General features: G+C 35.6%; 11 protein-coding genes, 1 non-coding gene and 2 pseudogenes across 23 annotated transcripts in view; 8 read left to right on the forward strand and 6 right to left on the reverse strand.

The window, feature by feature from the left end:
- Positions 1–5169: 5169 nt before the first annotated feature.
- LOC121267997 (abscisic acid receptor PYL12-like) lies at positions 5170–5698 on the forward strand. The gene has a single exon (XM_041172094.1). The coding sequence runs from the start codon at positions 5189–5191 to the stop codon at positions 5696–5698; it is 510 nt and encodes a 169-aa protein (XP_041028028.1). The 5' UTR covers positions 5170–5188.
- Positions 5699–9698: 4000 nt separating this feature from the next.
- LOC121266748 (low-temperature-induced cysteine proteinase-like) lies at positions 9699–12882 on the forward strand. The gene is made up of 5 exons (XM_041170556.1): positions 9699–10259; positions 11187–11419; positions 11495–11632; positions 11734–12234; positions 12443–12882. The coding sequence occupies exons 1-5, from the start codon at positions 9764–9766 to the stop codon at positions 12581–12583; spliced, it is 1509 nt and encodes a 502-aa protein (XP_041026490.1). The 5' UTR covers positions 9699–9763; the 3' UTR covers positions 12584–12882.
- A 3923-nt stretch (positions 12883–16805) lies between these two features.
- Positions 16806–21998, forward strand: LOC121266746. 5 transcript variants are annotated; one of them, XM_041170555.1, is made up of 6 exons: positions 16806–17253; positions 18121–19235; positions 19331–19396; positions 19559–21073; positions 21166–21352; positions 21788–21998. In XM_041170555.1, exons 2-5 carry the CDS (start codon positions 18255–18257, stop codon positions 21217–21219), a joined length of 2616 nt encoding a protein of 871 aa, XP_041026489.1. In that variant the 5' UTR covers positions 16806–17253; positions 18121–18254; the 3' UTR covers positions 21220–21352; positions 21788–21998. The 5 variants fall into 5 exon arrangements, with proteins under 5 accessions (XP_041026489.1, XP_041026488.1, XP_041026486.1 ...); XM_041170554.1 differs by having other exon boundaries at positions 19331–19382; positions 19545–21073; XM_041170552.1 differs by having other exon boundaries at positions 16807–17253; positions 19331–21073; positions 21773–21998.
- Positions 21999–28268: 6270 nt separating this feature from the next.
- On the forward strand, positions 28269–28375 carry LOC121268708. The gene has a single exon (XR_005941221.1). It is a non-coding gene; the product is annotated as a small nucleolar RNA R71 (small nucleolar RNA).
- A 5664-nt stretch (positions 28376–34039) lies between these two features.
- LOC121266720 lies at positions 34040–39793 on the reverse strand. 3 transcript variants are annotated; one of them, XM_041170521.1, is made up of 7 exons: positions 39487–39793; positions 36845–37275; positions 36664–36740; positions 35900–35936; positions 35269–35500; positions 34539–34941; positions 34040–34408 (listed from the first exon to the last, which is right to left on the reverse strand). In XM_041170521.1, exons 2-7 carry the CDS (start codon positions 37203–37205, stop codon positions 34268–34270), a joined length of 1251 nt encoding a protein of 416 aa, XP_041026455.1. In that variant the 5' UTR covers positions 37206–37275; positions 39487–39793; the 3' UTR covers positions 34040–34267. The 3 variants fall into 3 exon arrangements, with proteins under 3 accessions (XP_041026455.1, XP_041026454.1, XP_041026456.1); XM_041170520.1 differs by having other exon boundaries at positions 36845–37291; XM_041170522.1 differs by having other exon boundaries at positions 38886–39793.
- Positions 39794–47750: 7957 nt separating this feature from the next.
- On the reverse strand, positions 47751–53755 carry LOC121267885 (plant cysteine oxidase 4-like). Of its 2 annotated transcripts, none has more exons than XM_041171988.1 (6): positions 53593–53755; positions 52808–53171; positions 52518–52681; positions 52207–52354; positions 48281–48484; positions 47751–48180 (listed from the first exon to the last, which is right to left on the reverse strand). In XM_041171988.1, the coding sequence occupies exons 2-6, from the start codon at positions 52905–52907 to the stop codon at positions 48062–48064; spliced, it is 735 nt and encodes a 244-aa protein (XP_041027922.1). In that variant the 5' UTR covers positions 52908–53171; positions 53593–53755; the 3' UTR covers positions 47751–48061. The 2 variants fall into 2 exon arrangements, with proteins under 2 accessions (XP_041027922.1, XP_041027921.1); XM_041171987.1 differs by having other exon boundaries at positions 53521–53694.
- An 8204-nt stretch (positions 53756–61959) lies between these two features.
- Positions 61960–68596, forward strand: LOC121268443 (protein MALE DISCOVERER 2-like). The gene is given in 14 exon segments (XM_041172727.1): positions 61960–62981; positions 62984–63007; positions 63116–63248; positions 63438–63509; positions 64133–64276; positions 64360–64497; positions 65499–65600; positions 65716–65777; positions 65871–66353; positions 66934–67124; positions 67248–67380; positions 67475–67632; positions 67711–67905; positions 68012–68596. Coding segments are annotated over 14 exon segments (2169 nt in total). The 5' UTR covers positions 61960–62908; the 3' UTR covers positions 68273–68596.
- Positions 68597–71309: 2713 nt separating this feature from the next.
- Positions 71310–72502, reverse strand: LOC121268444 (protein DOG1-like 4). Of its 2 annotated transcripts, none has more exons than XM_041172729.1 (2): positions 71499–72502; positions 71310–71467 (listed from the first exon to the last, which is right to left on the reverse strand). In XM_041172729.1, exon 1 carries the CDS (start codon positions 72291–72293, stop codon positions 71523–71525), a length of 771 nt encoding a protein of 256 aa, XP_041028663.1. In that variant the 5' UTR covers positions 72294–72502; the 3' UTR covers positions 71310–71467; positions 71499–71522. The 2 variants fall into 2 exon arrangements, with proteins under 2 accessions (XP_041028663.1, XP_041028662.1); XM_041172728.1 differs by having other exon boundaries at positions 71310–71464; positions 71496–72501.
- Positions 72503–75844: 3342 nt separating this feature from the next.
- On the reverse strand, positions 75845–76618 carry LOC121267999 (annotated as a pseudogene).
- Positions 76619–90244: 13626 nt separating this feature from the next.
- Positions 90245–92159, forward strand: LOC121267026 (annotated as a pseudogene).
- A 9031-nt stretch (positions 92160–101190) lies between these two features.
- LOC121267774 (CBL-interacting serine/threonine-protein kinase 12-like) lies at positions 101191–104276 on the reverse strand. Of its 3 annotated transcripts, none has more exons than XM_041171832.1 (2): positions 102656–104269; positions 101191–101421 (listed from the first exon to the last, which is right to left on the reverse strand). In XM_041171832.1, exon 1 carries the CDS (start codon positions 104108–104110, stop codon positions 102683–102685), a length of 1428 nt encoding a protein of 475 aa, XP_041027766.1. In that variant the 5' UTR covers positions 104111–104269; the 3' UTR covers positions 101191–101421; positions 102656–102682. The 3 variants fall into 3 exon arrangements, with proteins under 3 accessions (XP_041027766.1, XP_041027765.1, XP_041027763.1); XM_041171831.1 differs by lacking the exon at positions 101191–101421 and adding an exon at positions 101423–101981 and having other exon boundaries at positions 102656–104276; XM_041171829.1 differs by lacking the exon at positions 101191–101421 and adding an exon at positions 101423–101985.
- Positions 104277–116304: 12028 nt separating this feature from the next.
- On the forward strand, positions 116305–119210 carry LOC121268015 (calmodulin-binding receptor kinase CaMRLK-like). Its single transcript, XM_041172112.1, has 2 exons — positions 116305–117809; positions 118101–119210. Exons 1-2 carry the CDS (start codon positions 116438–116440, stop codon positions 118745–118747), a joined length of 2019 nt encoding a protein of 672 aa, XP_041028046.1. The 5' UTR covers positions 116305–116437; the 3' UTR covers positions 118748–119210.
- An 11160-nt stretch (positions 119211–130370) lies between these two features.
- On the forward strand, positions 130371–134521 carry LOC121268475 (nucleobase-ascorbate transporter 2). Its single transcript, XM_041172780.1, has 13 exons — positions 130371–130940; positions 131058–131155; positions 131347–131523; positions 131957–132057; positions 132147–132222; positions 132328–132387; positions 132594–132778; positions 132907–133003; positions 133075–133220; positions 133301–133392; positions 133490–133567; positions 133656–133816; positions 134061–134521. Exons 1-13 carry the CDS (start codon positions 130850–130852, stop codon positions 134271–134273), a joined length of 1575 nt encoding a protein of 524 aa, XP_041028714.1. The 5' UTR covers positions 130371–130849; the 3' UTR covers positions 134274–134521.
- A 4788-nt stretch (positions 134522–139309) lies between these two features.
- The window catches only part of LOC121268320 (O-fucosyltransferase 8-like), a 6223-nt gene continuing 1353 nt past the window's right edge, over positions 139310–144179 (reverse strand). For both annotated transcript variants that reach the window (XM_041172538.1, XM_041172537.1), the window contains exons 3-10: positions 144055–144154; positions 143793–143863; positions 142864–142952; positions 142009–142129; positions 141781–141924; positions 140636–140970; positions 140293–140533; positions 139310–139649 (exon numbers count right to left, since the gene is read on the reverse strand). In XM_041172538.1, the coding sequence (XP_041028472.1) occupies positions 139341–139649; positions 140293–140533; positions 140636–140970; positions 141781–141924; positions 142009–142129; positions 142864–142952; positions 143793–143863; positions 144055–144154 (1410 nt within the window). In that variant the 3' untranslated portion in view covers positions 139310–139340. The remainder of the gene's footprint in view (positions 139650–140292; positions 140534–140635; positions 140971–141780; positions 141925–142008; positions 142130–142863; positions 142953–143792; positions 143864–144054; positions 144155–144179) is intronic.

Consider the following 144179-nt stretch of genomic DNA (forward strand, 5'->3'; position numbering starts at 1 on the left):
TTAGTGGTACTGAAATATATATATATATATATATATATATATATATATATATATAGTAGGCAGATAAGAAAATTGCCGAGTACGTATATATATACGCACGTACGTAGTGCTGATGAAAAAGGTTTCACATATTAATTATATAACTCTATCTATTTTATTAAATATTTTACACGTTGAATCTACTAATTAAGAGATAATCTGATGTTAATTATTTAGAATATGGGTAATTTTCGTCTGTTTGCTCTCGTGTTTCAAACTCATAAATTTGTATTGCATACTCCTTTATTCTTCCTATAGCTATAATGATGTTAAATATTTAGAATATGGGTAATTGCTATATCCAAACCATACCTGCCAAGATCTTACCTTGATCATAAAGGATTATAAAAGAGTGAGATCTGATAGATTTTAATGAAAATAGACTAGAGGTGAGCAAGAGCTACTATTAGCAAAAAAACTACATTTATATTTGTTCACCACATTTTATATATTCTATATTAACATGCATCTAAATCTTTGATAATCATACTTAAACTCTAAATTCATTTCATGCAGAAACATTTACCGTATATTCAAAATATTGTAAAATTATGTTCAAGCAAAAAATGGATCATACAATTAGGTGCAGATTTATATCAACTTCAAAAACAGCGCACAAAAACTTCAATGTTCTCTCCATAAATGCTGTGAATGAGGAGAGCACACCACCTAGAGAAATTACCTCAATACATGGGCCAACAAAAATCCAAAAAATATACGTTATTGACTAAAGGTAAATAAAATTTCTCAACTATGTATGTGATATTATTAACTCTATAATTACCTTCTTCTTAATACTATTTTCTCATATTATACTTTTAAATACTCTCTCCTAAACTTTTCAGCCTAATACCTATATGGTTGACTATGTGAGATCGGTTTGTGGATGGTGAATATCAGACAATCTCTCATATTATTGAAGCTAAACCAACTCTACTTACAACACATTTAAAGGTCGATTCATACAATGATATATTATTCAACTTACAATATCAGCATATATTAAATATAGAATATCATTATCTACTAACTATTTTTATTTCTTTAAAATATAGGTCTCTCTCTTTCATCTCAACCGACGAGTGTTTTTAACCTAAATCCTGTCATCCCTGGTGCAATTCCACTGTGGCAATAGTAATTCTTTCTTACCTTATTACATATATAATATGTACCTACTATAAAAAAACCTAGACATTCTATACTATATTAAAAATTTTCAAAATATATACACAAAATGCAAATTCATCGACTAGCTTTAAATTTCTTTTTTCTTTTATATATTTCCCTCTATGATTTCTCTCATTCCTTTTAAATTCTACTAAAAATATTAAGGACGATGCTTAATCATGCACTATTTGAAGAAATCGTCGAAAAAAATCTACATCGCACATCGGCATTAGCATTGGCATCAACTATTGATGTGAAAGACATGATTAAAATTGATGATGTTGCCGTCTTCCTTAAATCATTACAACCAATGATGGTACATCTCTATGGTCTTCTTTAACTTTTTTTATCTTTATATATATTGCCTAATAAAAATACTGCACATGCATTTTCAAAATAAATACAACCCTCTCCTAAGGCTACATACTATTTATAACCATTTAAGAACATATGTCTGTTCAAAATTTAATACAGAAAGCAAAATTTTGGATTAAAGCAACTATTTGTGTGGTTGATCTCCATCAAATATTCTTCTACATGTCCTGCATTGGATGTAAGAAGGGGACATGATATGAACAAAATGAAAAATTCATGTGTTACCATTGCAAGTATATGAGTAATGCACAACCATGGTATATAATTTATATTCATATTTTACGTCATGAATATAGTTTATTTAATCAATTTTATGTTATATTCAAATTATTGCTTAGTCATTTAGACTAAAAAATATAGTTTGTTTATACAGCTGTCGAGCCTACATCGACATTGACGATGGCAGTAGACGACTGGGGGCTGTCATTTTGATGAAATCGCAAAAGAAGCTCTAGGTTGTACAACAATCGAACTAATGGAACACACAAGAGAGGTAACCAACTTTTCACGTAATAACTGTCTTTTTAATATGTAGAAATCAATCTTATTTTCTAGGGTGGATTTGGCTTTTTCTTAACTAGAAAAATTTTAAAATAAATCTTAGAACTTAGAAATTTATACTTCCCTGTTGTTAAAATTTCGTTACGGATTTCCTTCTGGTGCTTCAATTGAGGATTTATTTATGTGACATGTGTATTTTTCTATGGTGATTTGCACATTTGTATTGTTAAATGTCATCACATTTGTATAATATTGTGGTATCATGTGATTTTCACTCAGGTGAGATTATGAATTACCTGGTGCCTCAATTGAGAATTTATTTATGTGACGTGTATTTTTCTATGGTGATTTTCGCATTTGTATTGTTAAATGTCATCACATTTATATTGTTATTTGGTGATTTTTGTCTGTTTACTGCACGTTATGTGGAGTTTCTTAGGTGGTATAGGCTTTGTTAGGTGACTTCTTTGGGAGTTAATAAGCATATTATGGTGTTCAGTCTATGGAATGCCTCCGATGATACTGAGAGGCTGCCGATAAAGTAGCCAAACACAAAAAATTCTAAACAATTTAATGATTTTCGCCTGGAAATTGATAAATAATCCCAATAGATTGCTTTATAAATGATGTTTGACTACTTTAACTTACCAAAAGGAAATGATATTTTATATATATTTTCATACGTTGCTTAGTTTGCTCATAAATTTATATATGTTTGGCTACTGCAGCTAAAGTAGCCAAACACAAACATTTTATATATGTTTGGCTACTTTAGCTTCAACTCTGTATCTTTTCTGAAAATGTTTGCTCCGGTGTTTCAAACTCATAAATTTGTATTGCATACTCCTTTATTCTTCCTGTAGCTATAATGATGTTAAATATTTAGAATATAGGTAATTGCTATATCCAAACCATACCTGCCAAGATCTTACCTTGATCATAAGGGATTATAAAAGAGTGAGATCTGATAGATTTTAATGAAAATAGACTAGAAGTGGGCAAGAGGTACTATTAGCAAAAAACTACATTTATATTTGTTTACCATACTTTATATATTCTTTATTAACATGCATCTAAATCTTTGATAATCATGCTTAAACCCTAAATTCATTTCATGCAGGAACATTTACCGTATATTCAAAATATTGCAAAATTATGTTCAAGCAAAAAATGGATCATACAATTAGGTGCAGATTTAGATCAACTCCAAAAACAGCGCCACAAAAACTTCAATGTTCTCTCTATAAATGATGTGAATGAGGAGAGCACACCACCTCTGAATACATAACCCCCAAACTTTACTTTCAGTACCAAAAAAAACAATTATGTAATATTTAGTCGTTGAAAAAACAAACTGTAATTTGAATTAGTTTGTCTTCCAAACTTGCTTGAACTTATAGTTTATTTAAATTTATTGTTATTTGAATTAGTAGTTTCTAATTAGAATAATCTATATTATCCTCATAGACCTTATTATTAAATTCTCTTCTTCTATACTGGATATTTATATTTTAGAACAATTTAATACAGGGCAAACATGCCTCGCACGTAACTTCACCGCTAGTGTGTATATATATATATACATATATATAATATAAGATATTTAAAACCAATTATACACATAACAGAATGGAAGCTATTTAAGATGTTTAAAAGCGATCCCAGATAATTATTTATTAGACCAATACTATATATTAAGCGTTCAATCACTCAAGAAATTAATCATAAAAACGTCCCAAAGGCATAGATAATATCATTTTCAAAAATTGAGTTTTAGTAGTACTGTTATTGATATAGAAATTTATCACTTGAGTTTAAAATAATCTAAAAGGTAACATAAAAATATATTTAAGTAATTTATTTATTTTTTTTATCTAAAATCATGTTTTATATATATTCTTTCTACTATATATATATATATATATAGTTTTCATCCTACTGCACCAACAATATTTTAGGTCCACGGGGAGGATTGAAATAAATATTATTGAAATAGACGTACGTGTCCAAATACACATGGTTATAAGAAATTGTCGTTGCATTCATTACAGACTTCAAGAAACAATGTATATTCGAATGATAGTGGCAATTATGAAAGTGTAAATATGGTATAATTATTTAAAAATAAATAAATTAATATTAAATTAATATAATAATAAATTAACTTTTTTAATAATAAATTTCATTTTTTTCAAAATTACTACATGAATTGCACTGTATGACGCAATCTGTAAAGAACTATTATTCAGTGTTTTAAATTTTGTACCGTATCGGTCGGTACGACTGAAATTTTTCGTTTCGGCCGTCTGGCCGGTATAGGTACTATATCTGTTCCGTACCGGCCAAATACCGGCCAGTACCGACCTGAATTTCGACCTGTACTGGCCTATATTTCGGCCGATACCGGCTGATATTTCGGCTTGTGTTTTTTTTTTTTTCGTTTTTTTTCAAACTACAAGCTTATTTTTTAACCCCCAATTCAGATTGGACTATTTATAATTTTTATATATATGTATTTATATATAATTTATTTATATATTAACTATTATTTTAGAATATAATTTATATATATATATAATTTATTCATATATCGATTATCTCGAAACGTTATTTTGAAACGCTATCTCAAAACGATATCGATATCAAAATATTTTATTCCAATATCTTGACCGATACAACGTTTGGTGCGGTATTCAAAAGATTGCTATTACTCATAGCTTAAAGGTCGGTCCATTGAAGAATGAATTAAACTACCTAGGCACTCAAGACAGAACTCAGAACCCAAGAAATTTCACGGCTGATCAGAAAAAGCCAAAACTCAAAGAAAGAGTACTCGGCCTCTACCGAGTCAAGCAAAAGAAGCCAAAAACAGAAGCGATCTTGGATGCTCTTATCCCAGACGGTACCTTCACGAAATTTGGCAAATCAATCTCTGCCCAAGCTGGTAAAAAAGCGCACACACACGCACCTATGTATATGCATGTAAACGTACATGTACACACCACATGCATTAACAGCTAAGAACAACATGAACAACAAGATGCTGCATAACCCAAGCCAATATCGAAATATCCAAGGGAACCAAAAACCAGAAGCACCTGCAGTCATGATGATGAGCCGCTACCACAACCCCGTCCTCTCAGCAAACCAGTGCGGTTCATTCCAAGTCCAAACCATAGACGCACCCCTTCCCCTAGTTTGGTCCTTAGTCCGCCGCTTCGAGAACCCAAAAGCATACAAGCAGTTCGTCCGGAGTAGCACCATGCGCGCTGGCAGTAATGGCGGCATAGGAAGCATACGTGACGTGAAGCTTGTTTCCGGCTTACCGGCCAGAACTAGCACCGAGAGGCTTGAAGAGCTCGACGACGATATGCACATCATGATTTTCAGCATCATTGGTGGCGATCACCGGCTCGTGAATTATCGTTCTACCACAAGTTTGCATGAGGAGGCCGAGGAAAAGACGGTGGTGATCGAGTCGTACGTGGTGGATGTTCCCTTGGGAAGTAGTAAGGAGGATACGTGCACTTTTGCGGATACTATCATTGGATGCAACCTTAAGTGTTTGGCTAGGATGACCGAGAAGAAGGCTCGTGCAGGGAATCTTAATTTTTAATAAGTTCTTTATATTTTCCAAAATATATATACATACATATATCATATATATATATATATATATACATGCGCGCACACATATACATATCACGAGGATCATATCCTAGTAAGAAAATGTTCTGAAGATTCGGATTCAGATTCGGATTCAGATTCAGCTATATAAATACATGTGGCATATAAGATGACTCATGACAAGACTGATCATGGGGAATCTATATATGACCCCTTGAGTTTTGCATCCAAAAATTGCTATAACTTGTTTTTTTTTTTTTTTTTTTCTTCCTTAATATCTTCAAGTTTTTTAATCAAGTTATGGCAACTAATTAGTTGGGCTCCTGATCTAATCCTACGCTTGCATGAGCCGAGCCTCATGAGTTCGATCGTAAAGTGATTTTGGAAGTGCCTCGAGTTAGAGGAGCATGACAAACTAATTATAGGCAGGCTTGTTTATCGCGCCTAGGCGTAGCTAATGGGCTCAAAACTCTTGTAAGGAGAATAGATTCCCTCTGTCTAAAGGAAAAAACGAACAAGAGTTCAGAAGTGGATCATATTCTCAGTCGTCAAAAAAAGTTGCTGCCAATCGACGTCATTAACCTGCTGATCATAAAAAAAAAAAAAAAGGGTAAATTAATGTTATTATTATTATACTTGAATAATCTATATAAAATTATAGAGTGTTTAAGTACTCTCGTGTATTTCTTTTTGAAAAATAGTTTAATAATAAAAATTAATTTTTTTTATGTACATTTCAGATTTTACGTAGTACTACAAATATTATTTCTTTAAATTTACATGTTAATTGGCTTTTGAAAATTCAAACAACTATCATGTTTTTTCTTTCTCTCTCTAATTAAGCTCACTCAATGAAGTTAACTCCATTCATGTATTAACGCAGGACTGGTAGGAGTTGGCGTTTTGACTTTGCTACAACAAATCAGTTCCAACAATTTATTAGATAGAACATATATATATATATATATATATATATATATATATTAATTACTTTCAAAAGAAACATTAATATATATAGCAACGTGACAAAAACCACTTGCAAGATTTTAAACTTTTATTTCTTGGGCTTATGCAAGATCATATATATTATAAAATGTATTATTCATGTATAAAATGGCGGGTTCGGCCTACATCGATCATTTATTATTGTTTGTGTTATAAATATTTTGAATAGTATTTAATAAATAATAAATATTATTTTAATGTTTCTCGTTTCGAGTGAGCAAATTGTAGTTTTCGTTCATATACGACGACGAGAATTCGCTCGCAACTATCTATGTTTATCCTCAACAAAAATACATTTGCACAGACAAATATATAATTCCGTGCAGAGACAAACATGAAGGTCCTATGTACAAGCCAAGCCATAGCTTCTAATGGGACGAAAGACGTTTTTGTCGTACGTTGGCCTACCCACATGCAAGTCATGACGTACATAATTTTTTTTTGTGGGAAAATTTTAACAGTCTTGGGAATGCTATCAATACCCCAACATCATTCATACATACAGTTGTTTTGGAAAATAATAAAATAAAAATTTATTATTAAAAAATTAATTTTTTTAATATAAATTTTATATTTTTTAAAAAAAATCGTATAATACTTATCATAACTATCATTTGTCAAATAGTGGGCTGCAACTAATCTTCTTGATCAGAATTGTTATTAAACTTGATACCCTTTTTTCCCTGAAAAAATCGATCTTTTCATCTAATTTGCATTCAAATGCTGAAATATTATTAATATTTAGACCTAACTTAAAAAAAAAAATGAATTATTTTCTTAAATATATTTGATGAAGCTAGAAGATATTTTAAGGAATTTACTACGTACGCGGCCCATGCGAGATAATCGTGCAGGGTTATCAGCCACATGCTTTGCTTGACTTTGGAGACTTTGCAAATCAATGCAGTACTGTAATCGTACGTGCCAATAATTAATTATTAACGATAAATATTGGTTGAGACTTTAGGGCAAATTAATATGTTGTCCGCACGTATATACATTTCGTTCTAAACCTCTGATCTATTCCTTTCTCTCTCTTTAGACCAACGCCCAACTCCTCTTTCTCTTCCTCTTTTCCTGCTCCTTCTGTTATTCTTCATTTCAAGATTTGTATATGTGAAATTATTATTTATTTCAAATACTTAAACTGATAAAAAGATTTATATATATATAATATAAAATTACCACTTATTCTAAACGTTTAAACTATTAAAAAAAGCTAAAATTATTATTTATATGATATTCTTAAGATATCCTAATTTAGTGGCATGTACACTTAATTACATCTTGTCTGAAAACCAAAGCCATATCATATTATATTTATAAATCTATTATTCAATACCACATCATGAAATAATCAAAAGATGGTAAAAGAATAGAAGATTGATAGATTTTTTTCATCAAAGTATATCCGATCACTATTTCAGACTTCCGGCCAGTATCCTCCACTGTAACAAAAAAAAAAAAAAAAAGAAAAGGAAATTAAAGCGGTCACCAGATTGTAAATACTTGGATAGTTTATTCAGCCATAATGATGGAAACCCTTTTCTTAACGCTTGATCAATCAACAAAAACTGAGATGATCAAAGACGTTAATTTTGACTCCAATTTTCAACTTTTCCCTTTCAACTTTTGCAAGCTTATATATCAACTGAAAATATTGTTTTAGTTAGGGGCACCAATCTCTCCTTTTCCGTTATTAATAAAGAAATTATACTTATATGTCCGTATGTACATATTAGTGGACTTAATTTGTAAGAAATATCTACATATTTAAATATTACAAATCAAATCATACCTTATCAATGTCGACATGAATATTAATTAATATAGATAAATGATAGTTACAGTCGTGAATGTACAAGCATCGTGCAATTACTTTGAAAAAAATAAATTATAATTAATATGGAATCCACATGATAAAAAAAATTAATTTTTTAATAATAGACTCTACTCTTTTTCAAAGAAACTGTACTGCAGTTGTACACTCCACGACCATGCATGTAACATTAAGAGGTAGAAAATAGGAGACGAAGAGAGTACAACATGAGAGTAACTCTGGAATTAATTAATTGCTACTGATCTGATAAAATACAATATGGGACTCCTTTTATGATGTTAGGGTTTGATTTCTTAATTGACTGAAGCAATTGATATTAGATGAGAGATAGATCGCTCGATTTTCTGAGATTTATTTTCATACTAACGTACGTAATAAGACACCAATCGATTAGTTTTGCATGAATAAAATTTTCTTCAAGTACATAATAGATATATAGAAAAACAATGTACGTATTGAAAGTTAATATGTTAATTTGTTTATAGATCAAAATAGTTAATTCCAACTTATAATCAGGGTTGAAAATTCACTGAAAATCTGTACTTTTATTTCAATCTTATGGTGGATCAGGCCATATATGTTTCTTTTTATCAGATCATGCTTGATCAGGCATATATATACTCAAATTATACTGTATGGCACGTTGTACCTATATCTATCTCGAATTATCAAAAATATTATGAATAAAAAATTCTGATCCTTGACGACATTCCTGATCATATCTGAACAGACAGCACCTGCATCGATCATAAGACTATGTTGTGATCAGGAACAGTTGTGACATCGCTTTAGCCTTTAGCCTCTCCCATAAACAACCTTTCTAAAACTAATTCCAGCATGATCAAGATTGGTTGACTGTTAGGTCTGTCTGTTGCTTCTGCTCTTCCACTCGAAAGTCAAACGGTCTGAATGGCAGACGAGTAAGAACCACCACAATAATTTGGTATGCAACAAATTATTCTGGAAACGGTGAAATGGCTTGGGAAGTCAAATGTTATTTTGGGATCTCTTCATAACATAATATGCATGTTTCATCATTGTAGAATTTAAAATATGAAAGGGCGGCCGGAAGCACGAGTATTCTTGGGCTGACTGGTAGGCTGTGAATTAGGGTTAGTATTTCCAGCCTTATATACAACACATTAACCATGTTACACATCAAACTCACAGGAACCTGGAAACCCTTTTTTGGGATTCCACTTAGAGAAAATGGGTTCCCAGAAAATTCAATTGCTTGTTATTTTCTTCGTCTGTACATCACTCGCATGCCTTTGTTTCACCCTACCAAGGGAGTACTCAATACTGAATCATGACGGCCTGGACAGCTCTCTTCCAGAGGAACGAGTCATCGAGCTCTTCCAACGATGGAGGGAGAAGCACAAAAGGGTGTACGAGCATGAACAGGAGGCGGAGAAGAGGTTCGATATTTTCAGGAGGAATTTGAATTACATAATAGAGAAGAACGCAAGGAGAGAGTCGTCGTCCAATGCTCACCGCCTGGGATTGAACAGGTTTGCCGACATGAGCAATGAGGAATTCAGGGAGATTTACTTGTCAAAGGTGAAGAGGCCCTTCAACAAGAAGAGCAACACTCTTGTAAGTAGGAACATGCAGCAAAAACTGCGTTCTTGTGACGATGTTCCTTCGTCCTTGGATTGGAGGAACAAGGGGGTTGTGACTGGCGTTAAGGACCAGGGCTCTTGCGGTAAGTTTTCATTCTGTAAAATATATGGTTATTTTTATGCTGTTGCTTTTCTTTTTACTTCAAAGAAAAATGGATGAATGAATGAATGGCAGAAAAATGATCCAGTTTTCATCGTTCATTGACTTGTAGATCAATTTATTAGTACAGACACTGACAGGAAGGCTTGATGTGCAGATGAAAACCAACGGAAAAGGAGAATATTATTCTATAAAATGTAGCCTTCTAATCTCAACAAATTGTCAAACAAAACTGACTATTATATAATTATAAAGAAAGAATTCCTGCGAATAGAAGTAAAACACGTTCTTTTGTCCATAAAACACTTTCTTTTGTGTGTACAGAGTACAAGCTGTCTTGACAAAAAAGATATGAACTTTTTGTTAATATGCAGTCATTGCAGTATCTAACCCAAGGAAGTATGATGATTGCAGCAACTAACAAGTTTAATTAAACTTGATGAGAATGAATTGCAGTAGACAGTATGCCAGCGGTGTCATCTGCCCAGCTAAATTTTAAAGAACTTGGCAGAAAATAGAGGGTCATGGGACGCCTTGAAAACTATGAAAATATGAACAGATAAAGATTTCTGTCTCTGTTTCGTTACAAACTCTGTTTTTTTAAGAAATGCTTTGATATGCTATTGATTACAAATCTTCTTGGCATAAAGAAAAAGTGTATTTTCTTTTTGATTGCATCAGTTTATAGTTCAAGTACCTTACTTTTCTGATAAGGAACCTACGAAATAGTTGAAACAAAAGAACAGAGGTATACGGGAGGCAAAATATCTTAATTTAGTCGGGAGGAATCACTATGCAATAGCTATGAGGAAGTTTTGTCTCTTTTGTATGAAAAAATTATGAAGCCATGTTCATTTCATCTTCTTCACTGTCATGATCTCCTAATTGTTCATTCGATTTATGCTCACAGGAAGTTGTTGGTCATTCTCCTCGACTGGTGCTATGGAAGGAATAAACGCCATAGTCACTGGTGACCTAATTAGCCTTTCAGAACAAGAACTTATGGATTGTGATTCAACCAATTACGGCTGTGAAGGAGGTTATATGGACTATGCTTTTGAATGGGTAATAAGCAATGGTGGGATTGATACAGAATCTGATTATCCCTACACAGGTGTGGATAGTACCTGCAACACCACTAAGGTATGGTTCCACATAATGTGCTAGAAAATCCTACCACTTTTTTCTGTCTCATTTATGGTGTTTTACTTTAATCAGGAGGAAACCAAAGTTGTAACCATTGACGGCTATGAAGATGTGGCAGAATCAGACAGTGCTCTCTTGTGTGCTACTGTTCAGCAACCCATTAGTGTGGGTATGGATGGTTCTGCACTGGACTTTCAGCTATACACAAGTGTAAGTCTAATCTCTGTTCATCAAGTTTATATGTATATATGGAAATTTGAAATGGAAAAATAGTTCATGTTTAGTTAATGAAAATGTAATCATCTGTTCAGGGTATCTACGATGGTGACTGTTCAAGTGATCCTGACGACATTGACCATGCAGTCTTAATAGTGGGCTATGGTTCTGAAGATGGTGAGGATTATTGGATAGTGAAGAATTCATGGGGGACAGACTGGGGAATCGAGGGATACATATACATAAGAAGGAACACCAATTTAACATATGGAGTCTGCGCCATTAATGCCATGGCTTCCTATCCAACTAAAGAGTCTTCTTCACCTTCTCCTTATCCATCCCCAACTCCACCCCCACCACCACCACCACCACCTACACCCGTGACACCGCCGCCTCCTTCTCCTACACCAAGTGAATGTGGAGACTTCTCATATTGTCCTAGTGATGAAACGTGCTGCTGTATATTTGAATTCTATGGTTTTTGCCTGATCTATGGTTGCTGTCCATATGAGAATGCCGTTTGCTGTTCTGGAACAGAGTACTGCTGCCCAAGTGATTATCCCCTTTGTGATATCGAAGAAGGGCTCTGTCTCCAGGTATAAATACAACACCATCTTTGGTTTCAGGCCATTTGTTTTGGAATTGGACTTCATTTTACATCTGTTGATTAAATTTTAACCGATTGCATACTATTAGTTCAGTGTAGTAAGGCATCAAACAAAAGTCCAATTACTCGTTCCAATAGTCTTAATAGTGCATATATTGGTCAAGGGAGTTACTTGTTTTTTGATTTTTGTTCTGCAGAACTATGGAGATTACTTGGGTGTAGCTGCAAGTAGGCGGAAAATGGCTAAACACAAGTTCCCATGGTCCAAACTAGAACAAAAAGAGGAGGAGCACCAACCTCTCCAGTGGAAGAGGAATCGGTTTGCTGCGTTACGCTGAGAGAGTTAATGGATTTCTATGAAGTTTGCAGGTCGTTACTCTTACTATTTCAATTTCTTCAAAAGGCAGCAGCGTCGTGTAATTCTGCTGTGACGGGTTGTTATTGCTTTTTTGAACAAATGTTGCAAGCAAAACCAGATACTTGCTCCAGATGATGTGTCTGGAACAACATTTTCATTGATTACAACTATGTCCACTTGATTTTTCTAAGTTTATAGCACAACATTCAAAGCAGCAAAGGCGTTCTGGTCCAGGCATTGTAATGTACCGAAATGGTAATCAAGTGATCTATTATACAATTTCACATTGTTCAAACTTGAATGAATAGTTCTATCCATTTGTACTCTGGTAAACGTGATATAATAGCCATAATCCAAAGTCATATTTAATTACTGAGAAAGTGAGAGGAAGTAAGGGGTGAAAAAAACTGAAGGTTCTTGAGAGGACCCTACATATTTGACCAATTGACTGCCCAGTGCAACAAAGAGTCGGGGACTAAAAGGTTGTCACATGAATATTAAATTTTTTAGCGGCTCTTTGTCCACATGAAGATGAGACCGTTCGCATCAGGAAATACTCTATTGCAGAACTTTAATGTGGCCCCCCAACCAGAGGCTGTCCGCCTCAGAAAAGTGTGATTAGGGTCTTCTATAATTCATCCTTTTACAACCTTCCTGAGAGGCATTCAAGAATATTTGGTGGGAAAGGTTGTCACATGGATTCTTTTTTTCTTCTTTGGTTTAACATGAAACATTGAAATCATGGTATTCTCAGCTGTTTACCAGATGCTTCGTCACTAATTTTTGTAATTATGCACTCATCTCCATGCTGTGATGCTTTAGAATTTACATACCTTATAGTTCTTGAATCTTGACTGAATTTTAGAGCCTAGAGTAGGGGAGAGAGAGATATAGATACATGAGATACATGAAAGTGGACTTGGGTCAAGAACTTAAGACATCTCTATACATGAAAACTAATGTTAAAATAAAAGCGCAAGTTGGTTAGACTTCTTTTTCTCTGTGATTTTCATTTCTTTGAGATTTGCTTCTCTACCATCTTTGATCAATGAAACTCATAACTTCAATTGAAAGTTCATGGGGCAGCAAAAGTAAAATTCTTGTTTATCTCTATGGCAAACCCAGCAAAGTATCTGATGCGGTGAAAACGTCAGTGACTTCTTGAATCCCAGTTAAAGTACACTAGCATAAGTTGACTACACTAAGATCTGGTTTTTAGAGCTGGGAATTTTGCCCCAATATGGAAATTGCATTTGATTTGCAGGAAAACTTTACAGTCCTGTAGGCAGTAACCAATCCATTTTGCAACCATTGTGCGTGTTCTCAAAGTATACACGTATGCGGCAATCGATACTTGTCTTAACACGTATGCCGTCCATTCCCGAACATGTATGTGTACATATATACTCAAAGTCAGATTGGGAATTTCTACCCACTACAATCCTTATTAGAACTTCCCGTTTAGCTTCTTGGTTCTTAGATGATTTTTATATTTAAGAAAATATTTTAGTTACAAAAAGATCATATAAAAATAAACGTACAAATTAACGTAACTTGATATAATATGTTAGATTATAAAATTTTTATTATTATAAAATAGATCTAACTTATCATACGAAATCATGTCAATTTATAAATTTAATTTTACAAAATCTTTTTACAACCGTAACATTTCTCTTATATTTATTATGTATGTTTATAATATTCGTTTTAAAAATGGGCGCGTGAGATGCAATGTCGAATATTAGTGTATCTTCCTCAACATCGATTAATTTTAGGTATGATGATAATTTACTGTGCAAACATTTTTCTTTTATTAATTAGAGATAAGAGATTAAGGGTTTGTTTGGAAAGAAAAATTTCATTATAAAATTATCATCTCATCTCTTTTTTAAATATCACTCAAAAATAAATACTTTCAAATTAATTATTACAATTTTTTCAAACTAATCATTACAACTTTTCTATACTTTCAAATAAAAAGTAAAAAACAATTCAATTTTTTAAATTTCTAAACAAAATGGTATTAAAAAATTATATTATAATAATATTTTAATTTTATAATATTTTTTATTCAATTTTATCTACTTCCTTTCTCAAAACCTTGATTGGTTAGTGAGGTAATATGAGATCACTTGATTCACTTGGTTACTATTATTTATTATTTTTTATTATTTGTAGATCATCTGCGATCACGTCAAGGTAACCTAAAAAAGGATATTTTAGATTAGGAGATTGTTGGGGTCCTCTTCCTCTTTGAAAACGCAGAATGAACATGCTCTTGAGTAGTAATGCAATCTGCATGAGAAGCAAATGCGGCCCTTTGAGCAGGCTAGATCATGTTATTGGAGCATCCAGGCCCAGAGCTTTCCTTTATTTGGATTTGGAATATGGGCAGCTAAGCAAGGTCAGTATTTTTTTTTTTTTAGTAAGATAAAAATAGCATAGATATATTAAACCGTTATAAGGATATAAGATTCAGTGGGATGAGAGTTTTCAACAATTTTTCCAAAACAAACAAAAAACAGCACCAAAATAAAAATAAAATAAAAAGAAAAACAGGATAAGTCAAAGAATTGACTCCCATCCAGTTTCACAAGGGTCAAAAGTGGTTTTAACATAGTCTGATAAATAGATTATAAACCTACAACTAAACGCCGTAGTCGAGAGACGTGCATTGCATTTTGTTGATCTAGTCCAACTGCAAGGTCAGTGTTTCAGTAACAAGTAAACAAATTATCAAACGAATTATATAAAATTACGAAATTATCAATTTTTTTGTTTTTTTATTTGTAGCACTTCTCCTATTGATGTCCTCTGTTCACATGTGATCGGTTCTGAATTGATCAAAATGATTTGATTTACTTCAATGGTGAAAATCAGATATTAAGGGAACTAATAGCTTTAGATCCAAATGCTTTAGTAATGTGTTGTTTTTTTCTCAATATGAATTCTTGTAACTTAGTCAAGATTGGCGGACAGCCAAAATCACGGGAGTGCACCTTTGGCTATGGGGGCCATACGAATCTATATAGCTCCAAAATTCAGCGAGGTTTTTAACTTTTTGTACTCTCCACAATTTGACGGGTAATGTAATTATAATACACATATATATGCGTAGAATTTATATATTTTAAGATTGTAAATATTATTTTTTAATTTATAAATAAAATTAATTTAATTATTTAATAAATATTTTAACACCAGAATTTTCTTGAAAAATGAACTCTTAGAATGAAAGGAACAAATTTGAAATTTAAGTACAATGAAATGACAAAATTAAGGAATTGAAGGGACCCAAAGAATATAGTAGTAACATGCATATTTTTTCCAAGTTGACTTTAAAGTTTTGGGTTGGGCAGGGAGCACCATATATTATAATTATATGGATTTGAATTAAATAAATAAAATGTGAATAAAGTATTTAGTATCAGTAGGGTGAAAAAAAAAAATTAGTGAACTGGTAAATTGGATTGGTGGGTTTGGTTCGGTATCAGGTTCGGTCCGGTTCGGTATCGGTTTCATTTTTCTTAAAACCAGTCAAAATCGGTCCGGTTCTAGTTTTTTTTTTCTAACACTAGACCGAACTGGACCGGACTGGTTCATATATATATATTTTAATTTTTTATATTATATATAATTTATATATATAATATATAATTATATATAAAATAATTTTGTATTATATGATAAATGACTAATTAATATATTAATAAATTTTAAAATCTTATATAAATAACTATATATTATCACTATAGTCTATAATATAATAATAATATATTATCACTATATAATACATACAATATATATATATATATAGTATATATACTGGACCGAACTAAAACCGGTAAAATTAAAAATATCAATTTAAGAATATAATCGATATAGTATAAGCTCTTTAAATTTCAAAATCAATATATATCAATTTGATTTTAAAATATTTCTAAAACCAGACGGAACGGACCGGTTACACTTAAGTATTAGATAAACAGAGGAATCTTCTGACGCCAAAAACCTGTGATGTTGTGGCCGTAAATCATGTTGATAAAATAACTCAAGTTTTATTTGTATATTATTTTTTTATTTAACAAAAACATCATCGTATTAAAATAATGAACTGACAATATTTATTTATTTATGAAAGTCGAATGTTTATTTTTTAATTTAAGAAAAGAATGTGTCGGTACATTCCGGCCAAATTGACAGAAGAATGATCATGATCTTCTTCAACTGCAAGTTTCTGTCCACACCGCCCAATCAATCTCAGCCATATCAGTAAATTATTACAGAAAACCAAACAAAAGCTATCATGAACGCCTCCTGTCCACGAACCTCCTCCTCCTCCTCCTCCTTCTTCCCAGATGTAGTCTTAAATATTAATTGGACTGAAAAATAATGGCATGATTTTGCATACTCAAATCTCATTACAAGTTTTAAGAAATCCTAATATAAATATTTTTATCACTTTCTCTGATACTGTACTCTCTCAGTCAGCGCATAAGGCATAATAAAGCCCCCCCGGCACCCCTCCTCTCTCTCTCTCTCTCTGACACACACAGTATCACGCCTTTTCTTTGTTTTCGCTCGTTCCCCCAAGCTCCGCGGCATCATTTTAGGTGTCAAAATAACGAAGAACAGCGATCTTCCACAGTATGTCTCATATTCTTTCATAAACTTTTTGTTTTAGTCGGGGATTGCTAGTTTTGGTAGTGCATGAACTTCGTCAATTTGGGTGCTTTCCTTTCTTTTTGATTGCAAGTTCTTAATTTTCTTGTAGCAGTCTAATTTTGTTCTTCTACATTTTTCACTTTTAGTAAGACACTGTTAAAACGAACTAAATTCTGGGAAAGGAAGTTATGTTTCATTTGATTACAATGAATCCTCCATCAGATTTTTATTTCTTATATTAAGTGTCGTTTATAATTCTACTTGGAAGAAATTCGAGGGTTCGTTTAGTAGTTCATTTGGAGTGTTTTCTGTTCTTTAACAAGGAGAAATGCTAGTTGTCAAACTAAGTTTATAAAATCAATGGTCTGTCTGTTTGGTTGTTCAGAATTAACTCTTGACATCTACTATCCCTAGAATTACGAATTCGAGTTATCTGATATGACTGTTGTCTGACTGATTGTTTTATTACGGCATCAGTTTCTCAAATGCAGATATGAGCCAAAAAAAGAACAATTGCTTTCTTATTTCTTCTATTAAATCCCAAATTATACAACCTAAGATTCAAACCTCGTTCTTACTCTATTGAGCTATCTTTCAGCAATGTCTTTTCTTTTGTTGTTCTTTTTTTTTTAATGTCTGGTCAAAGCTAAGAACTGTAAGTGCTCTTGTATTCCAGTGTTGTTATTTAATGATCTTGCTATATGGGAGCAAAATATTACCAACTTCATATTATTGTTTTTCGTCTGTGTCCTTTTTCCTATTGCATGCCTGGTTCGAGTAGATAATCAGTAGCGTTTTAAGGTTCATATATTTTAATGATCAATTTTCCTTTTTTTGTTTTCATTTCAGAAGTTGGGGAAAATTGGCATTTGGAGGGATTTATGACAATGTTTCCATATATCTTGTCACTGTCTATGATTTTGTTTATTGGTGGACCGTGAATTAATAGGAGCTGCATAGAACTCAATTGGATGTAATATTTGATGGGGGAAAGAAAATTGAATTTCGGTGCACCACTTTTGTCTGTGAGGCGATTTTCTTCACCATCAGCATCTGAAAATAGGAGGAATAGGAAAATAATTGAGTATCCTCTGCCCGACAGACAACTTTCTCTTCCTTTTTATCAATCAGAATTGGACTTGAATCAAGTAACAGATGATGTTGCCGTTCCTTTTCACTGGGAGAAGATACCAGGAAGAGCCAAGGATGGCAGTGGACCTGAACCTCTGCCTTCTGAGGAGGCCTCTGTTACTCCAAGGTTTCCTCCTGCAAGGTTTATGAATATTACAAAGCTGCCTTCAGAAAAGGAATGTGGCAATACAAATAGCTTGTGGGGTCAAATTGTGCCATATACTTCAACTGACAAGGAGTGCTCCAGAGAGGGGATAAATGAGAAAGGGGGCTTGGGTTTGGAGGACAATGATGATGTGTATTCTGATGCACATGACACACTGTCTCCTACGAATTCATTCTCAATGAACTACAGTGCAAGTGGTCTAAGCGGGTCTGATGGTCCAGATGTGAAGCCTTCTGGGACCTTCTCTACAGATCCACAAACTCTAGATTTTATGATGAGTCGCTTCTTACCCGCAGCCAGGGCAATGACTTTAGAGCCACCTCGATATGCTTCAAGGAAACAAGGTGCTTCCCTTGAGCAACCAAGAAAAGTTAATAGAGTAGCTAGTGAGGATAGGTGGCATTTACTAAATCAAAATGGGTCTAACATAATACCGTTATATGGCCAAAATGAAGATGAAGAAGAAAGTGAGGATGACGATGATGAGTACGGTAATAACTCAGCTAAAGGTTGTGGGCCATTCCCTGGATTATGGTTTAAGAATTCTCTTTGCCTCTTAAGCCCAATGCCAGGGATGAAAGTAAGGACCCTATCTCATGAGTCTTCCACACGCGAGATTGTAAGACCAAGTAAAACTGTTCGATCTCAAAGTCAAATTGTCCAAAAGGTGAACATTTCCATTTCCCGTTCTGTTTATATTCAATGTTCTTGTTACAAGTAATAAAAGTCATATTCAGTGCTTCTGGTCTTGTCTGTTTTCAGCATGGTTGGAATGCTGTGGATAAGTCCCAATCAGACTATAGAGTTCGATCAGGTAAACTGCAGAAGGTTGATAAAAAGCAGAATGTTGAATATAGTCGGTTAACACGTTCTGGAGAACTGCAAACATTGGGTAGGTCTTCTCCATACACACGTTCACAGGGTGCTGGAGTGTCTCCGTACAGGAATGAAGCGCCTCAGTCTCCCTTTCGCAGTGGTGAACTGCAGAAGGTTGATAAAAAACGGAATGGTGAATATAGTCGGTTAACATGTTCTGGAGAACTGCAAACATTGGGTAGGTCTTCTACATACACACGTTCACAGGGTGCTGGAGTGTCTCCCTACAGGAATGAAGCACCTCAGTCTCCCTTTCTCAGGGGTGAACTGCAGAAGGTTGATAAAAAGCGGAATGGTGAATATAGTCGGTTAACATGTTCTGGAGAACTGCAAACATTGGGTAGGTCTTCTCCATACACCCGTTCACAGGGTGCTGGAGTGTCTCCCTACAGGAATGAAGCACCTCAGTCTCCCTTTCGCAGTGGTGAACTGCAGAAGTTTGATAAAAAGCAGAATGGTGAATATAGTCGGTTAACAGGTTCTGGAGAACTGCAAACATTGGGTAGGTCTTCTCCATACACACGTTCACAGGGTGCTGGAATATCTCCCTACAGGAATGAAGCACCTCAGTCTCCCTTTCGCAGTGGTGAACTGCAGAAGTTTGATAAAAAGCAGAATGGTGAATATAGTCGGTTAACAGGTTCTGGAGAACTGCAAACATTGGGTAGGTCTTCTCCATACACACGTTCACAGGGTGCTGGAATATCTCCCTACAGGAATGAAGCACCTCAGTCTCCCTTTCGCAGTGGTGAACTGCAGAAGGTTGATAAAAAGTGGAATGGTGAATATAGTCAGTTAACACATTCTGGAGAACTGCAAACATTGGGTAGGTCTTCTCCATACACACGTTCACAGGGTGCTGGAGTGTCTCCCTACAGGAATGAAGCACCTCAGTCTCCCTTTCGCAGTGTCAGTTTCCTTGGCCTTCCCAAAGAAATTGAGACTTTCAAGGCCAACAGGTTTAGTTTGTGTAATGAAGGCAGCAATAAAAATAAGCAAAGGTCAGGCCCAATGAGTTCTGCAGTTGAGAAGACACTGTATGTAGACACTGTGAACAATGCAAAATTATCATTTTCAAATTCAAGCTCCTCAGTCACCCAGGAATGGATAGACTCTGCTCATGAGGATTTGGAAAAGTCTTTAGAGAGAAGAGGGTCGGAAGATACTACTAACACAGAATCCATTTTCCAAGATATAAAATGCCTAAATATTTCAAATAAAGGAGCCACATTAGATGCCTTTGTGTCTGTTGATGCTGATATATCTTCTTTGTCTGCAATATCACATCCGAAAGGCCAAGAAGTCACAATTGAGGACTCTGGACAGAATCAAGGGATTGATAGAAGATCTAGCCTGGAATGCTCAAAACTGACTACTGTTGGAAATCTAAATATCAGCAGTGATCAGATTCTTAAAGCAGATGGTCCAGGAAATGCTGATGCTAGTTCTGTATCCATCCACCCTCCTTTACCAAAGTCACCTTCTGATTCTTGGCTTTGGCGTACACTGCCTAGTCTGCCTTCCATTTCCTCACGAAAGCAGGAATATAAGACATCATCCACTAATACCAAGTGGGAAGCAATTGTAAAATCATCTCATTTGCATCACGATCATGTTCGTTATTCGGAGGTAATGGTATCATTCTTAATCTTCATTGGTTCTCCATAATTGAAGGTCTGCCACCGAGTGAAAAAGAACTATTTTTTTCTTGTCCTTTACAGGAGTTAATTACTCATATCCCAGCAACCCAAAACCTACTGCAGAGGCCGCCCTGAGAAGTGCTTATGCTTGTTGGCTTGTTTGGGAAGTTTGGTTTTGAAAGGGCAAAATCTAGTATATTTCTTCCTTCCTTCCTATCATTTCACCTGGTGGTTCTCCTACACCTAGCTTCTTCTCAAGATATGTTAGGTAAGTGGAATTTTGTTTGGAAATCATGGTTTAAGTTCACCAGCTACTGTTATTTATCCTTGTAATGTAGCTGAGGCAATGGTCTAGATTTTTCTGTGATATTATATTTTATATGAATTGGTGTAATAAATGAAGATATAGGTTCCTTGATAACTTGAGTACTCAGTTTTTTATGCAAAAGGTTTATTTGGTCATGCCCTTCGGACAAAATTGCAATATGTTATCAACAGTATCAGCTACGGTTTTCTGTTTTGATGATACATGTGTAGAACTCATTTAAGAATAATTTTTTATGTTTCATCTTTCTAAATTATTCTAGCTGTCCTGTACTGATTATGATGTTGTAAGATACTGCTAAATGCTGTTTTAGCATTAATTTCTTTTCGGATTGACGAGCATCACTATGTACTTACAACTGAGATAACTCCTGGACAGATCTTGTGGTGCATGCTATGGAGCTTGGCAGCTTTAGAGACAGAAATCTCAAGGCATCTGCGATTCTTTCTTTTCTTGGTTCTGTTAAGAACACGGAGAAAATACCATGTAACATAGTAATGTTGCTGTAGTTTTTCTGAAAAAAAAAAAAAAAAAAAAAATTTGCAGGGGATGTAGTAATTTATCTCATTCTAGTTCAATTTTATGAATATTGGCCGTGGTGTTCTGAAAATAAAGTCTCTCAAGGCTTTTTTTTTTTTTTTTTTTTCCTTACTTTTTAATATTTGCAAGTTTATCGCACCACTTCTGTAAAAACCTTCAATTCATGCTTTAACAAGAGTTTTGTTTTCCTTTTTTCATTTTCCCTTGGTGTAAACAGGAGCTTTGTTAGAATGCCAAGGGCTTAGACCATTAGTATTAGTTTCATCAAAGTCATGTCTAAAATTTAGTTAAAAGTATAACTCTTTCTATAAATTCAAAATCATTCAAGCCATAACCCCACTTTAGATTAGTTATAATAATAATATAATATTATTTTTTAATAATAATATTTATAATTTTATTTTCATGTTTTACAATTATATTAATCATATGTTAATTAATAATTTAATTTTTATTTAAATATTGTTTCCAAACTAATTTTTCTCCACAAACTAATTTACAAAATCAACTTATTCTTGAAGACTATATGTGAACCTAATATTTGAAACCTAATATACAAGGCCAAGTATAACATAGAAGCAAATCTTAATATATCGAAGCAGTTATGAGCAGTTGGGTCTAATAGCTGGGTCTAAAATAAAATATCACTTTTGAAGATGAACAGTATATATTCAAATATGAAAAAATATGGTTTGGATTTAAACATGAGTTGAGATAGTTTATGAATAGTAGAATAAAAGTTGAATTATATTTTGTGAGAATTTGGAAAAGTTGTTTTGGGATTTAAAAAAGTTGAATTATTTATTATATTTTGTGTGAGAATTTAAAAAAATTATAATGAAGAGATGAGTTAAGGTGAGTTTTGAATTCAAATGCATATGATTACTCCAATGTAGATGATTCTATCTCTATTTCAATGCAAAGTTGTAATGATGAGATGAAATACTATACCTTATATTTGAAGCTACTATTTGACTACTCCAATGCAGATGATTCTATCTCTATTTTTTTAAATTTTGAAGATAAGATGATATTTAACTAAATCAATACCAATGCTCAGGAAAGAAATCTCTCTCATTTACAACGTTTTAAATTTTTAACGAAAAGGTGGTGCCCATCCCAGATTTAGGTTGCAACTCCAGAACCCAAGGGAAAGCTTTCCTTAACTGATCAGTATTCGATCGGTTACAGTTTAAAGCCCATGAGTTCCTACAAATGACTTTCTGGGCTAGAAATGGCCTTTTCTTACTGGGTTTGTTTGATGGGTGGAAGGTCGAGCTACAGTTCAATCTATTTCGAGAGAGCCCTGCAAATCCTTAATCCAACCCCATTGATGAGCTTCTAATTGTAGGACTGCTTAGGCCCTTCCAAGCAAGGGAATGTGCTATTATGGTCACTTCTAGGTCAAAAGTTTTTTATTTTACTTCGCTTATGATTAAACATCGCTCATATTACAATTTCTTGGCCTAAGTGAGGAAATGAGGCCATTGTCACGATAGAATCTTCTTTCTCAACGATGAATGATGTCCACTTGCCATCTAAAATGCTCACTACTTGTCTCCCATCAAATCAACCGTAGAAAATAGAATTCCAAAAGTAAAATCAAATTAAATAATTTAAAAACTTTCAAAGCATGGTAGTTGAACTACAATCCATACACATCAGAGGTGGGTTTCACAACTTTAATGAGATGAGACGCTTGACATTATTTGCTCTTAAGATCTCACCTAATACCATACATACGTATTTATAATTCATTCAACAAGTTATGTGGGTCTGGTTTTAATTTCTCACCATATTCATTATTTGGAAGGTGGGAAGAAAGGCTTGCTTTTATAGTGTAACCTACACATGATACTACAAATCCATTTTACATTTTAAAAATCTATTTTTACCCATATATTAATTAGTGATAATATTGGACCTCAAAGACTCAAGCCTAAAGTACAAATCTCAGTACGAGAAATACGCTAATTACAAAGAGATTATATAAAAATAAATTTATAAAATAACGTAACTTGATACGATACGTTAAATTATAAACTTATATAAACTGTTGGTACGTGTATGTAGCAGTTCTTATCATGTATACATAGACTGTTGGACTGTTGGAACATATATACAAAGATTTGCTGAAGTAGTACCAAGTATAATTACTTGTAATTGATGTTTTCTGCAATTGCTTCAGTTTTTTATTAAGTAGAAAGTGAGTTCTAACCTGAAAGGAAAGCAGAAAGTCAGAAGTCTTAATTAAAAGGATTGGTTTACCGAGCTGAATCCTTAGATCATTAATTACTGTCATGATCCTTCGATCAAGCTGCTTTTTATAATTGCCTTTTCTTCTACCCCTGCCTGACTGCCTGCGCCATCAATTTTCCGTAACTTCTAATCCTTTTCTATATTTTTTTAAATAAAAATTTAATTATAAACGATTTTATATACTAATATATATATTCATTCAATATGATTAATCAGAAAATAGATTTTATTGAAAGAGTTTTACTATGTATAAACAAGTTTACGTATTAATCTGCGTACTAATATTGTTGACTTCATATTCTAAATTTAAATTAATATTATTTTTAATAAAATTTACTTTCTGACCAATCATGTTGAATAGATATACGTATTAGTGCGCATAATCGCTTACAATTAAATTTTTTCTTATTGAAAATAGTGCTAATTTAAATTTAGAATATGAAGGTAATAATATTAATACGTAGATTAATACGCAAACTTATTTATACATAGTAAAACTCTTTTTTAAAACTATAATACTACTCACCACAACTAGTTGCAGCACCTTTTACTGCAAAACTTTGTCCTTGAAGGAATTTGTGTTAGACAAACACTCAGTGGCTGTCCTCGACAAGCTTATTGTTGGAACTAACATAGTCCAAGGAATTAACAAAAGAATTCATGTCATTATCATATGGTACAGCCGTGCTATATGTTGAGATATCAATATCTACTATAAATACATAATAATAATATTATATATATCACACTTTCATTTTATTATGAAAATGTAATATTTTTATTACAATTGAATTATTCTTTATTTTAAAAATATAAAAAAACAATGCACGTACAATACGACCAGTAACTCATATATAAGTAGGGGTGTAAGAAAAAATCAGAAAACCGGTTGAACCTGATTGAACCAGTGGGTTTGGTCCGGTTTGTAACTAGTTCGTTGCGGTACTGTTCTTAAAAACAAAAACAGGTCCTAAACTAGTGCAATACCGATTTTCATATTTTGAAAATCGGTTAAAACCGAACCGAATCAGTACATATATATTTTTAATTTTTTTATATTATATATAATTATTATATATATTTTATGTTACATTTCTAATTAATATAACATGAAGTTCTATCTTATTATTCAAATCTATTAATCTTATAACATAAAATTAATATACTAGTATAATTAGACACTAATTATACTATTTTAATCATATTATTAAAGTTTATTAATCTCACTAATAAGTTAGACACTACTTATATTATACTACTATAATTGAACATTAAAGAATTAGTAATTGTTAATAATAAGTACTAAATTCTCACAATTAAGTTTAGTATTAATAGAGATAGAACTAAAAGTTTGAATGAATCTCCTATAAAACCCAGCATGCCCAAGAAATGATCTGATTTCTTTTACTGTTTTGGGTATAGGAAGCTTGGAGATAAGCTTGATTTAGCTTTATCGACCTCAATACCTCGTGATGAGACTATGTGACCAAGAATTATGCCTTGTTGAACCATAAATTGACACTTTTCCCAATTGAGAAGCAAATGCTTCTCTTCACACCTAGCTAAAACAGCTTGTAAGTTGGTCAAACATGCATCAAAAGAACTGCCAAATATTGAAAAATCATCCATGAATACTTCTAAATGCAAAAATGCCAAACGGGCAGGTAAAAGTTGTTTTCTCTTGATCTTCAGGTGCTATTTCTATTTGGTAAAAACCAGAAAATCCATCAAGAAAGCAATAGAAATCATGGCCAGCAACTTTTTCTAACACTTGATCAAGAAATTGCAAAGGGAAATGATCTTTCCTAGTGGCAGCATTCAACTTCCTATAATATATACACATTCGCTAACCAGTAGAAATCCTAGTAGGAATAAGTTTATTTTTCTCATTTTTCACAATAGTAAGCCTAGACTTTTTTGGAATTACATGAATGAGACTTACCCACTTGCTGTCCGCAATAGGGTAGATAATTCTCACGTCAAGTAGTTTCAAAACCTTTGTTTTTACTACCTCTTTCATGGTAGGATTTAGTCTCCTTTGCATCTCCCTAGAGACTTTTGCATTTTCTTCTAAATAAATCATATGAGTTCACACAAGAGGATTTATACCTTTTATATCCGCGATTGTCCATCCAATAGCACCTTTGTGCTGCCTTAAGACTTCCATTAGTCTCCCTTCTTGGTCATGAGTGAGTTGGGATTTCATTTGCTGAAAGTTTCAAACTTGCTGTCAATGGTGGGAGCTGCTCAATTTTTGGCCTCCATTTAGTCTCAAATTTATTTTCTGCATTAAAAACAGGAGAAATATCAATGGGGGTGTCATCAGTGATGAGATCACAAATATTTTCTAACTCAAATAGCAGGTCAATGGACTGGTATGCCAAATAAGCCTCTTCCTCAAGGATGCTTTCTAGCAAATTTACTTCTTGTACATCTTCCAAGTCTTGAGGTTGCCTACAAATATTAAAAATGTTTAGTTCAAGGGTCATGTTCCCAAAACTTAGCTTTAAAACACCACTCATACAATTTATTAATGCATTTGAAGTAGCAAGAAAATGTCTCCCAAGAATCACAGGTGCTTGAAAAGAAGATTTTGGTGTCAAGTGAACATCCAACACAACAAAATCTACGGGGTAAAAAAATTTATCCACTTGAACTAAGACATCCTTAACAACCCCTGTTGGCATTTTAATAGACTTGTCCGCTAGTTGTAAAATGATAGGAGTTGGTTTTAATTCCCCCAAATCAAGCTGCTCATAAATATTATAAGGCAGTAAATTCACACTTGAACCTAGATCTAACAATGCTTGACCAATTTTTGAACTTCCTATAACACAAGCAATTGTTGGTGAATCGGGGTCTTTATATTTTAGTGGGGTATTGCTTTGAATTATGGCACTGACCTGCTCAGTAAGAAAAGATTTCTTTTGCGCATTTAATTTCTTTTTAACAGTACACAAATCTTTTAGAAACTTAACATATGTAGGAATTTGTTGAATAACATACAACAAAGAAATGTTAATTCTAACTTGCTTGAATATTTCTAAAATTTTTTAGATTGATGTTTGTCTTTGTGCAGTGGAGCCAATCTTTGAGGAAAAGGAGCAGGTACAGGACATGAAATCTTTTTAGTTTCATTTTGTTCAACCTCACCCTTTTTAGCCTCATTTTGCACAGGTTTAGAGACCTTACCAGCTTTGTCTGAACTTTGAGTTGGAATGTTCACCATCCTACATTTCTCAAAGTTGGGACTGCTTTCACTTGCCTTACATTTGAACTCTCAACCGCTCCATGAAGTGGCTAACTTTGTGGATTGGGTTGAGGTTGTGCAGGAATTTTTCCTTTTTCTTGAGAGCTCCATGCCGTAGTCATCTTTGTAAGTGTGCTCCGAATGTTATTTATCGCTTGAGAGTTTTGATTGTTGATTGTTGCTTGACCTTGAATAAATTGCTGCAAGGTGTTTGACAGCTGCTGTACCATCTTCTCAAGTCCTTTCTTTTGCATTGGAGGTGCTTGAATTGTGAGTTGAGAGGGTCCCGGAGCCAAGGCTGCTGGAGCTACTTACTAGTCACTTCTCCACCCAAAATTTGGGTGGTTTCTCTATCCTGGATTGTAAGAATTAGAGTAAGAACCAGAATAGGGTTTATGTATAATATTTACAGCATTCGATTGGTCCAACAATACCTCTTTGAATGCGGGGATCGTGAGACACTCATTAATTGAATGCCCATGGCTTCTCAGAATTTTTATGGACAACATGCACTTCATTTACTTTTTTCAACTCCATGGCTTCCATTTTTCTGGACAACAAGGTTAATTTAGCACGCAAATCATCATCTTCTTTTAAAGTATATTTTCCATGACCAGACTCAACTTGCCTAGACCTATCATATACATCAGTTGTGTCCCAAGATTAGCATTTTCAACAAGGTAATCAAAATATTCAAATCCTTCCTCAAGCTATTTGTCGAAAAATTCTCCATTACACATGGTTTGTACAAATTGACGCATTTTAGGTGTCAAACTTTCATAAAAAAAATTTATCACACGCCAATTTTCATAACTATGATGAGGACAAGCATTTAAAAGATCCTTGAACCTTTCCCAATTTTGATAAAAAGTTTCAGAATCTTTTTGGGTAAAGTTCATGATTTGTCTTTTAAGTGCATTTGTCATATGTATTGGAAAGAATTTCTTTAAAAATTCAGTTTGCATTTCCTGTCATGTGCCTATGGTTCTAGGTCTTAATGAATTTAACCACGTTTTAGCCTTATCTTTCAAGGAAAATGGAAACAACTTTAATCTAATAACCTCCTCAGTGCATGTCTGGTCCATGAATGTAGAACAAACCTCTTCAAACTCTTTGATATGAAGGTAAGGGTTCTCGGATTCCATGCCATGAAAATGTGGAATTAATGGAATCATTCCAGATTTGAAATTAAAGGCATTTGCATTCAAAGATTGGATTATGCATGAGGGTGTGCTAGTTCTGACAGGTTGTAAATAATCTTTAAGTGTCCTGTTCTGATTTACCACTTCCCTATCATGATTCTCATTTTCAGCCATGGTGTTATTAGTGTCAGAAGATGACTCGAGAGAAAGTGATGCTGAGGTAAGAGATGCTTGTGATTCTGTCCTAACCAACCGAGAAGTATGGTCCCTAGTCCAACCAGTCATACAAACAAGAGCAGAAAATAAAAAAAAAAATATGTAAGACGAACAAGAAGAAAAAATAATAAAGTAAAATAAAACAAAGAAGAATGTCACCCAAGCTGTGAAGAGGTTCACAACACTACAAATGTCTTATCAACAATATGAGAATGCTCTGATAAACACCAATTGTCCCTGGCAACGGTGCCAAAAACTTGATGGCTTTCTAAATCTGTCTTCCAAGTGTAGAAGCTATCAAAGTAGTACATAGATGAGTTCCATGGTCATTTTCACAGGGACAATAGTATTCATGTTGAGCAAACATATAATGAAATGTATTTTGTGTGAGGAGCTTGTTTGTGAAATAGCTATTTATGCAACCAAGAAAAGATGTAAGAAAAGTATATTTATGTACTGATTTGAAGGGTATTAATGAAGAATGGTTTGAGTCTTTTCTCTATTTTTTTGAATAATTTTTTGAATGCTTGTAGACTTAAAAGAAATGGAAATAGAAAGAAATGAGAAAAGAAATTGAATGCTAGAGAAATGGGTGCAGGAAATGTAGAGATTACAGTAATATCAAAACAAGTGACACAAAATGTCAAACACTTGGGCTACAAGAATGTTTCCTCCTTTTCCAAACTCTGATTAAGAGGTCTAACTCTATAACTCAATTGTCAATCTAGTCTAAGCATTAACAATCGGAAAATGAAGATTTAAAACCAGATTTCAAGTCTAAAGTATCTATAGAGTGCAAATAAATTTACTATGAATACTAACCATGAAAAACCTTGAAAATATTACTAAGATTTTGCTGTGCCTTACGTCAACAGTAGTACAAGAACAAGAGTTTCTGGTTTTGACTTATCTCAACAAAATCAACTTGCAAAACTATAAAATGGATTCTTATCATATTAGAATCACTCTAATCAGTAGTTTAGTGCAAGAAAATTCATATTTTGTAGCTCAAGCTGTAAATTTAGCCTAACATCATTCTCTCGAGAAAATAGAAATTAAAACAAGTAAACTCAAACTCATAAAAGGGTGCTCTGTGCATAACAAAACTGCCGAAAAAAAAAATCAAGAATCTCTACAATTGAGAAAATAAATTCCCCACAAAACAAAGGTCTGAAGCCGAAAATCCCCTAAAAGAAAAAGTGAAAAAAATCGAAGAAGGAGAGGAACGCACGGCCAAATTTTTTTCCTTTTATAATGTGCGTGTGCTGCGTTCTTGTGAGGCCCCCTCGTTCGTGCGTTTCGCGTCCCGTTCCAAGTCCTCCAGTTTGCGTTTTGTTCTGCCTCCAGCCCCTGCAGTGTGCGTTTCCCCTTTCTTTTCCTCTGTAATGCGCATCTTGCTCTAAATGGAGGCCACGATCCCTGCAGTTGTGCGTCTTGCACTGCTCGTGAGGCCACAATCCAGATCGTGCCATAGTTGTCCGTCCTTGATGTGTGAATTGATTCCCTTTGCATTTCGTTGTCTCCCTCATCTTTTGCGTGAACTGATGCATGAGTCTGCTGCTCGGTGCCTTCTCTTGGGTATTACCATGCCAGTTAGGTATTTCCAAAAATACCCATGTGCTTTTAACATCTTTCCTATAATGCCCTGCAACATTAGTAAGATATGAGAGGAGTAAAATTTTGGAGTATTAATTTTGGTGTGGACCAGCTGCATTACAACTCTTTTCAAGTGCAAAATACCAGAATTTAACATTGAGTCAAGTATTAAAAACTACTACATAATTAAGTGCTTAATTCATTTTTTGGTTAAACAATTCATTCACTTTAACAACTTAATTATGTAGTTTTTGACACTTTATCACCAATCCAAAAAATCAAGAAACGTACGATATAATCCATTCTGCAACAAGTTCATGTTATTTTGGAATATTTCATGTTGATTGTTGAAATTGTTGGAACTTTTTATTTTCTTGTTTTGCTATGTCAATGGAACAAACCGGACTGCAGTATTAATGGAGCTAGGTTGACCAGCTCGATGACGGCAAGCAGCACGAAACACACAATCAACACGGTTTGGTCGGCACACCAAGCCCAAATTTGGGGTCAACGGTGTCGTGCTTGGTCTAATCCCTTCGCCGAACAAAGGGGATTGATTTACACTCTTACTTCTATTTAGTAGGTTACGATCTACTATATATATAAGCAAGAGGATAAACTTGTTACAAAAGAGTACTAATTGCATCCAAGAATACATTTAAGAACACATGCACGGCTTCGACAATACTATTTTTTTTTTTTAAGAAGAGAAGAGGTCACATGTCCAAAAGTGACCCCCTCCGAATTTTATTAAAGAACCCTCACTTATGACGGAGAAAAACCTTGTAAACACATCAAACCCAAAGGAGTAACAAAACAACTCCCCCCCCCCCCCCCCAAAAAAAAAAAAAAAAGAATCCACACCAGGGCAACGTATACATTTTCGTTTATGAAAATCCAAAACACCAATACCCATAAAGGAAATCAAAGAAGTCAAAACACTAGAACCTATACATATTCACTTATGTTTACGAAAGCTAGGAAGCCTAACTTATCCGTACATAATATATATCCCATGCAAAGAAGCTGGTAAACTCACTTCCGCACCCCACCTGCAGACCAACCAAGATTCACCCTACCGTGCAAGCAAATCTGCAGCTCTATTTCCTTCCCGAAATTGATGCACCACTTCATAACGCATCCCATCCAAAACCTCAAGAAGCTCCTCCCAGAAATCTCAAAGGTACCATACACTACATTGATTACCAATCACATACTACTTTCGAATCACATTCGATAATCACAGATTGGCAGCCCAGCTCTTTACATAAATGGACCCCTTGAAGCAGCGCCCTCAACTCAACCTCATTATTGGTACCTTCCCCAAAATGATCCGAAAAGACACCATTAACATCCCCACGATGATCCCGAACAACACCACCACCCCCACAGTTACCCAAATTTCCCCTACAGCTACCATCAACATTAAGTTTCTACCAACCAATTCGAGGCCTGGACCAAGCAACTGGAAAAACTCTCTCAATCGGACCCTCTAAAAAATTAATATCCAATTCCCAAAGAACCATGGCATCAAAGGAAGACAAAGCCTTTTTATCAGGCATCTCGTTCACTAACCTGCCTAACCAAAGCCGAACTGAGCGCCATACACACTCTGCAGACTCATAAGCACCTTCCATCCTAGCCTTGCATCTCCTCTGCCACAGCCTCCAAGTGATAACAGTAGGAAGGACACCAATCAGATTCCTCTTTTAGAGGACTTCTTCGCACAAGACAACCATAGGGATACACGTCTCCACCATGTTACAGTCTGCACACAATAAACTCCAAGAGCCACTGAAGTAGCCCTCCATACCTTAGAAGCAATCTTACCTGTTGCAAAGATATGATCCAAGGTCTCATCATGTGGACCAGAACAACAATCACACCTAGAGGCTAGAGCAACTCCCCAAGTTTGCACTTTGACATCCACATATAAGCAATTAAAACGAGCTCTCCACATACATACTGAGATCTTCTTAGGGAGTAAATTGTGCTAAATCCAATTAAGCCAAGGAGAAGGCTGACCCATAACTCGAACCAGCTCCCACGCAGTAGTCAAAGAGAAGGACCAATCTTTAGCAGCTTTCCAAATTAAAATATCATTACCTTGCTACCCAACTCGAACGATCCTTAAAACATTTTCAGCAATTTCCTCACCCACTAGCTGAACTAACAACTCCATGTTCCAGCCATTCCCAAGATTTACAACTGGCTGAACCAACTCACAAAAAGGGCTCACTGAGAACCACTTGTCAAACCAGAAGGAAATTTTCCCTTCTCTCACTTTGTACTTCATCTGTTCACACACTGCAGGAATAACCGAAACTATAGACCTCCATAGCCTAGACCCATTAGCTGGTCTCGATACAAAAGAGACATGACACTGTCTAGCATATTTAGCCAAGAAAAACCTCGACCATAAAGAATATATAGACATTAAGCACCAAGCTAACTTCATATACATTGCAAGTTGAACTTCCAAGAAGCCCCTAATCCCCAAACCACATTCGGCCATAGGCTTGCAAATTCTAGAACAGGACCTTCATTTAGTCTTCAATCTCCCATTTTCCTCCCCCCAAAAGAATGTGGCAAGAATAGAGTTAATCTTACCTATTACAGCCTTTGGCACGTTTATGACCGCAAGAATGTAAGAAGCCATACTCGATAATACATGTCTAAGTAGAACAATTTTACCACCTTGCGATAATAATTTCGCCTTCCATCCCACTACTTTGGACCTGATCTTAACCACCAAAAACTATAAATGTGATGCATTAAGCCCTCCCATTCACAAGGGGAGCTCCCAAATAACACACCGAAAACTGCCCTTCCACAAAACCCGAGACCCTTGTCAATCCCCTTCTTCGTGCTATATTGATTCGACTAGAATGGAAAAGTGCAGATTTTTCTTTATTAACCATCTGTCTAGACCACCACTCATAAGTGAGTAAGGTGTCAACCAATCGTCTCAAAGATCTTTTTCCACCATTAATAAAAATAAAAACATCATCCGCCTAAAGTAAATGCGAAATCAACGGCGCTCCCTGTGGATGATAGAACCTTTCGATGCGTCCCTCCTCAAATTATTTCCTTAATAGACAAGACAAGACCTCTTCCATCAAATTAAACAAATAAGGCGAAAGGGGATCGCCTTGACGGAGTCCCCTACTTGCCTTGAAAAAGCCCTTATATGTCTCATTCATCATAACAGAGTACCAAGGTGACTTCACACACTCCTCTACCAATTTACAGAACTGCCACGAAAAACCAAAACTCTCAAGCACCACTAAAAGAAACTCCCAATGCACTCTGTCGTATGCCTTTGTCATATTAATATTTACCATGACATTTCCACCCTGCACCCTTTTATTTATGGAATGCACCATTTCCTGAGCCAGCGAGATGTTCTCAAAAATGTTACGCCCAGGAATAAATGCTCCTTGCTCATAGGAGATCAATCGAGGGAGCAAACCAGATAATCTACTTACTATAATCTTGGAGAAAACCTTACCTCTTCTCTTTTCTCCCACACATCCAATTCAGCTCTGGTAAGAAGGACCATGGTACTATATATATATACACACACACACACACACACTATCACATTATATCGGAATTTGAACATCATTTCTCAACAATCTTGTTTGTCTTTTTCTTATCTTCGTCCTTGGCTTCAATAAGGGCAAGCACTTAGAACGATCTCACTTTGATGGCGCTATTTTTTTTTTTATTTACATATATATAAGTCAAATTCTTAGCACTTGCTCTCAATTTGGCCTTGACGTTGTGCTACGTCATATTTTTGTGTATGTATGTAATCTGTATGAGTTTGGCGACAAATTAATATATAATAAGCTAAGAAAGAGAAAGCATAGTGCTAATTTCATTTGTTCCTGTGCCGTGAGTCTTCTCGTCGTCGTTCACAACTCTTTGGCTAAGTCTTAGTTGCAAATCAGGAAACCATGCGTTGTCCTTCAACATTTTCGTTTCATTCAGCTGCATTTTAAAAAAGGAATGAGTAAAATAAAATTAGCTAGGAAGAAGAAGAAATAGATTTAATTTATTTTTATTATATATATGCTTAATAACATGCTCAAAACGGGTATTTATCGAATTAAAAAGTTACCTCAAGCCGAAACGGGGGCTCAAACTCGGGTTTAAAGCTATTGGAGTTTCTCACAAGATGATCTTCTGAACTTGATAGGAGCTGCCTACCGTTTGTATTGGCGACAACAATATTATCCCACGTAATATTGGTATTAGTTCTTTTTACTTTCCATTGACTGCTAATCGTTTCGAATGATGGAGGCAAATATCTCTTTTTCTCAAGAAATCGGCTAGGTCTCATGGGTCCAATTCGGATGTCTTTATCCATTGCATGAGTTTGGTTTGAAGATGTTGAATTGCCTTGAGTTTCGAAGGCTGTTGAGCTGCTGCTGAAATCCTTTTCTCCTCCAATATCTTTGCTTATTAGATAACTTGCCCTTCTCATGGCATGCTGATTGGTAGCTGGCCACTGCTCATGCAACCTATAATGAGAGAGAGGGAATCACGAACATGAAACAATTTCGTGTTTCTTAAAGGAATAATGACATGTACAAGCTTTACATACAAGTCTTGCTTAGACACTTTTTCAAAAAAGACTTGCACGAGTCTTGTACACCTAAGATTTGTACATAGTATTACTCTATTTCACATGCCACTAACAATCTCGGAATTTTATTTTATTTTAATGAAATTCTTTTCACTTATCTTGACCAACTTCTTCACTTTATAATCATATGATTGAGTTACAAGGAGAGTCATGTGTGTATATATATATATATATATATATATATATATATAATAATAGTTACCTTTGGAAGCTAGCTTTGATCATATGATCTAAAGATAATTGGGAGAGGGGTGAGTGCAAAAGACTATGACCAACATTATACTGATCATGATGTTCAGAATGCCTAGCTAGAACTATCCCACCATTCTCCATTCTGAAGTGCTGATGAGTAGTAGTACTGGTGATCGTTTGGTGAAGATCAATGCCTTGCATATGATTTCTTCCTTGCAATGGGCTGTACGTTTTACCCAGTACTGTCAAAAAAGGGACGAAATCACGGGTTAAAAGAAAAATGCTTAATTAGTTTCTATCTTAATTCGCAGTTCCATCATGACCGAGACAAAATATGACAATTTCATGAACAAGCACATGCAAAAACCTCAAAGCTAGAAGGTTTTCATGTAAAACTTGTATTAATATTCTGAATTATTAATTTTTGAGTCATTACTCCGAGCCTCCTAGGAGCTTCTTTAAATCAGTTATACTTTGGAGTTATCTAATTTGTTTAATTTCCCGGCCATATCATTACAACTATATATATATATATATATATATATATATATATATATTATGTGTGTGTGTGTGTGTGTGTGTGTGATATTAATTAATATATATCATATATAAGCTAGCGAAATATCATAAAATTTTATTACCTTGTCCAGCCTCATCGAGCTTCTTACTTCTGTACATCTGAAATATACGATTAAAAAATGAATGAAAGTATTAGTTAAACTAGCAAAAGAAAATAAAAAAGAGATAATATTGTAATGACATTATAAAAAAAGAAGTCGCTCATGAGTCGAGTTTCATTTAGTAAGTCTTAACACTCATGATTATCTTTATAACCTAATCCCTTTAAGACCTTGTTTGGAAGATGAGTTGATTTCATTTCATCTCATATTATCTCAATATCCAAACACTACTTAAACACAAATATATTTTTAACTTCAAATCTTAATTTTTTTATTACCTAATTATTACAATTTTCTTAAATTTCTAAATAAAATACAAAAAACGATTCAAATTTTTTAAATCTCAAAATAAAAATAATATTAAAAAATATATTATAACAATATTAATTTAATTTTATAATATTTTTATGCAAATAATTTTTTCCTCATTTATCAAAATCTCATAAAATATCTTAACTGAAACTATTTTACTACTATACATAGATTTCTCGTATTTCTCATCTCAACATTGAAAGGAGGCCTAAGCAAGTTATTCATATTTCTAACGTGGGGCTAGGGTTTTACAAACTCCAATAGCACGTGACTAACCTTATTAGTGGTGGACTCTTGCTAGGTAAAATTGGGCTCTATGATTGGTTAATTCTAGAAAAGCTTCAAACTGATGATTAATCAGCTTTTTGAGGTTATAAGAGATATAATCATAACGATCCCATCTGCAGTAGTACCTGTAAATGACTCTTTACGTGGGCTATACTGAGTCCTCTCACGCTCATGAGCTGAAGAACTGATTTGGGAGTTGCTCCTGCACCATTAATCCAGGCCGATCATTGGGTAAATATCTATCACTGAAGTTCTCTTTCTTTTTTATTTCTTTGACAAGTATATATATGCATGGTTGAAACTCACTCTCTTGTCCACCGAGCCTTTCAACCGCATGAACAAAAGAAAGATGGAGCTCAGGAGTCCACCGAAGCCGAGGCATTTTTGATCTAACATATTGCCTGACTCTAGTACTCGTCCTTTCCTTTCCTTGATTATCAGTACCGGAGATGTCGTTATTACCTGAATTCCCATCTATTCTTTTCACATGTTCATCCTCAATATTGCTGAGTCCAGTAACCTGAGCCATAGTACTACAGGCTTCTTCATTTAAGTCAAAAGACGAGCACCTTTGTGAAGACACTACAGAGGCATTTTCGGCGGCCTGTTCCTCACTCCTGTCACTACTTTCTTCATTATCATAGATATCTGATGATCCTTCTGTCATGGCTACTTTAGTTTTCTTTAGACCACCTCCAGGCTCCAAAAATTGAGTTCTTTCTTCAGAAGTTAGACCGCTGAAAGAAAAAGGAGCTGAAATAATTTAAACTTGTTTTAGGTTATAAAATACCAGCTAGGTTTCAACCTGACGCTTGCTAATGAACTTCATTTATTTACAGTACCTTCACTGTCTAAACATCATAACGTTTCGCAATCATAATATTGTACAATATTTCTCCATAAAAGCTTGAAAAGAGTAATTCTACGTATAACCGTGAAGTACGTAAATGTCGTGTAATTGATTTAAAAAATAATAGGGTCTACTATTAAAAGATTAAAAAAAAAGTCTCATGTTTTATTCACTTTTTTCAAAATGATTACTCGTCGATTGCACAATTTATGGTTGCAAATATCTTTTTTCATTCACATAACTTACAACTATCATTTTTTCTTACTTTAAAAAATATATATATCAATTTTCTTTTAATTTTGATTTTTTTTTATCTTATGCTTCAAAATCTCTTCTTGTTCATACATATAATCTAGAATAATATATATTAACCATGAAAATGTACATAAAAACGATCGAATCTAACTGATTAATTAGAATAATCCGATCAATCCACTACTATATATAGCATGCATGTGTTCACTTATATCATTAAGGCTATAACTAATTACTCTCTTAAGAGATGCAACTATTTAAAATGTTCTAATTAAGCAAGGTAGCTGCCATTGATGATCTTACAGGCCAGCCGGGCTCACTGCTTTATAGGTGATAGCTAACTGGAGGTACTAATTATGTATTGCAGGAAACATTTAATGGTGTATCCCTCGACATCACGAATTAATGTTTCATCCACCTTTATAAATGGGAGTAAATTTTTATTTAAAGACTTTAACCTAGATCCTATCAATATGTGTTTTACATGCACTAACTAGCTAGTTAGACTAACATTCTCTATTCTATCCAGAGGTTCAATGTAGCTGTGGAGAAAACAAAAGGATTCCATGCACAGAATCCCAGCAGAGATCAAATTCCCACGACTCATACACTGACAAAAGTCACATGTGCAGACTAAAGAGTTGCTGGCTATTGAGTGGACATACGTCCTATATACAAGAAATTCACTCCATGAGGAACTCGATCCAAGTAACTCTTAATTAGTGTTCAGAAGATGGGAAAAAAAAAAAAAAAAAGAAGGGAAATTAACAAACTACTGCATGCTACGAAAATGGGAAGTATATGATGTTTTTTTCTTTTTTAACCCAATATTTCTCATGAGACTGACAAGGTCCAAACCCTCCTTGTCATTTATCTCCAGTACTTGTTCTGCAAATTAAGAAAGTCAGATGCCAAGATGCATCTCCTATGAGGAGTAAATTAGGCAATCGAAAATCAACATTTGCCAATATCTATGAATGTTTCATGAGTAACATGGTGACCAATGGAAAGAGGAAATTCTTCTCGACCTATATAATTAATTACTACGGAGGGATCGATTACTGCGAAACAAAATTCTTTCTTTTCAAGAGATCACATGAAACAATATATATATATATATATGATATCAGATTAATGTTCTTCCAATTTTCATAATGAATAAAATTTCATTTCTTGACCTAATAAATATGTGGAGGGCATGTAATCAGAATGAACAACAATAAATCTAGGCTATATGAAAACCTGACGGGCCGGTGGATGCAGTGAGAGAGAGAGAGAGACCAGAAATCAGAGAGAGGGAGAGGGAGAGATCTTTCCTCTCTTTTCTTTTCTCCTTACTTCGTTTTAGCATATATACTTGGTAGTAGCTACACATAAAAATCGTTCGCATGTCAGTTCATCACAGGCCATAAAAAATGGGTAATTGCAAAGCAAATATATATCTGTTTTGTGAAAACACCATTGCTAGTCATGTATCCGTTTTTAATATCTTTAAAAAATGATCATTTAAACAAGAAAAAACCAATATTTTCCAAGGACATATGTATTCTTAGGCTTTCTCTAAGAATATAGACTAATTTTAGATCATGAAAAAATGAAAAGGAAATAATTTAACAGATCAGTAACAAATGCTTCTTTCAAGAACTCCCACGTATTATAATTAGGAGTACGGTCTGGTAGATGATCATGTTTCATTCCTTCCCAAAACTCATGAAAAAACCCATTTAGAATTGTAAGCAAGCAGGTAATAAAACTCCACAAAAGCGAAGAACTAGCGAAGATAAGCTATGATCACAGATCAGTTTATAACTAAATTTATGGTGTTCTTTCCCAAAATACAAACCATCAATGACGAAAGTATGCCACATTAGTCCTCCCCCTTTCATTTTGCCGATCAATGATCTACAGTACTCAAACATGTCTCTGGATTAATCCTCGCATGCCTCCGAAACTGCAAGCTTTTAGGGGATTTGGACGGATTGAAGTTGGGTAGTACTTAGTCCTTGAACACTTCGATCATATGATCATCAGAGAGGGATCGAGGGAGGGGCCGGGGAGAGAGAGAGAGAGAGAGGGGGGGGGGGGGGGGGGGGGGGGGGGTTTTATTTCCTACTCGGTTTTGGGACATTTTTGTTTCATTCAGCATCTGAACTAAAGTTATACTAATTATATATAATAAGACTTATGGTGTTTTTCAAAATAAATAAATAAATAAATCATTTCGGTCACACTAGTACTACGTGTTCTCTTTAAATTGCAATAATACTGACATTATGAATACATATGCAACTGTCCCTTGGACTGTTAGAAATCATGTGACTGCTCCCAACCTTTGACAGCTGTCCACCCTCCTCTCTCTCTCTCTCTCTCTCTCTCTCTCTCTCTCTCTCTCTCTCTCTCTCTCTCTCTCTCTCTCTCTCTCTCCGGCTTGCTCGTGATTATTAATTGTTGACCTCTGTTAGAGACCCTTCCATTTTTATAACAACCAATAATAACAAATCTAATCAACTTGTTTACGAAGTTAAATTCTCAACATGAGGGTTATAATAAGTAATGCGCGCGTGGGCCATTCCTTCATCAACCTTTCATTTTCTTCCCACCTAAACCAGGACTTTCTGCCCATATAAATCAGACCAGTTTTCTTGTCCATATGATGTACGTACGTAATTCTTTGTTTCACAGCTTTATTTCATTTCTTATACGTTGGAATGACTTTTGATGGGGTTCTGAGATCTTGATTATAAATTAATTAGTCAATTTTAGTGGGACTTGAGCGCTCAAATAATGACATATATATATAAATGATATTTATAATCATAGAATACGCAAAAATTACGTATTTTTTGAAAAAAATGAATAAATATGTAACTCATATGAAACAAAATTAATTTTTTAATAATAATTCTCGCTCTTTTTCAAAACGATTGCGCAGCACTTGCATATGCATTCTATAGCATTACTCATATATATATATATATATGAGAAATTCTATTTGCAGTCCCCAAATAGGGACTGTATGTGCAAGTCATTCATTAAATGAAAAAAATTATCATTTTGATAAGGACATTATTGTAACTTTGAAAAAATTTAAAGATAAAATTAACTAGGCTTGCAATGTAGTCCTTATTTGAGGACTGTACGTAGCATTGCTCTATATATATATATCATTAATTTCGACTTTTCATGATAGCGGAAAAATAATATTGGTTTCATACACGCACAATATTGCTGCATGGGACTCATGATCAACTTGACTAAATTACTTTTTGACATCCTGGAAAACAACAAATTAACGAAGAATATGTTAAAGAGTACTACTTGATGAGTTGTTACATTAATCCAATGATAATGTTCCGAATAGAAATAAAATTGCTTTTATCTGGTCAAAATAAAAATACTGGAGCGCTATTATAAATCAATGTGTAAAATTCTCACTGGCTAGCTAGGATCGGTAGTTGAAGCAAGAATTTAGTCTTTTGACCCTAGCTATAAGCTGCTAGACGTTGATGCCTGCATGTTATATATATATATATATATATATATATCATGACTAATATGTATTATAAACTAGTACTTATTTGACTAAGTGCATGACTAGCTAATTTCTTCAAAAAGCGATACAGGTCGGAGCAGCTAATTAATTTAATAAGCTGTTGGCTGTCTACTTTAGCGCTCGACAGCTTTATCCAACTATTTCGGTTCTCTTGCTACCAGGTTAATTTAAGTGAGATTAATTTCTCAGAAATTTATGGCATGCAACGTACGTAGGGATCGATCTGGTACGTCGTAAGAATCGAACACCAGTCAGCTCCAAACTCCAAGATAGGCATTAATGGATCGTCTTTGGCATATTGTTTGGGCGGAGTTAAGTAAAACTGCAGGGCTACCTACTCCCAGCTCACTGGAGTACCATTTTTCCAGAAAATTGTAGGAAATTATCTTAATCATTCCTATACATATCCATTTGATGTCCATAGCAACTTCGGCTTCAAATTAGTTCAAATTACCTTCTTTGGAAAAAGTACTTTAATTCTGACCAATGCAACAGTAATTAATTCCCTTATTCCTTTACTACGCCAATTAAAAATGTAGGTATCTTCTCGGCAACCATGATAATGGTGATTTAAAGCCAGACAATACGCGGGATGGTGAAAGCCAGCACATGCTGTATGTTTCTGCAAAAGAAATAAAATAAAACCAGACAATACGGATGTGCATAACTTGGAGATCAAAGGGAAGGAGGCCTGGGGATCATACGCTACGCTGGAAGCTGCAAGATAAGAGATCACACGCCTTCCATTCATTCTCTACTGGAAAAAAAAAAAAAAAAAAAAAAGAAAAAGAGCATTTACAACGATTTATTTACTATGAGATCATGACTATTTGTGAGGAGAATAGACCACAAATAAGTTCTCTGAATGTGCACCGTATATCAGCTGTCTTTTTCCGTACCATCAAAGGGTTTACTTTCCAATGCTATCTGCCAAAGAATTTAGAATTTATATGTCTTCGCATGACAAATACGGCTGGCCTGCTCCTCAGTCTTTGACTCTTTGGGAAAGAAGGGGAATCATTTTTTTAAGGATTAGGCCTGGCTAAAGGGCACCCAAAACTGTCTCGTTATGCGTGACATGTGCATGATGTTTAATTTGTTGCTATAGAGAGAGAGAAATTAAGCTGATGAGAGATTTTCAAGGATTAAACAACATATGAAATTAACAGCTAGCGAAAACTATGTGAAAAAGAAAGCCAGAAACTGGGTATAGAAAATGAGGAACTCCCAGCCCTACGTACCTAGAAATACTTGAAGTAATTTTGTCTTCGTGTTTGCATGGGGAGTTTGCATTTTATTACTTTTATAGCTCATAAGAATCTTTTCGCAGAGAGTTACCTGTTTTATGTATATTAATTGTTTGATGGACGGATGGATGGAAATCACGTCCAACTTAGCATCACGACAATATTCAATATCATGGTGTCCTACGTACATGTTATAAAGGAGAATCATGTCTGATTACTCATGTTTTGAGATGATCATATGCATGCATGGTTCAACACCAATTAATTAATATAGCCAGGGTGTACTTTGTTTGTTTCTTATCATTGATGCGGAAATTATCCAAACTAGTATTATTTTCAACGGATTTGAATAGATCCAGCTTTTTAGACCTCAGGGACAACCTGCTTAGAAAACGTCTGTCTTGAGGTCCCTGTAATTTCAGACCATTCTTCAAATATAGACGGCAGTCATGTCTGATCAATGTGGACATATGAATGATGGTTTAAATGAAACAACGAGAATGCATATATACATATATATTTCTCAAGCATCGACCTCAAATAATTAACACATGAATGCATCTTTTTTCTTAATTCAAGAATGCAAAAGTGAGTTTGAGCTTTGACTTTTATAACCTTCATGTGGTGCCTACCACGTGGATGGGATTTTACTAGATCTATAATTCCGAGAGAAATAATTCTATGTATATTATATATAGAAGAGAAATAATTTTAAAGTTTGTAAGTATTACGTACTTTATTTGAAAAAAGTGAGTAAATCTAAAATCACACGTATAAAAAAATAATTTTTTAACGATAAACTTTACTTTTTTTTAAAAAAAAGTGCCCAAAATCTAAACAACATAAAAATATATCTAGCATTAAATAATTAACATAGAATTAACTGTATCAGGCGCTAAATAATTATAACCAATGAATTTAGAGTCTATTAGGCAGCTGTGAATGGTCTTACAAGACGTACGAGCGACTCCATCGACTTTGAATTTTGAATCAGAATTAGGTCAATTATAGAAGGAAGTTAGCCCCCATTCATTTGGTGGAGTTATTGCCTTGGAAATAGAAAAATTCACTGATTGAGCTAGGAACGTCAAAATGCTGCATGCCCAAATAACCCCTAGTGATTAGACCTTGCATAACCTCTAGAGTATATAGATTGAGATGTAATCTTTAATCGAAGTTGGATAGGAAAGTAATAAAACAGAATCTCTATGTAAAATACCTATGTAATTTTAGCGAAATAGTCGCCGCAAACTTAGGCACTTAATTTATGCCATCTATGAGAGGGACACATGATACAGAGATGGAGGACCCCAGACAGAAGGACAAAAGTGTATGCAAGTCGAAACCACTTGGTTCTGCAATGGATTTGCTAATTGATAGGTTAGTTTTATATATATATAATTTTTGTGATGAAGATGACCTTTTTTGGACAAAAAATTCCATTAAACAAAACATTTCTATTGTAGCATATATAGGCATATCTTGTTTACAATTGTAAATCATCGTAGAAGCTATGAAATTAATAAACTAAAACGCATGAAAATTCTTGTTAATGCCCAAAAAAGCACAGCCCAGAAGGAAAAAAAGATTTATTCTCGGGACGCACTGAGGTGGGTTGGGCCTTGATCGGTGTTGTTAGGAGCCCCCGGTGGTGGTCTGGTGCTATTGTACCGTGTCAATCGGTGCGTACATCCATGATGGTGAACAGTATTTAAATGCAAAGAAAATAGGGAGAGATGGACACACAGATTTACATAGTTCGGCACTAGGCCTACGTCCATGGGAGTACAGGGAGGGGAGATTTCATTATAATAAACTTGTTTACAGTCTCTCACAACCTCTCATTTCTTACTGTACAATGAGAGCTGTAGATCTACTGGCTGAAGAAGAAGTTTTCTCTAGAGCTCTCAGGTTGAAAAAGAAGTTGAAGAATTATGTTAGCAAAAAAAAATTCACATAAGTTTTGAGAGGGACAAACCAAAGTGTTTAGTTGCTATGACTGATTTTCGCCTATGTTGTTTGTCCGCTGCTTGACCAAAATTGCTCGTTGTTGTTTGTCATTTCTTCTCTTCCTACTCCTTATTTTTATTTCCATTTCCATTTTTTTAGGTGCATGCTTGTCCTTGGTTTGAGCATGGCGACCGGTATCTAGTGTTGGTTGCTCGCTTGCACTTGGCTGAAGTGGTGGTCGTCCAAGGTGTGCACGCAACATGCAGGGTATCGGTGGTGTTTGCGTGTGGCACGTAAGGCATTCAGAGTCGTGCATGTAGTGATCAAGCAAACGTAGCTGGTGAACGCATTGCATGGGCCATACAATGTGTGTTGCATGTTGCCCACATAACCAAAAGAATTGGGTGGTCGTGTGTTGAAGGTTGGCTGCTCAATCATCCAGGCTGCGCACTTGTTCATGCTGAGAGTCATGTTCGTGGCTAGTGTGGCCAAAAAGTGTTGGCCGTGGAGCGCTGCCTACGAAGCATGGCTGGGGATTGGTGGATCTTGGCTGTGAGCTAGTCAAGGAGATGAGGTCATGGAGTCCGTGCACTGGGGTGTGGCTTCAAGCCATTATTGCCCACCGTGTGGTTGTGGGTCGCGAAGGTAGTGTTCAGGCGGGGCAGAAAATTTTGGCGGTCCACATGGTGGCCGTCGGCACCCTTAATGTGCCACGATGCAATTGGGCTGAGCAGAATACTGACCATTTGCAGTTTGACGCATGGGGCCTGTGTGGCCATGGGCCACCTTTGCCCACTGCAGTGGTTGAGGACCACCTCGAGGGTGGAAGAAGATGCTAGCAGTTTAGGTGATGACCGCTTATGAGGACATGGGGCTCATGATAGTGCTGTGAGCCTGCCGTGTGCATTGATGCACTCTTTGTGTACTGTGCACATGGCCCACTATTACCATCCATGGCTAAGGTGGTCGAGAACCACATCTGGGGGGGCAGACAACGCCAGCGGGCCACTGGGTGGCGGCCAGTGGCTCTGTAGTGCCATGGCAGGACTGGGCAGAGGAGATCTTTGCCATGTGCAGTCTCGTGCCCATGGTCATGAGGCAAGGTCTTCGTTGCCGAGCGATGCTCTTGGGCCATCTTCAAGGAGGTTCAGAGGACACAATGGCCAGTGGGATGGTTGCCGATGGGTCCTCGTGGCTTGTGGTGTGCTTCCGCGAGCACGCCTGAAGGCTTGGTGCGAGGCCGCAGGCCACCATTAGCACACCATGGTGGTCAGCGACCACTAACGAGCCGGCAGACTATGCCAGCGGCCAAGATGGTGGCCGTCGGTGTCCCCGTAGCCGGTGGGTGAGGGATGCCCAGGGTCCACGGGGTGTGCCCCCTACTCACTGTGCACTTGTGTATGCCCGCTATGTATTCCAAGTGTACCGTAGTACCGTATACTTAAAGTACACGAAGCAATGACACTTACAGCTTAAGTGGCAGGGAAGTTTGGTTCCCAGCTTACACATTGTGTGCATGGAAAAGCATTTAAGTGCAATGCCTGGGCGAAGAAAGATTCACTTGCCCCTTTTCTACAGTAGTACTTTTCATAAAAATAAAAGTGGAAAGGCTAAAGATACTTATTTGGAAGAGTTTTATCTGCTCATTCGGAGATTATTTAGGACGTTGAGAAATCGTTCTTCTTCCACTTTCGATACAAAAAATAATCTCGATCCTACAAACGATGCCATTATTAACACTAAAAAACGCACCGCCTAGAATGAAAGAAAGATATGTTCCCGGGCTCGCTAAGGTGGGTTGGGCCTCGATCTGTGTTGTTGGAAGCCCTTGGCCGTGGTTCGGTGCAATTGTACAGTATCGGTGGGTACATCCATGACGGTGAACAGTATTTAAATGTAGAGAAAATAAGGAGAAATGGACACACAAACTTACGTGGTTCGTCACTAAGTCTACGTCCACGAGAGTTCGAGAAGGGAAGATTCCACTGTAATAAGTTTGTTTACAGTCTCTCATAGCTTCTCATTTCTCACTGTATAGTAGGAGCTGTAGATCTACTAGCTGGAGAAGAGGTTCTCTCTAAAGCTCTAAGGTTGAAGAATAAGAAGTCAAAGAGTCCTCTTGGAAAAGTCCCAAAACGATAGGCACCTTGTCCTTTTTATCTGACCCTCTTCATGCGTACACCTCGGTAATGATGATGAATGTCTATTTTGCATATCTGACCCTCTCCCTTTCCCACTTTCTCCTGACACCCTCACCCCGTAGTCCCATCTTGTCCCCTCTCCCTCTCACTCATTTTGTCTTCTAGTGATGGCTCCTTTTGATGGGCTGAATCATGAAAATCATTTTGAGCTTGGTGTAGTTTACCCTCTCACAATTATAATGCTGGCCTAGTGACCAATATACTAGGTAATACACCAAAATTTTGAATTCCATTGATCCGTTTAGATCATAACATAACGCCAGGAAACTTGATATATTTTACTTCTCATTCCTTTTCGCTCTAATTTTTTTTTTTCTTTTTTTTTTTGGTGGCGGTCCAAACATTACGACTGATGCATTGACCAAACTTTGACTGGTCTCTTCTAGTTCTTACTTCTCTATATGCATTGCCTTTGGTTCAACCGATTGATCGCACACCAGGGCATTTAACGGGTGATCAATCCTAGCTCAAAAATATGTTGTCTTTGTAAATGTAGGCAGTTTTTTTTATTATTATTTTAAGAAGTTCAATTAAGATAAGAACATGAACAAATTTTTTTTTTCAGGCGGCCATGTAGCCAATGAAGGAGGTCACCGGAATAGTGTTCGGCAATCCTTAGGCTACCATATTTCTGTTGCAGTGATATTGTCACAGAATATAACTTAAATCATCAAATCAACATTTTCTATCAATTTTAAACTTCCGAGACAAATTATAATTTAACATGCCTGGAACAGTAGCCTACTTTGACTATACATCTAGCTTATCTATAGCAGATTTCACTGGAAAAGGGTTCAGAACAGGCAGCCCGTGAGTTATAATACAAGGCACGCCGATTTCTTCCTTTTACCTGTCCCTGGGTATGTGCTTTCTATCACTTTAGTGATCCTAACAGTTCTTTGTTTTCCTGTGTTTTTGTTAGCGCTTAGTGTTTCTCTCGTGAAACCTATGTACACAAAGATAAGAAGAAGAAAACAACTGAACGAGCGAGCCATGGCGCAGCCACTAGCCGAAGAACAATCCAAGAGACCAAAACATCAGTGGTTGGTTGTATTTAGGGCTAATATTCACCAGGGGAAGACCAGAAAATGAGGCGTGTAAAAACAGAAACACCCAATACATGCAAAGAAATATGCTTCCGAAAATAGAATAGCACTTGCAGAACAGAAAACATCTCAAGGCAGCCAAGATCAAATTGGAAGTCGAATATCTGAATGTTTATTACAAAAAGGAAACAATCACACCATGTGTTGAGTACAAGATGTTTGGCGGCATTCAACGCCAAGCCATTGCAAGAGATATGTACAATCAAATGCCTCAGGATGGGAATGACAGTAGTTATCGCCAACATCCCAGCAACTATTGCCATGGCCGTGGATGGCAAGCGCTATAGCAATCACCTTATTGGCTCCTCTGTTTTTTGGCCAATGTAACTAATTGTTATGGTACTTGCATTACAAAAAAAATTCAACTTCTAATAATGGGGCCCTTGTACAGCCCCCTCCGGACCACTAAGTTTTCAGGAGGTTGAATCTCTACCAACCAAGCCACCTCAGATGATTCTATACCGCATAGCTTATCAAGATCTTTAGCATTGAAAAAAGGAGCAGAATGGTTAGTTCTGGACATCAGACAAAAAACACAAAGCATTTATCTATCTCACGCAAAAAGGAGGGAGGATGATACCTGGTAGATCTCGCCTAGGGGATTTCCTAAAATACGAGCAATGCCGGCCATCTTCCGAGGAGTATGGGGGTGAAAGAATATCAAAGAGAGCACAGGGAGTCAAGGCTTTGAAACAGTGGATATTGCCACCACTGTTTGGATAAAGGGTGGTAATACCACAAGGTGCACTCATCTCACAATCCCTAACAAGTTTTGCGGGCCTGGCTGCAAATTTTCATTAACCCACAGTCAGTGAAACTCCATTATCCACAGTCAATTAATTTTTTTTAATTATTATGGATGGACAAGTAATTCTTATCTAGCAAGTTTTTCAATGCTGGAATCAAGCATTCACTATTTTATTTCAATTTTTTTCCATCTTAAATGAGCAATTGGAGATTTTGAAAAATAAACGGTACAGTATATCCTCTATCTTGATGAGAATCAACAAGATGAGGAGAAAAACATATATAGAACAATATACTACTGCTCGAGTACCACATTGATCACACAGGAAAATAAACACAGTAGTAAAGATGAGAGCTAAATAAACAAGTTTCAAGTGTTGGAAAGTATCAGACTAGCTTAATAGAATATGCAAGGATAACAGGATAACAAAACCAAGGGAAAAAAAGACATTTACATACCAAACCGTCACCCTTTGCAATGAGGTATCAAAACTACAACTTTTGACATGTTGTGCACTCAAACTACTACTATTTGTCAAATAGAACCTGTATTGCACCCCAAACTGTCACACCCTCTGCATGCAGTACCAAGCCACCGCTTTTGACATATTACGCACACAAATTACAAATTTTCAACAAATGGTACCCTTTATCCAATTCTTAGCATTATGATTAATGAAAAATATGTGACATCACAAAATCTAGATGATAGGAACTCAACAATAGGTGAACATTGCAATTTTTTCTACAGGATTGTGATGCATCAAAAGTGACAGATTGGGAATGTAAAAAGGATGAGAGTTTGGAAGGGGTGAAGTGTGTTGCCTAGATGGCAAGCAAAACATTTGATTCATTAATTTAAAAAGATGGGCAATGTTCAAAAGCGGCTATATCTATCAAGAGGGGGAGATTAACTCTTATCAAAAGTACCCTCTCCAATCTCCCTACATATTTTCTTTCTTTATTTCCTTTACCGGTGGGTGTGGCTAATCGGATTGAAAAGCTGTTTAGAGCTTTTTTGTGGAGTGGCATGAGGGAGGAGAATAAATTTCATCTTGTGAGTTGGCAAAAGGTGTGTAGTCCGATTGTGTTGGGAGGCTTGGGGGGTGCGTAATTTGATTATTTTTAATAAGAGCGATACTACTTTGTCGCTCATATCTGCCCGCTACAAGTTACCGCTAGGCCAAAATCAGATTTTCATTTTTTTTCAATTTTTTTATTCATATTTTTTTATCATTTTAAAACATTTAAAAATATATATATATATATATCAATACACTAATAGTCACTTCCTTAACTATTAAGTAAAGAAAAAAATTAAAATACATGAGGTGTCAAAATAAGGTGTCAATGTAGCATTATTCTTTTAATAAAGCTCCATTAGGAAAGTGTTTGTGGAGATACCAATTGGAAGGGGATTCGTTGTGTGGAGAGGTTGTTGATCGGAAGTATGGAAGTGATTTTTTTTTTTTTTTTTTGTTGGGGGAGGGGGGGGGGGGTTCCAAGGAATGTAGGGGTACTTTTGGTGTGAGCATCGGGAAATTTATTAGAAAGGGGTGGAACTTGTTTGAAAAACACATCAAATTCAAGATTGGAGAAAGGTACATGAATTCGTTTCTTGTTTGATGAATGGTGTGGTGAGAGCGCTCTACATACTGTTTTTCTGGTTGTGTCATGCCAATAGTAATGTGCATTGGAATATGATTTTTCTAGAAATGCACAAGATTGGGAAATTGATGAGATAACAGGTTTTTTCAGCTTTCCTTATTCCATGAAGATAGGAGGAAATAGGAGAGATAGAATGTTGTGGAAACATACAGGGAGCAACAAGTTTTCTTTTAAATCATTTTATAAGGTGTTGACAGATCAACAGCATATTTTGTTCCCATGGAAGTGTATTTGGAGAGTAATATAGAAAAGTTTATACAAAGTTATATACAAGTCATCCCCCTCCCCCTTTTTTTTATTTCATTAATTTAATTTCATCTGTTGACTAAAGGAAAGTTCCATAAAAACTCCCGCCTTCTTTGAAAGACCATCTACTTCTACATTGTGAGGTGGCTAGGGAATTATGGGTTGGCATTTTTAGTAGAGCTGGTTTGACTTGGGTTATGCCTAAGAGTGTGGTGGAGCTTCTAGCATGTTCGAATAGGCATCATAATAGCTCTCAACTGACAGCGGCGTGGAGGATGATTCTTTTGTGCTTAATGTGGTGTTTATGGAAGGAAAGGAATAAGAGGTGCTTCAACAACAAGGAGAGAGCTGTGGAGGTGGGATTTTTTTGTGTTTTCTTTGGTTCAGTGGTTTTCTGCTATTGTACTAAAGGGAGGGAATGTTCATAAGTTTTTGTTTTCTTTTCAGCTTTCTAGAATGTAATTAGGTCTCTTTTGTGTACTACTTGTGTACACGAGCTTCGCCTACTTTCATTTGATCAATAAAGTTTCTTAATTATAAAAAAAAATGTTCATATCCAGCACAATATTGTAGTTCATTTATTCCAATACATTGGACAACGTTTTAACCTATTGATTGACTATTTCATATAACATTAAATTTCTTTGATAATAAAATTAAATTTCTTATTGGTTGGAAAGCACCAAACAAGTGATTTGAATCAGATGCTATTGAACAATAAAGGGAACATTAAAGAATCTATTCAACATGAAAAAGCCTCGTTAAATCTCTACGCAAAATATATCCAAGGGTATTTCCAAGCTTGAGTTTTCACCCCTCATTTATCAAGGGTGCCATATTAATCATTAATTATTTTGGATTAACCTAGTTATTTTCTTCCATTATTTCAAGCTAATTTTGAAAGCATTATGAGATAAGCAATTGCTCACACGGCTACGCCATTCATGATCTAACACATCAAACAGAAATTTCATTTGCAATTCCTAAATAACACAGCATTTAAGTAATCCCTTTTCAGGGACAATACGACTCCCAGGAAATAATAGTATTGTGTCATTCTCCTATATCCAGAAAACCAAACTGAATGGGGCAGCTTAATTTATACAATTGTTTAATAATTTATTGGATTTTAACTTAATAAAGAACAGCGCCACAAACTAAACACCACAGATAAAACTTGAAACTGCTGCAAACATTAGGTTGCAAAACAGTTGCATCTGCTAAAATTATTCTGAAAAGCTACCTGAAGTGGTTATTTTGGTCCAGAATCCTCCTAACCCTTACAACATAGAATACGATAAAGCAGGAATTACCCTCCATATTGAGCATAGGGAATGCATCTTATACAGTCAAAAGGCCGGAGAAAGCAATAAGAAAGGAGTAATTTGCATCTCACGAGTCATATGGAGAAAATGAATCCTATCAACCAGAATCCCCAGAAGGAACAGACATGCTTAGAAGGGATTCGATCAAACTAGTTTCTCTGAACAACCACCGCACCACAGAGTGGAATAAGAGAGAGTATAATTGATGATATATTGAAGGCTAAGCAGTTCACAAAGAAACAAATTAGACATGGAAAAGGGTTATAACATAGGTTAGCAAATCAGTGATACCCTATCTATATCAATAATGCAAATGTTTTCAATTTAAAAAATATATAGAGATTATCTATATTTCATTCCAACTCTGCTACTTCAAAAACAGACCATAATCTTTTGACCTTCCATGTATTTATATTATAAATTACATTCAAGAGCTGCACAAGTTGGAATATCAGTCTAAATCACCGTCACAAACCATGATGTGATCTTGAAAAATGTTAAGGTTAATGAAGATGGGCACCTTGAGATTGATCTGCAGACCCAGGCATATCAAGCCAATCATATGATCTCACATGTAGCGTGCCATAAAGAAGCTTGCTTAACACAGTCATTCCAGGATGATTATGAAGTGGTATGACAGATCCAGGCGGCATGCAAAAAATTCCTATCTGAGACAAAGTCCAGAAATTTCCCGTACAAGTCACAATCCAGCTTTTATTACAAATACACAATCCACTCAACCAGAGGTCAAGAACCATGTAAGAAAACCATAAGTTCCAAATGGAGAATCCAATTGAAAATCAATTTCCTAAAGGGATTCAAATTGCTTACAGAGAATTTTCCACATTCATGCAAGTGCAAATATTTGATTGGAGGTGGGTACTGATGATTGCCATTTCGCCCTTTTTTCCCATTGCTACCATTCATGGAAGCTTTCCATTGATGTGCCAATTGTGCCTCCTGTTCAAGACCCACACTAGAAGGCCTCAAATCATCTGGAATAGCATTATATGGAAGTGTTAAACAAAGTACACTAAACTAAAAGACATGGACCACATAAGTAAGCTAGGTTAAAAAAAATGCAATAATTAAACATGATTTGAGTTTCTCTGTCATCCTACCTAAGATAGCACGAACTTTTCCGAGAGCTTCTTCGGATATCGGACCATTAGAAGAGAAGGACACCTTGCAGGCATCATATAGTTTCTGAATAACTGGCATGGTATGAAGAACCTAGCAATCTAACAGCGAATTGATCTGAATATCTAGTAACTGAATTCCTATTTATCAGTCACAAAAACCTTTTGGGAATATCAACCATCGGAATCATAAATACAAATTGGGTTGCTCTAATTTACACGAGAGTGTACAAAAGCAACTTTCTTTCTCTGCAACAACTCCAAGATCCAGCCCTACGTGAACCCAAGGGACAGCAATAGATATGCATGGTAGTTAATCAGCCCCGTCCACGGTAGCTTAAAGAACCTAGAAAACCAACCATCAAAGGCATCAAACTCACAAATTTCACAAAAGAAATAACAAACATGGTCACTTTTCTTCTCTTAAAATTGATATATTTCATCGAAGAACCCTCCTTGATGAGTTACAAGTGTTAATGATGCTACAAAATAATCCGATACTACAAAGATGAGATGCAAAGCAGACAAAAGTTCAACGACATGGCAAGCACTAAACGAATCAAACACGAAATTATTCAGCCGAATGAAACAAAAAACCATCAAAGCTAAATTAGAGCAGAGAGATGAATAACAAGGATTTAAAAAGGGAAAGGATTTAACGAATTGATAGTTAAGATTTAATCCGTAGAACGAACCGGTTTCGCATATTCGAGATTTGTTAAGCAACGACAGCACCAACGGACAGCGATAGACGCAAGAGAGGGTACCTGAGAGATCGTGAGACAGAGAGGAAGACTGTAAGGAACCCCAGAACTTAGAGGAAAGGATTTAACGAGAAGTGACAGGGAGGGGAAGTGAAAATAACGATGAACATTGCAATTTGCCGAGGAATGAAACTACGTCGCTTCATTATTAAGCCATACTACCATGTGGTGGCCAAGTGCAATGTTTTCAAGCCATTCATTGAATCCTTACCTACCCCTCTATTTTTTAAAAAATAAAGTTTCTATTTGTACGATGAAGTTTTTTTCTTAATCTATTTTATAATAAAATAAAATTTATAAAATATATACACATAAAATAATTTTACAACATTTATTAATATTCATATATATATATATATTAATTAATATTAAATAAGTAATAAATGAGATAAATCACATCTCATGAGTCTGTTTCTTTTTAACGAGAAGCATTCAACTTTGGCTAAAAATTTTGAAGGAATATTTTCCCTATTATGTATAAGGTCATATGGATTCATATAGAACCGTAAATGAACAAAATTGCTCATAAACAATGCGAGTTTGATTTGTTTAATAAATGAATTCAATTTAAATAAAAAGTTAGACTCCTATAAACGAACAACCCAAATTCATATAAACTTTGCTTGATTAGTATAAATTAGTATATTTTCGCATAAAATTATAAGATAGAATAGACATAATAAAAGTCATACAATCTATTAGGAGTGGCAATATGTGACACTACCCGTTAATCCAATACGAACACGACATTATAAAAGCTGGTTAGGGTTTAGCCTTAACGGGTTCGGGTCAAAACGGGTTGACCCGTTAAGACATGATTGCTTAACAGGTCACGAACGGGTCAACCCATTATAACCCGTTATGACCTGTTAAGAAAATTAAATTTACCTTTATACCCTTAGACCTAAAGGGCAAGGAGGACGCTCCACTTCCTTCTTCAAGTTCTAAATTTGTTTAGATCTATGTTTTAAATTTTTTATTATATTTGGAATTGTAACATTAATATATTTACATTGTATGTATTGTTTATTATATTTGGGATGTAATTTTAATAATGAGTATTATTACAAATTGTGTAGATCATATTTGTTTGGATTGTAATTTTAGACTTGTAGTTAGTTTTTTATTTTTTATAAATATTATTTATATTTAAATATTTATATAAAATCAATTAAGTCAAACGGGTCGTGTCGTATCGTGTCTGTTCAACCCATTAACGTAAACGGGTTAAAATAGAACGGGTCGTGTCGTGTCATTTCGTATCAATTTATTTATTATTTATTAACGGGTCGTGTCGTGTCAACCCGTTATCTTATCGTGTCGTGCTTGGATTTGAAATTTTGACACGAAATCCTTAACGGATCGTGTTTGTGTTGACCCGTTAAGTGTAATGTACATACATTGACACGACACGAACACAACCCGTTAACACGATTTGACACCCCTACAATCTATCCCTACTATCCTAATAAGTATTTTTAAGCTATTTAGGAAGTTGGGCAAGGAAATCACTACACTCATGTCGAGGTTCTGGTGGGGCCACAAGCAGAATGTGAATATAGTATATTGGAGGAGTTGGAATAAAATGGGGGAAATCAAAAAAATTAGGAGGATTAGGATTCAGGGATATTGAATACTTCAATAAGGTTATGCTTGCAAAGCAATGTTGGAGAATGTTAAAACAGCCTCAATCCTTGGTTGCAAAAGTTATGAAGGATAAATATTTCAAGCAAGGTGACATGTCAAATGCAAAAATGGGGAATTGACCTTCATTAATATAGAGGAGTCTGCTCTCTTCTATAGAATTGGCTAAAGCAGGTTTGATGTGGAAGGTGGGTAAGGGTGACCAGATTAGTATTTGAAAATATAAGTGGCTGCCTATACCAACATCATACCAGGTACAATCTCCTATAACAAAATTAGACAGAGAAGTAACTGTAAGTGAATTTATTGAGCAAGGGACTGGTAGATGGAAGGAAAAAGTGATAAATGAAACTTTTAACAAGTCTAAAGCTGAAATCATAATGAGGATCCATTTGAGTAAGTTGGGCATTGAAGATAAAATTATGAGGATCTATACTAATAATTGGTTGTTTTCTGTTAAAAGTGTTTACCATTTAGAGCACTTTAGAAACAGATTGATGAAAGGGGAAACATCAACACTAGCTGATATAGGAGATGGCTGGAAGAGTATTTTGGCGAGTTTGGGCAGTGGAGTACTACTAATCATTATTTTATTATTACTTTTCACTACTATTCACTACTATTTAATATTTTTTTTATTTTTTATTACTTTTTCATTATCATTCACAGAATATCTAAGATCACCTCACTATCCAAATACAACTTTAAAGGTGAAAGGGAAGGTTAAGCATTTCTTATGGAAGGCTAGACAATAAATTCTCCCAACTAAACTGAATATTCCGCTATCATTTGTCCTCCTTCCAACGGAGGGTTCCTTTCCTCCCAATCTCTTGATCTCGGAAAGATCTCCTCACGACTGCCACGTGCCATAGATTTTTTTCTTCCTAAAACGTACAAAATTAACGCATGTTAGCTTCATTCACGTAAGGGAATCACCCATTTTTACTTCAGTTCGTGGCCCACACCGCACACTTCTCTTCCTTTCGTATTTCCATGAGGATTCAAGCCTATAGCTATAAGATTGAAACCTAAAGCTATAAGATTGAAGCCTATAACTATAAGATTTCAAACCTAGTATTTGGTACCATGTTCCCCTAGGACAAATGTGGTTTTACCCAGGAACATAATTGCTCTGATACCATCGTTTGTGAGGCCCCCAGTCCCCATTTGGGATTAGACGGTGACTGAAGCGTCGTGACATGTAACTCAAGGCTACATACCACATACATGACAGTTAATATGTAATGCACCTAATATATTTCTAGTAATATGTAATAATCGCAGCAGAAATAAAACATAATTCTAAGTAAGATTTAGAGCAAGAACTAAATCATGGCACCATATCAAACTGTAATATCCCAAAAGAAACCTAGTTATGTAGTCTCCCAAAAATATTAGGGTTTTCCAAAGAAATCAAAACCACGATCCCTATAACAGTTCACATTTTTCTTCACTTCTCCCATGCGTTCACCTGGCTTGGTTTTTGTGGACAATCTTTTGCAGTTCCTTAAATAACTTCAAAACTTCAATTATGAAGAGGTTGGCTGCTTCAAGCCTATCTTCTACGGATGGCTCTACTGAGCACTCAGGGCTTTTCGGGGCCCCCTTCGCGGGTGGGGGATCCACTCTCTTGCGTTTCCCCATGGTCTGTATCTACACCTGTCACAACTTCTACTATTCCGACTTAGGAATGGTAGTAGAAACTACCAATATGAGATTTCAAGAAATCTCAATAAGTAAACAAACAACATACAAACAGACAACATTAGCATATAAAGGCAAACTATGAGATGAATGCATGGACATGTACTTGACCCAAAACTTAACTCATGCAATTTTGACTTTTAGAAACATATGATAGAGATCTTTTGACATTTCGATAAAACATCTTTTTCGTTCTCACATTGAATAGTTCATTACACATCTTTTATTTATTGTCCTTTCACTTATTGTAACATATGATCGGATACCTCACGGCTTCCCTATGCACCGTGGCTCCCCGCTAGTTACCACATCACCTAACCGGCCCATTTGACCAAGGTACTACGGCAGAGTCATTTTCTCATTCGACAATTCACCATTTTTGCCTCCACTGCATATAACACATGTGATACCCACTAGCTTTAGGTGCTACCTCACTCCAAAACCCTTCAGAATGATCCATTCGAGATCCGTCGATTTAGGGGCTACCACTCCAATTTATACAGTCTAGAGTGGACAGAAGAGTTCCACCAAGACATTCCCCGGTCTTAGCATTTGGGGTCGTGATAAATGAAAAAAAAATAAACTTTTTCATTTAAAAACTGTACACAACCCGAAATGCATGTGACATGAACTTGTAACTATTTCTTTTCATGGACTAGACCATATGAACATGTAGATGCCAAGGACTATGTAATCATACGACAATATCATGTAAATAATTTGACATTTTATGTTACGACTTGAAATTTTAGAACATGCTATTTACTTGATACAAAAACATAGGCAATATCATTCGATACATACCAAGGCACGAAACAATTTCATAAACCCAATAACTATGCATGGCCGAGTTATTAAAAGGACATAATCATGACAATCTTTGTGTAAAATTGATTACAAAGCATGATACACAAGGAACATTTTCTCAATCTCTACATCTAAGCATGGCCGAATCATCAAGAGCACACAATCATGGCAACCATCATGTGAAAACCAATAACAAGACATATTATAGCAAGAGGTTCTATCAACCATTAATAGTTCACTTGTTAACAACAACAATGCAAAGTTTACACGGCATATATGAACATTATCCGATGGTAGGTTGATAGTTTACTTACAAAAATCCAAAGTAAGATAACACGATCAAGAAAGCATGTTGCTCTTTCTTGAAGAGGTAGCTCCTACCTCATTTCCTTACTCGTGGCTAGAGGTAAATATGATCGGTATGGTGTTTGTAGTGTTTTGCTTGGAGAGAAAGTGAGACGCATGTGTTTGGGAGGTGAGAAAATTATGAGAAATTAGCTTGGTCGTATGAGAGGAGAAGAAGAAGAAATGCAAGGTATGAAAACTGAAAATGGCATCAAAAGACCTTTTAGCCGTTGGCCCCCATTCCCTTTTATATGTCCCTTTGTTTTTCTCACACAATTACCTCATTGGGAACATAAGAACCCTATTCTTGGGCGCCAAGTGGCATGCCCTTCACCATTTGGCTGAACTCCTTCATTTTTCCCTATGATCATTGCTTTCTTTAGAAAATCAAAAGACTCTACAAGCTTGCATGACAAGTGTCATGTTCATGCTAAAAAATCGAAACCCTAGAGTCCCTTTGGTGTCCCTCCTATGTGTCTAGGTTCAATGAAACTTTGGAGTATACAAGTCTTTTTACAGGAACCCTAAACAAATATTTAGGGTTCGACTTGTGCATGCTTGCCATGTGGCTAATGGTGTGTGTGGGTGTGTGTGGTAGCCGCCCTTCTCTCTTTCTTAAGTCCCACAAAGATTTCTTCTAGAATCTTGGGGTTGCATGTGTGGCTTTCCTATGAAACCTTTCTCCTCCCTTATCATTACATTCTTCTAGAATATCCCCATCCTAGGTGCATGCATGACACTTCGCAAATTGGTGGTTGTCTTCCCTTGGGTAGGCGTGAAGCTCTTTGGCTGAAATTATAAGGCTCTCTTGGGATTTTGTGTCTCTGATTTGTAGTAGCCCTAGGTGCCTCTTCCATTCCCAAATCATTGCACAATGTTTTTGGGAATTGTCAAGATCTTGTGGGAGATGTGTGGGGTCTTTTGGGTTACCGAAACCCTAATTCTCTCTCTCCATTTTCCCAATTTCACGTATGGTTCATTGTATCTAGTGAGTGGGATGTGCATGTGTGACACGTGGCAAGTAGTTGGTGAGAAGGGTGTGTGTCAACCCTTCCACACTCCTCTGTTCTTTTGGCTTCTTCTAGAAGCCCTCTTGCATAGTTGTCAAGTGGCGACGAGGTGCTTACCAAGAAAGCCTTTTCCCTAGGTTTCAAATGAATTGATAGGGAAAGAGCAAAACAATCTCTTCCTCTTCCCAAGTTGGCGCCACATGCCCTAACCCTAATTAGGGTTTTGCCTATTTCTCAATTGTCCTTCCCTGGGTTGAATACCACATAGCCCTTTAGACCTCAAGTGGGCTTGGACGCCTAGGCTAATAGGCCTAAGTGATATATTCAGGACTCTAACTTATCAAACAGTGGGCCATAAATTCTAATTGAACTAAAATTAAAACAAAAAAAATATAAGCGCATAATTTGGCAAAAATATATCGGGTCGTCACAGCTTATGCCCAATTTGTGAAAGAGAGGTTGAGCGATCTGTGCATGCCTTGTGGAGCTGTTCTGCAGCCTCAGATGTTTAACTATTCTTTAGAGTTAATTGTGTATAAGAGTAATGTTAGGTACAAGTTTTAAATAGACAAGTTTCGTACAAATCCTTTATAAAAAATGAGCCACACTAGAAAAGAATAATTTTTTTAAGGTAGAATCTATTTTTTAAAAAAGTCTATGCAAAATTTATCTATTTAAAATCTATACAAATTAAATATAGCATGTATCCAATTTTGACTCATTATGACGTGACACCTATATATCATGTCAACAATTTTTTTCTAAGCAATCATATTATATATATATATATATATATATTTAACAGTTGCATGATACAATAATCAATAGGGTAGGAGGTCCCAATATTCATTCCAAACTAACAAATATAACATAAGAAAGAGAAGAGGGATCTGGGACAAATAACTTGACCTCCACCCATTTTCCACAAGGGGAAGCCGCTTGAAGCGGTCTTGATAAAGTTTGATAAACGGACTGTAATACTACAACTGGGAGTCGTAGTGAAGAGAGTTGTGATGCATTTCGCTAGTCTAGACTGGCCGAAGGAGACTTCCACTATCTCTTTCCTATGATATTTGGTTAGGAGAAGTGAAAACATAAGATGATAGCAAAGCGTCAGATCGTTGAAGGATGAACGCTAAGGACTGTAGAGGTGCTTTGAAGGCCACACGCCACTATGAAAGTGGAGGTTGGTCGGATCTAAAGGATCCTAGGTCGTTGATCCCGAATATGCTGCGCGTGTGAAGCACGTGCCACTCCTTTCGACAATCTTCTTCGATCGTCTACAGGATCGACGGTAGGGGAGTTTTGTAGTGGGGCGTGTGGCGGTCATGAGAGCCCGAAAAGCAATAGATTGACACTTCTGCTTGTTATGGACGAAAAACATACTAAGAAGTTAAGAACCGAAAAAAAAAAGATTGAAAAACATAATAAAAACTGAAAAAGCAATAGACAGGAAAGAGGAAGGGAGGAGTCAAAGCTCCACTCCTCTAGGAGGGGAAAATGAGATTTTTGGTTTGAAAAATGATAAGCTTCCAATTAATTTACTACTCTACTTAAAATAAAGGGTAGTTAAGTAAAATTAAAATTATTTTTGAATGAAGTGTCATAATTACATTGATTGATTTAAAATAAATTATAAGTTAATTATAAAGTAGTTATAGGTATATCATCGTCCAATTGATTTTTAGTTAGCGGAGAAATCGCCAAGAGAGAGACAGGCTGGAGAGAGACAGGCCTAAGAGCATCCTCATTGGCTCGGCCAAAATCCAATAATAGCTAAACTTTAGCCAATATGTGCCAAAAAACCACCACATTAGATTGGACATCTCTATAAAATTTTAGACTTTTGCTACAGTGATTCTTCAAATTTTTAGGTAAACAGTAAATTAGCTAAACATTAAAATATTTAATTCTCACTCCTCACACAAAATATGTAGGTATTTTTTGTAATTTAGAAATTTGGTTCGATTTATTATTATTAAATATAAAATGTGATAAAATAAATTAATTAGTTAATATTAATTAGAATATTAATTATTACGTTAATTATAATGATAAGTTAATTATAATATAATTATTATTAATATTAATATTTAATATTAATTTAATATTTAATAAATGTAATAAATATTAATTTAATTTAATTATAATATAATTATTATTAATATTAAATTGGTAAAATTATAAAATGTGATACAAATAAATTAAATAACAAAATTATTAAAATAATAATATTTTATTATTATATAGAGAGTAAATGACTAATTTAATGTGGAGATTAAATTTAAATAGAATAGAAAAATATAAAAAAGTCTAATATTATCTAAATTTTAAAAATAAATTTGATCAAGGCAAATTACAAAATTGTTGCTTATGTCATCATTTTTAATCACTGAACTAATATAACTCCAATAAAGGAACTAATTTAAATTTTTTTAAACCACAAATCAATCTCTTAAAAATAAATAAGTAATTAAAACTTCATACACCAATCCCCTCCTTCCAAAACTCCCAACAAATTCTCTCCAAAAAAGAAAAAAAAAAAAATCCTCAACAAAGTAGAAAGTAGAGACGGTTCTCAAACCAAACTGTTCGAATAAATGGCAATGGAGAGAGAGAGTGGAATATGGGCACAGTAAAGGTTATTATAATTTATTAATTTTTTAAAAAGAAAAACAAAGCAAAGGAAAGCGCGTCCGAGTTCAGCGAAGAGAGGGTCCATCACCACCGCTCGCTACAAAAACACGCGGGAACTCTCCCTCTCTACGCACTCAAGCACACGCGCCACGTCGTTGCAACTTCTCCCGCCTATCAAAACCTTTGGGAAAAACACGACGACGAAAAACATAACAGAACAGAACACAGCAAGTGAGGGTGGCTCTGCCTGGTCGGGGATACACAGAGAGAGAAGGAAACCTACAGAACGAAAAAAAAAAAAAAAAAAAACAGAGGAAGAACAGAGAGAGACCCAAAGATGGTCGAAGAGGGAATCCTCTGAGATTTTTCTCTGAAATAAAGGGCCGTAATTGAAAAAATTAAAAAGAAAGAAAGATTAATATTATTTAATTTTTGATATTTTTTATCCATACTTTATTTTTGCTGCCTTTTGAAGTCTTGGTCTTCCCTACCTATCACCACTCCTGACCTTCAGTCATTCGTTTCAACTGCATTTTCCATCGATTCTACACCATTTCCTTGTCCGACCCCAGAAAGCTTACATTTGTACAGTCAACAGCGGTAGCGGGAAAAAAAAAAAAAAGCTAATCCCCTTACACCCTTTTTTTTGCCTTTGCCTTTCTTCTTGGTAAATCCTCTCTTGCCCTCTCTTTTGCTTTTCGACGTTGCTTGTTGATGAGGGTGTTCCTTGTTGCATTCTTTACTGACCCATTTATATCATTGTTGGTGTAAAGTTCGTGAAACGGAAGCTCCATTTTTATCGGATAAGCGGTTGAGCCGGGCTATGCGCTTGTCGACAAGAAGGATGTTGTGAAGTCCATTAAAAAACTTACACAGATGAGGGACCCTAATATGGTCGCCGGACGCGAATGCCTTCTCCCATTTGCGTCCGTTTGTAATACAGTTTTCGCATAGTTTGTATATATTTAGATACATATATATCCGTAATGATTTGTTTGTGAATCGTCGAGTTGTTTATTTTTTTTTTGTTATTTAATTTTGGAGCATATTGTAGAGGGTGAGTTGTGTTAAAAAAAAAAAAAAAAAAAAAAAAAAAACCTGGCGATTTCGTTTAGTGTGTTGTATAGCGTCGTGGCTGACCTCCACCACTGCTGCTTTTGGTTAATCAAGCGATGGGCGGTAGATGGCACCCCTATGGAATTGGGTTCTTGTGTTTCGTGTCAGTGATGGTTGTTTCGGGTTTTAGGGGTGTTGGTCGCTCAACGGTGAAGGTAATTGTCGTTTGAGCATTCGTGATTGTTTCATTTTATGCAATTGTGTTGAAAGATAATGTCAGTTGTTGTCTCTAATGTCTGTTGCTATTTGGAGAGGGGGTGCAGGATTGGCTTTGGTTGAATTCCGGTCGAGAATCCATAGGGATCCTTACTTTGTTCTTGCCAATTGGGATCCTAATGACTCCGATCCTTGCATGTGGTCGGGAGTCCATTGCGTGGATGGTGAAGTGCAAATGCTGTAAGTCCCCGTTGCATGATTTTCCATTGCAAAAGGCATTTTCTTTAAGGACTATATGATTATTGCATTTTCCTTTAAAAGGCTAATTTAATTTCCTTTTCATAATTGTAGAGGTTTTTGGTTCAGAAGATTGTGGCGCTATGGCACAATTTAAATATTCAATTTCTTTACCTTAAATTATTCCTGTAGGGATCTGAGTCAGCTTTCTTTGGAGGGGACACTGGCACCTGAGCTTGGGAAACTCAGTAACTTACGATCCCTGTAAGAACTCACAGTGTTGCGCAGCTAGAATTTTAGTTTTCTATCTGACTGCAGTTTGAATTTGTATACTCAATTATTGTCTGTAGAAGTCGCATGCCATTTTTGGTTGTCTAATGTAACATATGCTATTTTGATCAATTAAATGTTGACAAAGCTTGCTTCCCATTACAATGAGATAGTTTTCTCTAGTGTGTATCCTTGTACCTGTTATTTTGATGTTTCATTTTAAACCTGAATTTTACAATTATAAATAAAACATATACCTGAAATTTGTACACCATTTCATGCATTTTCAAGCTTGCCCTTTTTGACAGGAGAAAGAACATACCTTTGTCGAGGATATCTTTTTGGTCTTATTCCGAATCATGTCTATGAAAAAAATTAAGTTCATGTAGTAGAAACTAATTACATTGTGTTCGGCACTTATTAACATTTTGGACTTTAATAGTTTGGGGTACAAAACTTTATGATGGGCAAATGAACCATTCCAGTATTTATGGGTTCCCCCAATGCAAATACTAAATCTAGGGTCTGGTTATGTGGCTTGATATTTGTCAGTTTTGCTCTACCTTTCGAATCTTATGGAAAGTTCTGGTTCTTGCTTCCCCTGTTTCTATTGACAGCATACTCTTCAAGAATCATTTCTCTGGTGCCATTCCTAAAGAGATTGGAGAGCTTACAAAGCTGGAGCAATTGGACTTGAGGGAAAATAACTTGAGTGGAGCTATTCCAGCAGAAATAGGCAGGATATTGTTATTAAGACGCCTGTATGTTTAACTGTTACATATTTTATCTGCATATATTGCTTTTAACTTAAAAGTTTCTGGACTGAACTCATTTTACCTCCTAGGTTACTTCGTGACAATGAATTTGAAGGTGGCATTCCTTTGGAGATCAGGAGGCTTAACTTGCTTTTTAAGTTGGAATATGATGATAACCTGACAGCTGTGGCCGTCGGAATTGGCTGTATGAATAGAAAGTTTGGACAGTAAGAATTACGTATTGCATTGAACTTTATTCTCTTTGAGTGCTTTGCTTCATTCTCCTCCCTCCTCTCTTTTTCCCTCCTCATTCCATCTGACTCACCAACACACACACTGCACATCACATAGTGATCGGGACTCTTCGGTTTACCTGCAAGATATCTTGATGTCTCTTTGAGTGCTTTGCTTCACCCCCATCCTCCTCCCTCCTCTCTTTTCCCTCCTCATTCCATCTGGCTCTCCAAGACACACACTGCACATCACATAATGATCAGGACTCTTCACTTTACCTGCAAGATATGTGATGAAAACCCTGCTTACTAGGGATATTTTTAACTAAAATAGAAGCTCATTTAAATGTACCCGAGGAACTTTTTGCTTAGTAAAATGGAAAAACGTTTTTAGTTAAAGAATTTGTTTGTAAAACTCCTTTAAGTGCCTGGTTTTGCTTCACTTAGATCTATCATTGCAAAAGAACTAAATGGAAAAGAGGCACATTGATGCTCCTTTATTCTTTTTCAATTAAGCTTTTCATTGCAATTACAAAAGGTCAGAAACCTGATGACCATAAGGGTTCATTCTACTAATCTGTTTATGAGTTAATTGACTGTCCTTGATATAATATAATTATTAGATAAAGTTTTTGGGTTATGTTCATACTATTCTCGAGGAACTCTGGTTCCGGTATCACATTTGAGTTTCTCATTGATCTGCACAGATATTATTGTGGGCACTGGGAAATAAGTGCAGTGTGAGATTGTACTGCTGGAACTATTTGTAGGATGCAAGATAATCTGAAGCATGTATAACTTATTCACACACTTCGTAAATGTTGCATTTAAAGTTGTAATTAATTGATGCGTGACAATTAGTCTTAAATTATGCACCTGCATTTGGGAGATTGACTGGAAATGCCTTGCTCAAAGTTTGTTCTGGTTAATAATGCAGAAACGTCTACAGTTTTTACCTTCTACATTTCTGATTCTTCTTTACTTAGCTTTTGCAGCATCGGGCAGATAATTTCAAAACAGACCAATAAGGCAGATTCCATTATAATCCCAGCTAAAGGAGCTTTTAGGCATTTTCTCCATGTCCTTCCTCTATCACTGTATGGAATTAACGTTTTTATTTACCATCCTAATATTACCTCTGGCTGGCTTTCATCACTATTTATTCATCAAAACTATTTCTTTTCTTTTTTTTTCCCCTTTTTTTACCTCAAGGTTCAGGTTTGGAAAGGACAGGCGGTATGGAAATGGAGACAGTTGCTGCAGCAATCCACCTAGTGAGTGGAAACAGATCACCAATCTTGGTGCAGTGAATATGAAAATTTGTGCTATTGAAACTCAATAATGAATTTGTTCCTTGCAATAAGCAGGTTCTTCATCTGAGTCACACGTGGTCCATTTTGCTCAGAAGCTTGTCAGTGTCACACGTCGTAGGCTACTTGAGCAATCCAGTAACCTTGCAGCTGCACCTGCTAGTGACTGGTCCCCCTCTGGACAAATCTTTGCTCTTCCAATTACCAAGAGTAGTGGAGCTTTTCCAGCTGTACCAAATGGAAAGAAGAAACAACATTCCCCACCTGCACCACAAGCTTTGACTGCTGATCCTTCCGTCCATAATAATTCAAAATCTGATGACCAGTCTGTCCAAACCCCTACTGGTTTTGCCAATCAACAGCCTTCTAGCGGTGGCACCTCTGGAAATATGTGGAAGTATTTCATTATTATTGCAGGTGCGGCTATCTTGCTCATTGTTGTTGCAGCTGTTTTCTGCATGTTCCGAAGCCAAGCAGTGGCAACCATAGGTCCTTGGAAGACTGGATTGAGTGGACAGTTGCAGAAAGCATTCATTACAGGTAATTTTGGTGATAAGAGAAATAAAAATAACGTTTTCTGTTGCAGCAGAAAAAAAAAAAAAAAAAAAAATCTGCAATCTCATTTGGCTGGTAGAGCTACAATTGGACCCATATCATATTGTTTATTATCTTGAGTGTTAACAAAGTGTTATTGAATGAAGTAAATTGGATTCTGGTTTGTGACTAGGACAAATTTGATGGGTTGCACTAGTGTAGAACTAACTCCAGAGCCCTTGTCCTTGCAATTTCATCTGAGTATGATTAGTTTGGCCACTGATATTGAATATCTCTGTATATATTACAAAAGTTGAATTTTTAAATACATTATCTCATACATTATCTCATTCATTATCGAGTAAATGGAAGCGTTGCAAATACAATTTATTGTATTGGCAATGCTTTGGAGCATGGAACTATTTTTCTTCTTATATTATGCAATATGGGGTCCACTGAATTCCACCGGTGTCCAAATATACACTTAAAATATAGAGCCGATGTCTTCAAACCGGAAGCATGTGCCGCTCTTCTGTTCTTTCTAGATAATATGGTGAGATTGATCAAGTGTGTGTATCAAATGCAGGGGTTCCCAAGTTGAATCGTTCGGAGCTGGAAACAGCCTGTGAAGATTTCAGCAATATCATTGACACTCTTGATGGTTGCACCATATACAAGGGAACACTGTCCAGTGGAGTTGAGATTGCAGTTGCGTCAACATTATTTAAATCTTCCAAAGACTGGTCAAATAGATCAGAGATGGCATATCGGAAGAAGGTCTCTTGTTCCAATGATCACTGAACAAATTTAAGAACCGTGTCCAGCACATTTTCACTTGAATCTCATTATCTGCTTTCATTTTTTAGTTTAATAACTTAACTTTTTCTTGACCTGCTGTAGATTGACATACTGTCACGGGTGAATCATAAAAACTTTGTCAATCTTATTGGATACTGTGAGGAGGATGAACCGTTTGCTAGGATGATGGTGTTCGAGTATGCTCCAAATGGAACCCTCTTTGAGCATCTTCATGGTAACACCAACTTTTGTATGCTGTATTTTCATGTTCTAAAACAAAATGAAATATTGGAGACTTGAAAATTAATAGGCTCTTCTTCTGTTTTCAGTTAAAGAAATTGAACATCTTGACTGGAGTGCAAGGATGAGGATTATTATGGGAACAGCGTATTGTCTTCAATATATGCACCATGATCTAAATCCACCCGTAGCACATTCTAACCTGAATTCAACTGCTATCTATTTAACAGATGATTATGCTGCTAAGGTGAACTTTCTTTCTAACACCTTGACTGCCTTCATTACAATTTCACCATTGTCTAATTACTCTCTTGTGATTTTGCAGATTGCAGAAATCTGTTTCTTGTCAAAGGCTGCATCCAAGTTAAAGACCATCAGTGAAGAAGAAGAAAAAGAGGATTCAAAATTGCCACCGCTTGCTGATCCAGAAACAAATATCTGCAGTTTTGGAATATTGTTGCTCGAAATAATATCCGGAAAGCTTCCTTTCTCGGAAGAACAAGGACACCTTGTTAACTGGGTAAGTTGCAAATCTAGTCTCATGACCCAAGTTTTTTGCTTTGGGGCTAAGTCGGTAATGTACGGTTGAACTTTGTAAGATAAAAAATCAATTATCAATGTGCCAGGCTTCTGAATATTTAAATGACAAACGGAGAATCAGCTACATGATTGACCCAACCCTCAAATCCTTCAAAAATGATGAGCTCGATGTTATCTGTGAAGTTATCCAAGAATGCATACAACCAGATCCAAGGCAGAGACCAACAATGAAGTGCATCATTGCCAAATTGAGGGAAGTGATTGCTATTTCACCTGATCAAGCAACACCAAGACTTTCTCCCCTCTGGTGGGCTGAACTCGAGATCTTATCCACGGAGGCAACTTAAGTCCTCTCCCACATGACTCTTTGTGCTGTAAGTCAAGTCTCTCTCTCTCTCTCTTCGTATCTGAGTGCTGAAGAGTAGCCTTTAATCAGTTCCACCACCACATAACTGAATCTTGTCAATATATATTTGGTACTCAAATCCGGCCTGTCTCTATTTTTATACGTATATATGTTCTTATGATCCGTTCTATTCAGATTCTTCCTGCTTCTCCCTCGATTCTGAGCAATAGTTGTGTGCTCAAGTGTGGTGTTGTTGTCCTACCTAAATACATACCAGATATTTGTATATTTATGATCAAAGTTTGAGATGTAAGATATTAGCATACCAGTCAGTCCAGCAAACGTGTGCAAATGTGAACCTTCTAATATACACGTCTTTTTCATTTTGTTTATGTAGGTTGTTGAGAACTCAGAAAAATCTTAATCCAACTATGTAATGATCAATGCTTCTTTCCCGATTCAGGGTGTAACTATCACCATTATTACTCGAAAACTGATTGCATTAACTCTCAAAACCTGGAGATTTTGGACGATGGACTGAATCAACCAAAGCACCTTTTGTCCTAAAATCTAAGCTGCTTGAGAATGTGCGATTCTGATCATCTAAATTGGAGAGAGAGAGGTGCGTGTAGACCTCACCTCACAGTGTTTAATATATATAAGTAGTATTAACATATTATAAGGTCCCATGTTGCGTCAATCCATACATATCTATAGTGTTTGTGAGCAGAAAACTATATTATGGGGATCTTTATCGTTATATTTAACGCTACGGATTGAGTGAAATATAATATATATATATATACCTATATATATATATGTAGAGAGAGATATTTAGTCATAAAAGGATTATATAAAATTAAATTCATAAATTGATGTGATTTGATATTGTACGTCATATTATAAAATTATTTTTATTATAAATTTAACAGAATTATACAAAGATATCAATTTGTAAATTTATTTTTTATTTTTATGTAATTCTGTATGCAGCACTATTGTATCCATTGCCTGCCAACACACCGACACAAATGTAAAGCATATAAAGTTTAATCGTGAACGGGTAATTCTATTGTTAGTCCGGTTTTGAGATCACACACCACACACCTATGATAGGTGGCAAATTCGGTCTAAAAAATTATCCGGTCCAGTTGTTAAATCGTGAATTCCTAAATCTGAAAATAGATTTCACAAAATCAAACTCTGAGAAATCTCTCCCCCGTTCGCCTTCCGATGAATCTCTCATCCCTTTCCTCCGTGACGGTCGTTCGGCTCCCCACCCATTTGAGAAATCCCCTCCTTCGTGAACAGAAATTCCTCTCCCCCTTGATCTCTAGTTGCCCATCCACTCTGAGAAATCCCTCTCCTCGATGTGGTTTTTTGACGTCAAAAAAAAAAAAAAATATATATATATTTTAAATATTCATCCTAAACATGCCGAACTCTTCGTCCTAGATTTGTTTTGCTCCTCAACTGATCAGTTCTTGTTCGTTAGTGGAGACCCAACTTCAAGGACACAAAAAAGCTCTAAAGTCCATGAAGGATGAAGAGACCGAAAATGATTTCTCAGTCAAATGGGAGTTTATGGTATCTGTCATAAATGATTCATTATGCTCTGAATGTTGTTCCTCCTCTTGTTTATATCTTCTTTTTTCTTCTTTTTTCCCTTCCTTCCTTGAGTGTTGCTCACGTCTCAGAACGAAGACAATGAAGAACTATGGAGCAGCTTGGCGAAGAGAAAACCTGTGTGTGAGCTGAACGTGGCCCCAGATGGTCGTTCTCGTCAGCAGCTCCAAATGGTGGCTGACGTAGTGCAACTTTGAAGGCCGTGAGCTGAACGCGGGTCAAGGCCGTGAGATAAATTTAAATTACGCAATAATTTAAATTAGAAGTTTTTTTCCATTGTAAAATAGATTTAATGTTGGTTTCACGGATCAATTAAGATATTGTAAGTATTTCTCTTAACAAAATTCTTTACCTAACTGAGAACAAAATTCAATGGCCATGATCACTTGCACTGAACGTCAGCAATCGACACAACCATTTTCATCCCTCGGATTTATACCTAATTTTAGATAATCTTATTTTGGATGAAGAGAACTGGATGGTGAATCCGAGACTGCCTCCACAATCTTATAATTTTGTAATGTCGTCTTCGAAAGTGATCGATCATTCTTAAGACAGTCACATATAATGGGCTAAAGAATTATATATTAATATTTTCACATATAATCTTATTAAATTATTACAAGTTCTATTTTGACATGTCACCAATTAATTTAAAGTTAACTAAATCAAATCAATAAATTATTACATTAGATAAATATATATTACCAATTTTGATGGTTATAATTTGTAATAAATTTAGTATTTTTTAATGATACTACCATATATATATATATATATATATATATATATTAGAATAATGTTACTCATTTTGCCTCTTCATTTTGACCGCTCCTACATTTAATTTTTTTTTCTTACTAATTAAGGAAGTAACTATTAGTGTATTGATATATAATTTTTTTATTTTTTAAAAATGTTTAAAGATGTTAAAAAATATGAAAATAAAAACTAAAAAAATAAAAAGCATATATTTTGCCTAGGTGGCACACTCGGGATGGCCGGCAACCTAGCATTGCCCATATATATATATATATATATATATGTGTATATATATATATATATATATATATTTATTATTCTAAATGTTATACACAACTAGGAACAACCAGGAAGCTAGTAACTATATATATATATATATATATATATATATATATATATTCTCAGCTTACCTAACATAATTTATGATAAATTTTAAAATTTAAATCTTTAATATTAAATATTATTATTTAAGTGACATAAATAATTATATATATACTCTACGTATCCGATTTAAATCTTATCATTTAGTTGATTGAAAATTATTTATTATATTTTATTTATAAATTTATTATTTAATGTTACATTATGGGATGATTGGAGAATGATGGGAATTGAAATAATGAATAGATTTTTTTTAATGGTAATAGATAACCTACCTCGTATAATACTGTGCCCATCAATACATGCATAGCTACGACGTAGTACTCGGTTGCCGTGGAAATAAATTAAATAATCCAAACCTGATCTCCACAAAAACACGAACAGATATAATATAATTCGTGTTGCCCATCATCGATTCGTAAAATTGCATGCTTATATAGTGATCGATGGAGTAATTATGAAAGCTACAAAAACCCCCCAATTTCCTAAACCAATTTGGGTGGTTCTACTAATATTCCATCCGCCTGATCATTCTGGTTTCTTTTCTTCCCACGTTGCCTGAGTCGAATCTGAAGCGTAAGAATTGCAGCCAAGAAATCCACAGACTGCCTTGGGCTCAACACTTCCAAAACCCCCATGAGGGCTTTCAGTCTCACGCCATCTGCACCCTTCACCACCCTCTCCAATCCCTTCAGCAACTCCTTCAATGCCACCTCCACCAACCCATCCAGTACCTCATGACCCACCACATCCCCCTCCTTAACCCTGCTCGCGAGCCTAGCCAACTCGACCATCCTCCTGTCCGCCATGGAAACCTGCTGCCTCTCCATTTCCCTCTCAACCTTCTCCTTCTCCAGCCTTGTCTTCACCCTCAGGTCCTCAATCTTCTTCACCTGCTGTTCAGACATCTCCACCAGACTATATCGCGGCCCCATAGTCTTGATCCTCAACGCGTCAATTACTTGAAACGCCATGGATGGCTTCCAGTCCGTGATCCATAGATAGACATTCTCTAAAGGGCTCAACCATACCGGAGTAAAGAAGGCAAGCACATCTTCATGCGCACCAGCCCATTTCACGGTGTAGTACTCCTTATAATGACTTGTAACCCTAGATACCAAAGCTTGTACCTCTGCTTCGTTCTGTTTCTCTTTGGACACGCTTAGGAGTAGTTGCACATGTTCTTCAAGTTGGCAGACCCACTTCTCAAAGAACTCAGAGAACTTCTCTTCAACTTGGGTTTTCATGTTGTTCATAGAGAAAAAAAAAAAAAGGTGATGGACAAAATGGGGTTGTGCTATGAATGAGATATATGTAGGCAAGGTGAGGTTGTGCGCATGTTACCAGATGGAAACAGGAGGGGAAGCCACTGTGCAAGTGGCATGCCTGGTGCATGCATGGCCTCCGTGCAGCAATTGCAATTGGCCGCTCGTGGTTCTGAAAGGCTGTGTTACGTTTTGCAAAGAGGAAGAGATGGACATGAGTCTATGCTCTGCTTTCTTCCTTTCTTGAAATCCATTCTTAATTTGAATAGTCGTCCAAATCTACCAGCTGGAGTTCGAATTCTTTGTTGAAACGTGTCATTATGTAACACATCTGGGTTCTACGTGGAATGTGTTTAGGCTGTTCGTGGCTCACAGGATCCACAGGGTCCCACACATGTCCAATTCTTACCTTGCATATGACTCGGGTTTGATGATAATTAATCTAGGATTAGGAGACGTAGATCTATAGCACTTAAACAAATATACCTTTCTATTTGATTACGAAGGAAAATATTTTAAACAACTCCTTAAAAGGTAAAATCCTTCGTAACAGTCAAATTTAGAAAAATTGATTTTATTATTTAAAAATTAATTATAAAATTTTTGTAACTTGACTTTCTTATCCATTTGTCTTCTACTACAATAGCAGTCAGAACTTTTGATGATTTTCAAACTATTGACTTCCTTCCTGGAACTCCAGTAGTTAAACTCGATCACTTCAACTCCAATACGGAATAAGCATACACTCAAAGAGAGAATTGAAAAACACTAAAAAATCTCACACTCATGCACTTGGATCTCTCTCAAATCTCCGATCTCTAAGAAATAACTAATCAAAAAGCTCAATTCCCTCAACCAAAATTCCCATTTAAATAATCTATACAGTATTTGATCTGTAGTAGAACTCTGCTGACGGAAGGACTCTGTTGGGAATGAGTCTGCTGACGCGTCTGTTGACAGTAAGTGCTAAGTCTTCTCAGTAGATAACTGTTCCGTTACTGGATAACTCCTATCTTTTTAAAAATAGATCACACCCTCTTGGCTTATCGACTCATTATCTAATAACTACTTAATTCAAATTAAATGTTTATAGATAAAGATAAAATATTTATATTTATCCAACTCAACAATGTAATAACTTAAACAAATCTCTATCATCTTAGTCATCTAATCTTAACTAAGCACTTTTATATTTACAAAATTAAATCATGTCAGGTAGATAGTGTATGGTCAAATTATTTTAAAAAAATCAAAGAATTTTGAAGTGACCGATCATGGTGGCCACCCCGGGTGGCTCATACATGAAAAAAGAAACCATCCCATGATGGTTCTGGGTGGCAGTTTTTCAACCACCCACGAAATCGGCTGGGACACCGAGGGTGACTGTTTATGTGGTGTTGTGTAGATTCTCCCATAATTAAATAAAAATGATTGTATGCCCATGGATTTGTTCCCTTATTTTGTCACTAATGTATTTAATTTTTACATGAACGGTCCTATCACATTTGCTTATATATATATATATATATATATATATATATATATATATATATATCTTATATGTAATAAGCGTCTATAAGCAACTGTCGTCCACCTTTTTTTCCCATTTTACCCTTGCCTTTAGTTTGTTTTGCCGCGTCTGATTTGTTGAGTATCTGTTCTTTGTCTATTTTACCATTTTACGCTTGCCTTTAGTTTGTTTTGCCGCGTATGATTTGTTGAGTATCCATTGTTTTTCTATTTTCCCATTTTGCCCGTAACTTTAGTTTGTTTTGCCCGCGTTGTCCATTTTCAGATTCTAGATTTGCTTCAATACGTTTACCACCGCCTCGATCGTTTGTTTTATTAAATTCTAATATTTTCATTTCAAATTTTGTCCTTGTCTTTCCAGTTTCTGGATTGTTTCCCAGTTTCTGGATTGTTTTGGATCACTTTCCTACCACCCCACCGTCAAACTTATCACATTCTATATATATTTTTTTTTACATTTCCGCACCGCATCCATCGCTAGATTATTTTTATAAGAATTATCTTAGTATAAGAATAGCTTCCCTCTCTTTTAATTTCTACTCTTTCCTATCTCTGCTTTTAATTTCCTGAAATCTGTTTCTTTCAACTCTGAGTTATACATTTGTCTTCCACGTTTGGAATCTTACAAGTTTTTGTATAAAAATAGCTCTTACCTTAGAAGTATAAAAAAATCGTTATTTTTTAATGAGATATATTTTTTTATAAAAGGCCTACGCAAAAATTATCTCTTTAGAAATTGTACCTAATATTACTTTTGTATATAATAAGTGAAGGGCAGGGACTCAATGTAGTTAGAGTAATGTTATATATAGTAGTAGAGTATATTAGTGCCGTGTAATTATTTTAAAAAAGAGTGATGTCCATTATTACAAATTATAAAATTAATTTTTTATTTTATATAGATTTTATATTTACTCTCTTTTTTAAAGAGATTATGTAATAATTGTACTCTATAACTATAAATATAATTTCTCGGTACTCAAAAGGCTCAAATCCAATTAATATATATCATACTCAGAAGCCGGTTAAGAACCAAGGCAGAAAGGAAATTTCCGAGTTCTTGGACAAGCTGGGGAATAGCTGTTTTAATTTTATTAGAAAAATTATATTTATAAATTAGTGTGCAAGAGCGTCCCAATTTATAAAAAAGGTTTAAAAATCTCTTGCAAATCAAAATTTATTAGATAAGTAGTGTGGAAAGTATATCCACTATATATATACACTATAAGAAAGTTACTTATTTGTGACCAGTTATTTTCAGTAAAAATGATTATTTTTTACTAAAATGAGTTTGTTTTGTTCGTCACAAATAATCTGTCACAAATACTTATTTTTCTTATACTCGATCGGCTTACAAGTAGAAAATATCAATTGATTATTTTGAGTTTTATAATAAAAAACCGATACGTGGTATATTAATCACTTAATCACTTGTACAAATAATTAATTAAGTGATTGATTTATAAAATTTATATGATAGCCAAAAAATAGAAGCGTGACATGATTTCAAAGACTTGTGGCATCATCTAGCTACTTGCTTTTCCGAATGATTGGAACTCATGATCATGTACAATTAATCAAACCTTAAATTATTTGCGAGGTGAAAGAGCCCACAATCACGAACAAAGAGATGCGATATATATATATATATATATATATATATATATATATGTATATGTATATACACACACACTAAATAGAGATGTGACTTATATTTATATTTAACTTACCCGTCAAATTATTAGTCACACGATACATATATATACCGACTGATCATATATATCATGAACACCACTTTATTATATATCACAACAACCTTTATAATTAATATAATCTATTAATTAACATACTACAATAATTTCTTAATTTAAGCAATTAATCTACTTCATTAATACTTGCACGCATCCAAGGATTTAACCAAAATCCAAATGGCCAGTTATCTCTGGTTTTGGTGAGAGAGAGAGAACCAAATTATTTCTCATTTATGATCTATATACGCATAGAACTCATTTTCATGATATAATTTCCTCTCTGCCATGCCTCAGATCATCATCCCTCCTTTTGCCCCACTCGTGCACACATAGGTGAAGCTTCTTACCCGCCGCCAGGAAATCCACCTCCCGCTTCGGCGTCAATATTCCGACCAACTCCTTAAGCGTGCTCAACCTCAGCCTATCCGCCTCCTCCAAAATACCCGCTATTTCTTCCTCCTGTTTGTCTAGAGCTCTGTTTACTTCCCCGTTCATCTCGCCGACCCGGCTCAATCTCTTCGCAACCACTGCAATGGGCTGGTCCGCGAGGTCCTCCTGCAATCACGCCATCCTGGCCGTCAACTTTTCCTCAGATCTTATCGTCTTTCCTTGTAAGATGTTGACGAGGTGAAACTGTTTGGAAGAGAGGTCGCCCAGAGTCCCGGTAGTGCTCGTGCCCTGAAGAAAGTCGTCCAGCTGGGCCTCGATCTGCAACCCACTTAGGGCATAAACGAGACGGATATATTGAGAAGGTCTACAACCACCGAGCCAAAGCATGCAGTTTTCGCAGTTGGTGCACCAGGAAGGGGCTAAGAAAGCAGAAACTTCGTTGTGGGCAAGTTGGCTTCGCATGTCAGCGTAGTCTTGAAAGTGTTTGATGCACTTTTGTGCGAGTTGGCTAAGGTTGTGTTCATTGCTGTCGGTCATGGAGGCGTGTAGGGTTAGGGCTTGGTGGAGTTCTGAGAGTTCTTGATGTTGGAGGTTCATCCATTTCAGGAAACAGGATCGGCAACGCTCCTGGTCATCAGTTGCCATTTCGATCAATGGTTAAGCACATTTGTCCCATTTCTGTGGTATCCGCATGTCTGTATATATGCATATACATATGTATATATTATACTTGACAAGTGAGGCGAGAACGGGACAAAAAAGTGGGGGCTATAAAACCGATGTTCTTCGGTTTTTTATAAACTGTTGGACTGTTGCGCTATAAATAGGGAAAATATATTTTTCTTTTTATTTCTTTTTCTAGGTGGATAAAATATTTCCATTAGTATTATATAGAGTTTAAAGTCGGTCATGAATTTGTCATATCAATCCGCCTTTCTTTTTCTAAATGGACAGAACTTTTTAAGAAGTATTTCAATGAAAACTGGTGAATCCAAAAGTTGTTTGGAGCCTGGAGGGTTGTGAAAGATATTTATATATCTCAAATTAAAGAGTTAGTTGCTTATTTATATATACCTCGAAAGTGATCCGAAATCTCAACGATATGTTTCAGGATTAAAACGAATTCATCTGATCTTCCGACGCGTTCAAGTACACTATTGCTCTGTTGGGTTTATATATATGTGTGGAGTCTGATTGTATTTGTGATAACTCGTTCGGTTTGGTAACTTAACAAGGATCTGTTGTGATTTTTTTATGAATTTTCAATGAGACTAAATATTGGCTGCTTTTGGATGTTGAGCTGGACTCAGTTTTTTATAAATAATAGGTAGTTGAGTAGTGGAGGGAGTTATGTAAAGCCTACCTAAACTGAGTTTAAAATGTGTTTAGATATTAAGAAGAGTTTAGTACTTTTTATGGAAAGTTAAAAAAAATTGTAGATCCCACGTGTAAAAAGGTTTTGAGTTGAGAAGAGTTTGATAGTTTGAGAATTGAGTGTTTAGATATTAAACTCAATTTAAAATTAGACTCAGCTCAACTGAGCTCAGCTGAGACGTCTTGCAACCAAACACAGCCTTAAGGCTAAGGAGCAGTGCAATACAGAGCAATCATGCATGGACAAATTATTTTCATCTGATTTGCCTCTTAATCTAACTTAACCCAATAATTAGGATTTACTATATATTATATTAAACCTTTGTATGGTCGCCACACTAAATCTTTGATTATCATTTAAATAAAATTTCATGCAGTTTTGTGGACATAGCCATATAACCGAATTACGTAAACCTTATATCCTCTATGTGATTTACTTTTATTTTACTCTTTTCTTATGGTTCTTAACAGGCTCCGATTTAATGAAGATTTATATTAATCCTCCTTTTCAGGGAATTAAATCTTCATTCAAAAACCTTAATTATGATATTGTGAATCTCTAATTCGCTGTTTATTGAATCATAGATTCGATCTATATAAATGAATTATTACTTTTTGCAGAGACTGGAAAAGGGCAGACAAGATTAGCTCCTCGAGAATACATGAATTTCTGAATTATTCGAAAAAGATGGCCACCAGCTCCAAAATAGCCAGAAAGCTGCTTGATTAATTTCCCATGCAGGCTGCATGGACATCCGGTCCCATGCCCAGCAGCAACCTATCCATCTTTCCTCTCATGTATGATCTAAGCTGTCATCCAGCCGTACGGCATTACTGTCTACACCTGTCAATCTACCATCCCATGGGACTATGCAAATGAAGGGATTAATTAAATTCTGGCACTTAAAGCTCATGAGAACATGATGTCCTATATATATCATGTGTGTTAGCAAAAACTGACATGCATGGTTTGGTTCAAAAGACGCTACGATTGCCCATTGCACTTGCATCTGTGCTGGGTTTGTCTTATACCTTTTATGCGGCTTGTTAACTGCCGGATTTAAGAATATATGAAGCCATTGCATGCTTAGTTGTTAATTAGGAATATTGATCATCACTACTACTGCTATCAACACGTACATGATGAATATTTGTTCTTTTTAATCAGTAAATATTGTTATATATAAAAACTCCATGGATTTTCTATAGATAATTGGTTTAATGTATTGCTCGATCAGTTTTGAACTGTTCGTTTTTGCATACCAAATGGTTGTATGCTAGTCTTTATATTTTTACCAAAGCTTGGTTTTGGTATTTTATATAACATCCATGCTTAATTCATCTTGTAATTAGGTATTCTTTCACCGTAAGAGAGGTAAATAATAAAATTAAAAAAAAAAAGGGAGATTAAATCATCGATCCATTAAAAATAAGTACTAAAAAAATGAATTTTACTCACCGGAAAAGGTGTTTCAGAAATTAATAAAAAAAAAAGCACAAAACAGAATACAGAAAAAATATTATACACATCCAAGTTTTGAAGGCTTCCCAATTTTACCTTACACCATGGATTGCACTAATATTCTTTTTACATACTTAAAAAAGATCCAAAGTATGAGCTACTAATATGACCAAAATTGACATCGACTGTGTTTTACAATAGTTGCAAGCATAGTTGCCCCCTATTTTAGAAAAAATGGACATGGACACTAGATGAAAACAAAACATCAACCTCAAGGACTTATATCAGGTTCAAGGATGTTTCAAAAACCCAACAATCCAAAACCTGCCCAGTTACCTCCAGGTTTAAGGAAAGTTTCTTAGGGTTACGTGCATGTAAATTTTACAGCATATATTGCCTACCCAAGCATAATAAGGTTGGAGGAAGTTTGATAAAATTTGTAATACTTGCAAACGTTTTGTTTAGTGCATTTGAGACCAAACCTCAACACATCACCAATCAATCTCAACTGTCAGAAGCAAGTAGATAGGTAAAAACATAGAAGTTTGATAAATAACTAGAAAAGTAGTATAAACAACCAAGCAAGAAACTCGTAAGTCAGACAAATGTGAGCCTATTGAAACAATTATAATTGCTGCAGCTCAACAAAGGTTCAATAAAATGATACTCTGCAGTGTTTATGATCCTTCATAAGCCTTCCAGCAAGTTAAAAAATAAAGTTAAAATCTGTGGTACTTCAGCAGCCAGTTGCCAACATGCTTCCAATTTCCAATACACAATTCTTCAGCCCAAAGATGAAAACAGCTATATTATCAAGATTTTGACATCATTGCACCTTAAATTTCAGCATGCAAGAATTTTCCATTTCTACAATCCATTCACCATATAAATCTGGTTTTTTTAATTCCCAATCAGTCATAGGTTACTTTTGCCAATACACTAAAGTTTAAATGGTGATGAGCACATTCAACTTGCCTGAATATAAATATTTTTACATGCTGCAAATAAGATAGGGCACTCACTATTGATGATATTATCTCGGATAAGGCTTTGGAGGAAAACACAAACAAGTCTCGCAAGTCTGTTCTGCATGTATTTATCCTGGGGAAAAAAGAATGCTTCAAATTTTATAGTGTACCCATGGCAAGCCTATAACATAATAGAAACATCTTAGTGGTACAAACACACTAAGCACTTAATTCCTAATTCCCCTCTCAACATTTGACATACGGACTCAATACAACAGATAGTTCTATGATGGAAAACGCCATTCTTACTCCATTTTCCTACATCAATATTTATGCTAAAAGAACCTATACGAGAATATTGCCATGGGAAAACATGATATAGACAACTATTCTTGTACTCAAATTTAATCCGAACTTTGAAATAAAACACCAGTTACCCATTTTCAAGACGACCAGGCCAAAGTAAATACATGAATCTCTATAAAGCTGGTAGATCCTCCTTTCATCTCCATTTGCCTAACCTATATAACAACACGTAAGGTTAGTGTACTGCATGCCAATAGGATTTGTAATGAGTGCATTAAATATTAAATGTAGATACTTACATGCTTCTCTTACCATTAGTACTGCTTCATTTCGTTGAACATTGAGTTCCCCCTATTAACAAATTAACACAATTGCGTCCTAGGAAGGCAAAAAAAGTAAGTTCAAGGCATCTACACCCACCCCATGACATGTCAAAAGCCTAAAATACCAACACCCCATGCAGGTCAATAATACCCATTAGACAGGTTATCACTAAAATAAATAAATTCTAATAAGGAATATATATACGGTTTATCCTACATTTTTGTGGTTTGAAATCCAGGGATCAAATGATTATTTAACCTTTTACTGAAATTATGGTAGGGATTGACGTACAATAGATTCATTTCTAGGTTTTGTAAGTTGTACTAATACTAGGCATATATGTAGATATATAGATTTGCGCAGTCTTTCTCTCATTGATGATCATATATAGTGATACTGGAAAAGTTATAAAATCCTTGATGCAACTTCAATCAAGAAAGGGTAAAGATCGAAGAAGAAAGAAGCAGAATACTTCTGATTTTATTCAATATGTCACTGTACATCAGGTTACCATCTATTTATATACAATGAGTTAACTAACTCATAGTAAAAAAGACTAAAACAGAAAGTAACTAAACTATAACAGAAAGTAACTAAACTATATAGGAGGACTAAACAGGAATTTACAACTTAGACTAAAAATGAAATTTATCATTTACAATAGTCCCCCTCAAGATGAATGTTCATAATAATGAACATTCATCTTGGACAGCAAAGAATGAAAAACATTGGAACCAAGAGGTTTAGTTAACAAATCTGCAAGCTGATGAGAAGATGAAACATGCAATGTTCTGAGCAGTCCAGCTTGAATTTTTTCTCTAATAAGGTGACAATCCATTTCAATATGCTTTGTTCTCTCATGAAAAACGGGATTGGCTGCAATATGGAGTGCAGCTTGGTTGTCACAAAATAACAGAGATGGCTGAGAATGAGACTGGTGAAAATCATTAAGCAAAGACTTTAACCATGTTAATTCACAAACTGCATAAGCCATGGATCGATATTCTGCTTCTGTAGAGGATCTTGATACAGTAGTTTGCTTCTTGGATTTCCAAGAAATCAGTGATTCACCAAGAAATACACAGTAGCCAGAAATAGACCTTCTTGTATCAGGACAACTTCCCCAATCTGAATCAGCAAAGGCTTTCAAGTGAACTTTAGATGATGCTGGAAAAAAAATACCTTGGCCTGGTGCCATCTTTATATATCTGAGTATTTTGAGAGCAGCTTGTATGTGAGGAACTCTAGGAGATTCTAAAAATTGACTCAAGTAATGAACTGAGTAAGTGATGTCTGGCCTAGTGTGAGTGAGATATAACAACCTGCCTATAAGTCTTCTGTAGGCAGTTGTGTCTTCAAGTAATTTTCCATCAGACTTGGAAAGTTTGCAGTGTGAATCCATGGGGAAATTTACTGGCTTAGAAGCCAATAAACCAGCATTAGATATCAATTCCAGTGCATATTTTCTTTGACAAATGGAAATGCCCTTTTTGGATCGAGCTATTTCCATCCCTAGGAAATATTTGACAGGACCTAAATCCTTTAGTTTAAAGTGTGCACTTAAAGACTCTTTGATAGTCTGAACAACAGAAATGTTACTACTGGCCAATAGTATGTCATCTACATACACCAAAAGAGCCACAAAACAATCATCTGTTTGCTTAGTAAACAACGAATAATCTGATTTGGATTGTACAAATCCCAAATCAACCAAGGCTGCAGTGAACTTTGAGTTCCACTGCCTAGACGCTTGTTTCAATCCATACAAGGATTTCTGCAGCTTCCAAACTCGAGTATCCCCCTTTTTAAGATACCCAGGTGGTGGTTTCATATAGACTGTTTCATCTAAATCACCATAGAGAAATGCATTGTTTACATCCAAATGCACTAGATGCCAGTTATGAATTGCTGCCAAAGATAGAAAACACCTCACTGTCACCATTTTTGCAACTGGGGAAAAAGTTTCTAAGTAATCGAGCCCTTCCCTTTGAGTATAACCTTTGGCAACTAATCTTGCCTTATACCTCTCAATCGAGCCATCAGCATTAAACTTAGTTTTATAGACCCACTTACAACCAATGGAATTTTTATCTGGTGGAAGGTCAGTGATAGTCCAGGTATTATTTGATTCTAAGGCAGCTAACTCAATGGACATGGCATCTCTCCAATGAGGATGCTTAATAGCTTGATGATAAAAATCAGGTTCTTTTTTAGATGAGATAGAGATGCTAAAAGCTCTATGAGAAGGAGATAAATGCTTATATGATAAAAATTCAGAAATGCTGTATTTGTTACCTGAAGTTATATCAATTGAGCCAGGAGATGATGTGGTAGAGGTAGAAGCTACTGAAGATGCTAAATTGCAGTGATAATTTTGCAAATAAGCAGGAGTTTTGTGCTGTCTGGTGGATTTTCTAAGAGGAGGGAATTGGATCATATCTTGTAGTGAAAGAACGTGTGGATTTTGACTTGAATCACTTAAGGATTCTGATATAGAAACAGAATCTGAATTAATATTGGAATCATTTGACAAGCAATTATTATTTGGAATGTTGGAAGAATGTGATATATGATCTGTAACTGGATGAGGCAATACTAACTCAGATGGTAAGCAAGTCTGTTGTGAATAAACTTTGGTCTGAAATGGAAATATATGCTCATGGAAAACAACATCTCGAGAAACAAAAAAACTGTGAGAGTCTAGATCATATAATTTGTATCCTTTTGTTCCAAAAGGATAGCCAACAAATATACATTTTCTAGCTCTAGGAGAAAATTTGGATCTGTTATTGCTTAAAGTAGAAGCATAGCATAGACAACCAAAAACTTTAAAATGATTGTAAGAAGGAATATCACCATAAAGAACCTGTTGTGGTGATTTGTTGTTGAGAATATGAGATGGAATGTGATTAATGATGTGAGTTGCTGTTAAAACGCATTCTCCCCAAAAATTTAATGGAACATTTGATTGAAATTTTAAAGCTCTTGCAACATTCAAAAGATGTTGATGTTTTCTCTCAACAATTGAATTTTGTTGAGGAGTCTCAACACAAGAAGTTTGATGTATAATCCCTTTTGAATTGAAAAAATCTCTCATAAAAAATTCTAAACCATTATCTGTTCTTATACACTTTATTTTCTGCTGAAACTGTGTATAAACCAGATTGTAAAAAATTGGAAGAATGTGTTTAACCTCACATTTAGATTTCATTAAGTACACCCAAGTTGATCTAGAATGATCATCAACAATTGTTAGGAAATACTTGAAACCATCATGAGTAGGTATTGAGAAAGGACCCCATATATCACAGTGAATTAAACGAAAGGATGAACTAGGTTTGTAAGAATGAACTGGAAATGACAATCGTTTCTGTTTTGCCAAAGGGCAGATTGTACAATGATGCTCATGTACAATTTTATTTGAAGGAAAATTTGGAATTGACCTTGAAAGAACTAACAATCTCGAAGATGATGGATGACCTAGTCTACTATGCCACAGATGGTAAGTAGAATCTGAAATGGAATTTACATTAGATGAAAGTATGGAATTAACAGTTGTATTGTCTGATGATTGTTGTAAGAAGTAGAGACCAGCTGCTTTTCTACCCTTCCCAATCATCTTCCATGGGGTAAGGCCCTGTATATAGCAAATCTCAGGCATAAAAATAAAGCAACAATTCTGATCAGATGTAAGCTTAGTTACTGAAAGAAGATTATATGCAAAACTAGGAACACATAAAACATCTTTCAATACTAAGCCTTCTGATAAATGGACAGTACCAAGATGTGTTACTGTAACATTTTCTCCATTTGGCAATTTAACAAAAGTATTAAGAACTTGTGTGATTGTGGTAAAAAGATTAATAGAATGGATAATGTGGTCTGTAGCACCTGTATCTATGATCCAAGTGCTAGAAGCAGATGTTAAATTCTCATTTTTCATAGATGAGAAAGTTGAATGAGAAACTGTATTACCTGAAAAGGAAGACAAAGGATTTGATGTGGATAGGACATTAGCTGCCTGATGACTGGTTTTGGATGGTTCAGTTGATTGTGGTCGAATTAATGCCAATAGTTGCTGATACTCTTCGTGAGAGAAAGACATACAATGCTGATCAAAGGGTGTACTCGAGGGTTGAGTCATAACTTGGTTTGCTGATGAAATTTTTCCCTTTTGTTTGAAACTTGGAGGGTATCCATGTAATTTGTAACACTTGTCTACTGTGTGATTGGTCATTCCACAGTGAGTACACAATACTTTTTCTCTTCTGTACTGTTGTTTTCCAGTGTTATTCTTTGGAGCTTCAACTCTTTTGTTCATGAAAGCTACATTAGGTTGAAAACCTACTCTTCCCATAGAACCAACCTCCCTTTGTTTCTCTTCTTGGATTACCAAAGAAAAAACTTTGGTAATTGATGGTAAGGGTTCTATCAACAAAATCTGACCCCTAACATGAGCAAATTCCTCATTCAACCCCATCAGAAACATGATTACATGTTGGCGTTGATGATATTCAAGAAATATACGAGCAGCACCACAACTACAATTTTTATATGCCCCACATGTACAACTAGGTATTTGATTATAATTCATAAGCTCATCCCACAAACACTTAAATTTTCGATAATAGACACTCACCGAGATTTGATCTTGAGTTAAAGAAGACAGCTCTTTTTGCAACTGGAAAATCCGTGGTCCATTGCCTTGAGAGAACTGATGCTTCAACTCATCCCACATATCATTAGCAGTTTTCGCATAGACAACGGTTTCTCCAATATCTCTTGACACTGAATTGAGAACCCATGATAAAACCATGCTGTTACACCGATCCCATTTAGGATATGAAGAATCTGCTTCAACTGGTTGGGGAATCGCACCATTGATGAAGCCTATCTTGTTCTTGGCCTTTAAAGCCATTTCCATTGATCTACACCAACTATTGTAGTTGTCTCCCGTAAGGAGATTCGAGACCAAACTCGAGCCAGGAGAATCTCCATTTTGGAGATGAAATGGGCTGGAAGAATCCTCTGAAACAGAGGAAGAACTAGAAGAGCTAGAAGAGCTAGCCATTCTTGCAGCGGAAAAACGGATATTGTAGTGAATCCGTAGCAAAACCCTAAGATTATTGCTCTGATACCATGATGCAACTTCAATCAAGAAAGGGTAAAGATCGAAGAAGAAAGAAACAGAATACTTCTGATTTTATTCAATATGTCACTGTACATCAGGTTACCATCTATTTATATACAATGAGTTAACTAACTCATAGTAAAAAAGACTAAAACAGAAAGTAACTAAACTATAACAGAAAGTAACTAAACTATATAGGAGGACTAAACAGGAATTTACAACTTAGACTAAAAATGAAATTTATCATTTACAATAATCCTATTGTTACAAGTTTATTTCAAGCGCAATACTACTGTATACTTATAGCATTCATGAGTAATTAACAGATCTCGTTTTTTTTAAAACAGTGAACAAATAATTATATAAAACTGGACAATTATATAAAACTGGCAAGCTAAATAATTTTAAAAAGAAAAAGGAAAGAAACATAATTTAAGGAGATACACACACATGACAACATGCAACAACAAAACAAATCTGCATGCATTTGATCTTTTCATCAACATGTACGGTGAGAATAATTTAAAAGTAAAGCATGTAGGCTGTTAGTGTATGGTTGTGTGTGTACATATAAATATACATATGTAAGTATATGTATGTAAGTATGTATTCGGTGTTTTTCTTCTCTCATGACTTTCAACAGGATATGTAATTATAGACTGAAAACATGTTTTATTCCCCTGAAAATTTGAGGAAAATGAGAAAAATGAGAGGAAAAATAACAAGAAAACTGGACCTACATGATTTTCTTGTCTCTATGGTGCCTTCTTAGTTAGGGTTGTTTTTCTTTTCTTTTTTTCTTTTGAATATTGTACTAGGTTATCCCCATTCTTTGATCAATAAACCTCGTTTACTTAAAAACAAAAAAAAAAAAAAAAAAAAAAAAAAAAAAAAAAAAAAAAAACCTGGAAACAGAACTCCCATAACAACAAGGCATTTACTCATACCTCAAGAAAGGAACATCTATGACCACGCTGAACGCATAGTTCAAAAGAGATGTACTCACAACTACTTTAATTAGTCACATCCAATCTTTCCTTGGCCTGCATTACTCTTCGTGAACTTCTTTCTTTTTGGCTAAACAAACTCTGGACGGCTATGAATAACCCACAAGAATTCAACACAGAGACACATCAAATAGAATAAGTGTCCAAAGGCGAAATTAAATAGAATTTTGCCATGGTCTAGATGTTTCAGCAATAAAACTGAAGAATATGGTCTCAGTTATTCAATGTTTTTGGTAAAAGTAAGTTTCAACCTGCTGTCTAGCAGCACAAAATTTGAGCTCTCACCAAACATGCAAAAACCATCTGTTTTACATGTACATGAATATGAGAAGGCAATGTTCAACCACCAAGCTTTTTTTTTTCCCTATAATTATATTAAATGCTGCAAATAAAGATTTAAAAAAAAAAAGAAGAAGAAAAACAAAAGATTAAATGGGCAAAAAATGATCTGATTTCCGATAACTTTTGGGGGATAATTAATGCAAGCTGCTGTTAAATTAAAACATATAAATCCCTATTGATCTAATACTCAATGCCAAAATCTAATTAAAACATATAAATCCCTATTCCACGACAATATACAAATTTAACAAACCCAATACGCTAAACTAAAGAAAAACTGAATAGGACAATTGCAAAGTAAAATCTTCCCAAACCCAAAAAAAATCCATAAGCAAACAAAACCCTAGAGCTGCCAGTATAACACCAACATCATTCACACAAAAATTGAAACAAAATCCTAACTTTATGTTCATAACCCAGATCCATTAAAGTAGCAATCCAGTTCTAATTACCTCCATCACAAAGCACCTCACAACTCTAAGCCACAACCACATACAATAAAGACACACAATAATCACTCTGGCAGCACAAAATAGAGAGATGAGAGAGAGAGAGAGAGAGAGAGAGAGAGAGAGAGAGAGACGGTGGAGGAGAGATGACCTACCGACGAGGACGAAGAGCACGGTGGTTGTGTTGGCGGAGTAGGATCGAGGAGAAGTAGAGGTGGCGGAGCAGAACCACTCCAGCCCGTCGGTGTTGTGTACTCACACCAAGACTTTAGAGGCTCCATGGCGCCGAACAAAAAGGAAAGATGTAGCATAGAGAGAAACAGAGAAAGGGAAAGACACGGAGGAAAGATGCGGACATCGTTCGTGAGAGAGAGAGAGAGAGAGAGAGAGAGAGAGAGACAGAGAGACAGAGAGTGGAAGAGAGCCGTCGGGGGGGCTGCAAAACAAAGGGGAAATGAGAGAGAGGGAGATATCGAGCAGAGACAGGGAACATCGAAGGAGACTGCGCGAGCCCTAGATTTCTCATTTAATTTTGAATACTACCATTTACGGAGATTTATTGTCGCCGTAAAAAAGATAATGCTTGTTTTAACCTATTTACAGCGATTTTTAAAATTAAAAAATCATTGTAAAAGATCACTTTCGCAATTCTATCGAATAATGAACCGCTGCGACAAGTTTTTTACTTTTTACGGTGAATAATTCCGTCATAAAAAATAAAAATTGTTGAAAAAGACTAATTTAGTATTTGCAGTGAATTGTTTTGTCGCAAAAAATCATTTGTAAAACTTGAAGAAAAAAGATCGTGAAGACGTAACAATCGCTGTAATTAAAGATTTTTTGAAGAGATTTTATTTCCAACAGACATAAAATTACTGCAAAAAGCCACTTTTCTTGTAGTGACATTCTAATGCACTTCCATAAGGATTTAAATCACCTAGAATTTTTACTTCTAACCTAGCTAGTTCTATAGTTTAGAATGAAAGAAAAATACACACGTAATGCAAACTCCACGTGAGTAGTATTTATAGCTACTAGATTAGATTTTTCAGATCATATTAAATGAGTAATGAACATGCAAATCTTTTGTAAAAATATAGATCTTATTAATAAAAATTAATTTTTTTATACTATTTTAATGTAAAATCTACCTTTTTGTAAAGTTTTGAATTTTTTATTTAAAATTTATACAAATCATTTCTCGTATTTTAAATACTCAATAAATACAATGTCTATCCCTTTTCACACTCTAAACTTTGAGAGGTTAGGCATCTAGGTACCGTAAATGGTTCATGCGCTTTCTATGATAGCCTAACGCTTCCCATCCCAATCCAGCCCACCGATAGTACTCTCGGTGGTTCCGACGAACAGGCGGAGCCTCCTTGCTCTACTACCGGCCTGATCTCTTCCTCTAGTACATCATCTGTGGTCCCAGTACTATTAACTATTTGTTGTGGTGAATCAACCAGTGTAATATATAATATATATAGACAAGACTTATCAATATAAAAAATAATAAGTATAAGTAGTGTTACATGTATTTATAGTTTTATTTATAAGATTTATTTTTTTTTTTAAATTTAAATTTTAGATTTTAAATTTTATAATTTTCAGCATAACAATAATTGATATATTGAGAAGTAGGTTTATTTTTTATATATTTTTCTTAAGAATATTTATCATTTTTCTTTTATTATTTATAATATTGAAATTGATTATTACTCATTTAAACTGAATAAACTATTCGTTATAACTACATTCTCAAGAATCGACGTGACCTTCTGGGGAAGCATCATTAATTATAGTCTTCAGAAAGGAAAATGTCTCCCGACAATTTTTATCTATGGTTTTTATTTTTTAATGATTAAGAAATTATTTTTAATGAGTTTGTGATTTTTATTTTTTTAAAATATTTAATATTTTTAAAAAAATGTGTGAAAACAAAAAAATTGCCTTGTCGATGAGGTGAGAATCCTCAATTGCTCTAGCAGCCCCCCTTGTGAAATGCTAAGGTATTGTTTGGATTCAGAAAGTATCTCAACTCAATTTATCTCATCTCGTCAAATTATTATAATGTTTTTAAATTTTTAAATAAAACACAATAAATAATTCAATTTTTTTATATTTTAAAATAAAAATAATATTTTATTTAACTTTCATATCATTTCATCTCAACTCGCTATCCAAACCTCCCCACCTAACCAATATATGACTTGTTATTTTTATTTTTCTATTTATACACACATATTTAAGTATTAAAATAGAATGACAAAAATAACAAATCACATATTAATTAGGTGGAAGTGTACAAGTCTTCCTTATAAAATTTTTCTTATAATCTTTGCATTTATGGTTAGCAAATATTCTGTAAGATCGACTTTCTTGTGTGCAAAAACTCCCAATTTCTAAACCATGCAGAGAAGGGAGGTGAGGAAATTGAAGAGTCTATATTTATATATTTTTATGAGAAAATATTTAAGGTTTCGCTTGGATGTTAAGATGATCTCAGATCAATGAGAATAATAATATTATGTGGGTCCATTTAAGATGCGTTAATATAAATAAGTTGAGATATGTGTTTGAATGTATGAAGTATGTTGAGATGTGTTTAACTTTTTATGAAAATTTAAAAAAGTAATAAATTCCATCAATGATTGGTTTCGGATGGATTAAGGTGATATTGACATCCAGATGTACCTAAATTTCAAAATTCATGACAAAATTAAAGAAAAAAAAAAGGGATGCTTAGAAAATTATATAGTAATATAATATATGTATGTATATATAGATAATAGTTAGTAAGTACGTCTATAATTGGGGGCTTAAATTACAACCACTACTTAGCAAACCTCACATTTTACTATATTAATAGTCCATTTGCACAGGCTTTATTGGGGTCACAGTTCTGTTGTCCGTTGGCTGAAATCGCCTGTTTTGCAACAATAAATCTGTACACGGTGCTGCTTCTCTCCCTCACAAAGGGTTATAATTCCTTAAAGGCTCTGCCTTTTCGCGAGCTCTCAACTGCCTTTGTCCCTGGCCGTCTGTTTCTAGATCATGGGCTATGATCTTCTGGCGGCCTTGAGCCGCAGCAAAAAGCTGGAGAGAAATATGGAAACGGAATCCAAATGAGTCGTGGTGCGTGCGCTTGTTTTTGAACTCATATCATTTTTTATTTTTTGGTAGGTCTTCTTCTGGGTTTTGAACTCATATATAACTTTTTTTTTTCCCTGTCGTGGAAGGTGGAAGAAGGCCATGCTGGAAGGTAAGATGGGGAAGAAGGAAACTACAATATTGATGCAAAAGTACGAGGTAGGGCGCATGCTTGGAAAAAGGACATTTGCCAAGGTTTACCATGCACGAAACCTGAGTTTCGAATAGAACGTAGCTATTAAGATCATTGACAAGGAGAAGATTTCAAGGGTCGGATTGATAGATCAAATCAAATGAGAAATCTCGGTTATGCGCCTGGTTAGGCACCTTGATGTCGTCGAGCTCTATGAAGTCATGGCAAGCAAAACCAAGATCTATTTCTCCATGGAGTCCGTGAAAGGTGGAGAGCTTTTCGACATGGTTGCAAAAGGAAGGCTCAAGGAAGACATGGCACGCAAATATTTTCAACAGCTAATTGAGGCAGTGGATTTTTGCCATAGCCGAGGTGTGTACCACCGAGACCTAAAGCCGGAAAATCTCATTCTCGATGAGAATGGTAACCTCAAAGTTTCAGATTTTGGGTTGAGCGCATTGTAGGAGTCTCGGAGGCAAGGTGGCCTCCTCCACACGACGTGCGGTACTCCTGCCTATGTGGCTCCAGAAGTCATTAGCAAGAAAGGTTATGATGGAGCTAAGGCTGATATATGGTCTTGTGGAGTGATTCTCTTTGTTTTATTGGCGGGCTATCTTCCTTTCCAAGATTCAAACCTCTTAGAAATGTATAGCAAGATTACTAGAGGAGAATTCAGGTGCCCGCAATGGTTCCCAGCAGAGGCTCGAAAGCTTCTTTCAAGAATTATTGACCCCAATCCGAGCACAAGAATAGATGTCGCCAAGCTCAAAGAGAATGCTTGGTTCAAGAAGGGATTTAAAAAGATTGAAGCTCCTCCACCCCCTCTAGACTTTGAAAACATCTCGATTGGTGACGTTCAAGCTGCCTTTGAATTGGCTTGCTCTGAGGATGATTTAAAAAGGGATGTTAATGCAGCAACAAGCCCAATGAAACCAACTTGTTTAAATGCCTTTGATATCATCTCCCTTTCACCATTTGTCCGACTTGTTCGAGAAGGAAATTAGTCAGAGAGAGTAAGCATTGTTCACTTCTACAAAATCAGCCTCACTGATTATGTCAAAGTTTGAAGAAATAGCAGAGATGGAGAGATTTAGGGTGATCAAGAAAGGCAGAAAGGCGAAATTACAGGGGAGCAAAGAAGGAAGAAAAGGGCAACTTGCCATAGATGCTGAGATTTTTGAAGTTACTCCATCGCTTCATGTTGTGGAGATGAAGAAAGCAGCTGGGGGCACATTGGAGTATAGACAATTCTATAACTAGGACTTGAAGCCTTCTCTCAAAGATATTGTATGGACTTGGCAGGGAAGTGCGCAACAATAACAAGAACATCAACAATCTCCAAAGGGGTTTTGTCTTTTGTTTTTTTGACCTCTTACGTAGGGAGTGTTCCATTACTATCTTTTTCTATCAAAGTGTCTCTATCCTACTCATGTTAAAAACTTTTTCCAATTCCCTACTTTTGTTAGTTTATTAATTTGTTGTAATGCTTTCCTTCATCATAATTTTAAGATTTGAAGTATGGATGATCCATGCTTGGAGTTTGACTTAATTATAAGAGTAATGCTACTATGCCACTTTATTTTGCCCCCTCATTTTGACCGCACGTGCATTTATTTATTTTTAATTTTTTTTTTTACTTACTAATTAAAGAAGTGACTACTAATGTATTGGCATTTTTTTATCTTTTTTTTAATTTTTAAAAATGTTAAAAAAAATATGAATAAGAAAATTAAAAAAAATTAAAAAGTGAATCTTGCCTAGGGGCACTCTGTTAGACACCTCGATCAAGTCCCTAAACATAAAGGTCCGCTAGCTTGCTTTGCCTTGTGATGACCGAATGTCTCTTGCCAACTTGCTTGGCCTTGAACGAATTATGGCAATGGAAAGTCCCTAAGTTTATGGAGGTATGGTGTTTAGTAGTGGAATTGATGATGATGATGAGTTGGGATGATTTAAGTGACGAATTTGTGTGTTTGATGCAATGTGGCACGACTTGATGATGAACCTTGGTTTGGCGCCACTTGGGTGATGATTAGAGTTGTATGGTGAAATGAGACTAGGGCTTGGATGGTGACTAAGGAGAATTTCGAAATTGGAGGGGATGGATTAGGGCTAAAGTGTTTCAGCTAGGGCAAGAAAGGAATGGAAATTGGAGTTTGAATTGGTCTAGGGTAATTCCTAAAATTTAAGGATTTGGAGATAGAAGATAGGATTTGGAAGATGGATAAGGTGGCTAGGGTTTGATCCTAAATGAAAGGATGAATGGGAGTTGTTAGGATTTGAAGTTTGAATAAGGGTATGGGGTGTATTTCGAATTTTGAGGGATTGGAAAATAGATTAGGATTTTAACTAGGTCAAGAGATGATCCTAAAATATCGGAATTGCAAAGGAATGTTAGGGTTAGGATTCCTAAAATTTAGGAACTCCTTATGGAAGGCTAGGGTTTCGGCAAAGGCACTTTGGATGGATGAAGGCTATGTTTTAGGGAATCAAATTATATGAAATATGAAGCTTGGAGTATCTTTGGTATATGAGAATATGTAAGAAAATATAACAAACTAAAAAAAATATATGAACAAATAATGGATAATTTGGATATTGAATGGAAAATAATCATAAGATAGATATAAAGGAAATCAACACATATTCACAGATTGCAAGGTGATGAAAATACTAAGATAGATAAATGGAACAATACCTATTCACGAATTGCAAGGTGATGTTCCTCTCTTTGGGATTCAAAAACTGCACTTAAGTAGCCCAAGTGCAAAGGCACTAAAAGTGATCTCAAGAACAAACAAGCCGTCCATAAAGAAATTTTCCAAAAGATGTAAATGAAATGTCTAAAGATCCTATTTAAAGCAACAACATAAGTGGGAAACCCCAAAAGGCTCCTTGTAAAATAGGTCTTGGATGGACCTTATGATGGCCCGTGGCATATGTTGGCCCGTGGTGGCCTAGGCACTAGGCTGCCTGCTAAATGGTACGGCTGCTGGGCATGTGGCTGCTATGGCTCAGCATAGGCCTGGGCGCTGGCCTGCCTGCTGGGGCTGCACGTAGTGCCTGGCTGGCATGGCCCAAGTAAGAGGCATGAGCGTTGGGGCTGTGTTGCTGGGCTGGCATGGCCCAGGCAAGGTGCCTGGGTGCTAGGGTTGTGATGCACACTAGGCTGCCACTAACCTCACTAGCTACCTTGGGCGTGCCATAGCATAGGCCTTGGCATGCCTGCGAGGCTATCATATGGGCGTGTCATGGCATGCCTGTGGGCCTGTCTTGGGCATGTCATGGCAGGGGCCTTGGCATGCCTGTGGTACTATCCTAGGCATGTCATGGCAGCAGCCATGGCATACCTGTGGGGCTGCTGTCAGGGCTTGTCAGTAACAGTGTTGAGGTATGGTCCATGGGGCTGTCAAGGCTTGTTAGCGGCAGTGTCAAGGCATGGCCCATGAGGTTGTCAAGGCTTGTTAGCGACAGTGTCAAGGCATGGGTCGTGGGTTGTCAAGGCTTGTTAGCGACAGTGTCAAGGCATCAGTCATGGGCCTGTCAAGACTTATCATCGCATGGTTGGCAGCTTGGTCGTGGGCAACTAAACTTGGAGTTTTGACACATGCCCAGCGGTCACTACTGGATAGCACCCTAGCAACACTCTAACTATAAATCGGTCACTTGTAATTAAAATAAAAAAACCTATCGATAAAGCTTAATGTAATTAGAGTGTAACAAATTGTTCAATTTTCTTTTCAAAAACCAATCTTCAATGTAATTGGGACATGGTACTAATGTTTTGCTCATCTTACAACTATCAAGTTTTGATCACATTGTTGATTTTCTTGATCATTATGTGCTACCTTTTGAACTTATGCATGTTTTTCGAGAGAGATGAAATTTGGCTGATTGTTTTGCTAAATTAGGATCGAGCTTCATGTCGCAGAGTTGTTGGATCTTCTATACTCGACTTCAATAGCATCAAATGAATAAAGCATGTAACATTCATTACACAGTACTTGGTATATTAATATATTTTTCCAATTGTAAAAATCGACCTCTAAAAATATCAAACAAAAAACCAAAGATTTTATAACTTGTTTATAACTAATTATAAACAAAAAGCATAAAGGGAAACTATGATTGCTTTCGAAAAGTTGGCATACCTAATCTATTCAAGCTGAAGAGTCCCAATACGTGTCGTGGCAGTTGAGAGATGGAGGAATAAGAAGCATTGAGATCATTTGCTCCAAGATTCACAAATCCATGCATCAGCTATGCTATTTCCCTCCGCTATAAACATGAATGGAAAAAGAGATTTGAGAGCAAAGCTGTAAAATATCATCCCACAGTGTATGATACCTCCAAGGAGGCTGAGATTTGTACTTTTATATCCAGTTAACAACCATCATTGAACCTGATTCCATAAGCAGGTCCTGAATATTGAGTTGGTAGCATAGGAGCAGCCCAAACTTCTCAACATAAAAAGTTGTGCTCTCACCTAAAAAACAGCTAGCAAAATCCCAAACGGAAAGGTTCTAGAGCTTTCTAATAGCCCCTCCCCATCCAGCTTCTTTCAAGGCATCTCCTGCTTACTCTTTGTTACTCCACACATTTGTTATAACTAAGGGTGATAATAAAATTGGAAGTACTGTCTCTCTTTCTTTTAAAAAAAAAAAACATATAATACACATTACACACTTGAAACCATAAATTTTATGATCAACTAGTCTTACATCTGAGCGATATTAGAGAAAATTGTTAATTTTGGATTTTGTTTATAGCTAAAATTCTAAAGTTTCTTAATATGGTATTGTTTGATCACATGGCATCCATGTCTCCCACGAAGCAGCCAAGCCGAACATGTGAAGTCACCATATACATGTGCTAATTACCTGTGATATTAATTACCGCTTTCACTCCTTTCTCATCTTTTTTTATTTTTTATTTTTTGAAGTCAAAAGTATATTCCTTTATTGTATATATCAGAAAGCATTGTATATATCAGAAAGTATTCAATCAATACAATATTTCTCACTAACAACAGTGTTTATAATCTGTTGAGAGCCTTCTTCTATCCACACCCTCTCCTTTGAAAAAGAAAAAGCTAGTTTTGCAAGTTTATGAGCTACATTGTTTGCTTTTCTATACATAAACCTAACACTCCAATCCACATTTGGATTAAGGATCCTTCTGGTGTCCTTTATCAGCACCGCATAGTTTGCCATCACATCTTCACCACTACTCAAAACGTTCACTACAAGTTGTGAATCACCCTCCAACTCCACCCTTACAAGTCCCAGCTCAAGACACAGCATAGCTGCTCTCCTTAAAGCCAACGCCTCTGCTATACACACCTTCTCTTGGTTTTATGCAGAAGCGCACAGACATGCCAAGATCTCCCCCTATGCATCCCTAACAATAACACCAATCCTCACTTTCTTTGTTTGAGATTTCACCGCAGCATCCCAGTTCACCTTTACCCCTCCCACAGCTAACTTTTCCCATTTTGCTTCTTCCCTACTTGAACTTCTATTATTCAACCCTCTCTGTTGATGTTGATTAGTTTCTTTGAATTCCTGCATTGCCTGTTTTGCAGCTTTTAAAACTTTTCTGGGTTCATCAAATTTATTCTAAAAAATTAGCAAGTTTCTTCTCGGCCATATCTTCCTCGTAGTGTAGGCCATAAACTCCACTTCTTATATAGTTAGCCTTTGATTCATTCTACCCCATAGCTTAGCAAAATCCATCTCTGTGTTACACCACTTTTGCCCAGGGCTCTCATTTTCTGCATAGACATCTGATGTTGTAGGACATCCCCACAACACATGGATAGTTGTTTCAATCTCCCTTTCACAAACTGGGCATAACATTGAGTCAGAAATTTGCTTCTTGAAAAGGTCGGCCTTGATAGGAAGAAGGTCATGCCCAGCTTTCCATAGAAATAACTTCACAACACTCTGTACATTCAAGTCTCAAATCTGTCTCCACAAAGAAACTTACTTATCCTTCCATGATGGCTCTCCATTCACCCTTTTTATTCTCTCTTTTTCTAAATAATAGGCAGTTTTAACATAAAATCTACCATTACTAGAGGGACCCCACACCATTCTATCCATAACACCCCACCTACTAAGAGGTATACTACATATTTTTTCAGCTTCCAATATGTCAAAAGAATCATATATCAGGTCTCTCTTCCATGTTGCAGTATTAGAGTCAGTGAGTTGATTAACAAAAGCATCATAGGGCAGATTCTTTAAGGGAGATTGTACCTTGTAGGAGCTAGGAATTGACAGCCATCTATCTTTCCGTACTTTGATATTATTACCATCTCCCACCTTCCACAATATCCCTTCCTTTATTAGTTCTATAGCAAACCATAAGCTCCTCCAAATAAAAGAAGGACCACATACCAGTTTTGCTTCTGTCAACCTTCTATCTCTAAAATATTTTTCCTTCATAATCTTAGCCACCAGTAGGGAAGGAGAACTTAGCATTCTCCAACGCTTAGCTAGCATTGATGTGTTAAAAACTTCGATATCCTTGAAACCCAACCCTCCATCCCTTTTTTATTCCCCAATTTCTTCCAACTCCTCCACTGAATTTTATTCCCATAATGTTTATGCCCCACCAAAACTTAGCCATTAGGGAAGATATCTCTTGAGAAATTCTTCTTGGCAACTTGAACACACTCATTGAGAATGTTGGAATGGCATGCACCACAGCTTTCAACAAGACTTCCTTCCATGCCTGTGATAAGAACAAATTCTTCCAATTATTTAGTTTTGCCTAGACCCTCTCCTTCACAGTTTTGAAAGTGTTGTATCTTGATCTACCAACCATGGCTGGTAAACCAATGTATTTTTCATAGTTCCCACACACAGGCACTTTAGCTACTCTCTGGATCTGTTGTCTTATAGTTTCAACAATGTTTGAGATGAAAAAAATAGTGGTTTTCTACAAGTTTAACATCTGTTCCGAGGCTTTGCCATATATATCCAGCAAACCATGAATCCTTTGTCATTCAATCATTCTTACCCTCCCAAATATCACACATGCATATGATTGACCCTTGTTCCACCCCTTGCTACTGCTACCCTCCTTTTCTCCTTCCTTTTTTCAGCCAAATTAATCAAGGAACTGAGTCCTTCTGCACACGGGATGAATAGATAAGGGGAGATAGGGTCCCCTTATGAGGGCCTTCATTCTCTTGTTCATCTCTTCATCTTGTTGTTTTCTCACTTAATTGTTGCTTTGCATTTTGACCCTTCTGATAGCTCCAATTCAGAAGCTCTCTTTTTCATCTCCTCAGTTTCTCTTGCCTGTCCAAGCAGGTTCTAATCTGCTGCCCTTCTAGCCCATACATCTTCTATAACAGTTCCACCTTTTTCGCCCATCACCCACTTTGCTTCAAACCTGAACACTCATCCTCCTTTTCTTCTCATAAATCTATTCCTCTCCATAGTCAGTAAAAGTGCCTTGTGATGTGGCTGTCTTACAGTTAACACCTCTACCACTCAATCTTTGAATAGTTCTGACTAACTACAATTGGCCACTGCCTTATCCAGCCTCTCCTTGGTGAAAGTATGGTCTTCATGTCTATTACTCCAGGTAAATCCACACCATTTCCATCCCAAGTCAAATACATTGTTAACTTCCAATGCCTGCCTGAAGTCTCTCATCTGAGTTTCAAATCTGGATCTGCCACCAACCTTTTTCCCTTGACATATCACCTCATTAAAGTCACTTATTACACACCAGGGCACCTGCTCTGATGGCTTTATCATTGATAACAATTTCCATGTTTCTCTTCTTTTACATGCTTCAGGATGGCCATAAAATCTAGTTAATAGGCACCTCTCTTCCTTACCAATGTAAGCACTTATATGATGCTGAGAGTAGTTAAGAATCTCAACCTCCACTTCTCTTCTCCACAATAACACCAATCCCCATTTCTATCCACATGTTCTACTACAAAGCACCATTCTCAATCCATCATACTTTTAATTCCTTCAAACTTATTGTAACCATCTTCATTTCTACCAAAAAATTAATATTGGGTTTTTTATCCTTCACCATTAGGTGAAGATTTTGGACTGTCCGGGGGTTCCCAAACCCCTGGCAATTCCAGCTTAATATTTTCATAATGGTTGGTGGGACTGACTAGCAGCCTTCGCCATTGTCAAAAAACTTGTCACTTCCATCTCATCTTCATTTTTCTTTCCTTTTTTACCTTTCCGCTTAACCATATTATCAAAATCACCATGGCTAAATTACGTTTGCTACTAGAATTTGTTTTGACAATGCTACTATTACCTGTAGGTCTAGCTCTTCTCTTCCATCTTCCCCTTGTTATCATCTTCTTTGCATCAGCTGAAGGCAAATCTTGGCCCTGGACATTCTCATCATCAGCATATTCTTCACTTTGGTGATCCAGTAATACCATAGGGTCAGACTCATTTCTCTGACCTTTTTTCCTCTGTTCTGTATTTGCACACAATCCACCTTCCTCACTTCTTTCAGCCTTTTTTCAAACACTTCAGCAACACCCTTAACAATTTCAACTCTCGTCTCCTCATCCTCCATCTGACCACCCTTAGATCTTGCTGTTTCACATACCACCCATCCCTCCTCCTTCTTCTCACCACCCACTTGGACTGAGCTATCATCTGGTATCGAGTCTTCTCCCTTCTCCATGTCCTCCCTCTCATCCCCCTCACCTTCCTCTCCTACATTTGCCTTACTTATGTCACTCTGTTTTTCTACATTTTTCCTTCATAGAGTATAAGTGGCACGAAGCCATGACCTAAATTGTGGCCATCCATCCTTCCCACGTACAACATTTCCTTCCATTCCCTTACACCCTTCCTCTCCATGACTAATCAATCCACACTTGAAACACAGTTTCGGTAATGTTTCATATTTCAATGGGATCCATGTTATGTTTCCCATTAAGTTTGTCGTTCTTCCTCTAGCCACCATCTTCTTCAAATCTATCTCAATTTTCACTCTAAAACATTTACCCCATCCAATCCCATTCTCACTCACATCCACTTCTCTAACCACCCCAATAGATGCTCCTATCTGAAATCTAGTATCATGTATCATACATGCTAGAAGAAGCTTATACAGCTTCACCTAGAACTCATCTCTATCGAAGTTCAACAACTGAGGGGATGTGAAGCCATTGAAAGGTTTGAGAACTAGAATGTGGTTGTCAAACAACCATGGCTTACCTTCCAATACTCTATCCTTATCCCTCTGGTTCTTGAACGTGATTAAAAATAGGTTCAGACTGATTCATGGAATATAAAGGACCCACCCATACTCTAGATCTTGGTCATTGTTGCTTGAATTACTTCCCTACTAATTTTCCTTCCGGTTATCAACTTCCCTACCAGACTTTGTTCCCGCTCTTCCAGAACCTTCCCCATTTGCTCTGTATCCAAATCGATGGCAGCATTCTCTTCCTCTATAAGCCTTAGTTGATCTCATCTCTCCCTTAACTCCTCCATCACTGCCACCCCAGTTTTGCTAGCAGATTGACGAGAATTTATCCACTTCCTTACTCATCGAACAATCTGAGACTCTCACTCCACCTTTGCTTTCTCTTAAGAGAAGACTAGAGGAGAATTTTTGCCTAAAGCATGGTTATTATTAAAATGAAGTAATATGTACGAAACGAGAAGATACCCCTTTCTCATCTTATGTTGTCCTTTTCTATTTGTTCGGTCTCGTACCCAAAAGTAGCCTGAAGAGTGTCGAAGGCAAACGATTTTTGGGGTTCAGAAGACGAAAGATTGACGTTTTAGTTGAAAAAATGGGCATTGATTGATGGCCCACCAAAACATTCAAAAAACACGAGACAGAGTATTTATTGTTGTCTGGGCAAAAAGGCCAAAGGTTGCCATAGAATAACATCGGTAGAGCCAACTAAACACGACTTTTAAGTTTGACACCTGTTATATGTATCATGAATACCCCCACCTTTTCTTTCGAAATTGTCTTGTTTTTTCTTAGCTGATTCTGGATTTTATGTACGTTTGGCATCTGGGATTTTACTGTTAATATTTTGTCACGGAAATGGAAACTTCTCCAATCATCTGCACGTTTAGGCTACGCACGATTGCAAAGAACCATTGTTTAACTTTACATCACCATTTTTGTTCTGCAATCTCGGCTTCCAGGATGTGTGATTCCTCTTTTGATGGTACCCTACATTTGAATTAGACTGTCGTCCCCTGTACAATGAGAAAGCAGAGTCTCAAGTAAATTTTGTCAAAACAATGACTCAAATCTTGGCCAGACTGCAACATCACCCACGTAATAAGTACATCCGCTCGATCCGATCAACTTTCAGATGAAAATTGTTTGTGCAGCTCAGAGGGAATGGTAAATATCTAGTCTTGTCGTGAATCGACTCAAAATTTTGGAAAAGTCAGAAAGTTGACAACAGGCATCACCAAAGTAAAAAGACAAGCACGTTTGTGACATGCTCCAGTAGGCCAGAAGGTGAAGGTTTTCTCTATCAGCCAAATTATGTCATTCATTTCCTTCTAGCTCTAGCAGACTAACGAGACTTCTACACCAAGAACAGGGGAACATTTTATTTGACGGTCAAAACCATAAAAAAGCTTTTCTTTGGGGAGATTAATTTCTTACAGTCTTGTCTTATATAATGATAGATTTTTCAAGGAGTTTTGCTAATTTTTTAGGCATGTGGGTCTACCCCTGTCAACGATCCATGATATTTTCACGCTTTCTTGACCCAACATCTCAATGACTCAAAATCCAAAATACATCCCTTCAATCTGCATTCAAAGATCCACCATACTTTCATATAAATATCCATCATTCTCCTTTTCTACGCAGGAAAATATACACAACAAAAAGGTGAAAAAAACCTAGATCTCTCATTTCCTTGACTCTAGCGACCCCATCGAAAAAAGTACAAACATAGAGGTCTGTGTCTTTATGTTACCTCATTGAACAAAAGCAATGTAGCCTGAGAGAGCCAGCCGGACTCAGACCAAGACGGTAAGATATGCAAACATTTTTCCGACAACAATGTGCTATTATCAGATTCAAAGGGTTTCTGGCTCTGCATGCATTTGATTGAGCAATGTGCAATATTTAGAAATATCACCAAATTTAGGTGATATTTCCTCTTTCATCTGCTCAGAAGTGTCCATCCTGATCACCACCATATCACCATATTAAAGTGATGTTCCTTCTTTCATTCCTTCAGAAGGAAACCCGAAGTAACCCCATTAGATGGCATCGCAATTAATCTTGCACAACTAAAGAAATCAGAGGAATCGATCGCAACTTGGTTGCATAACTCCCCAACTATAGGAAGGTGGAAAGTAATCTTCCTACCAAGAAAATCAAGCATGAGGTAATATCAGCATTGACAACAAAAAACAAAGCTTTTTCCTATACAAAGCAGCTCTAAATCAGAATGCCTGTGTAAATTGCCCAACATACTCAAAGTTTCCAATCTAAATTCAGTGCTTAAAAAAATAACTTCAACAACTTCATCCAATGGATTTTATATGTAAAATCAAACCCCAGTGCTCATAAGATCTCCATGATTCGTCGAAATTCAACTCTCAACAAGCCCTTCTCCCAGTTAACCCGATACAGTTTCCTAATCATTCGAGAAAAACCTCACATAATGACTTTGTGACCTTCCTCTTGATTAAATATGAAGAAATACAATTTTCATTAAAGTTGTTCTTCAATTTTGGAAAATTGATTAAATGCATCAAGTCCAGGAAATTACTGCTGAAATCCATAGTTCCTGTAGTTTCTACTTTGAAAAAAAAGGGAAGGATGAACAGTGAAGTAGAAAATCTGGACTCCATTCTTTATAATCTAACGTGGGAATCTTGATACAAGAAGAGGACTTAAATTATAGGAGATTCTAAAGCTCCACCTAAGTAAGACAACAGAATAACAAAAGAGAATAACAAGAGAAAACAATATATAGATATATGTAAATGTCATACATGAACAAAAGGAAAAAGGAGAGAAAAAGCATACCCTTCTCCCTCACTTCTCTCTATTCCTCTATTCAGTATCCGAAGCGAAATATGAAGGTAGTGGAAGTGAAGTTGATGAAAGGGAAGAGGCAGCTTCCTCTAGCATCAAATTCTGCAAACCGGGTTTCAATTCCCTATTATAGAACTCCTCGTATTCTCCTTTATCTCCTCCTTTCTTCCTCACCTCCACTACAACCAACGACGGCGTCAACTCGAAAATCTCAGCGGCAATGGTTAATGGTCCCTTCACGCCCCCGGTCGACCCCTCCAAGCTCACCCCGCAATCCTTCTTCCTTACCGTGAAGCTCACCAGCGTCGCGATCTCTTCCAGTTTCGATATAATCTTCGATACCGGTGCGCCCGATACGAACCTGGCCTCCTCCCCTCCCTCCTCGAACAACCCAGACAGATCGAACCCGCGCGAGAACGATATGATGTCGAACGCGTTCAAGCTCGCTGGTCTCGGCAATGTACCCACCCTCCTCCTCGCCTGGAACCCGGATTCCGAGTCCGATTCTGATTGGTCCGAGGCCGACTTTTCGTCGTCCTCCTTTCCCTGCTTCTCCTCCTCATCCACGACATTACAAAGCTTGTCATCCTCGATATAGAATTTGATGTGTTTAAACCCTTTTTTGAACCACTTGTTCTCCATGATCTCCGGGATTGTAATCCGAGTCTCCGGGTTCGTATCCAGGAGACGGGTTAGGAGCCGAGTCAGTGACGGAGAGAACCATCTCGGGCATCGAAATTCGCCCTTGTAAATCTTCTTGTACATGGCCATAATGTTTTGGTCGTGAAAGGGCAAATAGCCGGCCATCAAAACGAAGAGCACAACCCCACAGGACCAGATATCCACCTTGGAGGCTTCGTAACCCTTTCCGCCCAAAACCTCGGGAGCAACATAGGCAGGCGTGCCACAAAACGTGTGGAACAGACCGTCCTGGCGAATCTGATCGGACACTGTGCTGAGACCGAAATCGGAGACCTTGAGATCGCCGTTATCGTCGAGCAAGAGGTTCTCGGGCTTGAGGTCGCGATGGAAGACGCCACGGGAGTGGCAGAAGGAGACGGCGGAGATCAATTGCTGGAAGTACTTGCGGGCGACGTCCTCCTTGAGACGACCCTTGGATACCTTGTTGAAGAGCTCGCCGCCGCGGACAAACTCCATGACGAAGAAGATCTTGGACTTGGTGGCCATGACCTCGAAGAGACGTACGATGTTGGGGTGGCGCACGCGGCGGAGGATTGAAATCTCTCGCTTGATGTGGGCTGTGAGGCCGACCTTGAGGATCTTCTCCTTATCGATGACCTTGATGGCGACGCTCTCTTGGGTGTTGACGTTGCGGGCATGGTAGACCTTGGCGAAGGTGCCGTGGCCGAGGAGCTTGCCCACCTCAAAGCGACCGAGAAGTAGTGCCTGAGCTTCCTTCTTGGTGGTGGTGGTGGAGGAGGCCATTGGAGTAGAAGTAGCGCCCGCTACAGTTCAATTGAAGTGGCCCAGGTTATTTGGAAAGGAAAGACGAAAATAATAACGAAAGAAAGGGTGCCGTGAACTTGGCTTTATTTCCCTGTGGGTTTTGTTAGGGTGCGGAGTGATGTCACCACAACAAGTAAAAGCCACACGATTCTGTCACAGGTTGGTTTGGGAGAAGCCATCCTATTTATACTAGTCTTTCATTACTTAATATATATATACACACATATATTCTAGTGAATTGATTTGTACGAGTCGGTAGAAAGGTCTGTTTTTTTATAAAAAAAAATAATCCAAAATATATATATATATAAAAAAAAAAATTAGTGAGGTGTATATTTTTACAAAGAATAATATTAGATATAAGTTCTAAATATATAAATTTTATATAAGTCATTTATAAAAAGTATGTCTTATTAATAAAAAATATTTTTTTATACTTTTTTAAGATTAGATCTACTTTTTTATAAGGGCTTGCATAAGATTTATCTATTCGAGACTTTGTACAAATCATTTTTTAAGACTTATACGAATCTTATTTATTTAAAACACGTACCTAACATTATTCTATATTCTATATCATGTATATATATATATGCTCTTTTTTTTTCTCATTCTCTTGCTATTAGAGTAAGACCTCGTTTGAACGCTTCGATTGTTTCAGAATTTCTAATGTAAGAAATTGTTTGAATTAATATATTTTATTAGATTGTAAGAAATAGAAGAGAAAAATTTGAATAAAAATATTATAAAGTTAAAAAATTATTTAAATTTTTTTTTTTGAAAATTAAAAAGTTACTTTTATGTTTTGTTTTGAAATCTATAAAAACTGTAATTATTAGATAATAATTAGATAAAAAAAATTTTAAAAATTACAATTGAAAAATATTTTGTATCTTAGTAAGGTTTTGAAATGAAATTGTGAAAAATTTTGATAAATTTCATCTTACAAGTTGAAAGACTAATAAATTTTTTTGGTATTTAGGAGATAAATAAGAAACGATATTATATTTACAAATATAATTCTTGAACCGCCTAATATACTAATAATGTAAAAGCCTTCTGCATTAGCTAACATCATAAGTTTTTCAAAAAAAAAAAAAAAGATAACATCATAAGACATTGGCATCGTTATTTTTTTTGTTTTTTGTTTTTTGTTTTTTTTTTTTTTTTATAGCAATAATGACTTCCACATTATATGATGTGTTTACGGCTCTACTTATAAATGGTATAACTCAATTGAGTCATCTTACAACATCCTTTTATTTATTATTCTCTCTTCATCTAATAATATGGTATTAAATTATTGAAAAATTATTTATTATGTTTTACTTGTGTGTTAATCCTTTAAAAAATTATGATAATTAAAATGGTTGTAAATAAAAAGGTGATAAATAGTATTTCTTAGCTAGATAAATATAAATTGTTAGGAAAAATAAGAGAGAAAAAAGTCAAATAAATCATATACGATACAAGATTTACGTGACTCAATAATATGCCTACGTTTATAGAGCTGTAGATGATTTTATTTAGATGATAACTAAAAATACAATACCGCAATTGTACAAGAGTGTAATATAATATATAAGTAAACCCTAATCAGCGGGCTAGGTCTGGCCAAGAGTAAAAAATGAGCAAAAAAATTTCCTTGCGAACCCCATGAGATATCGGCCCAAGTTGAAATGCTCATGGACAAGTCTCATTGAAAATCTATTAAAAACCGGAATGAATCCATATCGAGCCAGGTCATCAACCAACAACCATAATTCTAAAGACCCCCCGATTTCAAGTATGAGAAAATCTCTCTAATTTCTAGACTCTCTCATTATTTACAAACTTTCAAGATATTTTATTAACTTTGACATCGGAAACTCTTCGGTCCCAAGGCTACCCTATCCCAGTGTCTTTCTTCTTTATTTTCACATGCCCAATTTTAAAGACCTGAGTTATTGAAACTTGGTCTAAAGACATACGAAATACGACGTTAACACATATAATCTATCTTTATAGTATATGTACCAGCATTTATACAAAATGGAAGCAACCACGTGTTGAATTTAATTTCATAATAAGTTGTAACCTATATTTTTTTCGTAAAAAATCTCTGTAATATCATCTCAAACTCGAACTTTTATTTTCGAACACACAAATTTCTCAATTTACTAGTGACATGGAAAAAAAGACTAACATATCGTTTTTTAACCACAAAATACAAGTTTTGATATTGCATCAATATTTGGTGATTTTTTCAGTTGAAATTATAAATACATCAACAATTATATATATTCTCTTTCCTGACAAATAATAAATCACATAAGTAGTCGTGAATAATTACCATGAAGTTGCTGACAAAGAAAAAAAAGAGTAATATCATGAGAGTCTCGTAACGAGACCATATGAAATAATTAATTTTTTTTATAATAGATCAAAAAACATTTTTAAAAAAAAAATACGAGATTTATGCACCCTATAATTATATCTAATATTACTATTTTTTAAAATTGTGGGGTACTAGAGGGGTATGAACGTAGGTAGTTTCCTCAATATATATACAATAATCGCAGGTTGGTATTTCATTAAAAAAATTATCGTTATTCATACAAGTAATTGTAAGCATATATATATATATATATAAGAGATCATACTTATAATTCATAGTACTCCAAGATAGTATAATAATTAGTCATATCTACGAATAAAATCAAATATTATGAGTATTACATAATAATTATATATATACTCTCAACCATAAAAGATATTTGGGATAAATAATCATATATATTACGAGACTCTCAGTCCAACCATTTTGAAAGTCACCGCTCTCCCACTAAGTGGTGTGGAGAATAATGTTATTATACCAAAAATATAATACCGTATTTAAAGGGTCACATGTATTTGATGGAGTATATATTTCTCTTACACAAAATCTGATATATATACAGATCTACCAAATTTTATCATCAGATTATTAAAAGGAGAAAAAAAAATGACAAGAATTATGCTTTAAAAATTAGGAGAAATCTGTACACATGACTAATTATTTAATAAAATATCAGACGGTGTTAATATATAATCAAAATCAGCATACTTGGTTGTTCCTCACTTGGGTGTGAACTATGAAGTCAATTAAAGAATACGAATTTCAGAAAATAATACGTATATTAATATAGCATCTTGGCATTGTAATTTAAAATAAATATACAGACCATTGCCCACGTTTGATTGTCTGTTTGATTTGCTTTCATTAATGAATAAAATTATACTCTAAATTCCTTATATTAATGTAATCATCAAATCATGATTATTTTTTTCTTTAATTTTGGCATCGAGAAATCATTTGTACTATTTTTTAAAAAAATTATTTAAATTTTTGCAAAATGCATGCCTTAATTTGTTTGACAAGTACTTGCGCGAAACCCCTGGAAAAAAGATGAAGCTGTTGGGAGCAGCTAGCCATGATCATTGGTTACGAGATGGTATTTCTAACTTGTCATAAAATATTATATTTTTTTATATACGCATTGATTTTTATGATATGATATATTTGAATAATATTATCTTGTAATAAGCACATTTTATTTGTATTTTTTCCGTTATTAAAGAAATTAATATTTAACTATGTAATACCTTTTTTTCTATTAAATAAATACTATTTGTATTTATAATTTTTATTTATATAACAATGCGTACTCATGTGTTATAATAAGTAAGAAAAATGCTGTTTATAAATTCTTTATATCCTTAGTTAATTATCTTCTAAATTTTTAAGTACATGTATAGTATCCTCTATTATTGGAACCTATTATTTTTTTTAAGATAGAACAAACTTCATTTATTCATAACTTACAACTTTGACCTGAAACATATAGAATACAAGCCAACTATTGCTTTTAAAGCTCTCCAATATATAAATTTATTTGTAACTAATATGGTCTAGTCTATTGTTGTAACTCTCTACAGAAAACTATCTGAGAAACACCGATATGTCCTAAGAAGATATAAAAAATCCCACATTCCGTCCTAAGACATAATTAAATAACCTCATACTCTGTTTAAGACGAAGTAGAGGACACACTCTAGGGACAAAAATCCAATAGACTATTTTTTTAACCTAAAACAAAGGAAAGAACAGAAAACGTAAAAGATACATGGAAAAATAGTAAATTACAGTTTAAAAAGCTGTAGATCCGTATTTTCAACCTTAGAGGAAATAAAAAATGCAAACACCAAGATTCTGGTGGCATGCCACCTTGGAAGTACGGCTAAACGTTAGGTATGAAGAAACCGATAGCCTTGGCCCTAGAAAAGCCGCGCGTAGCGGCGATAGAGCTCCCTTTGCGATAGCGCGTGGATATCACGATGCACTTTGGGCTATGCGTGTGGCTCACGTGTCATTTTGTTCGATGAGATTCTTCGTCCGTCTGAATGATTGGCGTCTTAGAAATCTTGCAGTAGGGCGCGTGGTGGTCACCTGGCTTCGAAGAACAACATATCTGTATTTCACCCTACTGTGAATGAAAAAACAAACAAAACCAGAAAAATAAAAGAAAAACTAGAGAGAAGAGGGATGAGGGAGGAAGGGAGGAAGTAAAGAGGAGCCAAAGCTCCAACTCCCTTCTCTAGTCTGAGTTTTTTGAGGGAGACGGCGTGTAAAGAGAAAAGGGTGAGAGCGAGAATAGAGTTTTTTGTAAAAATATTATAAAGGATTTGGCAACTATTATTGATGTCATACTTTTCTTATTATCCAATATCACGTCAATAACAATAAAAATATGGCTATTATAAAGTTAGAAAAAATTTATTTAAAAGACTCATTTTTGTACACCTAACGCATCGTTAATGTGGAAGTATTTCATATCAATAGTTTTAAAAATGATTAAAGTTTTAAATTTTTTTTAAAAATTAAATAACACCGTCTAAATTTTTAAATTAAATACCTCGTTAATATGTTCTAAAAAAATACATCGCTAATATAGAAGCATTTTATATCAGCAGTTTTAAAAATAATAATTTTTTATTTTCTTTAAATAACACGGTCATGTATATTCCAACCAAGTATCCACAACTGAGAGTGGAGAAGCCCAATATTCCAATGGTGGGGATGATCGGGCCGTGGGCTGGGTTAACGGTTGGGTTTGGGTTCAGATACTTCTTCAGATGTAGGTTATCATAGAATTAAAAAAAAAAAAAAAACAGTGATAATTTGTTGTTAACCGTGTGCAAAGCCCAACCATACAGATTTACAGGCCCATCAAGTCCAGTACCCCTCACATATAACCCCTTAAATACTGGTGATGAGGCCGAAAATGGGGACGCTCATTTCACCAATGAATGTATGAGCTCGTAAATACTTCAACCGTATGTATGGTCCTTTTATTATTGAAAACTTCTATTTGCAAATCTGTGTCTCTTTCATACCTTCTAATCTTCTGACACATAAGTTTAGGGCTGCAAATGAACATAGCAACTTGTGAATAGTTCGAGCTTGGTTTGTGTATATTTGATTCGTTCTCGGTTTATTTAATAAATGAGATGTTCGTAAACACTAATATAGGTTTGAATATTAAACGAGCAAAACTCGTATAAACTCGGCTCAACTCAGTTTAGACTCGTGAACAAAACTGATATAAGCTCAACTTAACTTGTTTGAGCTCGTTTTAAAGCTCGTAATATGTTTTATATATGTATGTGTTATATATATATTACATGTTAGTTATATTTTATATACTTAATTATATATTACCAATTTATTTATAGTTTACCTTATTTAATATATATATATATATTTATATATATGTTACGTTTCCAAAATATGTATAGGATAATTTGTATAATAATATATCAGACAACTACAACTATTGATTTATTATATTATCTATATGTATTAAATAGTTTAGTTTATTACATTTATCTTGTGTGTTATTCTTTTAATTTATAATTAAAAGTTATTTTTATAAAAAAAGTTATACCGTAAGAATTTTGAATCAAAATTATTTGGTTGAATAGTTAAATGGTTTGAGTTTTTTTTTTTGAAAAATTTTTTTAAAAAATTATTAATCAAAAGATAAGATTCAGAAATTTTAAAATAAAAATCTAACTTCAAGCTCGAGCTACTCAAGCTCGAGTCGTTTATTTATTTTTAGTCGAGCTCAAGTCGAATTCGAACAACATTAATGGTTAACAAACTAAGCTCGAACAAGGATATTCAAGTTTATTCGAGTTCGAGCCGAGTTCAAACAAGCAAACATGTTAATCGAGCTCGAGTACCCTTGTTCAAATTCGACTCAACTGAGTTTGTTTGCAGCCCTACATAAGTTATCTCCTAAATGTTAACCATGTGAATAATCGGTCATTCACCCCCAATTTAAAATAAATTTAATGACTATTTATGGTTTTACATTAATATTATATCGAATAATTATACATAATTAAAAATGAAAATATATAATTTTCTTATTTATTTGGTTTCACGTCAAAACATACTGAAAGAATGATCATTAAAATTAGGTGTATAACTAAAAATTGAATAGTGTTATTTAAAATTTTTTATATCACACACCATCCTATAATATAATTTAATTTATGAGAATATAATTTTAAAATTTATCTTTTAAATTAAATCATAATGATGTAAAAGTCTTTTAGCTACATGGAATCAGAGATTTTCGGTAGGTAGATATATATCTAAAGAGCTCTATTATAACTACTGAAAAAGTAACTCGAATAAGTTCACATTTCATATTTTTATTTTATTTTATTTACATATATTTTTTTAATCATCATAAACATTTTTAAAAAAATTAAAAAATCATTAAAATATACTTTCTTAATCACTAAATTAAAAAAAAAAGAAAACTCATTAATTCGGATCCTAAAACATTTCTGATATTTGAAATCGAGGGTTACAATGTGTCTAGCCTTTTGCTATGAAAAAGTGGTACGGATATGAGCCGTGTCATTCAATTGCAATAATTAATGTTACGTTAATTTGTATAGAAGTGAGGGTTAGGTCATAGATGATGCGATATTTAAACAATTCCAACGGTCAACAGACAAAAAGAATATAATACAAAAGGATTAAGCCAAAACTCACGTACGGTAGCTCGACTTTGCTATATAATATAAATCATGGCAAGTACAGGGTATACATGGATGATCTTGAACCTTCATTCAGAGTGGACAAGCTTATACGGGGTATTAGAAAGTAATATAACTTTTTTAAGAGAGTTCAACCTTTTTTCAAAAGACATCTAGTATTAGATAAATTATTATGCATATATGCAGTTTAAGATCTATATATAGTGAGTAATTGCCTAGCCAGCCTCCAATTAATTAATCCTAGCTAATGATTCTTTCATGGCATGCACTTTTATTACATTTTTAGGTCAGTCCTGATATGCAGTTATGTAACGTCTCGTTTGATTACGCAATTCAGATAAGATGAGAGGTTTTGTTGAAATTTAAATAAAATATTTTTGTTAATATTATTTTTGTTTTGAGATTTGAAAAATTGTAATAATTATATGAGATGAGATAGTTTAATTTTGTATAACCAAACTAACATATAGTTTAAGTTTTGTATGAGTTGAAATTCAATATAGGATAACTAGTACTTAAAATGACCTGAGATGAATCTACCAAGTTACTAGATCATTATATATATATAATTATAGTAATTGAAAAGATTAATGTTAAACATATATATAGTTCTAGGCTATACAAATCACATACACTCATTTTGAAAAAGAATTGAGGTTCCTGATCATTATAAAAAAATGATTTTTTTATATGGATTTTAAATTTATCTAATTTTTTTTTTAAAAGAAATATACGAGACTTGTACATTCTAAGATTGTCAATATCATTTATATAGTTCACTTTGCTGTCTTACCTATCCATTTCCTTCAAATTAAAAGGAATTTAAAGCCTTCCAAAAGACCTAAACTACTAAGGATTAATCGGGACTTGAGTTTATTTAGGTCAAGGTTGTTGCATCTGCAATAGACATTATTACGTGAAACACGCATCATCATATCTTCTCCTAGCAATGAAATCTGCCGTGTATTTCTTCGCATCTCAGCTTATCAATCGACATCAACCACAAAAAAATAAAAAAAAAAATAAAAAATAAATTGTGGCTTTAGAGGAAGTTAATTTAAATGGAGCAGGTTCAATTAATTAGTTCGACCATCCTAGGACTAACCTATTTACTAATCACTGTAATCATGAGCAGTACTCTCATGGTTTGGTTTTGGTTTCAGACCAAATTGCTTCCAAGAATTTTGCGGGTAAGGTCGGCTTTAAGCTAGAGAGGTACTATATGCACAAACAGTACGTGTTTTCATTTTAATATATTTTCAAAATGCCAAATGTTATTTATATATGGCGGTGTGATCGTTTTGTTACTTGCATGTTATATGCATACATGCAACATTTGGAGTCACGTGATAAGAAGTTTTGCACTCTCGATCGGGATTGCTTTTGAAATTGTACGTTGAAACTTTGGTCGTTCATCGATCTCCTGATCAGAGTTTATACTAATGGGTAATGATATACTTACAATTATTTTATATAAAATTATGTCTGTAAAGAGAGTAAATCCCTTGGATCGGGCTAAAAGTAAGGTCCAAATTAGAGCCCAGATACGAGATCTAGACAAGGCCGAACATATTAAGAAGTCTTAGGTCGGAACCTAGCTATGAGATTCGGGTTGAACCATGCTCACGTCAGGAACCAAGTCAGAGGATATAGGAGAGGCTTAAGGAAAAAAGAATGTTGCATTCAATGCAAATCAGGAAAATATAAGACAGTTCATATCAAGCATTAATGGGATAGGAGGAACTCAGAGTAGAAAGCACACTGCATTCAATGCAAAACAAGGCAAAAAGCATACCACATTTAATGCAGACTAGAGCAGAAAGTGTGCTGCATTTAATGCGGCCCATAGCTCAAACTACGCATAGCGAACCTAAACACTTCATAACTCAACGTGCAAACGACATGAATATAGCTTGGCATGTAGACGGCGTGAATATATAATTTCCTGCAATGCAACACCCCACTACCATAGAGACCAGGTCGGCAAGTATAAATAAACACTATCTGCAGCAAACAAGAATGTTAATTTTTACACCCATCTTCATTATTATTTTCCCTTCATCTCCTACATCAAAACTAACTTAAGCATCAAAGGCACAACAGACCCCGAGGTCCCCCCCCTTTTTCCATTATGCAGGTGACGACCTGATTTGCACTGTCTGCATAGAGTTGCCCATACCCGCGAAACACGACATCAACAGTATCATTTGATCACTTATAGTTTATGTTTTATATGAGTTGAAATTCATTTTAGAAGGTTATCTTTCATTTTAGTATGTAAATTAGTTTATCAAATTTTATAGAAAATCTAGATATTTTTGTGTCACATTAAGCATATAATGCTATAATTGAGACCTTAAATAATATATATATTTTTTTTACTCAATGAAGTCTAGAGAATAAAACATCTCAACTATTTTTCATGTAAATCATCAACCTTAAATAATTTTTCTTGTATTTTCAATTTGGATTCCATATTAAGAAGTCTAATATTGTATAATAAAAAAACTTTGAAATCCATATCAATAAGTTTATTATTTTTCCTAAACTCAGTTTTAATTTAATTTTGGTGAGGCCACATCCTTGAAAATAAATAATATATAAAAATTATACAAAATTTTGAGACTATAGGAAAAAAATTGGAGAAATATATTTCTAGATATATTGAAATTTTAGAGAACATATAAGGATTGATTTTTTTTTTTTTTTGGGGAGGAGGGGGGTATATTTATAGAATTATAAATAAAATATAGGATATATTTTGAATTTTTTAAAAATTTTGGCAAGGCCATGGTCCTCCTTAGTCGACATAACGTAGGTCTATCGTTGATTATAGTAATTAAAAAGATTAATGTTAGATATAGTTCTAGACTGTATAAATCCTGCACATTTTATTTGAAAAGAAGTAAAGTCGACAATAAAAAAAAAAATAATTTTTTTATAAAGATTTCAGATTTATCTACTTCTTTCAAAAGAAGTTTGAGGGTTTGCAAACCCTAAAATTGCAAATATCATTTGTGTAGTTCACTTTGCCTTTCTACCCATCAATTACCTTAATTCAACTTAAAAGGAATTTAAAGCCTTACTTAACTACTAAGGACTAATCGGGACTTGAGTTTATTTAGGTAAAGGTTGTTGCATCTGAAATGTACATTACGCATCATCATATCAATTTATATGCTTGACTTCTCCTACAAATGAAATTTTCTGTGTATTTGTTCGCATCTCAGCTTATGATCAACCGACATCATCCACAACAAGTTCACTTTGCTATAACCAACCAATAATAAAATAAAATAAAATAAAATATAAAAAAAAAAAAGCTTTACAGAAAGTTAAATGGAGCTGGTTCAATTAGTTTGATCATCATAGAACTAACCTATTTACTAATCAGGACTCTCATGGTTTGGTTTTAGTTTCAGACCAAATTACTTCCAAACTTTTTATTTTTATTTTAATTTATTTTCAAAATGCCATATGCATGTATTAATCGTTACGGTGATAAGAAGTTTTGCACACTCGAGATTGCTTTTGACAAATTCAATATATAGTTTGTACGATGAAACCAACGGTCGGTCATCGATCTCTTGATCAGAGTTGATGCTAATATCTAGTTCAATTTTTTTCGATTAGTGTTATATATATTTAAAATTTAACGTATACGATTCATTTTATCAATTTGTTTTAAAATTTAAAATTATAAGTTTCATAATCTTTAACACATAACTAATACGTAATGTTAATGTTCAAAAACGACACAGTCCAAAAAGAAAAAAAAGATCTATTCTCTGGACGCACTGAGGTGGGCTAGGCCTCAATCGGTGAGATTTGGAGCCCCAGACAATAGTCCGGTGCGGCTGTATTGTGTCTGTGTATATATCCATAGTGGTGAACAATATTTAAATGTAGAGAAAATAAAAAGAGATGAACACACAAATTTATATGGTTCAGCACTAAGCCTACATCTACGAGAATTTGGAGAGAGGAGATTCTACTATAATATGCTTGTATTTCTCACTGTATAATGGGAGGTAGAGATCTACTTACTAGAGAAGATATTCTCTCTAGAACTCTCTGTCTAGAGGTTGAAAAAGAAGTTGAAGCCAAAAGAAAAAATCGGAAGTCCCCAGTCCATAGGCACCCTATCCCTTTTATCTAACTCTCTTCATGCGTGCGCTTCGGTAATGGTGATGGATGTTTACTTTGCGTGTCTAACGTTCTCTCATTTCCTACTTTCCCGTGACACCTCCTTGCCTCCTAACACACTCGCCCTCTTGTACATTCTTAACTTTTTTTCCTCTCTCCTCATATGTCTTCTAGTAATGACCTTTTGATGGGTTGCTTCTTTAGAACTATTTTAGACCTGGTGTATTTTATTCCCTCACACATAAAAAATTAAATATTTTGTAAACTTTTCTTAAATATAGTTAACATTTCTCAGTTTTTTATTATATGTTTTGCTAAAGCTAACGAGCACGGCCTCACCATGTTTACAAATGAGCTTTTGGTGGTTGTTTGGACGTTGATGGTTCTCTCAACAAAAGTTGGGGATTGATGTTCCTTTACACTGCGTGGGAAGGACAAAGAAAGCTACAAGAGATATGGTCTTTTAGGACTAAGATCATATAACTTACTTTCCAATAAAAATAAAATAGAGGTTAATAAAAGAATGAAAATTTTTGTATGGAAAATATATATAATTTATAGAAAAATGATGATTATAAACTGAGCGTATCAATCATAAAATTTTTTTATAAAAATAAATTTATAAATTATAAAGGTAATTTTATATGATATATTATTACTTTATAATAAAAATAATATTATAATTTGACATAGTTCGTCAAATTATAAAAATTTATAAATTTATTTTTGCCTAAACTAACAAAATTAAGCTCTGTATTTCTCATTCGTCGCGAGGGTTTCGCAATCACCGCAGCGCCAACCGGTAATAAGCCGAAGGGTCATCGCTCGCTGTCGACTTTCACTAGTCAACACTCCCTTCTGTAAGTCTTCCGTCAAAGTTAACGTCGTTTGCTGAGCCAGCCTCCCACTTCACTAACCCACTGCCGTGTGGCGCCCCTCGGTCATAACCAAACCATTTAGTCCTTTCTTCCATTCATTTCGTCATTTCATGCTCATCTTTCTCTCGCTCTGCTTGTCTTACTAAACAAGGTACGCAGGAGAATCTCAAAAACTGTGAACCAAGAAATGAAGATCTTTTCCAGATTTTTTGTTTTCCTTTTGCTGGTTGCGATTGTGGAATCTGCATGCAACAGTACAGACCGAGAGTTGGTCTTGAAGGCTTTCGAATCAGTCCATGGATTCAATCATTCTTGGCTTGACCCGTCTTCAGATTGGAACTGTTCAAGGGAGATAAGGCTTCCGTCCAGAAATCTAAGCGGGATCATATCTTGGAAGTTTCTCGGAAACATGTCTCAGCTGCAGGTTCTTGACCTCTCTGGAAACTCGCTGCAGGGGTCTGTGCCAGGTTGGTTTTGGTCCATTTCAAACTTGGTACATGTTAATTTGTCCAAGAACCAGTTTGGAGGGAGCATTGGATTCGAATCCACCACGGGAGACCGTTCGTTCTCATCGGTTCAGGTGCTCAATATGTCAGCCAATAGATTCACCAATTTGGTTCGGCTCTATGGTTTTTCGGAGCTCAGAGTTCTTGACCTTTCGCACAACAGTCTCAGAACTCTGCCCTCTGGGTTCAGTAACCTCACCAAGCTAGAGCACCTCGACATTTCAAGCTGCAACATTTCAGGCCATATGAAACCCATGTCGGTTCTTCGCTTGTTGAAATATCTAGACGTGTCCAGCAATTCCATGAATGGTACTTTTCCTTCTGATTTCCCCCCACTCAATGGGCTCAAATTCTTAAACGTTTCGTTCAACAACTTCACAGGACTAGTTGGTCCAGACAAGTACTTGAAATTTGGCAAATACGCGTTCATACAATCTAGAATTAATACTAGTATTCACAATATCCCACCTCATTCCCAAACCTCACCTCGCAGACCCCTCCGAAAACACATCCCCACAAACAAAAGCTCTAGCACGAAGAAACCCGTGTCAAAATCCAAACCTCTGGTTCTCGGTCTGTCATGTGCATCTGCATTTGTCTTTGTGTTCATGGCCTTCTGTATAGGATTGTTGTGGCGCAGAAGGAAAAAATTGGCAAGACAGAACAAATGGGCAATCTCTAAACCGGTCCAGTTGCCCTTCAAGTTCGAGAAATCAGGGCCGTTCTCGTTCGAGACCGAGTCAGGCACATCATGGGTGGCGGACATCAAAGAACCAACCTCTGCCCCTGTAGTGATGTTCGAGAAACCCCTGATGAACCTGACCTTCAAGGACCTGATCGCCGCCACCTCGAACTTCGGCAAGGACTCCCAGCTCGCGGAAGGTAGGAGTGGGCCCGTGTACAGAGCCATCCTCCCTGGAGGCATCCATGTGGCAATCAAGGTCCTCGAGAACGCCAGGGACGTCGACCATCACGACGCCGTATCCCTGTTCGAGGACATTTCCCGGCTGAAACACCACAACCTATTGCCTCTCTCTGGCTACTGCATCGCAGGTACTGTACTTGTACTGCATCCAGTTGTCTTATCTATATTCTATTTTATTTTCAAAATTTCACAGCTCCTCCAGTCTTTGAATCTTTGATCGATCGGCCTCACCGTCACGGGTTTTGAATTTGAATGGCTTTAGTGTCGTACTTTGTTGACTGTTTTGTGATGCATGACTACTACTGTCGCGGAAATCTAGCGCAGGTCATGATTAGGTTGTGCAGAGATTCATAGAGATTCGTCACATTTGGACGGTCTTAGATTGATGCTTCATCTTTTTCCGCCTTTTTTTTCCCCAGGGAAAGAGAAGCTGATTGTCTCCGAGTACATGTCGAACGGCGACTTGCACCGGTTGCTTCACGAGCTACCGACTGGGGAGCCCAACGTGGAGGACTGGAGCGGCGATACTTGGGAGCTGCATGACGCCACTGGTTCCCACCTACCTTCTCCGGAGAAATTGGTCTGGCTCACGCGCCACCGCATCGCAGTCGGCATAGCTCGTGGGCTTGCGTACCTCCACCACGCCGGGTCCAGACCCGTCATTCACGGCCACCTCGTGGCCTCCAACGTCCTACTCTCCGAGAACTTCGAGCCCCGGATTGCGGATTTCGGGTTCCGGAACATCGGGACCGGAGACGTGGGGCAGTGCAGCACTGAGACGGACGTGTATTGTTTCGGGGTGGTTCTAATGGAGCTGCTGACGGGAAAAGTTGGGTCCGCGGAGACGGTGGTGTGGGTGAGGAGGTTGGTCAGAGAAGGTCTGGGAGTTAAAGCGCTGGACCCGAGGCTGAGACTCGGAGGGGATGAGTCGGTCATGGGGATGGTGGAGAGTCTCCAAGTGGGGTACTTGTGTACGGCGGAATCACCTGGTAAGAGACCCACCATGCAACAGGTCCTGGGTCTACTCAAGGACATAAACATCACACCCACGGTGGACTTAAGCTGAGTTGACTCGCTCCGACGTCGACGCTTCAAGTTCCGAGATAAACGAATTGCCACCTTCCACCACGCGTGCGAAACAGGGACCCTCGTGAGGAGCGAATTAAGTGAACTATTACCTCGATACTTATTTTTTTGCCGTTTTCATTGAGGCGATGGGCATTGCAGATGACTTTTAGATAATGTTTTCGTGTCTCTATTTAGATTTTAAATCTTATTATGCCATGCATGTACGGACAAAACTTAAAAAATAGAGACCAGAGGCCCCCAAAAAAAAAAACAGTGAGACAGAGGGAAGTGGGTGTAAGGTAAGGAATTTAATGGATGGTGGTGGGGATGTTCTTATGTTGGTGAGCAAAGATGGCAGATTAGCAGAGTGTCCCACTTGAGCTTGTTGCTTGCCTCTTACGTCACGAGAGTTCCCCATCATTTTCTCTTTTTCCATCTGTAATAGATATTTTCTTTCCTTTTGGGCATAGCTATTCTTTTTCTTTCTTTGCATTTTTTTTCTCTGTACTTATTTCCTTTACCGTTAATCTTTTGATTTTTCTTTTTCTTTTTCTCTTTTGTTTGAGACATTTCACAAGAGAAAAAGATCCTAGAGTGTTAGATATATATCCTAATATTCGTGCATGTCGAGTTTATCATAGTTACGTATGTATTTGGACCAACCGGACCCTCTGCCGGTGGATGCATGTTTACTTGGCTTATGATCATCTGTGGCGTATTGTGGTCTAACATAACAGCCTGACACCTCTGTTAATTCGGTCCATGCCGTCAATTTTGTACGCCCATTTGTCCCCGCCACTACGGTCAACTTTCAAATATCCAATCATGCTCGACTCCTCCACAACCGTAACTGCTGGGATCAAATGAGATGAAAATGGGCAGTGGTATAGATATATAGAATTAGTCTTGTCATGGATATGCCGTTTCATTAGACGTCATTGTCCACTACATGAGGAGTATCTTTGAACTTCCGAACATGGGCGGTCGGAAAGGGAGAGTTTCTTTCTAGTTTCTACATCACCCAACGTCGTGTTCTCTCCACTTCGTTTGGAGTTTTCTTACAACTTCCAAACGTCACGGATGGATTTTCTGCATCACCCAAATGTTTGGTTACAGTAGTTTTAGTCATTGATATCGTCCTTTGAAGCTGATATTTCAAATCCTAGACAGGACTACAAGCAACTGGAAAGAAAAATAAAAAGCATTTAGTGAACGTAAAGCAAGTGATTCTTTAAGGCATTTAGTGCCTGATATGATTGGCGTCCAAAGAAGGTGGAACAAAATGCATGCCTTGCTCTGACGTTAAGGCTCTTAACTACAAAACTCGTTCCTCATTTGCCATTGCTGATACTAAGATAGCCTTTTAATTTCAGAAATTAAACTATAAGTCAAGTGACAAAAATCACCCACCTGGCTGGAACGAAAGAAATAGTCACTTCCAACCTACGATGGTGACTAGGGCCTCAATGGTCGGTATGAAGCCCTTGATGACAGTTTGGGGCGTCGGTACGTGACCGTATGTACATCTACAGCAGTCAATAGTAAAAAAATACAAGAAATGTAAATAGAGAAAGATACAGATTTACATGATTCGGCACAAAACCTACATACAAGAATTGTTTGGAAGGTTAAATCCTTTATGATTAAAGTATATCACAATTTCTTCTGATCTCTCATATCTTACAGTACAGTAAGGGTTGGTGACCCATTTTGCCTAGAGAAAATAAATAAAATGGCGTCCTGTCTCTTGAGGTTGAAGAATATCTCCTCATCTTCCAGTAGAAGTTACCCAGAAGTCTCTCTCCCATTTTTTTTGATCTCATATTCCTTAGTCTTTTTGAGTGGTTGGTGAGAGAGACAACTTTATGTCATCTCACCTTATGTGAGTTTGACTTGTTTTCCTTCGTCAACTTTTGCTTGTTGTCCTCTCCTCTCTCTTCCCTCCTACCTTTGATGAGAGACTGGGAGTCACCCAATGGACGGTGTCTGGAATACTATTTTGAACTTGGTATATTTTCTCAACATGAAGAGAAACAAAAACAAAAACAAAAATAAAAAAACAGAGGTTGTTCTAATTAGCTACATACGTACCTTTCTTTATGGAAAGAAAGAAACAAAAATGGCTTCTAGTAATCTGCTTTACCCAGTGTCTTTCGAGCCATAGAAGGTGCCGGTGGGACTCTCTAGAGTTTTTCCGGTCTTCTTTCATTTTGGCTTTCATGTCTTTAGTACTTTTCCTTCTGATGGTTTTTCTTTTCCTTGAGGATTTATACATGCATGATGCATTGCATAAAAGGATGCATGGTCTTCTTCAAGGATGTTCACTTTTTGCACATTATAAGAGAAATGAGTTTTTTATTTTTTTATATATATTATTATTATTATTGTTATTATTATGCCCAAGAGTGTTTCATGTTTGTCGTGATCTCCAAAGTTGAATTAACTGTCGGAGTGATTACCTGTTGGGCACATCCAGAAAGATTTTCTCACTTAAAATGAACTATTGAGCGAGTTAAATTACGAACACGTGACCCATGTGATACGGATGCGTGGTTGTCAAGTCTACTTCGCCTTTTAAACTCTTGTCATGAATTCTAATAATAAAGCTATTGCATGAGCATAATTCACGAAATTGTAATACGAAATTCAACAAAAGGGCGGCTTGAGCTCAAAACAAGAGGTAATGTGTTCACTTTGGACCATGTATGATCATTCAGGCCGTTTGGATGATGAGTTAAAATGAGATAGTTTTAGATAAAAATTAAATAAAATATTGTTAGAATATTATTTTTTAATGTTATTATCGTTTTAAGATTTGAAAAAATTGAATTATTTATTATATTTTATATGAAGATTTATAAAAATTATAATGATGAAATAAAATGAGATGAAATTATTTTTATATCCAAACGGAGCTCAATGTTTTTTTCCTGAATTTTTATTTAAGGTGTCTATTTCTCTATTTTAGACCTTAAAATCTGGATAAAAACTATACATAGTGGGTCTTGATCCATTCACAAAAGACTCGACCTTAGCTTAACCTGACCCAAGAGTGAAATCAACACCGACGGCCCAGCCCACTTTCCTCATCTGTTTGAAGCTTCTGGAAGGCAATAATCCCCGGTTCCTCCTACCTTTCGAAGATTCGTACTAAATTTGCTTCCTAATTCAACTTTCAAACCTCATTCCACCAATCCCCAGGTTCGACGCTTTCAAATCATGGTTCGAAGGAAAAGCAATTTGAAGGCATTGCTATGTTGTCTATGTACAACGACGAACAAGAAGAAGAGGAGGAACGACGACCAGAAGATGAGAACGCAGAGCGATAAGATTCAGTGCGAGAGCAACAAGAAGACGCTTTAGGGACTCGATAATGGCAGAGCAAGATGATTTCATGGGCACCGATGACAGAGTAATAGGCGGTGATTCTGCCCACGATGACACGCGACCGATTCCTTGTGAGAATACGACGCAACAGCCTCGGGTTTCAGTCTTGTCGTAAAGCAAGAGGCATTGCCGGCGTTGGATAGTTCCGCGACGAGTAGGAGAGGGCAGGTCACGATTGTGGACTATGGTGACGATGAAGTTGCTATGTCTCCGTACCGCGTTTATTTTTTCAACATACATTCTTTTTAGTTGCTGAAAAATTTGGAGAAATCCTTATTACGTACGTCGGTCTACTCATATTCACAAGTTCACAACACGCACTTTGGAGCCGCAAGGCCCACAACCTTTCAATGGTCTACCAGGAAAGGTTTAAACACAACACAACGTTCTTGAGAATAGATTGAGTTAAGAACGTTGTTCTTTAACGAGTTATCAAGTCACTATTAGATCTTGAACTTTTGAAATATTTATAGCAAATAGGCAATAGAGTAATGTTAGATATAGTCGGAGAATATGCAAGTATTGTGCAATTTTTTTGAAAAAGAGTGAGATTTATTATTTAAAAAAATAATTTTTTTTATATGAATATCGTATTTACTCAATTTTTTTAAAAAAATTACGCGATGCTTGCGCACTCCATAACTGTGACAAGAATCCTAAAAGAAAAGGTGTCGGGAGAGAAAATAGAAGCAATTAGGCAGCCGCGTCCAAAGACTTGGTGGGGTCGTGCCAGGTCTTAGAAGGACTTTGTGACTTAGCCAAGGTCGAGGTTTGCCTCAGCCATGGCACCTTGAACTCATGACAGGTCGTGCCTTGGCTGCACCATGACCCATGCCACGAGCAGGCCACGGCCAGCTAGACACACCCATGACCATGCCACAGCAGGCCATGGGCGAACCATAGACAGGCCATGGCCCGCCCTCAGTTGTGCCATGGCCCATACCTTAGCAACACCAAGGATTTGCCAAGTATAGGTCACGACCATACATAGCCTGCCCATTAGCAACCCACGAGGGCCAACCAAAGCTAGCCACTGGCCAGCCTACAGCATGCCATGGCAAGCCAAGCCAAGGCCATGGCCCAAGCAAGGCCACGACCAACTCATAGTCATCCATGACCACCAAAGAGACATGAAGGAGGGGGACTCAAGGCTTCTAGAAGATAAGATTGTTGGAGAGGATAGAGACAAGATCAAGCAAGACTCTCAAGTGATTACACAAGATAAGGTAGAGTCCAAGATTGACTCTAAGAGAGACAAAGAGAGAGTAAGAGTCCAAGATGAAGTCAAGACACCATGAGGGCACTATGTGGCCAACCGCCAAGAGGGGATAAACCTATCCCTACATTTTAGGCCTTATCCCCTAGCTTTTAGACTTTATCTCCTATGTTTTAGACTTTGCTTTCCTAGCTTTTAGCATTTCATTTGTGTTGGGACTTTGTTAGAAAGCCATATAAATAAAGGCCTTGTGGCCTAGTTTTTATTTATTCTTTGGCTTTTAGAAATTTTGGCTAGGTTTGTTTAGTTCTTTAGATTTTTTATGCCAAGGTGATTTGCTCTATACTTGGGCTATTAGGGTGCAATTTGTAAATCCCTTGTAGAGAGTGACTCTTTACAATCTGTGAATAAGAGTGTCTCAATTCTATGTTATTTTCTTGCTTACATTTCAAACACATACTCGAACCCTCATTCAACTCAAATACCAACTTTTAACCTCATGTTGTCGAATCTAGACTTGTGAGATGAGATCTTGAATTTCTCTTTATCGGTCTAGGCGACTTCATCATTCGGATCCAAGGAGAGGAAGACTTATGTTTAAGGGTTAGACTGAGGCTCTTAACAAACTGCAAATATCATTTCTCTAAACGATATGAATTCATAATGGCTAAAGTTATTACAATTTACAACATTAGCATTCTATTCACTAGGAATCGGAAATGATGGACCTAGATGGCGGGAAGTCACATGCTCCCTCAAGTCGTGTTTGATCCATTTTAGAGTTTAGACTAGTCTCACTAAGAAATATAATGAATCATTTAGCAGATAATATTAATAATTTAAGGTGAATCTATATTTGAATTGAACCAAAAGAAAAGAAAATAATATCTCATATATATTATTAAATTAATTTGTTTTGTTTCAGGTGGATCATCAGGATCAAAGAAACCCTTTTCCCTGTAAGGAGGCGGGAGTCTGTTTTACGCAGCAGGGGCTCATGATGTACTTTTATGATCTGTTGCTAATGCTGGCGCTGGATACATAGCTTTTGCGTGAGCTTTGTTAACAGCTTTGAAGAATATATATATATATATATATATATATATATTATCATTTTCTTCTCCTAGTATTCAAATGATGACGTCACCTACATGTAATATATGCATAAATCACATACATGTAAATTGACGAAAGTTTTTGTTGCTACATGAACTTGAGTTGATCATTCAAAGGTGAACTTCCCTGGATAATTATTTTTCGTCATTGGCCATTTCATTCTCATTTGGTCGCTGTAGTAAAGAGTATTTTCACTAAAACAGTGGTCGATGGTTCATCATCATGTGGCAGGCAGCAAAGACAGTGAGAGGCTGAAGAAAAAAGTTGTAGTGAAGGGAAGGGGGAGATCTCAGAAGATCATCCTGAGCCATTCAGTTTACTACTTACTGGTGAATTACCATACAACATTTCGGAGTGGATAGATCCATTTTCTTTTTCCTCAGTTAAAGGCAATGTACGAGCTGCTTTGTATTTATTTTTAATCGTGCCTCATGTATATGGCAAAAATGAAAATGCATATATTTTTTCTAGTCGCGTCATTGCCTTAGTCCTCATGATGGCTACATCATGAGTTTAGGACCAATTTCATCTGTTTTGGTAGGAATCCTGACGGAGTTAATTGTTCTATTTTGTTTTCTTCCCCAATATAGTACAGCAAGAACAAGTATTTAAAACTAGGGATAGTAATATATGACACTATCTGGTAATCGAACACGAACACGATACGATAAAAGCGGGTTAGGGTTTAGCAACAGGTTTGGGTCAAAACGGATTGACCCGTGAAGACACAAATGCTTAACGGGTTGATAACGGGTCAACCCATTTTAACCCGTTAAAATAAATTGTTGAGGTTTTAATTTCAATATTTTTATTGTTTGAATTGTAATTTTAGATTTGTAGTTAGTTTTATATCTTTTATAAATATTGTGATTTTGACATTTATTTAAAATTATACTAAACTTAACTAGGTCAAATGCATGGGTTAATTTCTGATCTGTTTAACCCATTTTTATAAACGGGTCAATACGGGTTGATACGACAAAACTTGTTATGTTAATGGTTCGTGTTAGGGTTTAAAATTTTGACACGATAAGTTTAATGGGTTGAATTAGAGTTGACCCATATAGTATAATATATATATCTTGACACGACACGAATACGACCCGTTAACACGAATTGACACTCCTCCAATTAAGACTTCTTGATTGAATATTTGCAGCTAGCGTAGGTAAGTTAAAGACAGCTCGTAGATGGAGCAATTATAGGCAGCATAAGTGTGTTGAAAAAGTGGCAAGGTTGCTGCTCTCCAGCTCTAGCTCTAGCTCTAGCTCACTCGTTTCTCTTTTCTTTGACTTCGGTCCTTCATAAAATAAGTCATCTGTATAAGCATGTTCCAAATTCAAGCCGAAAGCAATATCAGGAGCCCACCAAGTCAGCTGATTCTCATCTCTCACACACACACACACACATACACAGACACTGTGTAGCCACATGCATCTCTCATTCTTGAATGGCATGGCATCTTAGAAATCGTATTCTTGTTTTCTAGGATACGTGGACTCGGATCTCAAGATCAGTTGGACCCAAGGATAGTGGGCATCCTAATGCAAATCATTTGCTCTAGTTGAGGGGTCATTTTTCCTGGCTCTCATTCTTTTTCGGTCAACATCGGAGCTGGTATCTGTAAATCATGATCTTTGCCCCCACTAGTTGTATGCTTTGTTCTGGCCCTTCAAAAGCAATGCATATATATGCTGCCAAGTTACATGCAATGCTTGTTTTCCTTGTTTGTTTTAACTTTTGTTATAATCTATTCTTTTTGTGATCATGTATCATCGATCGTGATTTTGCTGCTTTCCACCCCTTAAATATTTTCAAATGCTGTTCTCTGTGCTCAAATAGAAAAAGGCTTCTTCCAACATTCTTTTGAATATTTTCCTTCTTCTTCTTGATTATGCATGTTTAGACATAGACTCCTGTTAGTTGACTAAAAACAAATGAGTTTCTAACTGCTAATTTGTCTGACATGAACGATTTCATTATATTATCAATTTTCTCAGCCGAGTAATGATATTTTTATGTCTAATAACTTATAGGCCAGTCATTTTCAATTGTCCTTATCATACAAACTGGAGTTGAATAATACGTATTTCTATATCACCCTCCAGAATTTTCTCGGCTGTTAAGTTTAAAGTTTCTAGTATTTGTAGATATAAAATAGGTCGGACGACTCATTCGGCAGTACTTAACTATGCAATGAAGTCTTTTCTCTTCTGATGGGTTAGATCTCTATGCAATGATTGATTGGGGACATCCCTTTGAGCAGAACAGTACAAGTTTTGATCGATGTTTCTCAAGAAACAAACGGCATTACAACGATGTACCTTTAAGCAATTGGATTTCCTGACCTTCCGAGAAGAAGATCAAATGCTTATGTATGAGGTCAGACAATAAAAAAAGTTTTGCTTTCTCATCTTTTTAAGATATATAGCTTTTTGTTACTCGTGGGGCTTTTTGCATTATGTAAAAGAAATGCTTTTTGCAAAGATAATTTTTTACCCCTCGCAAAAGAGGACGTTACTTTCGTATATTTTGTCGGATAAGTCTCACTTATGACAAAGGAGTTCTCAATAACTGCACGATCAGTATTGTTGCTTTCAAGTTAACAAAAAACTAATTCAAAAAAATAATTCTATTTGAATGTTTTTACACTGCATACCATCCATGCATGTAGGAATGGCTCAAGGGGTAGGCAACAGGTCACTTGAGTAGACCTCTAAAAGAAAAAATTATTATGACTCTAAAAAATAAACTGTAGAAAAAATATTAGTTAATATAAAAGATGGAAATTTTTTTGCCTAAAATAAAATCAATCTTAAATGGTAAAAATTGGTAAAAAAAACCAGTCAATATAGAAGTTTTACTAAAAAAAAAATCTTACAACGAAATTTTCAAACAATAGTGAAATTGGAATAGAAGTAGCAAAATAATGATATATTACTCTTGAATATTTGATAAAATATGATGTTTATTTTGATATCGATGGCCTTATTTGTTTTCAAAATGAAATATTAAAAGAAGTGTGTATATATATATAGAGAGAGATAAGGGATACTACTCTATATACAGAAAAATTAGATTGACCTCTTTCAAATTGTTATAGTAATTATAGATATTATTAATCAAAACAATCTTAATATTTGTTTTGCATCTCATAAATTTTCAATAAATTTTCTTATTTAATATTTAAATATTATTATCATTTTTAAATTAAAGAGTCATGTACTTAATAGTCGCCCACAAAATATATTGAGCCACCTTTACATCCACGTGACATAATTTAATTCAGAAGATAGATTTTAAATTTAAATTTTATAAATCAAATTATACTACGTGGATGGTATGTAATCTTTCAAATAGCATTACTCATTTCTAAAATCTAGTCTCGAGTGAATTATATTAGTCTATCAATATTTAAAATTTGGCACTTGATTCGTTTAAAAGTTTAATTGTATTTGCTTGTGGCTCATAATTTCAAGATTTCAATTTGTTTTGGGTTTTGTAATTAAATAAAGTATATGCGGACTCTTCTGTATTAAATATTAATCAAAATGTAGCTACTATTAAGCATACCCAGAAGATGCTCAAACTTGCTAAAACAATACCACATAAATCTCACAGCTTAATGTCCTCCATTTCATAAGTTACCAAATCTCACTTTTTCTTTTTCTTTTTCCATCATCTTTTGGTATGAATATCCAAAAAGGTATCTTCAATTCTGGCAACATCCACCCTGAATGAGTAATTATATTACTTTTTAATAAAAAAAAATTATAAATTAATATAATTTTATATCATACGTTATATATATTTTATTTGTCTGAAATTTCTAAATGACTAAACTATTTCTACTGTTTTTTTTTTTAATTTACAAAAGCTGGTTAGCAGTTGGGGTCTGGGAAGAATCAGATGAACAGAGCAGTAAAACTGTAAAAATATAAAGAAGTATATGTACGTACGTAGAGGAGCTCTGATTTCGATGATGTTTGTCTCTGGCAGGCATCCGAAAAAAGAGACGTTAGAGATTCGTACTGTTCCTTCACACGTTGGGGGTCTGATCACTGGTCAGTGGTCACTACCCCCTCTTTATTTATTTACACTCATTACCGTAACATAACTGCTTTGAGGTACGGAAATTCCAGAACATATATTTATATATTTATGTAAACTAAAATAAACAAAGAATCCATTATCTGGGATTTTTACTCTAATTATCAATTTTTTTCATTTTTTTAAAAATGATATCTGCTTGTCAGAGCTATCGATTTGTGAAAATTTATATTTATAAATTTATTAGAATAATCTTATTAGATTAGCTAAAATTAAAGAATATTTTTTATGAATATAAGATAAATTTAATTTTTAACTATTTCATTCATATAAATCTTCACATTAAAATAACTATTTTTTCATTATATAATAATAAAATAATATAAGATGAATTTGATTTTGATTATTCACATCAAATCTCTATATTAGATTATACATTTATTCATTATATAGTAATGAATAACTAATAATTATAAAAATATTTAATTTTTTTAATTATTAATTTATTTTATTTTATCATATTTTACTATTCTACCTATTATATATTAATTAATAATCATATTCTTATTAAATTAATATATCACTAACTCAAATTAATATACTAATTATGATAAAATATGTGATAGAAAGAAAGGAAAAGAGAAATAATTAATAAAATATATATTTGATATATGTACAGTAACTTTTAAATTTGAAAGTCACTGTAGAATGAATTTAGCCAATCCATTGTGAGCATATTTTACTCTCTAATAACTAAATTCTCAATAGATTTAACTTTTAGCTAATTCAATGAGAGTGCTCTTGTATAAAATAACACGTCTTTAGCACCTCGTATTTTAAAATCATGTTTCTCCTCTCGGATTAAATGAGAAAATATCGATGCCATAAACATGTTCTTTAAATGAGAGAATACCGATGTTATAAAAATTTGATTTGTAAAAGATTTTAATTTTAAATTTTTTTAACAAATCAAATATTGCCATGTCAATTAAATGGAGAATGTGTTTTGCATACTAATTTTAAATTTTTTTAAAAAAATTTAAATCTTTTTAAGAAGAAAAATAATTAGAACCCAAACAAAAATACGGAATATTTCTTTTAAGAAAAATAGAAGAAAAAAAAGGTGTAATGATTTTATTTTTCAAAAAAAAAATACCATAGATTTCCTTTATTACCTCTCACAAGTCTATCAACTATCAAAATTATGAATCTCTCTCTAATTGGGAGTGATGGGGGATGGAGCATGTTAAGCACTCGATTGAGTTGAGCATCTCTTTTAATGATCTCTCCTATTGGATTCATCTTAGGATAATGATTCTTTATAATTGCCTCTCCAAATTAAAGAAAATTTGGGCAAAGAGTTGAAAAGTAAAAATAAAAATAAAAAATAGGGTGAAAAAGTAGAGGTTGACCGAAATTATGATACCTATCCCACCTAAAACTAGGTGAAAAATGTTCAATCTTTTTTCTTTCTCTTCTTTTGAGGTGAAAATATAATAATTTAGAGGAAAAGAAGTATATTCTAACAGAGTAATTTTATGTAGTAGTTATTATTTATTTTTATATTTTATATTTATAATATTTTTTTTTATAGAATATATGAGTATTTTTTATAAGGTGTGAACGTATTTTTAATAAAATGTATAAAATAAAATAATAAATAATGATTGATAAATTTTTTTTTTAAATATTCAAAAATGGATTTTTATTAATTGATAAGGTGCTTGCTTGCTTGCTTACTTCTTCTTCCACGATTGGTAAATATTGGGAGCCAGAAAGAAAGAATGTATTATATTACAGAAGTGGAGTTGTGAAATTTAATGGGAAACAGAGAGGCAACGGTAACATTCAGTTTGGAGGTTCCTTAAGGGGCAGTTTGCGGATATGAAAATGTTAACGGAACTTTTGTATAAATGAACAGCAAAGCAAAAGGAGATGGAGATGTAACTACACACACTCTCTCTCTCTCTCTCACCCACACGCAGAAAGTGTGACGACGATTGCAATTTTTTCTTTGCGCATCCTCTTTTCTTTCTCACTCCATTTGCAGTCTATCTTCATCTGTGATCTCTCTCTCTCTCTCTAAACTTCTCTTTCAATCTCTTGCTTTTGCTTCTATCTTCCATTAGCTTTCTTCTTTCTGTTTTTCACCGTCATTGACGATTTGACTCTCTATCTTTTTTTTTTTTTTTTTTGCATTGGTTTTGTCTTAGTTCCATTGCACTCGCTAAGCAAAAAACCCCCGAGAGGATCTCTCTCTCTTTTCTTTTCTCTCTGACACATTTGTTTTACACCCATTTGGATTTGGTGGCTAAAGAAGAGTTTTTAGCCATGGAAGCTCCGAAACCAGAAGAGACAAGCCATCCACCAATGGACCAACTTCAAGGTCTAGAGTACTGTATTGACTCAAATCCATCATGGGGTATGACAAGTTTTTCAATCTCCTTTTCTCCCTTCATTGGGTTATTCATCTACTGAGTTCTGGCCCATTTTTATGTTCTCTGTTTCTGGCCCTTCTCATTTTTGCGTGTGAAAACAGGGGAGGCAATAGCTCTGGGTTTCCAGCACTACATTTTGGCCTTAGGAACCGCGGTTATGATTCCATCATTCCTTGTTCCATTGATGGGTGGCAATGATGTGAGCGGATTCTCAAAGTCATCGGTTTATATTTTAGATTGTTTTATCATTTTCGTTGATTATATATCTCACTTCTTTTCGTAGTTGGAAATTACACAATTAAGTAAATCATGTTATTTTTTATTTTTAATTTATGATCAGCTAAAATGTGCTCATAATTGGTATGGCTTTTTGTTCTTTTGATCCTTCAGGGTGATAAAGTGAGGGTGGTGCAGACTCTACTTTTTGTTGAAGGTATTAATACACTTCTGCAGACATTATTTGGAACCCGGCTGCCAACCGTGATCGGAGGGTCTTATGCATTCATGGTCCCCATTATTTCCATAATTCACGATAAGTCCTTGATGAGCATTGACGATCCTCATCAGGTTAGTCCAAATCTGTATACCACTTTTCAGAGCTCAGTTTTGTATTATTTTCCTTCAAGCTGGACTCAACATCTGTGAAAAAGACGTGTTCTTTCGGCGGATGCTTCCCGCTTACCCAATTGGCTTTATCATAGCAGACAAAAATCAAGATAGGCACATATGGTTGAGGAGTTTAAACAAAACAAAGGATTGTCAAATCAACATAGGAAGGTCCAAGATTAATAAAGGTGTGCGTGCGTGTGCTGGTGTGAAGGGTAGAAGTTGGCAGGTCTAAGTGTATTTATGAACATGATCCTATATTTGAGCAATTAATGTTTCAATTAGCCTTAACACTTATCAACAAATTGCAATAACAAGCTCTGCCGATTTATTTAGCTGCATTCGTTTTAGAAGTGTTTTTCCAAAAACTAATCCTCTTGGCATTTATTTCTAGAGATTTCTTAACACCATGAGAGCAGTCCAAGGTGCTCTAATAGTAGCATCAAGCATACAAATTATTTTGGGATTTAGTCAGATGTGGGCCATCTGTTCCAGGTACTTTCCTTCAAATCAAATGAGTTTTCGCCCTCTTTAGTCAAAAGGTATCAATTTTTCAACCTCATTAATTTTTTTTTACATTTCAGGTTTTTTAGCCCTCTTGGAATGGCTCCGGTGATTGCGCTGGTTGGTTTTGGCATGTTTGATAGAGGCTTCCCTGTGGTATAGTACATAGAATATTACAGCCACTTTTTTAATCCTCAATATTTCCTAATGATAATGAAAATGTCGCTCATACTCTTTTTTTTCATCATTAATTTTTATCAGGTTGGTCGGTGTGTTGAGATCGGCGTTCCCATGCTTATTCTATTTATAGTCTTCTCCCAGGTACTGCTGTTTAAAACAAAATTTCAGATGACTTATAAACTTGTTCGAATACTGTAATAACATCCTGGTGAAAAACATAGTAAATAATAATAATAAGAGATTCCAAAGTGAATAACTTGCATACTTCCATGTTAATTGTGTCAGGTCTGGTTTTGCTATAGAATGCTCAATAACAGTGTTTTTTTTTTTTTTTTTTGGTTATACAGTACTTGAAAAATTTTCAAGTAAGACAACTGCCAATTATAGAGCGGTTTGCTCTCCTGATATCAATCACTGTGATATGGGCATACGCACACCTCTTGACAGCCAGTGGCGCATACAGACATCGACCAGAATTAACCAAAGTTAACTGCAGAACTGACCAGGCCAACCTCATTTCTTCTGCTCCATGGTTGGTAGCTAAATTACATCCCATATCAAATACATGTTCATAAAATGTAACAGACCAAAACCTGAGACACTATTAGGACAACCATTTATGCTTTTTTTTTTTTTAACCTTGAAATTGATTGCTGTCAGGATAAAGATCCCATACCCTCTTCAATGGGGTGCTCCTACCTTTGACGCTGGTCATGCTTTTGGAATGATGGCTGCCGCTCTAGTTTCATTGATTGAGGTATTTACTCAGCCATAGTTAATCAAAGTGATAGAATCAACACATGAAAGTAATGTTGTTTGCATTTACAGTCAACTGGTGCTTACAAGGCTGCATCGCGTCTAGCAAGCGCTACACCACCACCAGCGCATATTCTTAGCCGTGGTATTGGATGGCAGGGACTTGGGATTCTGCTGAGTGGACTCTTTGGAACATTGACTGGCTCAACAGTCTCTGTGTAAGTATTATTTGCTTTGTGGTTTTTAACTTCCTCACTTATATTCGACAACTAAACTTATTCTTTATGTGAAACAACAGAGAAAATGTAGGGCTTCTGGGAAGCACTCGCGTTGGAAGCCGCCGGGTTATCCAAATCTCGGCTGGTTTTATGATATTCTTCTCTATGTTAGGTGAGTCACAGATTATGTTATATATTTACCTATATATAATAGCGCTTTTTGAGACTTATATAATCGCTTTATAACTCCGATTCCTTGATTCCTGCAGGAAAATTTGGAGCTTTGTTTGCATCAATACCCTTCACCATATTTGGTGCAGTATATTGTGTTTTGTTTGGTCTTGTTGGTGGGTGTCATGATTTTACTTTCTTAATACCAATTTATAGTCTCCTCTCCTCTCTGCACTGTGAGTGTTGATCTATTTTTGCTTTCAGCTTCGGTGGGGCTGTCATTTTTGCAGTTCACAAACATGAATTCGATGAGGAACCTCTTTATCACGGGTGTTTCCTTCTTCTTAGGTTTGTCCATACCTGAGTATTTTAGGGAATATACAGGCAAGGCTCTTCATGGTCCTGCACATACCAGTGCTGGATGGGTGAGTTCGACTCTTCATCTCTACTTGAGCTTTTTTCCCAAATAGAAAGAGAAATAACAAAGTCTGTAAAAAGTCTAAAAGTACAATCAGCTCATAAAAAATTCTAAAAGTATTTTCAAATTATTATTGGATTGAAACTTTGTGCAACAACTAGAACAAAAATGTTTTGAGCTTGGACTGGTGTGTATTATTTAACTTCAAACACCTCACCCTTTTAACTTATTGTGTTTTTATTGATGTGCAGTTCGATGATTTCCTTAATACAATCTTCTTCTCATCCTCGACTGTTGCATTGGTCGTCGCAATTTTCTTGGACAACACTCTCGACTACAAGGACAGTGCCAGAGACAGGGGAATGCCATGGTGGGTTAAATTTAGGACCTTTAAGGGGGACAGCCGTAATGAGGAGTTCTACACCCTCCCTTTCAATCTCGACCGTTTCTTCCCTCCGTCTTGAAGAAGTGGTTGTAGTGCTCATTATTAAGAAGAAGGATGTTAAGAGGAAAAGCATCATTTCCCGATAAGGATTACATGATGATCACGATTTCAGTGAAAGAAGGGGAGGGGGGGTGTGCAACAAAAAGATCCATGTGTTCTGAATTGCAGTGAGGAATGTTTGCTTTCCCTTCCCTTTTTTTATTGCTTCAAAGTATTTTTGACTCGGATTATTTCGATATGAATGAAAGTCACCTAATTTTTGGTGTACTTAAGTTTCGAGCTCAATATCCGAAAATGGCGTGTATGGTGTGGTCTTGTGTCCCAAAACATCAGCAAACGTCCCAAATATATATAGAGAAATTATTGACATCAGTCTGGAGCCGCAGCACACCCATTTATTAAGTTGAAAAAAAAAAAAATATCATATGCGTAGTGTGCAGAGAGTGCCGCACTCATATATATATATAGGTTGATTGGTTATTGGAATATAAAATGATTCATTGCATAGGGGGAAAAAATAAAGGACAAGTCGCAGCAACTGTTAAGAGACCCCTAAATAAATTGACCAGAAAAAAAGAGAAGGGCCAATTTGGATAAAATCTAAAATTTGACTAAAAGTTAAAAGTTTTAGTTAAAGTCAAAATCATTCCCAAATAAATTGGGCAAAAAAAGAAAATAGCCAATTTGGGTCAAGTTTAAAATTTAGCAAAAAGTTGTAGTTTGGTTGAAGTCAAAGTCATTGAAGAAATTAGTCTACATTAAACTATCCATCTCAAAGTCTAAATAATAATAACTTTTTTTAATAATTTTTTTTATATTTTATAAATACACTCCAAATTATTGACAATAAAAAATTATTGACAATGGACAAATTTTAATTAATATATGAATAAAATTTGTGAATAAGAAGGGGAAAAGACCCATTATTGATTTGTGAATAAAATATGGGTTCGATGAGTGAATAGTATAACTCTCTAACTTTGAAAATTCCTTCAGAATTATTGTAGCTCAAAGTCTTGTACTAAATGCTTTTTAGCTAATCCAATGCAGTTAGTTAGACAAAATTTAGTTATATTATTTAGATTTCACTAGGATTTGGCCAGTGCTCTTATATCCAATATTATTGGCAATTAGGGGAGCCATGCGGGCGGGGCGCACCCCTTCCCACACCACGCCACCTACGGTGGAAAATAATAGGAAAACAAAAATTAAAAAAAAAAATCACAAATCCATCAATAGCAAATCAAAAAACAATAAAAAAAAAATCAAAACAATGTATATATCGTATGAGAGAGAGAGAGAGAGAGAGAGAGAGAGAATAGTGACAGGGGAGGAAGAGAGATATTTTCACGGGAGGAAGAGACTTGACCTTTGCATGCCGTTGTGCTCTGTGATCGGCACCACCGCATGCTCTAAGAGAGACTGGGAGTAGTGAGAGGCAGGAACAGGTAAAAGAGAGTGAGGGAAAAGAAAGAGACAGGAGGGGGGGGGAAGGATTAGGTTTCATTGAAACCTAGCCGTAAATGACATGTATTATTTTAAAAAATAAAATCTAAATTAAAACGATGTTATTTTGTTAACGAATTTTTTAAAAATATATGTATGTATATATATATAATTATAAATAATAGTCAGTTGAGCTACGGGCAGGGTATTGAGTGGCCGGGCCTAGGCCCAACCTAACACCCACATGGTGTAGTAGGGGTAGACAGTGCCGCCCAAGTGAAGCTGGGGTGGGCAGATGGGAAAATAATAAAATATAATTTTTAAATTGTCATTATTTTGATATGTTATATCATATTGTAGAACTCCTTTTATTATAAAATGAATCTAATATAATATATCAAATCATGCCAATCAATGAAAACAAAGCAGAAAGGTAAGTAAGGGAGTATGGCTTTGAAGCTTGATATGTCCAAGGCGTACAATAGGGTGGAGTGGAATTACCTTGAAGCTGTCTTAGGGAAGTTAGGGTTTGATTTGAGGTGGGTGGACTTGATCATGAGATGTGTTAGGAGTGTGAGCTATTCTGTTTTGGTGAATGGAAGTGCAGGAGTCATTATTAAACCAAACCGTGGACTTAGACAAGGGGATCCTCTCTCCTCTTGTTTATTTATTTTATGTGCCGAGGGTTTAAGCTCATTGCTTAATAAAGCTGAATTAGATAAGCAGATAAGGGGTGTTAAAGTGGCAAGAGGGGGTCCTAGAATCAATCATCTGCTCTTTGTAGATGATTGTGTGATTTTTTGTAGAAGCCTTACTTCTGAATGGCACAATGTTAAGTCTCTGTTGGATAAGTATAAAAATGCTTCTGGGCAGAAACTTAATAGACATAAAACATCAGTTTTTGTCAGTCCTAACACTAGTCGTGGATGCAAGGAACTGATTGGGAGTGATGCAGGTATTGTGGCAAATGGCAGCTTTGAAAAATATTTGGGATTGCCTTCCCTAGTTGGTAAGTCCAAATATAATACATTCAGAAGCTTAAAAGAAAGGATTTGGAAAAAGATAAGCAGTTGGCAGAATATCTTCTTGTCCAAAGCAGGAAAAGAGATTATGATCAAAGCTGTTTTACAGGCTATACCCACGTACACTAAGAATGTCTTCAAACTTCCTAGAAGACTGTGCCAAGAAATTTCAACTTTGCTGGGCAACTTTTAGTGGGGGAAGAATAAGGATAGAAAAGGGATCCATTGGAAGAGCTGGGACTGTTTGGCAAGGGCAAAAAATAGTGGTGGGTTAGGTTTTAGAAACTTGGAAGACTTCAATGTGGCCTTATTAGGTAAACATGTTCGGAGGTTTTTAAATGACCCCTCATCACTAGTGACACCAGTGTATAGCAGTAAATATTATAGAAATTGATGTATTTTGGATGCAAAGGTCAGCAATGCTCCATCTTTTATATGGAGAAGTGTGTGGGCAGCAAAAGAGATTACTAAAGAAGGGCTAATATGGCGGGTGGGTAATAGAAGAAGTATTAAGATCTGGAAACATAGGTGGTTACCTAAACCTTCATCTTATTGTGTCCAATATCTGGTCTCTTCACTTGGGATTGAGGCAAGGGTTCAGATTTAATTATTCCAGAATTAAAGGTGTGAAATGAAAAGTTAATTAGAGATCACTTTGGGGTTGAGGAGGCTGAACTGATCTGTGGCATGCCTATTAGCAAAAGAGAAGGGGAGGACAAGTTGATATGGATTCATAGTACCGATGGGAAGTATAATGTTAAAAGTGCATACCACATGGCAAGAGGCATAAGGATAAGGGAAGAAGGAGAGGGTTCGGGAGGGGTGAAAGAAGCTGACAGGTGGAGAAAATTATGGAGTTTAAACATTCCAGGGGCCACAAAACATTTTTTATGGAGGGCATGTACCAACTCTCTTCCTACAAAAGCTCTGCTTTTTAAGAAAAGTGTTGGAAAAAATGACAAGTGCCCAATTTGTAAAACTGAAAGTGAGACAATTTTACATGCTTTATGGCAGTGCACAGCTGTGAATGATGTATGGGCATGTAAGGGAAGTGGTGTGCAGAAATGGAGTGTTATGGCTGAAGATTTTAGGGATCTATGGGATAGGCTTTGTATGAAACTAAACTCTGGGTTATTGGAGGAAGTGACAGTTATTCTCAAGGGCATTTGGCATAGACGAAATAAATTTGTTTTTGAAAATATTTTTCTGGTCCTGTACAGGTTGTTGAAAGGGCCATTCAATCCTTAGATGGTTTCAGAGAAGCATTGGGGAATAATGAAGCTAACTTGAGTGGTGGGAGCCTTGTGTCTACCATCAAACAGTGGAAGAAACCTGAAGATGGGTGGTTGAAAGCAAATTTTGATGTGGCAGTAGATGAGCAAAGTGGTGTTGTGGGACTGTGAATTATCATCAGAAACAGTAAAGGGAGGTCATGGCTGCATTTAGTGAAACACAGAAAATGATAGCCAAAGCAGTGTTAGTTGAAGCCATTGCCCTAAGAAGAACTATAGAAGTCTGTAGAGAGATTGGATTCAACAAAGTGGTCTTTGAAGTTGATGCGCTTATAGTAATCAATGCTGTGAAAGAAGATGTAGCTTGTTGGGCTTGGTATGGGCAGGTTGCGGAAGATGTGAAGTGTAGCTTGAAAGAGTTGTTGCACTGCAAAATCCAATTCGTTCGAAGAGATGGCAATATGATTGCTCATATGGCAAAGTTTGCCTTAAATCTAGAAAATTTTACATGTTGGATTGAAGAATGTCATGTTTTTATCTCAAGTTTGATTACTTTTGATATGGCTTGTAATGACTGATTAGTATGAATGAAATGAGGTTTAATAAAAAAAAAAAAAAAAAAAAAAAGTCATGCCAATTTGTAAATCACATTTATCAAAGAATATAAGAAAAAAATAGAAAAAAAGAACTACCATTTGATGTGCTACATCTAAACATGTCATAATGTAATTTTTTTTTTTTTTGTAATACTCATTATTATTATTATTATTATTTTAGGCGGAGGAAAACCCTTCAAAACAAAATAAACTCACTTTACAACCCAAACTTTCTACCCAACAACATAATAAAATATCATAAACGACTCTGTACATATGCCGTACCCATTTTGTCTAACCTGTACAAACCTTTCAACTCACGTGGTAACTGAACAACATCTAAAAACAAAGAATCTTCTCCCAATGCACCAACCCTTGCCAATTCATTAGCAACTTTATTTCCTTCTCTAAATAATGCTTGATAGAGAAATCAAAACTATCTAACAAGCTCATCAATTGATCCCAAAAATACCACATTGTACACGCTCTCTCCACCAACCAAGAAATCACAGTCAAATAATCACATTCTATATTAATGAAAAAATAACCCAACCATGGGCAGAATTTTAATCCCTCTACAACTACCCGAAGCTCTGCTTCATTATTAGTGCAAGAACCAAAAAATTTTGAAAATTGTAATACTCATTACATGCTTAGCATTTCTCCAAGGGGAAGGAGAAGAGAATTTACAAAATGTGAATATCGCTAAGCTGTCAGTTGAAAATCTCAATGCTGCGGATAAATGAGGGGGAAAAAAATGTTAAAACGAGTCGTCAAGATAAATGACATGCTAGTGGGTCTTGCGCATGCACTCCTGGCACCTTGGCTGTCGATAAATGCTCCGACCAAAGCCCCTCACACGGACCCTTTGACCTTCCTCGATCATCTTTCTCACTCTGTCTTCAAAACTGTTCCATCCAATGGTGCCATTCTCCAACAAAATTGCAGCCAACCTCTTCTTGTTAGGCCGCAAGGTAGGGGCACGACCACCGCCGTAGTAGGTTCTGAATCCAGACACAAGGGATGAAAGTTGGCTTCCAGAGTCAGTCATAGCAAAGACATCGGCAGTTGCACATGCAATAAAGTCCAACGCAGCTAGCTGCATCCGCAGCAACTCTTTAGTTGTAGTAGTAACACCATAGCTAAAGTGAGTGGAGGATTACAGATCATATCATTTTTCCATTAGGCTTAAGATAATTAGCTAATCAGATTAAGCAATAAGGAACATAATCTAGATTGAGGAAAAATATTGAAACTGTTTCCATTCTATGTTACCATATGGACTAGGGAGCCATCTTATAAATAGCATTTGGAACATAAAAATACTGTTCCTGTGAACTACAATGCGTGCATCCTGATGAAATGTTAGCATTTTAAGGCTCAACATAGGCATCTTGAGATTTTAGAACTCTGAAATTCAGTTTACACTTTTCTAGTGGACTTTAAAATGAGTGAAGAATGGAAAATACAATAAAATTCTAAAGAGACCCTCCTTCAGTTTTGCAGTTTCTGTTTACTAATTCTCTAATTGCTACAAGGGAGCAAGTGGAGGCTAGATAAACTGTGAAATTGGTTTAAATACCCTTATTATGACTCCCTTATCAAACAAAATCCACATCATGTCGGATAATATTGGCAAGAGAAGAGAACAATTTGATACCAGTGAAATTTTGAACAAGTTTGATACATTTGTAAGATAATGTGATTGTTACAATAGAAAGAATAAAAAGCTACAAACTTACCTGAGAAGAAAAATTTCCAAACGGTGCCAGTTCTTGGGGAGTGAGAAGGGTTTCCTTTGTGACCAAGTTGGGATACAGTCTGGTGAAGGGATCCATCCTGGATTTTCCTCCATAGATATGAGAACCAGCCAAATAAATGTAACTTCCACGCTTAAAACCAAGTCCAGATAGAACAAGCGCTGCTTCTTCCGGTGTCAATGGACATCTTCCCAACTTTCGTAACTCCGTTGGAGAAATAGGGCTGTAAACAGGAAGTAGTGTGGGAGATAGATCATTCAACTCAAAGATATTCATAAAAACAAATTAGAGAAAAGCATAACTTGAAAAATATAAGAAACCATACCTTGAGTTCTTTAAGCGCTCAATAACCAGAGGAAAATGGATTTCTCTATAGGCTTGAAGTTCATTTTTCTCACTTTCTCCCCCTCCAAATTCACAGAGGGAGTAGGCCACCATATCCACTTCAAATCTCAAATGTAAAGCAAGGTACTTGGATGGGCCACTAACAGCATCAAGCTCATTCGAGGGATTTTCAGGCATGAAGTTTCCTAGTAATTCTTTGTCCAACATACTTCGTGCAGCATCATATTTTCTTATCTTTCTGACCAATAATGAACCAACTCGTTGGATTTTTGGCACAAACTTCAAAGCATGGAAATTACATTTGCATCTTAATCTCTGTCAAAAGTTCCAAGTATATTTAACAGATTTTTAAGACATCATGATCATGCATACTGGATAACTATGCAGGACAAGTTTAAGATGTTAAATATAATCTGAATAAATATTGTGGTGAAGAACACTGGCCATAATTACTTTACACTAACCACTCAGTAATCTTCTTTTGATGAATTATAGTCAGAAGTTGAAGTAGACACAATGAGGCGGATTGAAGGGAGAGCTGCTTATGAGCTATAGTGCGATTAATGTATAGATAGACAAAATTTGTAACATAAGCATATTCAAACTTTAGGGTATGCTAAGCAAATTCGGTAAATAAGTCTACCTAGGGAGCCTAAAAGAGCTGGCCTGGGATAAGCAATAGGACAAGAAAAGACCTACAGATGAGAGAATTTAGAGTAAGTCTAGTTAATTGTATGTATAACATGTATGTACTCATGTATATGTCCACTCATGTTTTAAGGCTCCGTTTGGATAGTGAAAGTGTTTCATCTCATCTCATCTCGTCATTACAACTTTTCCAAATTCTCATATAAAATATAATAAACAATTCAATTTTTTCAAATCTCAAAATAATAATAATATTAAAAAATAATATTCTAATAATATTTTATTCAATTTTCATCTCAACTTATCTCATCTCAACTCACTATCCAAACGGCAACTAATGCTCAACAGAATTTTCAGATGTCTCAAAGCAACTCCAAAACGATGAGCATAACTTGTCATAATTGCGAAAACTATGTCATAAATTAACCCCACACAATAGGTCAAGAGAACATTATTATTTTGGAGAATTCATATAACCTGGAGTTTAGAAGGCAATGGATCAAAGCCTAGTCGATTTCCAAACCCAAGGAAGTGAACAATTCCATTCCTTAAGAGGAGAGGAAGTATATTTCTGATGTAATCAGCAGGCTTTGCCTCCTTCACAAGGTCTGCATCAGTAATCTGAAGAAACAATATAAAAGCTTTAGGGCATTCTCAAAATGGGTGCAATTTATTCATGTTGTACAATTTTAGAAGGCAGCATACCAGGCTACCTAGTGCTTCAATGTCAAGTGATCTCAGATGAGGAGGGAGTTCCTTCACAATATTGATTTCATCCTTCAAAATATTTATAAAATATTCCTCTTGGTAGATATCACCAAATTGGCTGCACTCTTGTCAAATGAAATGGGTGAATCAATATCAAAGCGTGAAACCCAAAATTAAATATTTTGGATAACGTTTCTGCCATTCACCCCAAAATTAAATATTTTTGAATAAACACTAATTGAATTTAAGAGTTTTAGTTAAACCACCAATGTCATGGAAAACCTCTCAAGTGATCAACCAGGAAATTTAGGAACGAGTGTATAATCCAGCATGGTTTAAAATATGCTGTTCATTGGTTCAGGTCATTCAGATGCTCAGAAACGATTCTTCAGTGAATATAAATGATGATGATACGATACGCATTAGCCGTAAACAATGAAAAGATAAAAATATATTGATTTATCTTCATGTCATCTGTGATGATTACCAACCTCCATCCTCGGTTCACAGAGGGTGTTAGTGACTTACACAATCAGTATTGCATTGCTGTAGCTTTGTAGGTCAATATTACCACATAAATAATTTTCACAGATTTGCATTCGTTTTTTAATGAACCGATGGTGTTAGTGACTTACACAATCAGTATTGCATTGCTGTAGCTTTCTAGGTCAATATTACCACATAAATAATCTTCACAGATTTGCATTTGTTTTTTAATGAACCGATGGTGTTAGTGACTTGCACAATCAGTATTGCATTGCTGTAGCTTTGTAGGTCAATATTACCACATAAATAATCTTCACAGATTCACATTCGTTTTTTATAGGAAATACATGAGTTATGATCTCAAACCTGGGATCATTCCAAACGTTGCTATATAGAAATCTTGGAAGAACCAAAGTTGCATTGAGAAGAGATGCCAAAGCAACAGCATTACAAATCTGTGAGTGTTACCAAAAGCTTAGTCACTTCTACCAGTGGAGGAGAGGTAACTGAAGAAAAGATCGCATTAAGAGTACAACATAAGCTCACCCAAGGCATAGCTGCATAGAAACTAACATTAACTGGTTTCTTCTTTACAGAAAAGAAAAGAAAAAAATGAACTGTATATAAATGCAAATTTCACATTGCGAAGGTGTGGTTTACTCATTTGCAAGAAACAATTTATATACAAATTCATATCTTGTTTAGTAAATAAACTTAAACACTTGGCCTTGAGTTTATAACACAGGCTGTTCTTACATAAGCATCCTGAATTTTAACTCAGCATCTGGGGATATTCTCCTTTCCCCAGGATTAAACCTAGTTTTCATGTGTCAACATCAGGAATCCATTACCTGAGAGACTTCAGAGAGAACCCATAACAGTTGCAGAAGAAATTAACATACTTGATACTAGTTAACATAGCATAATCTGATAACAAAACTTTTCAAAAGAACTACTCCTTTCTTCATGAATGACCCTATATTTCGACTATACACACATTTCTCCTTTAACAAGTGTCAGATATGGGCGAGTGGGTGAATCCTGTACATCACTTTTCCACCAGGTCAAAACCCACATTTTTCATAAAAATGCAGGATTTATGACCATTTTACAGAGTAAGAGTCTCAAACAAAGAGCTCTTGGGTTTTAAAAGGTTGAAGCTGTCCTGTGTATTTATTTTTCTCACTATGTGGAATTACAAGGTTGTACAAAAAACTTAAAAACAACTCATTAGCATTCAGAGTATTGACATATAAGGATAATTATAAAAACTCAAGGCAGCCTAAGGTACTTACAGCAACTCGTTGTTGGTTGAGACCACCATTTGCACTGATTAGTATGTAGCCATTATTTTTGTTAAATTTCCCTGTCCAGCAAAACAACTAATTTAAGATTAATTTACACGGTACAGAATTTCATTATAGAAGCGGATATCATTTGACATATAAAAGTTAAGAAACTAGCTATTATTGAAATTTTCAAGGACAATAATATTAACACTTGTATAGCACCGCATATTTCTCATGCATCAATCAAGGTGGAATAAAAATTAAATACCAAGATTGGTCGGAAGCTTTTTATTCGCACATGGTTTCCATGCGGATGCCTTCCAATATGGTTCCTCCCAGAGTCTTGACGTCTCTTGCTTAAACTCTTTCTAAAGCATGGCTAAGATCTTAGAT

This window comes from Juglans microcarpa x Juglans regia, chromosome 5S (genome assembly GCF_004785595.1).
Source record: "Juglans microcarpa x Juglans regia isolate MS1-56 chromosome 5S, Jm3101_v1.0, whole genome shotgun sequence".
In the NCBI taxonomy this organism is placed as follows: Eukaryota; Viridiplantae; Streptophyta; class Magnoliopsida; order Fagales; family Juglandaceae; genus Juglans; species Juglans microcarpa x Juglans regia.

What these genes read in the sequence shown, in the direction of transcription:
- LOC121267997 (XM_041172094.1), top strand. Translation starts at nt 5,189, where the DNA reads ATGATGATGAGCCGCTACCACAACCCCGTCCTCTCAGCAAACCAGTGC.
- LOC121266748 (XM_041170556.1), top strand. Translation starts at nt 9,764, where the DNA reads ATGGGTTCCCAGAAAATTCAATTGCTTGTTATTTTCTTCGTCTGTACA. An exon ending in GTACCTGCAACACCACTAAG is followed by an intron (nt 11,420 to 11,494) that starts GTATGGTTCCAC and finishes TACTTTAATCAG; the next exon opens with GAGGAAACCAAAGTTGTAAC. An exon ending in ACTTTCAGCTATACACAAGT is followed by an intron (nt 11,633 to 11,733) that starts GTAAGTCTAATC and finishes TCATCTGTTCAG; the next exon opens with GGTATCTACGATGGTGACTG.
- LOC121266746 (XM_041170552.1), top strand. Translation starts at nt 18,255, where the DNA reads ATGGGGGAAAGAAAATTGAATTTCGGTGCACCACTTTTGTCTGTGAGG. An exon ending in AAAGTCAAATTGTCCAAAAG is followed by an intron (nt 19,236 to 19,330) that starts GTGAACATTTCC and finishes GTCTGTTTTCAG; the next exon opens with CATGGTTGGAATGCTGTGGA. An exon ending in ATCATGTTCGTTATTCGGAG is followed by an intron (nt 21,074 to 21,165) that starts GTAATGGTATCA and finishes TGTCCTTTACAG; the next exon opens with GAGTTAATTACTCATATCCC.
- LOC121266720 (XM_041170520.1), bottom strand. Translation starts at nt 39,562, where the DNA reads ATGTTTGAGTACTGTAGATCATTGATCGGCAAAATGAAAGGGGGAGGA. An exon ending in AAGGCTCGGTGGACAAGAGA is followed by an intron (nt 36,741 to 36,844) that starts GTGAGTTTCAAC and finishes TTAATGGTGCAG; the next exon opens with GAGCAACTCCCAAATCAGTT. An exon ending in GCTCGATGAGGCTGGACAAG is followed by an intron (nt 35,501 to 35,899) that starts GTAATAAAATTT and finishes CTTTTTTGACAG; the next exon opens with TACTGGGTAAAACGTACAGC.
- LOC121267885 (XM_041171988.1), bottom strand. Translation starts at nt 52,907, where the DNA reads ATGCCAGTTATTCAGAAACTATATGATGCCTGCAAGGTGTCCTTCTCT. An exon ending in AAAAGTTCGTGCTATCTTAG is followed by an intron (nt 52,682 to 52,807) that starts GTAGGATGACAG and finishes ATGCTATTCCAG; the next exon opens with ATGATTTGAGGCCTTCTAGT. An exon ending in GTCTGCAGATCAATCTCAAG is followed by an intron (nt 48,485 to 52,206) that starts GTGCCCATCTTC and finishes GAAAATTTGCAG; the next exon opens with CCAGGCCCGCAAAACTTGTT.
- LOC121268444 (XM_041172729.1), bottom strand. Translation starts at nt 72,293, where the DNA reads ATGAACAACATGAAAACCCAAGTTGAAGAGAAGTTCTCTGAGTTCTTT.
- LOC121267774 (XM_041171832.1), bottom strand. Translation starts at nt 104,110, where the DNA reads ATGGCCTCCTCCACCACCACCACCAAGAAGGAAGCTCAGGCACTACTT.
- LOC121268015 (XM_041172112.1), top strand. Translation starts at nt 116,438, where the DNA reads ATGAAGATCTTTTCCAGATTTTTTGTTTTCCTTTTGCTGGTTGCGATT. An exon ending in CTCTGGCTACTGCATCGCAG is followed by an intron (nt 117,810 to 118,100) that starts GTACTGTACTTG and finishes TTTTTTCCCCAG; the next exon opens with GGAAAGAGAAGCTGATTGTC.
- LOC121268475 (XM_041172780.1), top strand. Translation starts at nt 130,850, where the DNA reads ATGGAAGCTCCGAAACCAGAAGAGACAAGCCATCCACCAATGGACCAA. An exon ending in GCATTGACGATCCTCATCAG is followed by an intron (nt 131,524 to 131,956) that starts GTTAGTCCAAAT and finishes ATTTATTTCTAG; the next exon opens with AGATTTCTTAACACCATGAG. An exon ending in CTCTAGTTTCATTGATTGAG is followed by an intron (nt 133,004 to 133,074) that starts GTATTTACTCAG and finishes TTGCATTTACAG; the next exon opens with TCAACTGGTGCTTACAAGGC.